Source organism: Crinia signifera, chromosome 1, assembly GCF_055691185.1.
Source record: "Crinia signifera chromosome 1, ASM5569118v1, whole genome shotgun sequence".
NCBI classification, from domain to species: domain Eukaryota; kingdom Metazoa; phylum Chordata; class Amphibia; order Anura; family Myobatrachidae; genus Crinia; species Crinia signifera.
In genome coordinates, this window is record NC_139217.1 from 1,170,923 (window position 1) to 1,315,101 (window position 144,179).

At 49.2% G+C, this 144,179-nt stretch overlaps 1 protein-coding gene across 1 annotated transcript; it reads right to left on the bottom strand.

Moving 5' to 3' along the window:
* Positions 1–9,502: 9,502 nt before the first annotated feature.
* SPEF1 (sperm flagellar and cilia associated 1) lies at positions 9,503–110,801 on the bottom strand. The gene is made up of 7 exons (XM_083158440.1): positions 110,237–110,801; positions 68,762–68,873; positions 63,506–63,650; positions 55,922–55,964; positions 28,408–28,474; positions 20,746–20,851; positions 9,503–12,292 (listed from the first exon to the last, which is right to left on the bottom strand). The coding sequence occupies exons 1-7, from the start codon at positions 110,346–110,348 to the stop codon at positions 12,191–12,193; spliced, it is 687 nt and encodes a 228-aa protein (XP_083014566.1). The 5' UTR covers positions 110,349–110,801; the 3' UTR covers positions 9,503–12,190.
* Positions 110,802–144,179: the final 33,378 nt, after the last annotated feature.

Genomic DNA, 144,179 nt, shown 5'->3' on the forward strand with positions numbered 1-144,179 from the left:
CTGTGTAGTGTTAGTGTGGACTGTGTTATATAGCAGCGCTACCTGTACTGTGTAGTGTTAGTGTGGGCTGTGTTATATAGCAGCGCTACCTGTACTGTGTAGTGTTAGTGTGGGCTGTGTTATATAGCAGCGATACCTGTACTGTGTAGTGTTAGTGTGGGCTGTGTTGTATAGCAGCGCTACCTGTACTGTGTAGTGTTAGTGTGGGCTGTGTTATATAGCAGCGCTACCTGTACTGTGTAGTGTTAGTGTGTGCTGTGTTATATAGTAGTGCTACCTGTATTGTGTAGTGTTAGTGTTGGGTGTGTTATATAGCAGCGCTACCTGTACTGTGTAGTGTTAGTGTGTGCTGTGTTATATAGTAGTGCTACCTGTATTGTGTAGTGTGCTATGTTATGTAGCAGTGCTACCTGTTCTCTGTAGTGTTAGTGTGTGCTGGGTTATATAGCAGTGCTACCTGTGCTGTGTAGTGTTAGTGTGGGCTGTGTTATATAGTAGTGCTACCTGTATTGTGTAGTGTTAGTGTGGGCTGTGTTATATAGCAGCGCTACCTGTACTGTGTAGTGTTAGTGTGTGCTGTGTTATATAGTAGTGCTACCTGTATTGTGTAGTGTTAGTAGTGTGCTATGTTATGTAGCAGTGCTACCTGTTCTCTGTAGTGTTAGTGTGTGCTGTGTTATATAGCAGTGCTACCTGTGCTGTGTAGTGTTAGTGTGGGCTGTGTTATATAGCAGCGCTACCTGTACTGTGTAGTGTTAGTGTGTGCTGTGTTATATAGCAGTGCTACCTGTTTTGTGTAGTGTTAGTGTGGGCTGTGTTATATAGTAGTGTTACCTGTACTGTGTAGTGTTAGTGTGGGCTGTTTTATATAGCAGTGCTACCTGTGCTGTGTAGTGTTAGTATGGGCTGTGTTATATAGTAGTGTTACCTGTACTGTGTAGTGTTAGTGTGTGCTGTGTTATATAGCAGTGCTACCTGTGCTGTGTAGTGTTAGTAGTGTGCTATGTTATGTAGCAGTGCTACCTGTACTGTGTAGTGTTAGTGTGGGCTGTGTTATATAGTAGTGTTACCTGTACTGTGTAGTGTTAGTGTGGGCTGTGTTATATAGCAGCGCTACCTGTACTGTGTAGTGTTAGTGTGGGCTGTGTTACCTGTACTGTGTAGTGTTAGTGTGGGCTGTGTTATATAGCAGCGCTACCTGTACTGTGTATTGTTAGTGTGGGCTGTGTTATATAGCAGCGCTACCTGTATTGTGTAGTGTTAGTGTGGGCTGTGTTATATAGCAGCGCTACCTGTACTGTGTAGTGTTAGTATGGGCTGTGTTATATAGTAGTGCTACCTGTACTGTGTAGTGTTAGTGTGTGCTGTGTTATATAGTAGCGCTACCTGTACTGTGTAGTGTTAGTGTGTGCTGTGTTATATAGCAGAGCTACCTGTACTGTGTAGTGTTAGTGTGGGCTGTGTTATATAGTAGTGTTACCTGTACTGTGTAGTGTTAGTATGGGCTGTGTTATATAGCAGCGCTACCTGTACTGTGTAGTGTTAGTAGTGCACTGTGTTATATAGTAGTGCTTCCTGTTTTGTGTATGGTTAGCAGTGTGTGTCACGGACCCACCGGTCGCCTGCTCCGATACGTCAATCTGAGCAGCTCCGGCCGTGATTGGGGTTCACTCAGGACACTCGGGTCCTTTCCTTGAGGTACACTGCCACCAGCCAAAACCTGATTTTAGCGCCTGAAACTGCGCAAGGGGCGGCTTGGCTCGCCCCTGACCACACAATACAAGATAACAATGGTAACGTTTTCCAGCCTTTCTCTCCTGAGGCTAATGAGTCTTAGGAACACAGAACCAGAACTGGGAATATGTATTATTTATTCCTAGACATACTACAGAGCTTTAAACAAAATGGTTACAAGACATTACAATGATTTTAAAAGTACACACAACGATTTTTAAATGCAAATTTCAGAAATAAAATAAAAAGGGAAAAAAGACAGAACCGTATCTTACAATCCTGAAGTGGGGGGGTTCTCCACAAGAAATCTCTCGTCGCCTACAGCCTGATTGCTAGACCCCCAGGTAGTGACACTGACTATAGGGAGAAAGGTCTTAGTTATACCTTGCAGACTCCCTCATCCCTCCCACCCTTGGGATTTTTAACTATTCCCTTGCTGAGCCTAGTGAAGGTCCCTAGATATAGGATCTTTCCCATAAAGAATTTGTCCCTGCTTTGAAGTAGATTTTCTACATTCCTCAAGTGATAAGAGGTGATTTAGTGCAGGGCCAGAGCACCTTTTGGCCTGTTGGCTGGACACTATTGCTCTCCCCCCCAATCTGGTTTATGAGAGGTCTCAGATCTTATCTTACATCCTAACTCCAGAGGAGTCCACAGATGGCTACACTCCCTGGGTCACCAATAGTCCACACACATAATACATGACATGTTCTGATCTCCCACATAATAATCACAGGCGGCATGATTTTACCAAACATACCAGACATACATTGATTGAACAGATAATCATAACAGGAGGCATACGTTAATTTGATCGATTACCTGATCTGATCGTTACAGTGTGGTTGTGGTTTTCATATGTATTTATAATATGAAATAAAGGTGCATTTTGGACCTTGCTATTGTGTCCTTATTGGGTGATCCGAGGACCCCGGGGCGCCATGCACAGCTGTAAACACTGCCTTTTTCTCAAGGTGAATACGAGCTCTGGGCAACATTGAATGCACACATGAACCCGAGAACATCACACACAGACAGTTGTATGAGGTGCATGTCCTAGCTCAGAGCTACATTGCAGTGAGAGATAAAGCTGTCCAGCATGTGTGGGCTACATGTAGAAGCAGCCAGTAACTTAGCACCTGGGTAACACCATGCTGCGCTGCAGGGGGGCAGATGTAACAGGTGCAGAGAGGTAGGTGTGGGAGGGGCGTGTCCTAGCTCAGAGCTACAATGCAGGGTGAGAATAAAGCTGGCCAGCATGTGTGGGCTACATGCAGAAGCAGCCAGTAACTTAGCACCTGGGTAACACCATGCTGCGCTGCAGGGGGGCAGATGTAACATGTGCAGAGAGGTAGGTGTGGGAGGGGTGTGTCCTAGCTCAGAGCTACATTGCAATGTGAGATAAAGCTGGCCAGCATGTGTGGGCTACATGCAGAACCAGCCAGTAACTGAGCACCTGGGTAACACCATGCTGCACTGCAGGGGGCAGATGTAACATGTGCAGAGAGTTAGGTGTGGGAGGGGCGTGTCCTAGCTCAGAGCTACATTGCAATGTGAGATAAAGCTGGCCAGCATGTGTGGGCTACATGCAGAACCAGCCAGTAACTGAGCACCTGGGTAACACCATGCTGCACTGCAGGGGGCAGATGTAACATGTGCAGAGAGTTAGGTGTGGGAGAGGTGTGTCCTAGCTCAGAGCTACATTGCAATGTGAGATAAAGCTGGCCAGCATGTGTGGGCTACATGCAGAACCAGCCAGTAACTGAGCACCTGGGTAACACCATGCTGCACTGCAGGGGGCAGATGTAACAGGTGCAGAGAGTTAGGTGTGGGAGGGGTGTGTCCTAGCTCAGAGCTACATTGCAGTGTGAGATAAAGCTGGCCAGCATGTGTGGGCTACATGCAGAAGCAGCCAGTAACTGAGCACCTGGGTAACACCATGCTGAGCTGCAGGGGGGCAGATGTAACAGGTGCAGAGAGAGTTAGGTGTGGGAGGGGCGTGTCCTAGCTCAGAGCTACATTGCAGTGTGAGAATAAAGCTGGCCAGCATGTGTGGGCTACATGCAGAAGCAGCCAGTAACTGAGCACCTGGGTAACACCATGCTGAGCTGCAGGGGGGCAGATGTAACAGGTGCAGAGAGAGTTAGGTGTGGGAGGGGCATATGCATTATATATACCTATGTGTGTGTATATGTCTGAATCTGAGGAAGGATCTGTGCTATGATGCAGTCATCATGGGTTTATTTCACTCCATGTTTCGTTGTCTTTTACGTGAGACTTTGTGTGTGTGTGTGTGTGTGTGTGTGTGTGTTATTTTTGGGGGGAGTTTTTGTGCTTTTTTTATGACATTTTTGTGGGCTGGAGGGGGGGGGGGTTGTTTTCTCTGGCTGTGTGTGTGTGTGACACTGATGTGTGGTGAGTCGCGGCTTTTGCGTCTCTGGTGCACCGGCTTCTGCAATGTAATTATGATGAAGGATATAAAGAAACACGTAGGGGCTCTCTGCGTGGGTCACATCTGTAACTGCAGCCTGCACATCCCTCTAATGTGCCGCTATGTTATATAACAGGTATTTCATGCAGAGCATTCTGCAGCAATAACACATGCACATCGCTCTGCACTAACAACCTGTATGATTTGTGGTGGTTACAGTTTGGGACCTGGAGATGGTCTCACTCCCCCTACAGGATAACGGAAGTAGCTGCAGAGAGTGCTCAGCTTACAGATGGCCCCTTGGCTGTGTTCCTGCAGCGGATGAGGATGGTTTCCTCCCAGTAACACAACTGCTTGTTATTGTAGCCGGACAAATACCAGCGAGCTGCGTCAGAAAACTGCAGGAATAACGACTGGCGCTACTTCAGAGATCATGTCTGAGCGCAGAACGCGGTGAGAAGAAACGCATTTCACCCAGCAGTCAGAGAGGCGGAACGCGTGCATAACAAACTAAGTAGTGTTTATTGTACAATCATGTGCAGCAGGGCAATACTATCATCTCCATCGGCTACTGCGCCGCTCTCCATCGGCCTACTGCGCCGCTCTCCATCGGCCTACTGCGCCGCTCTCCATCGGCCTACTGCGCCGCTCTCCATCGGCCTACTGCGCCGCTCTCCATCGGCCTACTGCGCCGCTCTCCATCGGCCTACTGCGCCGCTCTCCATCGCCTACTGCGCCGCTCTCCATCGGCCTACGGCGCCGCTCTCCATCGCCTGCTGCGCCGCTCTCCATCGCCTACTGCGCCGCTCTCCATCGGCCTACTGCGCCGCTCTCCATCGGCTACTGCGCCGCTCTCCATCGGCCTACTGCGCCGCTCTCCATCGGCCTACTGCGCCGCTCTCCATCACCTACTGCGCCGCTCTCCATCGCCTACTGCGCCGCTCTCCATCGCCTACTGCGCCGCTCTCCATCGCCTACTGCGCCGCTCTCCATCAGATCTCTCTCCCCCTCACCCCAGGGGTTAGTATATTATATTTTCTCAATGGCTATCATCGACATTGAGCATGTTGACAGTGTTGACACTGAGCGGTGCAGCGGTTCTGGTGGAGGGATGCGGTCACTAGGATGACTATTTAGGATAACCTGCATTGGGTTGACCACTGAAGGTCGACAGGTCTTAGGTTGACACCTGAAATAGGTCGACATAGCTAACGTCAATAGTGTTGGAAGGTTGACACAAGCATTAGGCTGACAATAAGAAGGTCGACAGTCAGATATTGACAGGAGTTTTTCACATTTTCTTTCCGTTAGCCTTCATGTGCCGACAGGCGGTATATTATGACCTACAATCCACTAGGGCGTGGTGGGAGACTATAATAGAGTGCCCAAAGCATGGCGAGCGCAGTGCTACACTTTTGACGGTGTCCATGTCGACATTTAGGTAAAAAAACTGGTGAAAAACTTATGTTGACCTTTGTCGACCTTCCCATTGTCAGCCGAATGCTGGTGTTGATCTTCCAACAGTTTCGGCCAACTTCAGGTGTCCACCTAAGCCAGTGGTTCCGAACCCTGGTCCTCTAGTACCCCCAGGTCTCCACACAGAATCACAGGTGACATAATTAGCTCCACCTGTGGATCACTTAATGTGTCTGAATAATGAGTGCAGCTGCCGGGTGACCTGGAAAACGTGCACTGTTGGGGGTACTTGAGGACCAGGGTTGTGAACCACTGCCCTAAGCCCTATCGACCCTTTGACCTAGCCCTCTTAGCGTAACTCTATACAGTATGTGACCCCTCCCTGGGACAGTTGCATAGGATTGCCGGCAGGATCACATACGATACATCAGATGCCGTCCTGCATCTGATGTATCGTATGCGATCCCAGCAATGCCTGCGGGATCAGATAGATCTGTAGTGTAGAACATGCAATCTCCGGCTCCGATCTGATGCACACGGGACCACGGATCAGATCGGATAGATCTATAGTGAGAACATGTGATCTCCGGCTCCGATCTGATGCACACGGGACCAAGGATCAGATCGGATAGATCTATAGTGAGAACATGTGATCTCCGGCTCCGATCTGATGCACACGGGACCACGGATCAGATCGAATAGATCTATAGTGAGAACATGTGATCTCCGGCTCCGATCTGATGCACACGGGACCACGGATCAGATAGATCTGTAGTGTAGAACATGTGATCTCCGGCTCCGATCTGATGCACACGGGACCACGGATCAGATCGGATAGGTGTATAGTGAGAACATGTGATCTCCGGCTCCGATCTGATGCACACGGGACCAGGGATCAGATAGATCTGTAGTGTAGAACATGTGATCTCCAACTCCGATCTGATGCACACGGGACCACGGATCAGATCTGATAGATCTATAGTGAGAACATGTGATCTCCGGCTCCGATCTGATGCACACGGGACCACGGATCAGATCGGATAGATGTATAGTGAGAACATGTGATCTTCGGCTCGGCTTCAATCTGATGCACACGGGACCAAGGATCAGATCGGATAGATCTATAGTGAGAACATGTGATCTCCGGCTCCGATCTGATGCACACGGGACCACGGATCAGATCGAATAGATCTATAGTGAGAACATGTGATCTCCGGCTCCGATCTGATGCACACGGGACCACGGATCAGATCGGATAGATCTATAGTGAGAACATGTGATCTCTGGCTCCGATCTGATGCACACGGGACCAAGGATCAGATCGGATAGATCTATAGTGAGAACATGTGATCTCCGGCTCCGATCTGATGCACACGGGACCACGGATCAGATCGAATAGATCTATAGTAAGAACATGTGATCTCCGGCTCCGATCTGATGCACACGGGACCAGGGATCAGATAGATCTGTAGTGTAGAACATGTGATCTCCGACTCCAATCTGATGCACACGGGACCACGGATCAGATCTGATAGATCTATAGTGAGAACATGTGATCTCCGGCTCCGATCTGATGCACACGGGACCACGGATCAGATCGGATAGATGTATAGTGAGAACATGTGATCTTCGGCTTTGATCTGATGCACACGGGACCAAGGATCAGATCGGATAGATCTATAGTGAGAACATGTGATCTCCGGCTCCGATCTGATGCACACGGGACCACGGATCAGATCGAATAGATCTATAGTGAGAACATGTGATCTCCGGCTCCGATCTGATGCACACGGGACCACGGATCAGATAGATCTGTAGTGTAGAACATGTGATCTCCGGCTCCGATCTGATGCACACGAGACCACGGATCAGATCGGATAGATATATAGTGAGAACATGTGATCTCCGGCTCCGATCTGATGCACACAGGACCACGGATCAGATCGGATAGATCTATAGTGAGAACATGTGATCTCTGGCTCCGATCTGATGCACACGGGACCACGGATCAGATCGAATAGATCTATAGTGAGAACATGTGATCTCCGGCTCCGATCTGATGCACACGGGACCACGGATCAGATAGATCTGTAGTGTAGAACATGTGATCTCCGGCTCCGATCTGATGCACACGGGACCAAGGATCAGATCGGATAGATCTATAGTGAGAACATGTGATCTCCGGCTCCGATCTGATGCACACGGGACCACGGATCAGATCGAATAGATCTATAGTGAGAACATGTGATCTCCGGCTCCGATCTGATGCACACGGGACCACGGATCAGATAGATCTGTAGTGTAGAACATGTGATCTCCGGCTCCGATCTGATGCACACGGGACCACGGATCAGATCGGATAGGTGTATAGTGAGAACATGTGATCTCCGGCTCCGATCTGATGCACACGGGACCACGGATCAGATCGAATAGATCTTTAGTGAGAACATGTGATCTCTGGCTCCGATCTGATGCACACGGGACCAGGGATCAGATAGATCTGTAGTGTAGAACATGTGATCTCCAACTCCGATCTGATGCACACGGGACCACGGATCAGATCTGATAGATCTATAGTGAGAACATGTGATCTCCGGCTCCGATCTGATGCACACGGGACCAGGGATCAGATAGATCTGTAGTGTAGAACATGTGATCTCCAACTCCGATCTGATGCACACGGGACCACGGATCAGATCTGATAGATCTATAGTGAGAACATGTGATCTTCGGCTTCAATCTGATGCACACGGGACCAAGGATCAGATCGGATAGATCTATAGTGAGAACATGTGATCTCCGGCTCCGATCTGATGCACACGGGACCACGGATCAGATCAAATAGATCTATAGTGAGAACATGTGATCTCCGGCTCCGATCTGATGCACACGGGACCAGGGATCAGATAGATCTGTAGTGTAGAACATGTGATCTCCGACTCTAATCTGATGCACACGGGACCACAGATCAGATCTGATAGATCTATAGTGAGAACATGTGATCTCCGGCTCCGATCTGATGCACACGGGACCACAGATCAGATCGGATAGATGTATAGTGAGAACATGTGATCTTCGGCTTCGATCTGATGCACACGGGACCAAGGATCAGATCGGATAGATCTATAGTGAGAACATGTGATCTCCGGCTCCGATCTGATGCACACGGGACCACGGATCAGATCGAATAGATCTATAGTGAGAACATGTGATCTCCGGCTCCGATCTGATGCACACTGGACCACGGATCAGATAGATCTGTAGTGTAGAACATGTGATCTCCGACTCCGATCTGATGCACACGAGACCACGGATCAGATCGGATAGATATATAGTGAGAACATGTGATCTCCGGCTCCGATCTGATGCACACAGGACCACGGATCAGATCGGATAGATCTATAGTGAGAACATGTGATCTCTGGCTTCGATCTGATGCACACAGGACCACGGATCAGATAGATCTGTAGTGTAGAACATGTGATCTCCGGCTCCGATCTGATGCACACGGGACCACGGATCAGATAGATCTGTAGTGTAGAACATGTGATCTCCGACTCCGATCTGATGCACACGGGACCACAGATCGGATAGATCTATAGTGAGAACATGTGATCTTCGGCTCCGATCTGATGCACACGGGACCAAGGATCAGATCTGATAGATCTATAGTGAGAACATGTGATCTCCAGCTCTGATCTCATGCACACGGGAAAACGGATCAGATCGATCTATAGTGAGAACATGTGATCTCCGGCTCCGATCTGATGCACACGGGACCACGGATCAGATCGGATAGATCTATAGTGAGAACATGTGATCTCCGGCTCCGATCTGATGCACACGGGATCACGGATCAGATCGGATAGATCTATAGTGAGAACATGTGATCTCCGGCTCCGATCTGATGCACACGGGACCACGGATCAGATAGATCTATAGTGAGAACATGTGATCTCCGGCTCCGATCTGATGCACACGGGACCACAGATCAGATGAAGCGCCCACCATAACGTGGCGTCTGTGGTTACTGCTGCAAAACTGCAATTCCGCGATAAGTTTGTCTACAATCCAAAAGCGGACGTCGGCATTTTGCTAAATGTTGTCATTTCTCTTGTCAGTATTTACAATGTTGAAATTGTGAACATGTCATCATTTTGCAGATGTCGACATATATTTTAATATCGAAATGATAACAGTTGACACTGTAAATGTTGACATAGGGACTGTCACTATGCTGACAGCTCTACCCCATCTCTTACTCCAAATCACTGGAAGAACGGATCTATAATGTATAACAGCGGTGTCACAGGCGTAGCGTCACATCGGTGTCACAGGCGTAGCGTCACAGGTGTAGTGTTATAGTGATGTCACAAGAGTAACAGCGATGTCACAGGCATAGCGTCATAGTGATGTCACAAGAGTAACAGCGATGTCACAGGCATAGCATCATAGCGATGTCACAGGCGTAGCGTCATAGCGATGTCACAGGCATAGCGTCATAGCGATGTCACAGGCATAGCGTCATAGCGATGTCACAGGCATAGCGTCATAGCGATGTCACAGGCATAGCGTCATAGCGATGTCACAGGCATAGCGTCACTGATGTTACAAGAGTAACAGCGATGTCACAGGCATAGTGTCACTGATGTCACAAGAGTAACAGCGATGTCACAGGCATAGCGTCACAGCCATGTCACAGGCATAGCGTCACAGCGATGTCACAGTCATAGCGATGTCACAGGCATAGCGTCACTGATGTCATAAGAGTAACAGCGATGTCACAGGCATAGCGTCACAGGCGTAGCGTCACAGCGATGTCACAGGCATAGCGTCACAGCGATGTCACAGGCATAGCGTCACAGCGATGTCACAGTCATAGCGATGTCACAGGCATAGCGTCACTGATGTCACAAGAGTAACAGCGATGTGACAGGCATAGCGTCACTGATGTCACAAGAGTAACAGCGATGTCACAGGCGTAGCGTCACAGCGATGTCACAGGCATAGCGTCACAGCGATGTCACAGGCATAGCGTCACAGCGATGTCACAGGCATAGCGTCACAGCGATGTCACAGGCATAGCGTCACAGCGATGTCACAGTCATAGCGATGTCACAGGCATAGCGTCACTGATGTCACAAGAGTAACAGCGATGTGACAGGCATAGCGTCACTGATGTCACAAGAGTAACAGCGATGTCACAGGCGTATCGTCACAGCGATGTCACAGGCGTATCGTCACAGAAATGTCACGGGTGTAGCGTCACAGCGATGTCACAGGCATAGCGTCACAGCGATGTCACAGGCATAGCGTCACAGCGATGTCACAGGCATAGCGATGTCACAGGCATAGCGTCACTGATGTCACAAGAGTAACAGAGATGTCACAGGCGTAGCGTCACAGCGATGTCACAGGCGTAGCGTCACAGAAATGTCACAGGCGTAGCGTCACAGCGATGTCACAGGCGTAGCGTCACAGCGATGTCACAGGCGTAGCGTCACAGTGATGTCACAGGCGTAGCATCACAGAGATGTCACAGGCATAGCGTCATAGCGATGTCACAGGCATAGCGTCATAGCGATGTCACAGGCATAGCGTCATAGCGATGTCACAGGCATAGTGTCACTGATGTTACAAGAGTAACAGCGATGTCACAGGCATAGTGTCACTGATGTCACAAGAGTAACAGCGATGTCACAGGCATAGCGTCACAGCGATGTCACAGGCATAGCGTCACTGATGTCACAAGAGTAACAGCAATGTCACAGGCGTAGCGTCACAGCGATGTCACAGGCGTATCGCCACAGAAATGTCACGGGCGTAGCGTCACAGCGATGTCACAGGCATAGCGTCACAGCGATGTCACAGGCATAGCGTCACAGCGATGTCACAGGCATAACGTCACAGCGATGTCACAGGCATAGCGTCACTGATGTCACAAGAGTAACAGAGATGTCACAGGCGTAGCGTCACAGCGATGTCACAGGCGTAGCGTCACAGAAATGTCACAGGCATAGCGTCACAGCGATGTCACAGGCGTAGCGTCACAGCAATGTCACAGGCGTAGCATCACAGCAATGTCACAGGCGTAGCGTCACAGTGATGTCACAGGCGTAGCGTCACAGCGATGTCACAGGCGTAGCGTCACAGCAATGTCACAGGCGTAGTATCACAGTGATGTCACAGGCATAGTATCACAGCTAGAAGTGTAGCACAGAGGTGACCACAGGTGGGAATGGACCACGTTGGGACAGGTCTGCTGTGGGACGCATTGTATGCTGTGAGGCTCTCGGTCACAGAGCGGAGGGATCACTTGGTCTCGGCCTCCTGCAGGCGTAGTAGTATAGTGATGTCACAGGATTAGTATTATAATGATGTCACAAGCGTAGTATTATAGTGATGTCACAAGCGTAGTATTATAGTGATGTCACAGGTGTAGTATTATAGTGATGTCACAGGCGTAGTATCACAGCGATGTCACAGGCGTAGTATCACAGCTAGAAGTGTAGCACAGAGGTGACCACAGGTGGGAATGGACCACGATGGGACAGGTCTGCTGTGGGATGCATTGTATGCTGTGAGGCTCTCGGTCACAGAGCGGAGGGATCACTTGGTCTCGGCCTCCTGCAGGCGTCGGCTCAGGTCATCTATCCGGACGTTCTTCATCTGCAGCAGCTGCTCCATGCGCTTCAGCTTTGCCTGTAAAAGCTGACATGCTGATAATTAGTCCCCCATCCTCTAATTACACAGGACCAGCCCCATCCCTTGTGTCTATATCCACCAGCGTCATGGGAGATCTACCTGTGTGTACTGTATCATAGGGGAAATCTGGGATATCTGACCCTGCCAGGTAAGTGGTGATGGGGGGCTGTGCTCCTGTCACCATGGTTACACCGCAATGAGCCACGCAGGAGCCGGGGTGAGAGATGCCAGGGGATAAGCTGGGCACATAATGAGGCCATACTGGCCCGATAACCATCCAGATTGCCTAGTGCAGTGGGGCATGCTGGGGTGCCCTGGGTGGTGATCCAGGTCCAAGTCACATTATTTATGTCTGATAGAATAGTTAAAATGTCCAGAAACAGAAGTGAATACCGTCCATTACGGCTTAACTGAGCCTAAGGATGAAATATAAACATCTTTTATTAACTTAATATTTATTTCTTACTGTCTCAATGCCTAGGGGTGCCGCCTTTCGCTTAGGGGTGCCACGAAATAATTCTAATGCTTCAGGGTGCCATGATTCAAAAAAGTTTGGGAACCCCTGGTGTAGTGTGTCCTGCCGGTTACCCTGATCCTGTGGTGGGGCATTGCTCTGTGACGTAGAGTGCTGTGGTAATGATATATCGCTCAGGGGAGTGGAAATGTACAAATAACACTGACAAATGAGAAGCCACTGACACTGGGCCACATAAGGCGTTTTGGGTCTAGGGGTAAACATTTGTAGTTAGGTATAAACTGGCTGCAGGTTAGAGAACAGAGTGGCCTGATTAGGACCTGTCCACAGCATAGTGAAAAGGTATACCCTCCCCTCCCATCACTTACACCCCCACCCACCTGCCCCCCATCACTTACACCCCCACCCACCTGCCCCCCATCACTTACACCCCCACCCACCTGCCCCCCATCACTGACACCACCACCCACCTGCCCCCCATCACTTACACCCCCACCCACCTGCCCCCCATCACTGACACCCCCACCCACCTGCCCCCCAACACTTACACCCCCACCCACCTGCCCCCCAACACTTACACCCCCACCCACCTGCCCCCCATCACTTACACCCCCACCCACCTGCCCCCCATCACTTACACCCCCACCCACCTGCCCCCCATCACTTACACCCCCACCCACCTGCCCCCCATCACTGACACCCCCACCCACCTGCCCCCCATCACTGACACCCCCACCCACCTGCCCCCCATCACTTACACCCCCACCCACCTGCCCCCCATCACTTACACCCCCACCCACCTGCCCCCCATCACTTACACCCCCACCCACCTGCCCCCCAACACTTACACCCCCACCCCCTGCCCCCCATCACTTACACCCCCACCCACCTGCCCCCCATCACTTACACCCCCACCCACCTGTCCCACATCATTTACTCCATTATTGAGCTTTTTAGCGACGACCACCTGAAAACTGCATGTATTTATTTAGTAGTTGATGTGATCTGTGATTGGAAGGGGTGTAGCCACGCCCCTGCCCTGTGTGTCTGACAGGTTTGGGGTGTAGCCACGCCCCTGCCCTGTGTGTGTGTGTGTCTGACAGGTTTGGGGTGTAGCCACGCCCCTGCCCTGTGTGTGTGTCTGACAGGTTTGGGGTGTAGCCATGCCCCTGCCCTGTGTGTGTGTGTGTCTGACAGGTTTGGGGTGTAGCCACGCCCCTGCCCTGTGTGTGTGTGTGTCTGATAGGTTTGGGGTGTAGCCATGCCCCTGCCCTGTGTGTGTCTGACAGGTTTGGGGTGTAGCCACGGCCCTGCCCTGTGTGTCTGACAGGTTTGGGGTGTAGCCACGCCCCTGCCCTGTGTGTGTGTGTCTGACAGGTTTGGGGTGTAGCCACGCCCCTGCCCTGTGTGTGTGTGTGTGTCTGATAGGTTTGGGGTGTAGCCACGCCCCTGCCCTGTGTGTGTCTGACAGGTTTGGGGTGTAGCCACGCCCCTGCCCTGTGTGTCTGACAGGTTTGGGGTGTAGCCACGCCCCTGCCCTGTGTGTCTGACAGGTTTGGGGTGTAGCCACGGCCCTGCCCTGTGTGTCTGACAGGTTTGGGGTGTAGCCACGCCCCTGCCCTGTGTGTGTGTGTGTGTCTGAAAGGTTTGGGGTGTAGCCACGCCCCGGCCCTGTGTGTGTCTGACAGGTTTGGGGTGTACCCACGCACCTGCCCTGTGTGTGACAGGTTTAGGGTGTAGCCACGCCCCTGCCCTGTGTGTCTGACAGGTTTGGGGTGTAGCCACGCCCCTGCCCTGTGTGTGTCTGACAGGTTTGGGGTGTACCCACGCACCTGCCCTGTGTGTCTGACAGGTTTGGGGTGTAGCCACGCCCCTGCCCTGTGTGTCTGACAGGTTTGGGGTGTAGCCACGCCCCTGCCCTGTGTGTGTCTGACAGGTTTGGGGTGTAGCCACGCCCCTGCCCTGTGTGTCTGACAGGTTTGGGGTGTAGCCACGCCCCTGCCCTGTGTGTGTCTGACAGGTTTGGGGTGTACCCACGCACCTGCCCTGTGTGTGACAGGTTTAGGGTGTAGCCACGCCCCTGCCCTGTGTGTCTGACAGATTTGGGGTGTAGCCACGCCCCTGCCCTGTGTGTGACAGGTTTAGGGTGTAGCCACGCCCCTGCCCTGTGTGTCTGACAGATTTGGGGTGTAGCCACGCCCCTGCCCTGTGTGTGACAGGTTTAGGGTGTAGCCATGCCCCTGCCCTGTGTGTCTGACAGGTTTGGGGTGTAGCCACGCCCCTGCCCTGTGTGTGTCTGACAGGTTTGGGGTGTACCCACGCACCTGCCCTGTGTGTCTGAAAGGTTTGGGGTGTAGCCATGCCCCTGCTCTGTGTGTGTGTGTCTGACAGGTTTGTGGTGTATGAACATAGGGAAAAGGGGAATAGGACAATTTTACCTATGCACTAATACCCACCAATTGTTTTTTAGGTAAATATCATAAATAGAGTATCCACGGTAATTTTGAATAAATGTGCCTCGGCAAAGAATAAACGGTGTGGAGGTGCTCCCCAGAGAGTAAGGTAGAGTCAAGACAGAGAAAGGGAAAGTACTCTCTTTGTTTGGGGGCACACTTTAATTAACACTTAACGTTTAATTTTTAATCATTAAAAAGTGATTTGAACATGGCATCGGACATACATGACACATGTAACATATATACATGAAAAAAGTTCCTTATTCGAAATCCCCGCCTTGTATTAACAATATTGTCTGCCTTCCCAGGGTTTGACTTGTAATATAGGTCCCATTCCCTGGTTGATTGGTATCAATGTAGCAAGACTGTTATATTTTGCAGTGATAGTAAGGAAATTACTAGAGGACACCTCTATGTTGTGGGTGAGTTAGCGAATATACTCTATTGTGTTTGTCAATGTCTGATCTCCAAAGCTATATTTCAGTCTGTGGCACTGACAAACAAATACAGAGTAGCCCTGGTATCAGGGCCGGCGCTACCCACTCAGCAGCTCCTGCAAAGCAGGGAGGCGCTATGCTGAAAAGGCACTGTCTCCCTTCCTGCTCTGGTAAAGCTGACTCAGCCCTCACTGTCACTGCCTCCTGCACGCCGCCCGCAGCGCCTGTCTGACAGGGGGCGGCAGTATGGAGAGGCTGAGCAGCTCCCTGCACCGCGCACACACTGTCCTCCTCCTGCGACCTGCCCCCTCTTCCTCATGGACACTTGCGCTGAGGCATGTAGCGCTGTCTGTGAATGCCTGGATGACATGTCCTGTCCAGATCCTCCCCCTACACTTTGCTCCCTGCGCCTGTCAGCTGTCAATCAAATGACGAACAGGCAGCAGCGCCACCTCCCCTTCCTTCCTTCTTCTCAGTGTGCTGTACCAGTGCCACTGCCAGTCCTCAACACTCCGCCCCCTCTATCTCCTCCCCTCTTCTTCCATCTCCTCCTCTCCCCTCCTTTCCCCCTCAGTCACGAGAGGGGTGTAATGTACTGCACATACTTTTTGTACTTCTTTCGGATCGCATTGCACACACATTGCATGCATGCTGTGCGATGCGATCTAGCCCATAACGTATGCGATTCTCGCAGTGTGTATGGGCAACATTTTGCGGACACAGCACTGAGATGGTGTATGCATACATGTACATGCACCCGAGATCCTCCATAGGATCGCATGTTGCATATACTCCCACAATCGGGCTACAAGCTTGTTGCAATGGCAATGTGAAAGGGCGCAAAATGTATGGTTTGCAGGAGGGCGCCGGACACCCTAGCACCGGCCCTGCCTGGTATACTAAAAAATGGGGGAAATTTTTTTTTTTAACATATGCACAATGTAAACTTTTTTATCTGGATGATTTAGTACCACCTAGTGGTCTTAAAGTTGTACTGAGTGGTTTCTATAGCTGCAACAATCTGATTTGCATGTATTATACCAAAAAACAAATGGTGAGTGGTAGTCAGAGTGGAAATAAGTTAGAATTTGATGGTTGAGTAGATTTATGTAGAGAAAGATGTGTTAGTATATCCCTGCAGTGTGATTGTTTTCACGGCAACTGCTGCTGATTGTCGTTTGTGGATTGATTTTATCGAGCGGGTTGGATCCGTGTGACAGTTGCAGATATGGATATTTAAATAGTGGGTTGCTCCTGTTCACGTTAGAGAAGAGACCTCCCTGGTTGGCTGCCACCCTTGCAGGGAATTGTCACTTCAATCATGAATGGGTGTACCCGAAATGTGGTGATAGAACAGAGACTAGATTGGTTACACCTACAGACTCCTCACATGCTGCTTTCTCCCATGTGCTGTATGCATTGATGGGCGATGAGCAATGCGTCTTGTCTCAAATGTACCAGAAAAATAGGATTCATTTAGAAGAGACAGTACCACAAATGTAATTTATAAAGATAAACAGTATCATGCAGTAATTTTTCAGCTAGAGAAACCGAGTCATAACATCTATAGCTGTTTAGCCATTATTGCAGTGGTCTCCTAATCTGGACTTTCTATAGACTCTATTGCAATTTGTGACAAGCACAGAAATGTGTTTGTTCCCCTCTAGGGGGATCTTACCACCTCCTAGTAGGATAAATGGGTGCCAGCATATACTCCATGTACCTTTGGGAGTGCTGAAGGTTAACGCTCCCTCAGGGGTCTCTGGGGTCAGGTGAGACTGGTATCTCTTGTCGGGTTTGTAAGTAGTAGGGTGGAACAACGGCCGTTTCGCGGTACACCCACTTCCTCAGTGTCCTAAACTCTGTCTATTCCATTGCCAGTGATATTGTATGGGTCAGCCAATCCCTCTGGGAGGGTGTGTTTATTTTAACCAATGGAAAACGAGAGTGTGTTAGAAAAGATGTATACCAATAAGTTGCCCCCGGCAACCGACCTAATCTCCCTGTGGATGCTTGGGTAATGTGGCCGTGTATCGCTGGTTATACCCAAGCCACGCATGCGCGTCCGCTGTCCTGGATACCCAGCGACGCCACCTTCCTATCTGGTATCTCTGTATGTTCGCATTAGTTCAAACATGTGAGTGTTTTTACGCCAGTCACATTAGTGGTTAATAAGAGTGTTATTAATGCTTGATTGGAATATTTGTAGATAATATTGGTTGGTTGTTGGGGGGTCGTCGTATGATATTATATACATACATCTTTATTCTATAGTTGTTTGTAAGGTCCTGTTTCTCGTCCCATAGGTTCATATAGATTGAAAAAAGTGTACTTATTTTTCATATAGCCCTGCGCTGGATATATTGGTGTCCTATTGATCCTGCCTGTTCGCAGGATAGCACTACCTGTATTCTTAGGTGATGGGGGGGGGGGGGGGGGGGGCAAAGAAGTGTGACCCTTACGGGGATTTATTTAGGGTGCCTGGTCATGTTATGAGAAAAAGGGGGGAGGTGTAGTGTTATTCTGTGTAACTTGTAGTAAATGGTGTATACTGTTAGTGCGTGCTGTCTCAGCTGTGATAACAGACTTTGCACAGTTGTGTTATACTGTCGCGTGATGAATTACTTAGTATACTAGTGAAAAAAATAATAATAAGGTATAGGTGTTTATAAAATACAGTGCCTAGTAATACGCAGTGAAAAAAAAAAAAGGGGGGGGGGGGGGGGGGTTTGTGTTATGTGTGAAAAAAATGTGAGAAAAAAAAGGGGGAAAGGGGATGGGAAAATTTATAAATATGTATTGATGAGTTCTTATAAATGAAACCCATTGTTTGGGGTGGGTTTTAATCTATGTATGAGGGCCGGCTGTACCCTTTTGATATATGAATTTTCTTAGATCTGGCAGAGTTTCTTCCACAGAAAAAATGGGGGGGGGGGGGGGGTGTTTGAAAAAACAAGGGGGAAGGTTTTTTTTTAAATTTGGCTCGTATTTATTAACTTTTTTAATTTTTTAAGGAATATATTATATCGATTGGGACTAGGATGGTTAATTCCATGGGGTTAGTTTAACCCAAAAAAGAGGTGTAATTATTATACTCATTCAGGCCATGTGGGCTGACTGTGTTAAGATAGAAGATCCATTTTGTTTCTCTCTGGAGAAGTTCTTTCATGATATCGCCTCCTCTGATGCCAAGTTTAACCTGTTCCAACCCAAAGGCCTTGAGATCTTCTGATTTTCCTTGATGGAAGGAAAGAAAATGGCGAGCCACTGACGTCAGCTTTCTTGATTTAGAGAGATCCTTTTTAGCATTGCGAATGTTACCAATGTGCTCTAATAATCTTTGTTTGAAAGCTCGAGTTGTCATCCCTACATAGCGTAGATTGCAGGGGCATTCCAGGCAGTACACCAAGCCTATCGTGCTGCAGTTCATGAACTGTTTGATGGAATATTGTTTGCCGTACCTGTCTGTGATCTGGTCAGTTTTTTTGATATTGGTGCATGCTTTGCAGGTGTTGCACGGATATGTTCCTCTCAGTTTGGGTTTTCTTTGGGTTGTTCTCTGAAAATGGCTCTGCACTAGTTTGTCCCTGAGGTTAGGGGACCGTCTCCAACTCAGGGCAGGTTTTTCAGGAAGGATTTCCTTTAGGTCAGTGTCGGCACGAAGGACAGCCCAGTGTTTGGTTATCAGATCTTGTAGTTCCCTCCACTCTGTACAATAGTTGGTTACAAATCGTAGTTCGGGTTGTCCTTTTTCAATCTTTTTAGGGAAGATGAGGTCTTCTCTATTCATTTTCAGTGCCTGATATTTAGCTGTCTTAATTGACCTCTTGCTGTAACCCCTGTCCTGTAGTCTGGTCATCAGATCATGACTCTTGGCTTCAAACATCTCTCTTGTGGTGCAGTTTCTTCTTCTTGGGTAGATTTTTTAGGGTTGGTGGAAAGTGTGAACTTTCTCTATGCAGCAAACTGCTGGTGGACGTTTCTTTCCTGAAAAGCTTTGTATGGATGTTACCCTCCTCACTTGGATAGATCTGCAGGTCCAAGAAGGTTGCTTCAGTCTGACTGATGATATGGGTTAGTCTCAGGTTTAGAGTGTTGGTGTTAAGGATTTTGATGAATTCATGCAAGTCCTTTTCCTCTCCTTGCCAGATTAGAAATATGTCGTCTATATATCTAATATAGGTGATCATCTGGTTAGTGTAGTAGTCATTGGACTCATTGAAGACAAATTCCCTCTCCCACCACCCGAGGAACAGGTTGGCATATGTGGGCGCGCATGCCGCGCCCATTGCCGTTCCTCGGGTCTGGAGAAAGAACTTGTCATCGAAGGTGAAGTAGTTCTTATGCAACACAAAATCCAAGAGAATGAGAAGAAATTCCCTAAAATCATCCATCCCCTCCAAATTCAGAAAATATTTGATTGCTGTTATACCTTGATCATGTCGGATGCTGGTATATAGTGATTCGACGTCTAGTGTTTCTAGGAACTGATTGGTGTCAAGAGAGACATCATTTAGTTTTCTTAGGACGTCACGTGTATCCTGGACATATGAGGTTAAGGTGTGGACATGATGCCTCAAATGGTGATCTAAAAAGATGCTGGCCTGTTCTAAAAGGCCCCCTATACCCGACACTATTGGTCGGCCGGGTGGGTTATTCAGATCTTTATGTGTTTTTGGTAGCATATAGAAGGTAGGTGTTTTTGGGTTCTCAACTTTCAAAAAGGAGTATTCGCTGTTAGTTATGGTTCCATTTTTGTGGGCTGCGTCTATTATTCTCTTGTAGACGTTAGGGGGAGGGGCCCTAGATAGTTGTAGACGTGCGGGGGAGGGGCCCTAGATAGTTGTAGACGTGAGGGGGAGGGGCCCTAGATAGTTGTAGACGTGAGGGGGAAGGGCCCTAGATAGTTGTAGATGTGAGGGGGAGGGGCCCTAGATAGTTGTAGACATGAGGGGGAGGGGCCCTAGATAGTTGTAGACATTTGCATTACACAAGTACAAAGAGGATAACAGATTATATACATAGAGCCCTTCTAACATGTAATGATCATGTGACCAAAGAGGTGGCGCAGAAGCTTCAGGGAGTTCTCACCTGGTTGGCTTCTTGGGATTCCGCCAGTGCCTGCTCCTTCTCTGCCAGCTGTATGCGGAGGCTGGTATCTGCGTTGGCAGCTTGGGCGTAACCATGTTGGGGCTTACTGAGGAGGAGACACAAAGTATCAGTGGTGTGAATGAAGACTGGCGCCGCTATGTATTACACTGGAGTAATGATTCATTGTGTGTAAACCCCATGGTGGGTCCAGTATGCAATGCCCCCTAAGCCATAGCACCATTTCCGCAGGGTGGGGACATCTGTGGGTCCAGAAACTGTATGGTCAGACACAGACTTCCAGGGCCCAGGTTCTGAGCAGAGTAAGCCCCAGTGACTCCGGACGCAGGTCTGGCATTGCGGACACTGGCAGGAGGTGCTATTCCTGCAATGCCAGCTGCAGAGTCCGCATATTCCTTATACAAACATGTCATTTATAGATAATAACTGTAAAATGTTCATATGAAGGAAATATGAGGTCCTGTTGGCTAAAGCTTATGGCAGCAGGTCTCTGTTCTGATATCTCAGCATAAACCACTAAATAAATAGCGTATATTGCTGTGGAATGAGCGGGACGGCATCTGCACCCAGCAGGAAATGAATGATGCCTGGCCAGGGACATACAGAGAATGAGCTGCAAATAGCAGCGAATGAGTATAAACGCTCAGCCTGGGCCCCACAAAAGAGACATAATTGCTGCAGGGGGAAGGCAGGTAGGGTAGGTGCCAGCTTAGAGCAAAAGGGAAGAAAAGGTAAAGGACAATAGGTAAACGGCCCCTCCCCAGGGGATAGGCCATACTTAAGGAAGGGGGAGGATTGGGGTCATTACACTCAGAAGCAACTCCAGCAAGGATCCCACTCACCCACCCCAAGAGGAAGAAGGAACAACATTAAGCAACTTCAAGAAGGCAAAGCAACAGACGGAAGTACTGCAGACCAGCCATGGTATGGCGCTAGGCCTGGCGTCAGGGGGGGGGAGTACTGCGGGCCAGCCAAGGTGGGCGCCAGGCCTGGCGTCGGGGGGCAAAACGGGATCACCCATGGGTACAGGTTGTCAGTTGTCAGGCGGTTACATGATTCAGTTGATAAGGGCTGGTGGACCGCAGTGCTATCTTTGCCACCCAAATTAAGTAACAGTAAATTTGTAATCAAGTTAATAAATTGTGACCATTTAATTTGCCAAAAATACTAGACTGGTTATTTCAGGTACAAGGGGAAGGTTACAAAAGGGGAAAGAAGGGGAAGAGATGGAGCTTTGGGTTCAAAGTTAAGGTGCCCATACACTAGTAAGATTTATCTTCAGATCTGTCTGGTTGGAACAAAAACATGGTTACGGATGAGTGACAGGTTGTCAGTTTTCCAGCATTTCTAAGCAAATGGTCAACTGTCATTTGTCCTCATCCATATCCATGTTTTTGTTCCAACTAGACAGATCTGCAGATAAATCTGTGTGTATGGCCACCTTTAGCTGACTGGTGAGGGGCATCAGGCGCTCAGCGGTTTATACATCTATCACAAGATCAGATACCGGTGATTCGGCATGAAAAGCCGGCGGTCGGGATCCCGACCTGGAATCCCGAACGCCAAAATCCCGACAAGTGGGGACGTGGAACGCCCCCCCCCCCCTTGCGGGCTCGCCACGCAGCGGGCCCGGTGCCTCACTACGCTCGGCACACTAATTTATTCTCCCTCCGAGGATGTCGTGGACACCGGGATTTTGAACGCCGGGATCCCGACCGCCAGGATTTAAACTGCATCCCGATACCGGCTCTCCGTCTCTGGAACATGACTCTCACCACATAAACCACTCAGGATGGGGAGCGCTGAGTAACAGTTACCGAGCCACAGTCACCAGATCAGATACCGTCTCTCCGTCTCTGGAACATGACTCTCACCACATAAACCACTCAGGATGGGGAGCGCTGAGTAACAGTTACCGAGCCACAGTCACCAGATCAGATACCGTCTCTCCGTCTCTGGAACATGACTCTCACCACATAAACCACTCAGGATGGGGAGCGCTGAGTAACCGTTACCGAGCCACAGTCACCAGATCAGATACCGGCTCTCCGTCTCTGGAACATGACTCTCACCACATAAACCACTCAGGATGGGGAGCGCTGAGTAACCGTTACCGAGCCACAGTCACCAGATCAGATACCGGCTCTCCGTCTCTGGAACATGACTCTCACCACATAAACCACTCAGGATGGGGAGCGCTGAGTAACAGTTACCGAGCCACAGTCACCAGATCAGATACCGGCTCTCCGTCTCTGGAACATGACTCTCACCACATAAACCACTCAGGATGGGGAGCGCTGAGTAACAGTTACCGAGCCACAGTCACCAGATCAGATACCGGCTCTCCGTCTCTGGAACATAACTCTCACCACATAAACCACTCAGGATGGGGAGCGCTGAGTAACAGTTACCGAGCCACAGTCACCAGATCAGATACCGGCTCTCCGTCTCTGGAACATGACTCTCACCACATAAACCACTCAGGATGGGGAGCGCTGAGTAACAGTTACCGAGCCACAGTCACCAGATCAGATACCGGCTCTCCGTCTCTGGAACATGACTCTCACCACATAAACCACTCAGGATGGGGAGCGCTGAGTAACAGTTACCGAGCCACAGTCACCAGATCAGATACCGGCTCTCCGTCTCTGGAACATGACTCTCACCACATAAACCACTCAGGATGGGGAGCGCTGAGTAACAGTTACCGAGCCACAGTCACCAGATCAGATACCGGCTCTCCGTCTCTGGAACATGACTCTCACCACATAAACCACTCAGGATGGGGAGCGCTGAGTAACAGTTACCGAGCCACAGTCACCAGATCAGAAACCGGCTCTCCGTCTCTGGAACATGACTCTCACCACATAAACCACTCAGGATGGGGAGCGCTGAGTAACAGTTACCGAGCCACAGTCACCAGATCAGATACCGGCTCTCCGTCTCTGGAACATGACTCTCACCACATAAACCACTCAGGATGGGGAGCGCTGAGTAACAGTTACCGAGCCACAGTCACCAGTTCAGATACTGGCTCTCCGTCTCTGGAACATGACTCTCACCACATAAACCACTCAGGATGGGGAGCGCTGAGTAACAGTTACCGAGCCACAGTCACCAGATCAGATACCGGCTCTCCGTCTCTGGAACATGACTCTCACCACAAAAACCACTCAGGATGGGGAGCGCTGAGTAACAGTTACCGAGCCACAGTCACCAGATCAGATACCGGCTCTCCGTCTCTGGAACATGACTCTCACCACATAAACCACTCAGGATGGGGAGCGCTGAGTAACAGTTACCGAGCCACAGTCACCAGATCAGATACCGGCTCTCCGTCTCTGGAACATGACTCTCACCACATAAACCACTCAGGATGGGGAACACTGAGTAACAGTTACCGAGCCACAGTCACCAGATCAGATACCGGCTCTCCGTCTCTGGAACATGACTCTCACCACATAAACCACTTAGGATGGGGAGCGCTGAGTAACAGTTACCGAGCCACAGTCACCAGATCAGATACCGGCTCTCCGTCTCTGGAACATGACTCTCACCACATAAACCACTCAGGATGGGGAGCGCTGAGTAACAGTTACCGAGCCACAGTCACCAGATCAGATACCGGCTCTCCGTCTCTGGAACATGACTCTCACCACATAAACCACTCAGGATGGGGAGCGCTGAGTAACAGTTACCGAGCCACAGTCACCAGATCAGATACCGGCTCTCCGTCTCTGGAACATGACTCTCACCACATAAACCACTCAGGATGGGGAGCGCTGAGTAACCGTTACCGAGCCACAGTCACCAGATCAGATACCGGCTCTCCGTCTCTGGAACATGACTCTCACCACATAAACCACTCAGGATGGGGAGCGCTGAGTAACAGTTACCGAGCCACAGTCACCAGATCAGATACCGGCTCTCCGTCTCTGGAACATGACTCTCACCACATAAACCACTCAGGATGGGGAGCGCTGAGTAACAGTTACCGAGCCACAGTCACCAGATCAGATACCGGCTCTCCGTCTCTGGAACATGACTCTCACCACATAAACCACTCAGGATGGGGAGCGCTGAGTAACAGTTACCGAGCCACAGTCACCAGATCAGATACCGGCTCTCCGTCTCTGGAACATGACTCTCACCACATAAACCACTCAGGATGGGGAGCGCTGAGTAACAGTTACCGAGCCACAGTCACCAGATCAGATACCGGCTCTCCGTCTCTGGAACATGACTCTCACCACATAAACCACTCAGGATGGGGAGCGCTGAGTAACAGTTACCGAGCCACAGTCACCAGTTCAGATACCGGCTCTCCGTCTCTGGAACATGACTCTCACCACATAAACCACTCAGGATGGGGAGCGCTGAGTAACAGTTACCGAGCCACAGTCACCAGATCAGATACCGGCTCTCCGTCTCTGGAACATGACTCTCACCACATAAACCACTCAGGATGGGGAGCGCTGAGTAACAGTTACCGAGCCACAGTCACCAGATCAGATACCGGCTCTCCGTCTCTGGAACATGACTCTCACCACATAAACCACTCAGGATGGGGAGCGCTGAGTAACAGTTACCGAGCCACAGTCACCAGATCAGATACCGGCTCTCCGTCTCTGGAACATGACTCTCACCACATAAACCACTCAGGATGGGGAGCGCTGAGTAACAGTTACCGAGCCACAGTCACCAGATCAGATACCGGCTCTCCGTCTCTGGAACATGACTCTCACCACATAAACCACTCAGGATGGGGAACGCTGAGTAACAGTTACCGAGCCACAGTCACCAGATCAGATACCGGCTCTCCGTCTCTGGAACATGACTCTCACCACATAAACCACTTAGGATGGGGAGCGCTGAGTAACAGTTACCGAGCCACAGTCACCAGATCAGATACCGGCTCTCCGTCTCTGGAACATGACTCTCACCACATAAACCACTCAGGATGGGGAGCGCTGAGTAACAGTTACCGAGCCACAGTCACCAGATCAGATACCGGCTCTCCGTCTCTGGAACATAACTCTCACCACATAAACCACTCAGGATGGGGAGCGCTGAGTAACTGTTACCGAGCCACAGTCACCAGATCAGATACCGGCTCTCCGTCTCTGGAACATGACTCTCACCACATAAACCACTCAGGATGGGGAGCGCTGAGTAACCGTTACCGAGCCACAGTCACCAGATCAGATACCGGCTCTCCATCTCTGGAACATGACTCTCAACACATAAACCACTCAGGATGGGGAGCGCTGAGTAACAGTTACCGAGCCACAGTCACCAGATCAGATACCGTCTCTCCGTCTCTGGAACATGACTCTCACCACATAAACCACTCAGGATGGGGAGCGCTGAGTAACAGTTACCGAGCCACAGTCACCAGATCAGATACCGGCTCTCCGTCTCTGGAACATGACTCTCACCACATAAACCACTCAGGATGGGGAGTGCTGAGTAACCGTTACCGAGCCACAGTCACCAGATCAGATACCGGCTCTCCGTCTCTGGAACATGACTCTCACCACATAAACCACTCAGGATGGGGAGCGCTGAGTAACAGTTACCGAGCCACAGTCACCAGATCAGATACCGGCTCTCCGTTTCTGGAACATGACTCTCACCACATAAACCACTCAGGATGGGGAGCGCTGAGTAACAGTTACCGAGCCACAGTCACCAGAACTGCTGATTTGTAGTGAAATAGAATGGACATTCTTATGTGAATAAATGGGAGTAGTGGCTTCATCACTTTGCACAGGGCCGGAGTATTAGGTTCTCACACTGAGGGCGGTCATTTTGTTTGTAGATCCAGTATTCATCATAGTTTACCAGTAAACCAGTGAGGTCTGAGATACCTCGTGCCTCACGCTTTTGCAATGTTACTGGTTCCTAGTGAATTGATTGGAATATCGGTTCAGCCCACAAACGGCTGCCTCAGCTGAATGTCAGGGCACATAATTAGAGTATGACACAGCAATCACCGTAGAGGCTGCCAGATGTCACATCACCACATTACAGCGTCCGATATACTGTCACCCACCTCCCATGTTCCCCCTTAGCCCAGCGGCTGACATCCGGCTGCGGGATGCAGTTAAAATCCCGGCGGTCGGGATCCCGGCGTTCAGAATCCCGACGCCGGAATCCCGACCGCCGAAATGCCGACATTCTCCCTCCTGGGGTGTCCACGACACCCCTGGAGGGAGAATAAATGAGTGTGCCGAGCGTAGCGAGGCACCGGGCCCACTGCGTGGCGAGCGCAGCGAGCCCGCAAGGGGGGGCGATCCACGTCCCCCCCTTGTCGGCATTTCGGCTGCCTCAGCTGAATGTCAGGGCACATAATCACAGAGTATGACACAGCAATCGCCGCAGAAGCTGCCAGATGTCACAGCACCACATTGCAGGGTCTTATATACTGTCACCCACCTCCCATGTTCTCCCTTAGCCTGGGGGCTGACATCCGGCTGCCTCCCCTTAATGTCAGGGCACATAATCACAGAGTATGACACAGCGCTCACCACAGAGGCTGCCAGATGTCACAGCACCACATTGCAGGGTCTTATATACCGTCACCCACCTCCCATGTTCCCCCTTAGCCCAGCGGCTGACATCCGGCTGCCTCAGCTGAATGTCAGGGCACATAATCACAGAGTATGACACAGCGCTCACCACAGAGGCTGCCAGATGTCACATCACCACATTACAGGGTCTGATATACTGTCACCCACCTCCCATGTTCTCCCTTAGCCTGGGGGCTGACATCCGGCTGCCTCCCCTTAATGTCAGGGCACATAATCACAGAGTATGACACAACAATCACTGCAGAAGCTGCCAGATGTCACATCACCACATTACAGGGTCTGATATACTGTCACCCACCTCCCATGTTCTCCCTTAGCCTGGGGGCTGACATCCGGCTGCCTCCCCTTAATGTCAGGGCACATAATCACAGAGTATGACACAGCAATCACCGCAGAAGCTGCCAGATGTCACATCACCACATTACAGGGTCCGATATACTGTCACCCACCTCCCATGTTCCCCCTTAGCCCGGGGGCTGACATCCGGCTGCCTCAGCTGAATGTCAGGGCACATAATCACAGAGTAGGACACAGCAATCACCACAGAGGCTGCGAGATGTCACATCACCACATTACAGCGTCCGATATACTGTCACCCACCTCCCATGTTCTCCCTTAGCCTGGGGGCTGACATCGGGCTGCCTCCGCTGAATGTCAGGGCACATAATCACAGAGTATGACACAACAATCACTGCAGAAGCTGCCAGATGTCACATCACCACATTACAGGGTCCGATATACTGTCACCCACCTCCCATGTTCTCCCTTAGCCCAGCGGCTGATATCGGGCTGCCTCCGCTGAATGTCAGGGCATATAATAAGAGTATGACACAGCGCTCACCACAGAGGCTGCCAGATGTCACATCACCACATTACAGCGTCCGATATACTGTCACTCACCTCCCATGTTCTCCCTTAGCCTGGGGGCTGACATCCGGCTGCCTCCCCTTAATGTCAGGGCACATAATCACAGAGTATGACACAACAATCACTGCAGAAGCTGCCAGATGTCACATCACCACATTACAGCGTCCGATATACTGTCACCCACCTCCCATGTTCTCCCTTAGCCTGGGGGCTGACATCCGTGCCGTTACTCTTCATCTTTGTGTCGTAACCTGAGAAAACATTCGGCAACACATACGTTACTGTCATCTGTCTCTATACACTTGCTATTCTCTCTCACTCTTGACCCTGTCGACTGGGTCAAAAGTTACAATAGGGATAGGTGGTATATGTGCGCACTATTTACTGTGAGGTAAAAGCCGCCCTCTGCTGGCCGAAGGGAAGAGAATCACCCACTTTTAAAGTTCAAATAAACAAAAAGGTGGTCAGCTAAATGGCGCACAAAACTCACCGATATGAATAATAATCTCTCTGGGGAGGGTGTGTGACGTCAGCACCAGGCCGGATATACCTGTATTAGGGGAGGGTGCGTGACGTCAGCACCAGGCCGGATATACTTGTATTAGGGGAGGGTGCGTGACGTCAGCACCAGGCCGGATATACCTGTATTAGGGGAGGGTGCGTGACGTCAGCACCAGGCCGGATATACCTGTATTAGGGGAGGGTGCGTGACGTCAGCACCAGGCCGGATATACCTGTATTAGGGGAGGGTGTGTGATGTCAGCACCAGGCCCGGATATACCTGTATTAGGGGAGGGTGTGTGACGTCAGCACCAGGCCGGATATAACTGTATTAGGGGAGGGTGTGTGACGTCAGCACCAGGCCGGATATACCTGTATTAGGGGAGGGTGCGTGACGTCAGCACCAGGCCGGATATACCTGTATTAGGGGAGGGTGTGTGATGTCAGCACCAGGCCCGGATATACCTGTATTAGGGGAGGGTGTGTGACGTCAGCACCAGGCCGGATATAACTGTATTAGGGGAGGGTGTGTGATGTCAGCACCAGGCCAGATATACCTGTATTAGGGGAGGGTGCGTGACGTCAGCACCAGGCCGGATATACCTGTATTAGGGGAGGAGCTGTGTGTTGCTGAGCTCCTGACTTCCAGCGTAGGCCGAAAAGCCTGGGACTCGATTAGGGGATTTATCCCCAGTGCTATGGAGCCTCCTGGGGCTGCTGCCCAGGAGAGCCCCCCGGTCACCGGGCCTAGTCCGGGCCCAGCCCCAATGTCATCAGGGGCAGGTGGCCGGAAGGGGATTTTGAAGATGCCTAAGGGGGAGAGCTCGGGACGGGCCCCTCTGAATGATTCGACTAAAAGTTCCAGCTGCCCGGATGGACAAGGAACTGTGAAGGTCTCCCAAGTCAGCCTAATCCTGCCTAGCGGAAGGCCGCTTATCCCCCCACCTAAGCTGCAGGCTACAGTCGTTTTTGCCCCAGTGCCAGGTGAGCCCAGGGTCCATGTTGCTGCAGGGTCCCCAGTGGCTGAAAATGTTCCGGAGATTCAAGTGCCTGTGCTGGTGAATATCCCCAATGCTGAGCCCAAGTTACCTGGGGTGCAGCCCAGTGTGGACAGTGACTTTAAAGGTACTTCTGTTAAGAATGTGGCTGTACTGGTGGGGGAGGAGGAGGATGGCGTGTTGCCCTTGTCTGCAGACTTTATTATGCCTGGGAGAGGTGAAGAGAATGGGGCTGCGGTGTTGGCGCCTGATTCATTGGAGCCTGCTGCCTGGGTGCAGGCTAAGGAGGTGCTGGCTGCGGGGCGCGAGATGGTGTCCAGTCCGGCGCCTGTGAAGGGTGAGGCGCGGGCTGGCATGGATGGCGGCCTGAAAGCATCAGCTGGATGGCGGGGAGGTGCTGGCGTCCCTGTCCGTGGATGCGGACAGCCTGCGGGTCCCGGCGGGGGACGCCAGCGCTGAAGAACAAAAGAGTGGTGAGGCGGCCGTGGCACCCGGAGAGACTGCCGCGGCGCCCGGTGATGACGCGGCTCCGGCGGCTGCAGATGACGCGGCCGGCCGCGTAGGTCAGGAGGCGGCAGAGGGGAAGGGGGATGGCGGCTGCAGGAACGCGGCGGGCGACGGCGTGGTAGCGCCTGTATGCCCGGCCCGCGAAAATGAAGATGGCGGCGGCCGCAGCGCTATGGCGGGTGATGTCAGTGCCCCTGGAAAAAAGTCAGCTGTACATGTGGTATGTGGGGAAGGGGTAGCCCTGGTGGAGGAGGTGGGCGCCCAGGGTCCCCCTAATGTGACTACTATGCCTGACTGTGGAAAGTCTCCTGCGGTTACTGTACTGCAGGATGCTTTGCCTGCACTGGACAGTGATGTTGCACCAGCAGTGACGGACAATGGGGTGCTGGAGGACACTGTTGCCAGTGCAGGGGAAGGGGGTGATATGGTTGTTTCCATAAAGGAATGTGTTATGCCCCCATTGGGAACTGTTGTGCAGGGTATTGTGGCTGATGGGGGGGAGCTGGTGGATGCAGCACATGACAGCACAGGGGAGGGGGCTGATACTGCTGTTACTGTGGGTGTAAGCCAGCCAGTGGAAGAGACTGTTATGTGTGTGCAGGACTTGCAATCCAGAGTGCTGGCTCTGGAAACTAGGATTGTTAGGCTGCTGAACAAAATTACAATCAAAAAGAAGGAGAGGAACAACGCCTTCAGCACCAAAAGACCGATGCTCAATGCGTTGATCCAAGAATTGCAGGCAGAGCTAAAAATTAGAAATGAGGAGAAGGATGCGCTGAAATTAAAAATTGCTGAGCTGCAGGGAAAAGAGGTGACTGAGAGTGCAGAACTTCCCCCTAACAGGAGTTCGGATGAGGTGGAAGTGGGATCGGAAGGGGATAACCCTCTGTATGACCGCATTAGAATATTGGAGGAGGGGGGTGTGCCAGGTCCAATATTGCAGCCAGAGGAGATGGAGTGCCAGCCCTCGGTTAAAGGGGTAACGGTTGAGACTGTGTTTGGGGACAGAATTAGGGTGGTGAATGAGGGTACTGATGTTGCTGTTAAAGAAAAACAAAAGAGAGGGGAAGGTGAAAGGCGGAAGGCTGGGGGTGCCGGTGGACCCAGTACGGTGGTACGGGTGGCGTCTCCTGTGCGTGCTGCGCCCTCAGTGGCTCCTGTGACCCCTGCGGCATCGGTATCCTCCGCAGTGCCGGTGGTGGTGCCGCCCGTGGTTTCTTACGCTGGGATCCTGTCTGCAGGTCCGGTGCGAGTGGAGACAGCCAGGCCCAAGCCTACATGGGGACAGCCAGCAAAGAGGAGGAATGCTGTTCAGCTTAAATGGGTAACAGAAGGGTTAACTCCTACCTCCGCTGATGTTCTGGATAGGCTATTTCTTCTGGGCTTTAAAAAAGAGGATTTCTTTGCATGTATACACCCGGTAGGTGCCCCTGAATTTGATATCAGTTTCATGACATACTATGGCTTACAGAAGTTTTGGTCCAAGTGGGGGGAGGTGAAGTATAACGACTGGTGGAATAAATTTAAGGCCTATGCCATAACCAGACAAGAAAGAGTTAAAGTGAATGTACTAGTTCGGAATGAGTCCCTGAGCCCATCGGATATTTGTTTCTGGCTGCAGAGGCATGGGGCGAAGCTTTTGTCCCCTTTAGAGAAGGTCCCAGGGGCTAGGGATGTGTGGGGTGGGGCATGGGCGGTCTATGCAAATTTAAGGGAAGGTTGCCACATACCGTCAGCTGCATTCATAGGCAAGGATAGGGTGCAGTGCTTTTACCCCGGTCAGCCCAGGGAGTGTCACAGGTGTGGGGACTTTCGCCACTATAGTCGTGACTGTCCAAGCCAGAAGTGTTCAAGATGTAATAGCCTCGGGCATTTGGCCAAAGATTGTGACAAAATAGTTTGTAATTTGTGTGGGGATGATGGCCATGCCTTTTCTAGCTGCCCGATGGCTTTCCACAACACCTCTTTGGACAGGGAGATGGAGGGGGCGGCAGTGGAGGTGGAGGGTGGGCTGGTGGGGGCTCCATCGGTGGTGTCGGCTGGAGTCGTGATCCAGTCGGACCTTTCCGGGGGGCCCCAGCAGCCCAATCCTGGCCCCCTGTCGGCTCTGACCTCCCAGTTGCAGAGGGTTGTGGAGGGACCCTCTGGTGTGTCTGATAAGGTGGTGGCTCGGAAGAGCGGAGTGGAAGATGCCCCTTTTCAGCTGGTGGGGAAAGGGAAGGGGAAGAAAAAGAAGGATAAGGCGGACAAGCAGATTAGCCTGTCAAACAGCTTCTTCTCCCTGGCAAGCGAAGAGGAGGCAGAGGGGGAAGGGGACGTGGTGAAGGAGGCGGACGGCAGTCTTGTGCTGAGGCCAAAGAGGCAGAGGTTGAGGAAGAAAAGAAAGGTGGATGAGCAGCCTAGCCTTGCCCAGGAGAAAGCAAACGAGGGGGTAGAGCCCTTTGTCCTGAAGTGTAGGTCCTTCCTGAAAAATACCGCGTCTGGGGTTCAGAAAAAAGTATGCACGGTGGAGGACTTGGCGCCTCAATTGAGGACAGATGGGGTGGAGGATGTGCTGGTGGAGCAGAAGGTAACGGAACAGGTGGTTCAGCTGGGACAGGGTGACGGCCAGGTAGGCGTCGCGGGGCCTCCCCTGTCTGGCGCTGTCTCTGATCCGGATCCCGGTGGCTCTAACCTCATCGGTCCTCATGTCGACCCAGGTCCTCCCGTGGTGGTCGACAACACTCCTCAGGGTATACCTCTGGGGGCATCGCTGGCTCAGGTGTCTGGGGGCGGTGTTCCTGACAAGGGGGTTCTTGAGGAAGTCAAGAAGGTTGTCGAGATAATAGAGGTGATGGAAGATGATATCCTGCCGATTGTGGAGGAGGAGGATGTCGGCCCGGGGGTCAGTGTTAAGAGGTGGGGGTCGGATGACGACCTTCAGGATAAGCGTGTGAAGAGGAAGTGATCTGGTCCCTACGCTCGGTGACTCTGAAGGATGGCCCCCCAGCCCATAAGATTTGCCACACACAATGTGGCATCTATCTTGTCCGTGCGTGCTCGGCAGTTAGCTTATGATTTTTTCAATTCCTTAAATGTAGATTTTGTTTTTTTGCAGGAGACCAGATTGAGGCGGCTCGCGGATATTCACAAGGCAAAAACCGAGTGGAGACGTGGGCCGTCCTTCTGGTCTCTGGCTGCCGAGCCGTACGGAGGGCTGGGGATTCTTTTTACCACCGAAGTTACCATCCAGCGAGTCATCGAGGTACAAGTAGGCAGGTGTATGGTTTTGGATGTCAATCTGAAGCGGCACGACCTGAGGCTTATTAATATCTATGGGCCCCAGACTAAGTGGGACAGGAAGTGTCTTTTCAGAGAGCTAAAACCGTATCTCTTCGTGGCCCGGCAGATAGTCTTTGGCGGTGATTTTAACACCATAATTAGGCCCAAAGACAGGGGAGGGTCAAGGGCTACTCTGGGCTACGACTCCCTCTTTCTAGTGAGTATGATTAGACAGTCGGGTCTGGTGGATGTGCACGTTCGACACTCCCCAGACCTCACGGGGTTCACCTATCATAGAGGTAGTTGTAGGAGTAGAATAGATAGGGTTTTTGTTAAGGAGAGCTCGAAAACCTCGGTTCCCAAGCTGAGGCCGGTAGAGTTCTCCGATCACGTTTGTCTGTGTGTGTCCTTGAACGCCTCAGAGTCCCCTCAGAAAGGCCGGGGCCTTTGGCGCTTGAACTCCAAACTCCTTGAGAGGGAAGAGGTTAGACAGTCCTTCAGGGACTTCTTTCAATCTCAGGAGTCACTTTTGGAGGCGGGTTGGAACAGGTCTGAGTGGTGGGAGGTATGTAAAAAAAGGACTCGTAGCTTTTTTCGCGACCTCGTAGCCAGAGAGAACTTGGTCAGGAATCGTGTCTACTGTGCCTTGAGAAAGAAATTAGATTTCCTGATCTCTGAGCAGGGTGATGGTGGGGAAATCTCCCGGGTGAAAGCTCAGATGAAGGAGTACCAGTACAACCGTTATGCTTCTTTGATTTTGGAAAGGGATTATGGGAAATACCACTCGCCTGATCCCTACCAGAATTGCAGGAGTTCGGTTGACTGTAAGGAGGTGAGAGGGTTGTATGATGGCCAGGGTGTCCTCCGCGAGGATCGGGAGGGCATCCTGGGAGTTGTGCAATCCTTCTACTCCGACCTTCTATCTGAGAAGCCGCCTATCAGAGAGAAGATGGAACGGTTTCTTTTGGAGACGCCAGGTCTCGAGAGTCATGGTAGTGCTCTTGATTCCCTTGGGGAGGAGATAACGGTGGACGAGGTCAAGAAGGCCATAGGCTCCTTGTCTATGAAAAAGGCCCCGGGTCCGGATGGGTTAACCTCCGAATTCTTTAAGTGTTTCTGTGACCTCTTGGCCCCTCGTCTTGTGGAAGTATTTAATGAGTGCCTGGGTGAGGGCCTCCTCCCTCCTTCGATGAGACTGTCTGCCCTTATCTTGCTCTCCAAAGGGAGGGACCCGTCCCGTGTTGAGAACTGGCGCCCCATCGCCCTTCTCGATACGGATAGGAAGATTCTGGCAAAGGTGCTCTTTAACAGACTGATGGAGGTTTCCGAGTCTCTGCTTTCGCCTTCTCAGCACTGCACTGTGAAAGGCAGGAGCACCTTTAGTGCTGTCCTTGGCATCCGGGAGGCCGTGGAGCGGTGCAGGGCTGAGAAGTGGGGAAAGTACCTGCTGGCGTTGGATCAGGCAAAGGCTTTTGACAGGGTAAACCACGAATACCTGTGGGCTCTACTGACTAGGTATGGCCTCCCAGTGAGGGTGGTAAATTGGCTGCGGGTAATCTACAGGCAAGCCGAGAGCTTCCCTCTTGTGAATGGTTGGGTAGGTCCGACCTTTTCAGTGAATTCGGGTGTTCGGCAGGGCTGCCCTCTAAGCCCCCTCCTGTATGTTTTTGCCATCGACCCCTTCATTAGAAGGCTGGAGGGTGGCATTGTGAGGGGAGTCCAGCTGAGCCCGGAGCATTCGCTGGAGGCAGTGGCTTACGCGGACGATGTCACCGTCATCCTGTCGGATCCGTCAGAGGCGGATGCGGTGGTATCGGCCATCCAGGAATACTCGATGGCGTCGGGTTCCCTGGTCAATCAGGACAAGAGTGAGGTTTTCTGGATGGGGGAGGAGGGCCAGGAATTTGACCTTCCGGATGGTCTCCCCCGGGCGAGCCAGGTGATCAAAGTTTTAGGCATCGAATTTGGCCCGGGCGATTACGCCACGCGAAATTGGGATTCCAGACTGGTAGAGGCCGGCCAGAAGGTAGAGCGCTGTAAGAGGTGGAAGCTGTCTCTCAGGGAAAGGGTGGACCTGATCAAGACTTACCTGATCCCTGTGTTCTTGTACGTCAGCTATGTGTGCCTTTTGCCAGAGTCGAGATGGGCGAAGATTTATGCTTTGTTTTTCCAGATGCTCTGGGGAAACAAACTGAATCTGATCAAGAGGACTGTCACCTACAGGTCGAGGAGGGAAGGAGGCCTGGGTATGGTCAACCCGGTGCTATTCTTTTTGATGACCTTTATTAAATTACATCTGTCAAGCCTCCAATTAGAGGCTCCTCCTCGATGGGTAGAAGGTTTCAGAGTCTGGGTGTCTCCTTTCCTCAACGCATGGTTAGAGGGAGGGTGTGTTAAAAGCCTGCGAGTCCGCCGTGGATACCTCCCGGCCTACGTGGCTCCTGTCTTGAAAGTGACAAGGCGGTGGGGCCTGGAAGCGGGAACAGTCAAAGGTTCTTCTAGAAGGGAGCTGGAGAAGAAGGTTTTGCAGTCCCACTTCCGGGAACAGCTGTCACTGAGGGACTGCCCGGGTAATTTGTCATCAGAGGGGCTGGCCCTTGTTAATTCCGGGAGGATCCCTCTGAAATATCAAGACATTGCCTGGCTCTCCTTCCACGGGAGGCTTTACGTGAGGGGAAACCTGAAGCATAGAAATGCCGATGATCGTGGTTGTCCACGGGAGGAGTGTCTGGGGGAGGAGGAGACTATGGACCATTTCTTGCTCAGGTGTCCCTTCAATGTGGAGGTTTACAAGGGTGTTTCCAGGGCCTTGGGAATCCCGTGCCTTTCGGGGCTTAGTTACCCGGAGTGGGCCTATGGGGCGTTCAAGCGTCCGGGTCGGTTTGAGTTATCCACTTTGTTCTTAGTCAGCATAGTTGTTAGATATTTCACGTGGAATGCACGGTGTCAGGTATCCATTAGGCAGAAAGTCCTCCCCTGTGTGGTGGTGGTTACTGACATTTTGCACGAGGTGTGGAAATTGAGGGATCTGGAGAGACGCCGGATGGAGGCCGGGAGATGGGCCAGGCTGTGGCGCCATCTTCGGCCCCCTTGAGTGGGCGGCTGACCTACGGTAGTCTCTCTGGCTTGTGGCTTTGCTATCCTTTCACTCCCTTAGATGTGCATTACACAAAATATGCGGTTTTACATATGCCTGTAGCACCAGATCATTTCCTCTTGCATGCAGTTGTAAATACCGCATGTAAATAGGTTTGTTGTGTTATGTGATATTGTATGATGCATTATGTTTCCAGCTGATGTATTGTGTATTATTCATGTGAAAAGCCCGCTTTTCTTTTCTTTTAAATTCTAAGACCGTTGTAAGTGGACTTTATACGGTCTTTTCATGGACAATGTTTTTACTCAAGAAAAGGGGCTCATGTATAATCGCATGTACTTGTTTTTCTGTATGAAATGTTTATGCCTTTCTGTTGCAAGTTCTAAATAAAGAAATATGACCTGTATTAGGGGAGGGTGTGTGATGTCAGCACCAGGACGGATATAACTGTATTAGGGGAGTGTGTGTGACGTCAGCACCAGGCCGGATATACCTGTATTAGGGGAGGGTGTGTGATGTCAGCACCAGGCCGGATATACCTGTATTAGCGAAGGGTGTGTGATGTCAGCACCAGGCCAGATATGCCTGTATCAGGGGAGGGTGCATGACGTCAGCACCAGGCCAGATATACCTGTATATGGGGAGGGTGCGTGACGTCAGCACCAGGCCAGATATACCTGTATTAGGGGAGGGTGTGTGACGTCAGCACCGGGCCGGATATACCTGTATTAGGGAAGGGTGTGTGACGTCAGCACCAGGCCAGATATGCCTGTATTAGGGGAGGGTGTGTGACATCAGCACCAGGCTGGATGTACCTGTATTAGGGGAGGAGCTGTGTGTTAGCTGAGCTCCTGACTTCCAGAGTAGGCCGAAAAGCCTGGGACTTGATTAGGGGATTTATCCCCAGTGCTATGGAGCCTCCTGGGGCTGCTGCCCAGGAGAGCCCCCCGGTCACCGGGCCTAGTCCGGGCCCAGCCCCAATGTCATCAGGGGCAGGTGGCCGGAAGGGGATTTTGAAGATGCCTAAGGGGGAGAGCTCGGGACGGGCCCCTCTGAATGATTCAACTAAAAGTTCCAGCTGCCCGGATGGACAAGGAACTATGAAGGTCTCCCAAGTCAGCTTAATACTGCCTAGCGGAAGGCCGCTTATCCCCCCACCTAAGCTGCAGGCTACAGTTGGTTTTGCCCCAGTGCCAGGTGAGCCCAGAGCCCATGTTGCTGCAGGGCCCCCAGTGGCTGAAAGTGTTCCAGAGGTTCGGATGCCTGTGCTGCTGAATATCCCTGATGCCGGGCCCAGGGTGGTTGCGGAGGTGCCCAGTGTGGACAATGACCCTAAAGGTACTTCTGCTGTGAACATGTCTGTGCCAGTGGGGAAGGAGGAGGATGGTGTGCTGCCTGAGCCAAATGACTTTATTGTGCCTGTGAGAGGTGAAGAAAGTGGGGCTGCGGTGTTGGTGCCTGTTATAACAATGCCTGCTGTCCGGGTACAGGCTGAGGAGTTGCCGGCTGCAAGGCGAGAAATAGTGATCAACCCGGCACCTGTGGAAGAGGGAGAGCCGCGGGTTAATAAGGATGGTGCTCCGGAGCGGCGGCTGGTCAGCGGGGAGGTGCTGGCGTCCCCGTCCGTGGATGCGGACAGCTCGCGGGTCCCGGCGGGTGACGCCAGCACTGAAGTGCAGATGAGTGGAGAGATGGCCGCCGTGCTCGGGGAGACGGCCGCGGCGCCTGGTGATGACGCGGCATCGGCAGCCGCGGATGACGCGGCCGGCTGCGTGGAGCAGGCGGCGGAGAAGAAGGAGGATGGCGGCTGCAGGGACGCGGCGGGTGACGGCGTGGTAGCGCCTGTATGCCCGGTCCGCGAGAATAAAGATGGCGGCGGCTGCAGCCGCCCGGCGGGTGACGTCAGTGCCCCTGAGCCGGAGCTGTATATGGTATGTGGGGATGAGGTGGCCCTGGCGGAGGAGGTGGTGGGCGCCCAGGGTGCCTCTGATGGGATCATTGTACCTGACTATGTAAAGACTCCTGCAGTTACCATGCTGCAGGGTGCTGTGCCTGCACTGGACAATGGTGTTATGCTTGCTGGGACTGACAATGAGGTGCTGGTGGGCACTGTTGCCAGTGCAGGGGGAGGGGGTGGTATAGTTGTTTCCATAAAGGAATGTGTTGTGCCCCCATTGGGAACTGTTGTGCAGGGTATAGTGGCTGATGGGGGGGAGCTGATGAATGCAGCACATGCCAGCACAGGGGAGGGGGCTGATACTGCTGTTACTGTGGGTGTAAGCCAGCCAGTGGAAGAGACTGTTATGTGTGTGCAGGACTTGCAATCCAGAGTGCTGGCTCTGGAAACTAGGATTGTTAGGCTGCTGAACAAAATTACAATCAAAAAGAAGGAGAGGAACAACGCCTTCAGCACCAAAAGACCGATGCTCAATGCGTTGATCCAAGAATTGCAGGCAGAGCTAAAAATTAGAAATGAGGAGAAGGATGCGCTGAAATTAAAAATTGCTGAGCTGCAGGGAAAAGAGGTGACTGAGAGTGCAGAACTTCCCCCTAACAAGAGTTCGGATGAGGTGGAAGTGGGATCGGAAGGGGATAACCCTCTGTATGACCGCATTCGAATATTGGAGGAGGGGGGTGTGCCAGGTCCAATATTGCAGCCAGAGGAGATGGAGTGCCAGCCCTCGGTTAAAGGGGTAACGGTTGAGACTGTGTTTGGGGACAAAATTAGGGTGGTGAATGAGGGTACTGATGTTGCTGTTAAAGAAAAACAAAAGAGAGGGGAAGGTGAAAGGCGGAAGGCTGGGGGTGCAGGTGGGCCCAGTACGGCAGTTCGGGTGGCGTCTCCTGTGCGTGCTGCGCCCTCAGTGGCTCCTGTGACCCCTGCGGCATCGGTATCCTCCGCAGTGCCGGTGGTGGTGCCGCCTGTGGTTTCTTACGCTGGGATCCTGTCTGCAGGTCCGGTGCGGGTGGAGACAGCCAGGCCCAAGCCTACATGGGGACAGCCAGCAAAGAGGAGGAATGCTGTCCAGCTTAAATGGGTAACAGAAGGGTTAACTCCTACCTCCGCTGATGTTCTGGATAGGCTCTTTCTTCTGGGCTTTAAAAAAGAGGATTTCTTTGCATGTATACACCCGGTAGGCGCCCCTGAATTCGATATCAGTTTCATGACATACTATGGCTTACAGAAGTTTTGGTCCAAGTGGGGGGAGGTGAAGCATAACGACTGGTGGAATAAATTTAAGGCCTATGCCATAACCAGACAAGAAAGAGTTAAAGTGAATGTACTCGTTCGGAATGAGTCCCTGAGCCCATCGGATATTTGTTTCTGGCTGCAGAGGCATGGGGCGAAGCTTTTGTCCCCTTTAGAGAAGGTCCCAGGGGCTAGGGATGTGTGGGGTGGGGCATGGGCGGTCTATGCAAATTTAAGGGAAGGTTGCCACATACCGTCAGCTGCATTCATAGGCAAGGATAGGGTGCAGTGCTTTTACCCCGGTCAGCCCAGGGAGTGTCACAGGTGTGGGGACTTTCGCCACTATAGTCGTGACTGTCCAAGCCAAAAGTGTTCAAGATGTAATAGCCTCGGGCATCTGGCCAAAGATTGCGACAAAATAGTTTGTAATTTGTGTGGGGATGATGGCCATGCCTTTTCTAGCTGCCCGATGGCTTTCCACAACACCTCTTTAGACAGGGAGATGGAGGGGGCGGCAGTGGAGGTGGAGGGTGGGCTGGTGGGGGCTCCATCGGTGGTGTCGGCTGGAGTCGTGATCCAGTCGGGCCTTTCCGGGGGGCCCCAGCAGCCCAATCCTGGCCCCCTGTCGGCTCTGACCTCCCAGTTGCAGAGGGTAGTGGAGGGACCCTCTGGTGTGTCTGATAAGGTGGTGGCTCGGAAGAGCGGAGTGGAAAATGCCCCTTTTCAGCTGGTGGGGAAAGGGAAGGGGAAGAAAAAGAAGGATAAGGCGGACAAGCAGATTAGCCTGTCAAACAGCTTTTTCTCCCTGGCAAGCGAAGAGGAGGCAGAGGAGGAAGGGGACGTGGTGAAGGAGGCGGACGGCAGTCTTGTGCTGAGGCCAAAGAGGCAGAGGTTGAGGAAGAAAAGAAAGGTGGATGAGCAGCCTAGCCTTGCCCAGGAGAAAGCAAACGAGGGGGTAGAGCCCTTTGTCCTGAAGTGTAGGTCCTTCCTGAAAAATACCGCTTCTGGGGTTCAGAAAAAAGTATGCACGGTGGAGGACTTGGCGCCTCAATTGAGGACGGATGGGGTGGAAGATGTGCTGGTGGAGCAGAAGGTAACGGGACCGGTGGTTCAGCTGGGACAGGGTGACGGCCAGGTAGGCGTCGCGGGGCCTCCCCTGTCTGGCGCTGTCCCTGATCCGGATCCCGGTGGCTCTAACCTCATCGGTCCTCATGTCGACCCAGGGCCTCCCGTGGTGGTCGACAACACTCCTCGGGGTATACCTCTGGGGGCATCGCTGGCTCAGGTGTCTGGGGGCGGTGTTCCTGACAAGGGGGTTCTTGAGGAAGTCAAGAAGGTTGTCGAGATAATAGAGGTGGTGGAAGATGATATCCTGCCGATTGTGGAGGAGGAGGATGTCGGCCCGGGGGTCAGTGTTAAGAGGTGGGGGTCGGATGACGACCTTCAGGATAAGCGTGTGAAGAGGAAGTGATCTGGTCCCTACGCTCGGTGACTCTGAAGGATGGCCCCCCAGCCCATAAGATTTGCCACACACAATGTGGCATCTATCTTGTCCGTACGTGCTCGGCAGTTAGCTTATGATTTTTTCAATTCCTTAAATGTAGATTTTGTTTTTTTGCAGGAGACCAGATTGAGGCGGCTCGCGGATATTCACAAGGCAAAAACCGAGTGGAGACGTGGGCCGTCCTTCTGGTCTCTGGCTGCCGAGCCGTACGGAGGGCTGGGGATTCTTTTTACCACCGAAGTTACCATCCAGCGAGTCATCGAGGTACAAGTAGGCAGGTGTATGGTTTTGGATGTCAATCTGAAGGGGCACGACCTGAGGCTTATTAATATCTATGGGCCCCAGACTAAGTGGGACAGGAAGTGTCTCTTCAGAGAGATAAAACCGTATCTCTTCGTAGCCCGGCAGATAGTCTTTGGCGGTGATTTTAACACCATAATTAGGCCCAAAGACAGGGGAGGGTCAAGGGCTACTCTGGGCTACGACTCCCTCTTTCTAGTGAGTATGATTAGACAGTCGGGTCTGGTGGATGTGCACGTTCGACACTCCCCAGACCTCACGGGGTTCACCTATCATAGAGGTAGTTGTAGGAGTAGAATAGATAGGGTTTTTGTTAAGGAGAGCTCGAAAACCTCGGTTCCCAAGCTGAGGCCGGTAGAGTTCTCCGATCACGTTTGTCTGTGTGTATCCTTGAACGCCTCAGAGTCCCCTCAGAAAGGCCGGGGCCTTTGGCGCTTGAACTCCAAACTCCTTGAGAGGGAAGAGGTTAGACAGTCCTTCAGGGACTTCTTTCAATCTCAGGAGTCACTTTTGGAGGCGGGTTGGAACAGGTCTGAGTGGTGGGAGGTATGTAAAAAAAGGACTCGCAGCTTTTTTCGCGACCTCGTAGCCAGAGAGAACTTGGTCAGGAACCGTGTCTACTGTGCCTTGAGAAAGAAATTGGATTTCCTGATCTCTGAGCAGGGTGATGGTGGGGAAATCTCCCGGGTGAAAGCTCAGATGAAGGAGTACCAGTACAACCGTTATGCTTCTTTGATTTTGGAAAGGGATTATGGGAAATACCACTCGCCTGATCCCTACCAGAATTGCAGGAGTTCGGTTGACTGTAAGGAGGTGAGAGGGTTGTATGATGGCCAGGGTGTCCTCCGCGTGGATCGGGAGGGCATCCTGGGAGTTGTGCAATCCTTCTACTCCGACCTTCTATCTGAGAAGCCGCCTATCAGAGAGAAGATGGAACGGTTTCTTTTGGAGACGCCAGGTCTCGAGAGTCATGGTAGTGCTCTTGATTCCCTTGGGGAGGAGATAACGGTGGACGAGGTCAAGAAGGCCATAGGCTCCTTGTCTATGAAAAAGGCCCCGGGTCCGGATGGGTTAACCTCCGAATTCTTTAAGTGTTTCTGTGACCTCTTGGCCCCTCGTCTTGTGGAAGTATTTAATGAGTGCCTGGGTGAGGGCCTGCTCCCTCCTTCCATGAGACTGTCTGCCCTTATCTTGCTCTCCAAAGGGAGGGACCCGTCCCGTGTTGAGAACTGGCGCCCCATCGCCCTTCTCGATACGGATAGGAAGATTCTGGCAAAGGTGCTTTTTAACAGACTGATGGAAGTTTCCGAGTCTTTGCTTTCGCCTTCTCAGCACTGCACTGTGAAAGGCAGGAGCACTTTTAGTGCTGTCCTTGGCATCCGGGAGGCCGTGGAGCGGTGCAGGGCTGAGAAGTGGGGAAAGTACCTGCTGGCGTTGGATCAGGCAAAGGCTTTTGACAGGGTAAACCACGAATACCTGTGGGCTCTACTGGCTAGGTATGGCCTCCCAGTGAGGGTGGTAAATTGGCTGCGGGTAATCTACAGGCAAGCCGAGAGCTTCCCTCTTGTGAATGGTTGGGTAGGTCCGACCTTTTCAGTGAATTCGGGTGTTCGGCAGGGCTGCCCTCTAAGCCCCCTCCTGTATGTTTTTGCCATCGACCCCTTCATTAGAAGGCTGGAGGGTGGCATTGTGAGGGGAGTCCAGCTGAGCCCGGAGCATTCGCTGGAGGCAGTGGCCTACGCGGACGATGTCACCGTCATCCTGTCGGATCCATCGGAGGCGGATGCGGTGGTATCGGCCATCCAGGAATACTCGTTGGCGTCGGGTTCCCTGGTCAATCAGGACAAGAGTGAGGTTTTCTGGATGGGGGAGGAGGGCCAGGAATTTGACCTTCCGGATGGTCTCCCCCGGGCGAGCCAGGTGATCAAAGTTTTAGGCATCGAATTTGGCCCGGGCGATTACGCCACGCGAAATTGGGATTCCAGACTGGTAGAGGCCGGCCAGAAGGTAGAGCGCTGGAAGAGGTGGAAGCTGTCTCTCAGGGAAAGGGTGGACCTGATCAAGACTTACCTGATCCCTGTGTTCTTGTACGTCAGCTATGTGTGCCTTTTGCCAGAGTCGAGATGGGCGAAGATTTATGCTTTGTTTTTCCAGATGCTCTGGGGAAACAAACTAAATCTGATCAAGAGGACTGTCACCTACAGGTCGAGGAGGGAAGGAGGCCTGGGTATGGTCAACCCGGTGCTATTCTTTTTGATGACCTTTATTAAATTACATCTGTCAAGCCTCCAATTAGAGGCTCCTCCTCGATGGGTAGAAGGTTTCAGAGTCTGGGTGTCTCCTTTCCTCAACGCATGGTTAGAGGGAGGGTGTGTTAAAAGCCTGCGAGTCCGCCGTGGATACCTCCCGGCCTACGTGGCTCCTGTCTTGAAAGTGACAAGGCGGTGGGGCCTGGAAGCGGGAACAGTCAAAGGTTCTTCTAGAAGGGAGCTGGAGAAGAAGGTTTTGCAGTCCCACTTCCGGGAACAGCTGTCACTGAGGGACTGCCCGGGTAATTTGTCATCAGAGGGGCTGGCCCTTGTTAATTCCGGGAGGATCCCTCTGAAATATCAAGACATTGCCTGGCTCTCCTTCCACGGGAGGCTTTACGTGAGGGGAAACCTGAAGCATAGAAATGCCGATGATCGTGGTTGTCCACGGGAGGAGTGTCTGGGGGAGGAGGAGACTATGGACCATTTCTTGCTCAGGTGTCCCTTCAATGTGGAGGTTTACAAGGGTGTTTCCAGGGCCTTGGGAATCCCGTGCCTTTCGGGGCTCAGTTACCCGGAGTGGGCCTATGGGGCGTTCAAGCGTCCGGGTCGGTTTGAGTTATCCACTTTGTTCTTAGTCAGCATAGTTGTTAGATATTTCACGTGGAATGCACGGTGTCAGGTATCCATTAGGCAGAAAGTCCTCCCCTGTGTGGTGGTGGTTACTGACATTTTGCACGAGGTGTGGAAATTGAGGGATCTGGAGAGACGCCGGATGGAGGCCGGGAGATGGGCCAGGCTGTGGCGCCATCTTCGGCCCCCTTGAGTGGGCGGCTGACTTACGGTAGTCTCTCTGGCTTGTGGCTTTGCTATCCTTTCACTCCCTTAGATGTGCATTACACAAAATATGCGGTTTTACATATGCCTGTAGCACCAGATCATTTCCTCTTGCATGCAGTTGTAAATACCGCATGTAAATAAGTTTGTTGTGTTATGTGATATTGTATGATGCATTATGTTTCCAGCTGATGTATTGTGTATTATTCATGTGAAAAGCCCGCTTTTCTTTTCTTTTAAATTCTAAGACCGTTGTAGGTGGACTTTATACGGTCTTTTCATGGACAATGTTTTTACTCAAGAAAAGGGGCTCATGTATAATCGCACGTACTTGTTTTTCTGTATGAAATGTTTATGCCTTTCTGTTGCAAGTTCTAAATAAAGAAATATGACCTGTATTAGGGGAGGGTGTTTGATGTCAGCACCAGGCCGGATATACCTGTATTAGGGGAGGGTGTGTGATGTCAGCACCAGTCCGGATATACCTGTATTAGGGGAGGGTGTGTGATGTCAGCACCAGGCCGGATATACCTGTATTAGGGGAGGAGCTGTGTTGCTGAGCTCCTGACTTCCAGGGTAGGCCGAAAAGCCTGGGACTCGATTAGGGGATTTATCCCCAGTGCTATGGAGCCTCCTGGGGCTGCTGCCCAGGAGAGCCCCCCGGCTGCCGGGCCCAGTCCGGGCCTAGCCCCAATGTCATCTGGGGCAGGTGGCCGAAAGGGGGTTTTGGAGGTGCCTAAGGGGGAGAGCTCATGCTGGGCCCCCCTGAGTGATTCGGATGAAAGCTCCTGCTGCTCTGATGGACAAGAACCGGTGAAGGCTTCTCAAGTCAGCCTGATTCTGCCTAGTGGGAGGCCGCTTATCCCCCCACCTAAGCTACAGCCTGCAGTCGTTTTGGCCCTGGTGACAGGTGAGCCCAAAGTCCCTGTTGCCGCAGGGCCCCCGGTGGCTGAAGACTTCCCTGTGCCTCAAGGGCCTGTGATGGTGGATGTCCCTGGTGCCGGGCCCACGGTGGTTGGGGAAGAGCCTAGTGAGAGCAGTGACCCCAAAGGTACATCTGCTGGGTATGTGCCTTTACTGGTGGGAGAAGAGGTGGATGGCGTGCTGCAGGCGTCTACAGACTTTAATAAGCCTATGTGTGGAGGAGCCAGTGTGCCTGCGGTGTTGGTGCCTCTTACCATGGAGCCTGCTGCCCGGGTGCAGGCTGAGGAGGTGCCGGCTTCAGGGCGCGAGGTGGCGGTCGGCCTGGCGCCTGTGGTGAAGAGTGAGGCGCAGGCTGGCGTGGATGGTGCCCCAGAACAACTTCTGACTGGCGGGGAAGTGCTGGCGTCCCTGTCCGTGGATGCGGACAGCTCGCGGGTCCCGGCGGGTGACGTCAGCGGAGGAGAACGAGCGGTCGGGGAGCCGGCGCCGGCACCTGGAGATGACGCGGCCGGCTGTATGAAGCAAGCGGCGGGGATGGAGGTCGATGGCGGCCCCGGTGACGCGGCGGGAGATGGCGAGGCAGCGCCTGAGAGCCCGGTCCGCGTGAGTAAAGATGGCGGCGGCCAGTACTGTTTGGCGGGTGACGTCACTGCCCCTGTGCTGCCCCTGTGCTGGCTCTGCAGTCGGTTTGTGGTGACGGGGGGGCTCTGGCGGAGGAGTTGGGCGCCCAGGGTACCCCTGGTAAGGGGGTTGTGCTGGACTGTTTAAAGACTCCTGAAATTGTCATACTGCAGGGCACTGTGCCTGCGCTGGGGAGTGTTGCTGTGTCTACAATGTCTGATAATGAGGAGCTGGTGAATGCTGATACCAGTGCAGGGGGGGGGGGGGGGGGGCTTTGGGGCTGGTGCAGCTGTTACCATGGTGAAATGTGTTGTGCCCACATTGGAAAGTGACATTCAGTGTGTAGTGTCTGATGGGGGGGAGCTGGTGAATACAGTGCATGTCAGCACAGGGGAGGGGACTGGTACAGTTGTTGCTATGGACATAGACCAACCTGTGGAAGGGACTTCTGTGTGTATACAGGACTTGCAGTCCAGAGTGCTGGCTCTGGAAACTAGGTCTGTTAGACTGTTGAACAAAATTGCGATTAAAAAGAAGGAAAGGAACAACGCTTTCAGCACCAAAAGACCGGTGCTTAATGCGTTGATCCAAGAGCTGCAGACAGAATTAAAAATTAGAAGTGAGGAGAAGGAGGCACTGAAATTAAAAATTGCTGAACTGCAGGGGAAAGAGGTAATGGAGAGTGCGGGGCTCTCCCCTAACAAGGGATCGGATGTGGTGGAAACGGGAATGGAGGGGGATAACCCTCTCTATGACCAGAATGTTGGAGGAGGAGGGTGTGCCAGGTCCAGTATTGCAGTCAGAAGAGATGGAGACCCAGCCCTCGGTTAAAGGGGTAACAGTTGAGACCGTGTTTGGGGACAAAATTAGGGTTGTGGATGCAGGTGCTGATGTCGCTGTTAAGGAAAAACAAAAGAAAGGGGAAGCTGAAAGGCGGAGGGCTGGGGGTGCTGGTGGGCCCAGTATGGTGGTGCGTGAGGTGTCTCCTGTGCGCATTACAACCTCAGTAGCTCCTGTGGCCCCTGCGGCGCTGGTACCTCCAGCAAAGTCGGTGGGGGTGCCGCCCGTGGTTTCCTACGCTGGGATTCTGTCTGCGGGTCCGGTGCGAGTAGAGACAGCCAGGCCCAAGCCTACATGGGGACAGCCGGCGAAGAGGAGGAATGCTGTTCAGTTAAAGTGGGTGGCAGAGGGGTTAACTCCTACCTCTGCTGACGTCCTGGATAGGCTATTCCTCCTGGGCTTCAAGAAGGAGGACTTCTTTGCATGTATACACCCGGTGGGCGCCCCTGAGTTCGATATCAGTTTCATGACATACTATGGCTTACAGAAGTTCTGGTCCAAGTGGGGGGAAGTGAAACATAACGAATGGTGGAATAAATTTAAGGCCTTTGCCATAACCAGGCAAGAAAGGGTAAAAGTGAATGTACTTGTCCGGAATGAGTCCCTGAGCCCCTCGGATATTTGTTTCTGGCTGCAGAGGCATGGGGCGAAGCTTTTATCCCCTTTAGAGAAGGTTCCAGGGGCTAGGGATGTGTGGGGTGGGGCATGGGCGGTCTATGCGAATTTAAGGGAAGGTTGCCACATACCATCAGCTGCATTCATAGGCAAGGATAGGGTGCAGTGCTTTTACCCCGGCCAGCCTAGAGAGTGTCATAGGTGTGGGGACTTCCGCCACTTTAGTCGTGACTGTCCAAGTCAAAAGTGTTCAAAATGTAATAGTCTCGGGCATGTGGCTAAAGACTGTGACAAAATAGTTTGCAATTTGTGTGGGGATGATGGCCATGCCTTCTCTAGCTGCCCGATGGCTTTCCACAACACCTCTTTAGATGGGGAGTTGGAGGGGGCGGCAGTGGAGGTGGAGAGGGGGCTGGTGGGGGTTCCGTTGGTGGTGTCGGCTGGAGGCGTGGTCCAGGCGGGCCTTTCCGTGGGCCCCCAGCAGCCTAATCCTGGCCCCCTGTTGGCCCCGACCTCCCAATCACAGAGGGTAGAGGAAGGACCCTCTGGTGTGTCTGACAGGGTGGTGGTTCGGGAGAACGGAGTGAAAGATGTCCCTTTCCAGCTGGTGGGGAAAGGGAAGAATAAAAAGGTTAGGGCAGATAAGCAGATCAGCCTGTCAAATAGTTTCTTCTCCCTGACAAGTGAAGAGGAGGCGGAAGGGGAGGGGGATGTGGTAAAAGAGTCAGACGGCAGTCTTGTGTTGAGGCCGAGGAGGCAGAGACAAAGGAAGAAAAGGAAGGTGGATGAGCAGCCCTGTCCTGTCCAGGAGAAAGCAAGCGAGGGGGTAGAGCCTTTTGTTCTGAAGTGTAGGTCCTTCCTGAAAAAGGGCGCCTCTGTGGTTCAAAAAAAAGTATGCACGGTGGAGGACTTGGCACCTCAATTGAGGGCGGACGTGGTTGAGGATGAGCTGGTGGAGCAGAAGGTAACGAGACCGGTGGTTCAGCTGGGACAGGGTGACGGCCAGGTAGGCATCACAGGGCCTCCCCTGTCTGGTGCTGTCCCCGATCCGGACCCCGATGGCTCGAACCCCGTTGGTCCTCATGTCGACCCAGGTCCTCCCTTGGTGGTCGACAGCACTCCTCAGGGTGTTCCTCTGGGGGCATCGCTGGCTCAGGTGTCTGGGGGCGGTGTTCCTGACAAGGAGGTCTTTGAGGAAGATAAGAAGGTTGTTGAGGTAGAAGATGGGGTGGAAGATGGCATCTTGTTGGTTGTGGAGGAGGAGGATGTCGGCCCGGGGGTCAGTGTTAAGAGGTGGGGGTCGGATGAGGATCTCCAGGAAAAGCGTGTGAAGAGGAAGTGATCTGGTCCCTACGCTCGGTGGCTCTGAAGGATGGCCCCCCAGCCCATAAGATTTACCACCCACAATGTGGCATCTATCTTGTCCGTGCGTGCTCGGCAGTTAGCTTATGATTTTTTCAATTCCTTAAATGTAGATTTTGTTTTTTTGCAGGAGACCAGATTGAGGCGGCTCGCGGATATTCACAAGGCAAAAACCGAGTGGAGGCGTGGGCCGTCCTTCTGGTCTCTGGCTGCCGAGCCGTACGGTGGGCTGGGGATTCTTTTTACCACCGAAGTTACCATCCAGCGAGTCATCGAGGTACAAGTAGGCAGGTGTATGGTTTTGGATGTCAATCTGAAGGGACACGACCTGAGACTTGTTAATATCTATGGTCCCCAGACTAAATGGGACAGGAAGTGTCTTTTCAGAGAGATAAAGCCATATCTCTTTGTAGCCCGGCAGATAGTCTTTGGCGGTGATTTTAACACCATAATTAGGCCCAAAGACAGGGGAGGGTCAAGGACTACTCTGGGCTACGACTCCCTCTTTCTAGTGAGTATGATTAGGCAGTCGGGTCTGGTGGATGTGCACGTTCGACACTCCCCAGACCTCACGGGGTTCACCTTTCATAGAGGTAGTTGTAGGAGTAGAATAGATAGGGTTTTTGTTAAGGAGAGCTCGAAAACCTCGGTTCCCAAGCTGAGGCCGGTAGAGTTTTCCGATCACGTTTGTCTGTGTGTATCCTTGAACGCCTCAAAGTCCCCTCAGAAGGGCCGGGGCCTTTGGCGCTTGAACTCCAAGCTCCTTGAGAGGGAAGAGGTTAGACAGTCTTTCAGGGACTTCTTTCAATCTCAGGAGTCACTTTTGGAGGCAGGTTGGAACATGTCTGAGTGGTGGGAGGTATGTAAAAAAAGGACTCGCAGCTTTTTTCGCGACCTCGTAGCCAGAGAGAACTTGGTCAGGAACCGTGTCTACTGTGCCTTGAGAAAGAAATTAGATTTCCTGATCTCGGAGCGGGGCGATAGTGGGGAAATCTCCCGGGTGAAGGCTCAGATGAAGGAGTACCAGTACAGCCGATACACTTCTTTGATTTTGGAGAGGGATTATGGGAAATACCACTCGCCTGATCCCTACCAGAATTGCAGGAGTTCGGGTGACTGTAAGGAGGTGAGGGGGTTGTATGATGGCCAGGGTGTCCTCCGTGAGGATCGGGAGGGCATCCTGGGAGTCGTGCAAACCTTCTACTCCGACCTTCTATCTGAGAAGCCGCCTATCAGAGAGAAGATGGAACGATTTCTTTTGGAGACACCAGGTCTCGAGACCCATGGTAGTGCTCTTGAATCCCTTGGCGAGGAGATAACGGTGGACGAGGTCAAGAAGGCCATAGGCTCCTTGTCTATGAAAAAGGCCCCAGGTCTGGATGGGTTAACCTCCGAGTTCTTCAAGTGTTTTTGCGACCTCTTGGCCCCTCGTCTCGCGGAAGTATTCAATGAGTGCTTGGGTGACGGCTTGCTCCCTCCTTCCATGAGATTGTCTGCCCTTATCTTACTTTCCAAAGGGAAGGACCCGTCCCGTATTGAGAACTGGCGCCCTATCGCCCTTCTTGATACGGATAGGAAGATTCTGGCAAAGGTGCTCTTTAACAGACTAATGGAGGTTTCCGAGTCTTTGCTTTCGCCTTCTCAGCATTGCACTGTGAAAGGCAGGAGCACTTTTAGTGCTGTCCTTGGCATCCGGGAGGCCGTGGAGCGGTGCAGGGCTGAGAAGTGGGGAAAGTACTTGCTGGCGTTGGATCAGGCAAAGGCTTTTGACAGGGTGAATCACGAGTACCTGTGGGCTCTACTGGCTAGGTATGGCCTCCCAGTGAGGGTGGTAAATTGGCTGCGGGTAATCTACAGGCAAGCCGAGAGCTTCCCTCTTGTTAATGGTTGGGTAGGTCCGGCCTTTTCAGTGAATTCGGGTGTTCGGCAGGGCTGCCCTCTAAGCCCCCTCCTGTATGTTTTTGCCATTGACCCCTTCATTAGAAGGCTGGAGGGTGGCATTGTGAGGGGAGTCCAGCTGAGCCCGGAACATTCGCTGGAGGCAGTGGCCTACGCGGACGATGTCACCGTCATCCTGTCGGATCCGTCGGAGGCGGATGCGGTGGTATCGGCCATCCAGGAATACTCGGTGGCGTCGGGTTCCCTGGTCAACCAGGACAAGAGTGAGGTTTTCTGGATGGGGGAGGAAGGCCAGGAATTTGACCTTCCTGATGGTCTCCCCCGGGCGAGCCAGGTGATCAAAGTCTTAGGCATCGAATTTGGCCCGGGCGATTACGCCAACTCGAAATTGGGATTCAAGACTGGTAGAGGCCGGCCAGAAGGTAGAGCGCTGGAAGAGGTGGAAGCTGTCCCTCAGGGAAAGGGTGGACCTGATCAAGACTTACCTGATCCCTGTGTTTTTGTACGTCAGCTATGTGTGCCTTTTGCCAGAGTCGAGGTGGGCAAAGATTTATGCTTTGTTTTTCCAGATGCTCTGGGGAAACAAACTGAATCTGATCAAGAGGACTGTCACCTACAGGTCGAGGAGGGAAGGAGGCCTGGGTATGGTCAACCCAGTGCTATTCTTTTTGATGACCTGTATTAAATTACATCTGTCAAGCCTCCAATTAGAGGCTCCTCCTCGATGGGTAGAAGGTTTCAGAGTCTGGGTGTCTCCTTTCCTCAACGCATGGTTAGAGGGAGGGAGTGTTAAAAGTTTGCGATTCCGCCGTGGATACCTCCCAGCCTACGTGGCTCCTGTCTTGAAGGTGACAAGACGGTTGGGCCTGGAAGCAGGAACAGTCAAAGGTTCTTCTAGAAGGGAGCTGGAGAAGAAGGTTTTGCAGTCCCACTTCCGGGAACAGCTGTCACTGAGGGACTGCCTGGGTAATTTGTCATCGGAGGGGCTGGCCCTTGTTAATTCCGGGAGGATCCCTCTGAAATATCAAGACATTGCCTGGCTCTCCTTCCATGGGAGACTCTACGTGAGGGGAAACCTGAAGCATAGAAATGCCGATGATCGTGGTTGTCCACGGGAGGAGTGTCTGGGGGAGGAGGAGTTCATGGACCATTTCCTGCTCAGGTGTCCCTTCAATGTGGAGGTTTACAAGGGAGTTTCCAGGGCCTTGGGAATTCCGTGCCTTTCGGGGCTCAGTTACCCGGAGTGGGCCTATGGGGCGTTCAAGCGTCCGGGTCGGTTTGAGTTATCCACTTTGTTCTTAGTCAGCATAGTTGTTAGATATTTCACGTGGAATGCACGGTGTCAGGTATCCATTAGGCAGAAAGTCCTCCCCTGTGTGGTGGTGGTTACTGACATTTTGCACGAGGTGTGGAAATTGAGGGATCTGGAGAGACGCCGGATGGAGGCCGGGAGATGGGCCAGGCTGTGGAGCCATCTTCGGCCCCCTTGAGTGGGCGGCTGACTTGCGGTAGTCTCTCTGGCTTGTGGCTTTGCTATCCTTTCACTCCCTTAGATGTGCATTACACAAAATATGCGGTTTTACATATGCCTGTAGCACCAGATCATTTCCTCTTGCATGCAGTTGTAAATACCGCATGTAAATAAGTTTGTTGTGTTATGTGATATTGTATGATGCATTATGTTTCCAGCTGATGTATTGTTGTATTATTCATGTGATAAGCCCGCTTTTCTTTTCTTTTAATTCTAAGACCGATGTAAGTGGACTTTATACGGTCTTTTCATGGACAATGTTTTTACTCAAGAAAAGGGGCTCATGTATAATCGTATGTACTCGTTTTTCTGTATGAAATGTTGGGGCGAAATGTAATAGGGTGCGATTTTTGGACGAGTTCCAAACTCACCAGAAATCGCACCTTTAAAAATCGCGTTTTTTGCCGCGAATTCGCATATGTAATGAGATGCGAATTAGCGGCAAAAAATGCGATTTGCCGCGATTTCCAGTCATGAAAATGTGCGCATTTTCAGTCATGAAAATGTGCGCATTTTCATATATGCGATTTTGGGTAAAAAAATAAAATAAAAAAAAAAAACGGCGTGGGGTCCCCCCTCCAGAGCATAACCAGCCCCGGGCTGAAAGAGCCGGTCCTGGTTTCATAAAATCACAGGAACAAACAAGTTGGGGTTCCGTGCATTTTATAAAACCAGCACCAGGCTCAAGGGCCGGTCCTGGTTCCCAAAATACGGGGGACAAAATGACTAGGGGTCCCCCGTATTTCAAGAACCAGCACCGGGCCCAACCAGCCAGCAGGGTAATGCCACAGCCGGGGGGAGACTTTTTATACAAGTCCCCCCGGCCAAAGCATTTAGCCCTCTGACCGGTCAGCATGGGCAGGGGTCCTGGGGGAGTGGGGACCCCCCCAAAGAAGGGGTCCCCCCCCTCCAGAACTTACCAGCCCATGCTGAAGCCCGGGGCTGTCCTCGATGCCCCTGGGCGGTGGGCATCGAGCTGATATTTGGTGTAAAAAAATAGAGAAACTATTGTTTTTTACTGTGTCACTACAAGTGCCAGCAAGCCTCCCCAGCAAGCTGGGACTTGGAGAACCACAAGTCCCAGCCTGCTGGGCATTAAAGGGCCCGCTGGCACTTGTAGTTCCACAGTTAAAAAAATAGTGCACAAAACACACTGACACACATTTTAAATAAAACTTTAATACACACATTACACACATACTAATACTTACCTATCTTCTTCCCGTAGGTAGCCCTGGTCCTGATGTCCTCCGGTCCTGTGTCGGCGTTCCTCTTCATGTCGACGTCCTTCTTGAAGTCGACGTCCCTGTCGGCGATGGCGTCCGGTGTCCGGGTCCGACGAAATCCATGGAGGAAGCTGTGGAAGGAAACCATACTCACCTGTCCCAGCGCGACGTAGTCCAGGTAAGGGTCTTTGCAAAAAAACAAACCGACACCCGAATCCAGCCGGACAGAGAGCCGCACGGTGTTTACATCGTGCGGCTCCGCCTCCCGAATGCCGCTATTGGCCGCCTTGCGGCCTAGCGGCCAATCAGGAGCCGCTAGGCCGCAAGGCGGCCAATAGCGGCATTCGGGAGGCGGAGCCGCACGATGTAAACAAACACACGTGCGTCTCCGTCAGTCCGGTCTGGTTCGGGTGTCGGTTTGTTTTTTTGCAAAGACCCTTACCTGGACTACGTCGCGCTGGGACAGGTGAGTATGGTTTCCTTCCACAGCTTCCTCCATGGATTTCGTCGGACCCGGACACCGGACGCCATCGCCGACAGGGACGTCGACTTCAAGAAGGACGTCGACATGAAGAGGAACGCCGACACAGGACCGGAGGACATCAGGACCAGGGCTACCTACGGGAAGAAGATAGGTAAGTATTAGTATGTGTGTAATGTGTGTATTAAAGTTTTATTTAAAATGTGTGTCAGTGTGTTTTGTGCACTATTTTTTTAACTGTGGAACTACAAGTGCCAGCGGGCCCTTTAATGCCCAGCAGGCTGGGACTTGTGGTTCTCCAAGTCCCAGCTTGCTGGGGAGGCTTGCTGGCACTTGTAGTGCCACAGTAAAAAACAATAGTTTCTCTATTTTTTTACACCAAATATCAGCTCAATGCCCACCGCCCAGGGGCATCGAGGACAGCCCCGGGCTTCAGCATGGGCTGGTAAGTTCTGGAGGGGGGGGACCCCTTCTTTGGGGGGGTCCCCACTCCCCCAGGACCCCTGCCCATGCTGACCGGTCAGAGGGCTAAATGCTTTGGCCGGGGGGACTTGTATAAAAAGTCTCCCCCCGGCTGTGGCATTACCCTGCTGGCTGGTTGGGCCCGGTGCTGGTTCTTGAAATACGGGGGACCCCTAGTCATTTTGTCCCCCGTATTTTGGGAACCAGGACCGGCCCTTGAGCCTGGTGCTGGTTTTATAAAATGCACGGAACCCCAACTTGTTTGTTCCTGTGATTTTATGAAACCAGGACCGGCTCTTTCAGCCCGGGGCTGGTTATGCTCTGGAGGGGGGACCCCACGCCGTTTTTTTTTTTTACTTTAACTTTTAGCCTTTTTTTGGACAGAACCATGCACAGATCACACAGATTTGTGCATGGTTCTGTAAAAATCGCCAGCAAGAAGCTGGTCTATTTTTTTTGCGTTTTTTGGTAAGGTCCCATATGCGACTTTAGAACTCGCATCCTATTACATATGCGAGTTCTATAGTTTCCTATGGGAAAACATCTGGATGCGATTTTCAGTGTGACTGAAAATCGCATCTTTAAAATGTGCGATTTCGCGGTAAAAAGTGCGCTTTTTACCGCGATTTTTAACCTATTAAATGTGCGATTTTCGGAAAATGTGCGATTTCGGCCGTTTTTGACCAAAAATCGCACATGTCTAAAAAATCGCACCCTATTACATTTCGCCCTTGATGTCTTTCTGTTGCAAGTTCTAAATAAAGAAATATCACCTGTATTAGGGGAGGGTGCGTGACATCAGCACCAGGTCGGATATGCCTGTATTAGGGGAGGGTGTGTGACGTCAGCACCAGGCCGGATATACCTGTATTAGGGGAGGGTGTGTGATGTCAGCACCAGGCCGGATATACCTGTATTAGGGGAGGGTGTGTGATGTCAGCACCAGGCCGGATATACCTGTATTAGGGGAGGGTGTGTGATGTCAGCACAGGGCCGGATCTGTCGTTATTTATTACATCCGCTACACACTAAACTACTCCCCCACTGACACCAAAATTGATGGCAGCGGGGACACATCCACACTTGCCGATGGTAGCAGGTAAGGGAGTGGTGGGGGCAGGGGCAGCGATTGTGAACGTTAACGAGGACCTCGGATGAGGGAGGGGGTCATTAGCGACACAGTCTATGTGTTCTTGTATTGCTATATATGGACTCATTGAATTTAGGAAATAACTGCTGCCATAGAGAGAGTAAGTGACACAAGAGAAGCCAGCCTGGTACCATCAATGTTACCTTTATCCGTGTGGTTATTCCTTTCTGTACGTGGACTCATTGCCTGTAAGAAGAGAGGGAACATGGAAAGGGGTTAAAGGACTTGTCACTTGGCCACACCCTCATCCACAGGCCACGCCCTATGTCCTGCAGTAGCGGTACTCAAACTATTTTGCTCTGTGACCCCATCAGACAATAAAAAAAATTACAGGACCCCAGCAAGTTACTGCAGAAGGTCATCACATCACACGTGTAGTCAGCAGACAGCACATACATGGCAGCATTGTGGGGGCACAGAGTGATGGGAGGAGTCTGATATACCATAACCCATCCCATCACACGTGTAGTCAGCAGACAGCATATACATGGCAGCATTGTGGAGGCACAGAGTGATGGGAGGAGTCTGATATACCATAACCCATCACATGTTTGGTCAGCAGACAGCACATACATGGCAGCATTGTGGGGGAACAGAGTGATGGGAGGAGTCTGATATACCATAACCCATCACATGTGCAGACAGCACATAAGTGGCAACATTGTGGGGGCACAGAGTGATGGGAGGAGTCTGATATACCATAACCCGTCACATCACACGTGTAGTCAGCAGACAGCACATACATGGCAGCATTGTGGAGGCACAACATGATGGGTGGAGTCTGATATACCATAACCCATCACATCACACGTGTAATAGGGAAAGACAGCACATACATGGCAGCATTGTGGAGGCACAGAGTGATGGAAGGAGTCTAATATACCATAACCCATCACATCACACGGGTAGTCAGCAGACAGCACATACATGGCAGCATTGTGGAGGCACAGAGTGATGGGAGGAGTCTAATATACCATAACCCATCACATCACACGTGTAGTCAGCAGACAGCACAGACATGGCAGCATTGTGGTGGCACAGAGTGATGGGAGGAGTCTAATATACCATAACCCATCACATCACACGTGTAGTCAGCAGACAGCACATACATGGCAGCATTGTGGAGGAGTGATGGGAGGAGTCTGATATACCATAACCCATCACATCACATGTGTAGTCAGCAGACAGCACATACATGGCAGCATTGTGGAGGCACAGAGTGATGGGAGGAGTCTGATATACCATAACCCATCACATGTGTAGTCAGCAGACGGCACATACATGGCAGCATTGTGGAGGCACAGAGTGATGGGAGGAGTCGAATATACCATAACCTATCACATCACACGTGTAGTCAGCAAACAGCACATGCATGGCAGCATTGTGGGGGCACAGAGTGATGGGAGGAGTCTAATATACCATAACCCATCACATCACACGTGTAGTCAGCAGACAGCACATACATGGCAGCATTGTGGGGGCACAGAGTGATGGAAGGAGTCTAATATACCATAACCCATCACATCACACGGGTAGTCAGCAGACAGCACATACATGGCAGCATTGTGGAGGCACAGAGTGATGGGAGGAGTCTAATATACCATAACCCATCACATCACAGGTGTAGTCAGCAGACAGCACATACATGGCAGCATTGTGGAGACACAGAGTGATGGGAGGAGTCTGATATACCATAACCCATCACATCACACGTGTAGTCAGCAGACAGCACATACATGGCAGCATTGTGGAGGAGTGATGGGAGGAGTCTGATATACCATAACCCATCACATCACATGTGTAGTCAGCAGACAGCACATACATGGCAGCATTGTGGAGGCACAGAGTGATGGGAGTAGTCTGATATACCATAACCCATCACGTCACACGTGTAGTCAGCAAACAGCACATGCATGGCAGCATTGTGGGGGCACAGAGTGATGGGAGGAGTCTAATATACCATAACCCATCACATCACATGTGTAGTCAGCAGACAGCACATGCATGGCAGCATTGTGGGGGCACAGAATGATGGCAGGAGTCTAATATACCATAACCCATCACATCACACGTGTAGTCAACAGACAGCACATGCATGGCAGCACTGTGGAGGCACAGAGTGATGGGAGGAGTCTAATATACCATAACCCATCACATCACACGTGTAGTCAGCAGACAGCACATACATGGCAGCATTGTGGAGGCACAGAGTGATGGGAGGAGACTGATATACCATAACCCATCACATCACATGTGTAGTCAGCAGACAGCACATACATGGCAGCACTGTGAAGGCACAGAGTGATGGGAGGAGTCTAATATACCATACCCATCACACCACTTGTGTAGTCAGCAGACAGCACATACATGGCAGAACTGTGGAGGCACAGAGTGATGGGAGGAGCCTAATATACCATAACCCATCACATCACACGTGTAGTCAGCAGACAGCACATACATGGCAGCATTGTGGTGGCACAGAGTGATGGGAGGAGCCTAATATACCATAACCCATCACATCACACGTGTAGTCAGCAGACAGCACATACATGGCAGCATTGTGGAGGCACAGAGTGATGGGAGGAGCCTAATATACCATAACCCATCACATCACACGTGTAGTCAGCAAACAGCACACACACACATGGCAGCATTGTCTGGCACAGAATGATGGGAGGAGTCTGATATACCATAACCCATCACATCACACGTGTAGTCAGCAGACAGCACATACATGGCAGCATTGTGGAGGCACAGAGTGATGGGAGGAGCCTAATATACCATAACCCATCACATCACACGTGTAGTCAGCAAACAGCACAGACATGACTGCATTGTGGAGGCACAGAGTGATGGGAGGAGTCTAATATACCATAACCCATCACATCACCCGTGTAGTCAGCAGACAGCACATACATGGCAGCATTGTGGAGGCACAGAGTGATGGGAGGAGTCTGATATACCATAACCCATCACATCACACGTGTAGTCAGCAAACAGCACAGACATGGCAGCATTGTGAAGGCACAGAGTGATGAGAGGAGTCTGATATACCATAACCCATCACATCACACGTGTAGTCAGCAGACAGCACCTACATGGCAGCATTGAGGAGGCACAGAGTGATGGGAAGAGTCTAATATACCATAACCCATCACATCACATGTGTAGTCAGCAGACGGCATATACATGGCAGCATTGTGGGGGCACAGAGTGATGGGAGGAGTCTAATATATCATAACCCATCACATCACATGTGTAGTCAGCAGGCAGCACATACATGGCAGCATTGTGGAGGCACAGAGTGATGGGAGGAGTCTAATATACCATAACCCATCACATCACAGGTGTAGTCAGCAGACGGCATATACATGGCAGCATTGTGGGGGCACAGAGTGATGGGAGGAGTCTAATATATCATAACCCATCACATCACATGTGTAGTCAGCAGGCAGCACATACATGGCAGCATTGTGGAGGCACAGAGTGATGGGAGGAGTCTAATATACCATAACCCATCACATCACAGGTGTAGTCAGCAGACAGCACATACATGGCAGCATTGTGGAGGCACAGAGTGATGGGAGGAGTCTAATATACCATAACCCATCACATCACACGTGTAGTCAGCAGACAGCACATACATGGCAGCATTGTGGGGGCACAGAGTGATGGGAGGAGTCTAATATACCATACCCATCACACCACACCACACGTGTAGTCAGCAGACAGCACATACATGGCAGCATTGTGGAGGCACAGAGTGATGAGAGGAGTCTGATATACCATAACCCATCACATCACATGTGTAGTCAGCAGACGGCATATACATGGCAGCATTGTGGGGGCACAGAGTGATGGGAGGAGTCTAATATACCATAACCCATCACATCACACGTGTAGTCAGCAGACAGCACATACATGGCAGCATTGTGGGGGCACAGAGTGATGGGAGGAGCCTAATATACCATAACCCATCACATCACAGGTGTAGTCAGCAGACAGCACATACATGGCAGCATTGTGGGGGCACAGAGTGATAGGAGGAGTCTAATATACCATAACCCATCACATCACACGTGTAGTCAGCAGACAGCACATACATGGCAGCATTGTGGGGGCACAGAGTGATGGGAGGAGTCTGATATACCATAACCCAACCTTTGTCAGGGTGTGAGCTACTTTTGGAAAATGAAACCTGTGGAAGAGCTACTAAAATGTTGTCCTGTGCGAGCGGCCACAGGTCTCCGACTGGTCTGCAGAAACATGGTCGCCGGCCTCCTGCACTGAGGACGTTTCTAGTGCAGGAGGCCGCTACAGAGACAGAGGGGTTGTGGGCATAGGCGTGTGTACTGGGTGCACAGGCACCTCCTAATGACTGCCACACACACCCCCCCGCACGATAGGAGCACCTTCTAGTGACTGACACACCCCCCCGCACGATAGGAGCACCTTCTAGTGACTGCAGTCACCACACGTCTGGGAGGAAGTACCAGGTCCCGACTCCCCAGTCCTCACACAATGCTGGTGCCGCTCAGAGGGGGGAAAGAGTTCCACGATTCGCGGGTTAGGGTTAGACATTAGCAGGGAGGGTTAGTGATAGGCTGCAGTGTGGGGTGTGGTTAGGTTTAGTAGGCGGGGTATGGGGGGTTAGGCATTATCATGGAGAGTTAGTGTTAGGCTGCAGAGGGGGGTAGGGTTGGGGTTAGGCTGTACGGTACTTGTTTCCTATCTGGGCGCCCACGATTTTAATCGCGGGCATCGGGGGTAAAATCGTGGCCATCGCGGCCGATAAAAAATCGGGTGCGATGGGCCAGACGCGATGCCTGCGATTTTCCCATAGAGAACAATGTTAAATGCCTCAATTTACCCGCGATGACCGCGATTTACCATAGGAAACAATGTTAAATGGATCAATTTCCCCAAATTATCATAGGGAACAATGGGAAATGTGGCAAAAACACCCCTGAACATAAAAATGTCCCCCCAAAAGTAGTTAACGCCACCCCGCCATCAACGTGAACCCGAAGCGTGGCGAGCGCAGCGAGCCCACGTCCTCTGACCTTTTCATGCCCTACTATCCACTAGGGCGTGGAGTGAGAATAGAATAGTGTGGCGAGCGCAGCGAGGCGAGCGCAGCGAGCCCCGCGAGGGGACGCGGATACCTTCACAGGTAAACGCGTCCCTTCGCGGGCTTCCCAGGTGTCCACGTCGCCATGGACACCTGGGAAGCCCGCGAGGGGACGCGTATAACTGTGAAGGTATCCGCGTGCGCTCGCCACACTATTCTATTCTCACTCCACGCCCTAGTGGATAGTAGGGCATGAAAAGGTCGGAGGACGCGTACCGCCGCCCCTCGCGGGCTCGCTGTGCTCGCCACGCTTCGGGTTCACGTTGATGGCGGGGTGGCGTCAACTACTTTTGGGGGGACATTTTTATGTTCAGGGGTGTTTTTGCCACATTTCCCATTGTTCCCTATGATAATTTGGGGAAATTGATCCATTTAACATTGTTTCCTATGGTAAATCGCGGTCATCGCGGGTAAATTGAGGCATTTAACATTGTTCTCTATGGGAAAATCGCGGGCATCGCGTCGGTCGCATCGCATGTCATTATAATGACATGCGATGTACCCGCGATGCCCGCGATGGGCGCCCAGATAGGAAACAAGTACCGGCTGTACTGTGGGGGGTGTGGTTAGGTTTAGTAGGCGGGGTATGGGGGTTAGTGTTAGGCTGCAGAGGGGTGTAGGGTTGGGGTTAGGCTGAAGTCAGGGGGGGTAGTAAGGTTTAGTAGGAGGCGGGGTATGGGAGTTAGGCATTAGTGGGGAGGGTTAGTGTTAGGCTGCAGAGGGGGGTAGTAAGGTTTAGTAGGCGGGGAATGGGGGTTAGGGTTGGACATTAGCGGGGAGGGTTAGTGTTAGGCTGCAGAGGGGGGTAGGGTTGGGGTTAGGCTGCAGTGCGGGGGGGAGGGTAGTAAGGTTTTGTAGGTAGGGTATGGGATACGATTAGGCTATAACTCCCAGTATATGAGCTATAGACTTGTTCTGTTGTGTAATGTTAGAATGGCGTATGCGCTACTAGGGTAGGGGTAATGAAGTGGCTGGTAAGTGGGCGCCACTAGGGTAGGGGTAATGAAGTGGCTGGTAAGTGGGTGCCACTAGGGTAGGGGTAATGAAGTGGCTGGTAAGTGAGCGCCACTAGGGTAGGGGTAATGAAGTGGCTGGTAAGTGAGCGCTACTAGGGTAGGGGTAATGAAGTGGCTGGTAAGTGAGCGCTACTAGGGTAGGGGTAATGAAGTGGCTGGTAAGTGGGCGCCACTAGGGTAGGGGTAATGAAGTGGCTGGTAAGTGGGCGCTACTAGGGTAGGGGTAATGAAGTGGCTGGTAAGTGGGCGCTACTAGGGTAGGGGTAATGAAGTGGCTGGTAAGTGGGCGCTACTAGGGTAGGAGTAATGAAGTGGCTGGTAAGTGGGCGCCACTAGGGTAGGGGTATGGAAGTGGCTGGTAAGTGGGCGCCACTAGGGTAGGGGTAATGAAGTGGCTGGTAAGTGTGCGCCACTAGGGTAGGGGTAATGAAGTGGCTGGTAAGTGGGCGCCACTAGGGTAGGGGTAATGAAGTGGCTGGTAAGTGGGCGCTACTAGGGTTGGGGTAATGAAGTGGCTGGTAAGTGGGCGCCACTAGGGTAGGGGTAATGAAGTGGCTGGTAAGTGGGCGCTACTAGGGTAGGGGTAATGAATGGCTGGTAAGTGGGCGCCACTAGGGTAGGGGTATGGAAGTGGCTGGTAAGTGGGCGCTACTAGGGTAGGGGTAATGAAGTGGCTGGTAAGTGGGCGCCACTAGGGTAGGGGTAATGAAGTGGCTGGTAAGTGTGCGCTACTAGGGTAGGGGTAATGAAGTGGCTGGTAAGTGGGCGCTACTAGGGTAGGTTAATGAAGTGGCTGGTAAGTGGGCGCTACTAGGGTAGGGGGTAATGAAGTGGCTGGTAAGTGGGCGCTACTAGGGTAGGGGTAATGAAGTGGCTGGTAAGTGGGCGCTACTAGGGTAGGGTTAATGAAGTGGCTGGTAAGTGGGCGCTACTAGGGTAGGGTTAATGAAGTGGCTGGTAAGTGGGCGCTACTAGGGTAGGGGTAATGAAGTGGCTGGTAAGTGGGCGCTACTAGGGTAGGGGTAATGAAGTGGCTGGTAAGTGGGCGCTACTAGGGTTGGGGTAATGAAGTGGCTGGTAAGTGGGCGCTACTAGGGTAGGGGTAATGAAGTGGCTGGTAAGTGTGCGCTACTAGGGTAGGGGTAATGAAGGGGCTGGTAAGTGGGCGCTACTAGGGTAGGGGTAATGAAGTGGCTGGTAAGTGGGCGCTACTAGGGTTGGGGTAATGAAGTGGCTGGTAAGTGGGCGCTACTAGGGTAGGGGTAATGAAGGGGCTGGTAAGTGGGCGCTACTAGGGTAGGGGTAATGAAGTGGCTGGTAAGTGGGCGCTACTAGGGTAGGGGTAATGAAGTGGCTGGTAAGTGGGCGCCACTAGGGTTGGGGTAATGAAGTGGCTGGTAAGTGGGCGCTACTAGGGTAGGGGTAATGAAGTGGCTGGTAAGTGGGCGCTACTAGGGTAGGGGTAATGAAGTGGCTGGTAAGTGGGCGCCACTAGGGTTGGGGTAATGAAGTGGCTGGTAAGTGGGCGCTACTAGGGTAGGGGTAATGAAGTGGCTGGTAAGTGGGCATGGCGGCGTTACCTGGGGAGACTCTGCACCCGTCTGTTTCTCCTCGATCTTCTGTTTCAGTGTATAGAGCACCAGTTCCACAACCCCAGGCGAGCACTGAATGATCTTACGGATCACATCGTCCGGAACAGAAAAGTTGATTTTGCCGAGAACTTTCCTAAGAACAAGAGAACATTTGGGTGACTCAGAGAAGGTGGCAGCCTGGTGGGATACTGCTAGATCTATACTAATGTCACCGTCATACATAGAGAAGTACAAGGCGGCACATACTGGCTCTGCATAGGCTAATAAGGGGGGGGGGGTCTCCAATTGCCCGGAAACCTCCTTCTGTGACCATAACAACATTTAGAATGATTGTAGAAGCGCTGTAGCCACAACATTCAGTATAAAAGGATGCCCAGCGGCCACGGCTTCTCCTATGTGTATAGATCTGACAAAGGGCAGCTGCAAGCAGGAAGAGACAGGAGTCTTTACATGAGGTGGGGAATGTGTGTTTAGAAAGCTTCCTTCTGCCAATGGGGCCAAGTCAGAGGTGCAACAAGATAAAGATATCCAGTGCTGGCTTCTCTGCTGCACTGCTGTGTCCGAAGGTGCAGCATCGGATAATGAATCCAAGGGACCACCGGACAGTTGCCATGCTTCAGCACAGCCAGGAAATGGGGTCAGCAAAATCACACAGCTGGCCAGTAAAGATGCACCGGAGGATGTGTCCACAGGGGTGTGGCTGAGGCACAGGAGGGGTGCGGCTGATGCACAGGAGGGGTGCGGCTGAGGCACAGGAGGGGTGCAGCTGAGTCACAGGAGGGGTGCGGCTGAGTCACAGGAGGGGTGCGGCTGAGTCACAGGAGGGGTGCGGCTGAGGCACAGGAGGGGTGCGGCTGAGGCACAGGAGGGGTGCGGCTGAGGCACAGGAGGGGTGCGGCTGAGGCACAGGAGCGGGCAGATATCTCTGTATCCGACCCCTTATCTTACAGTGATTATATGCAGGAGACAGCTCCACGGCTGATGCGACCCATCATTGCGTCACCTGGTGACAGACCTGAGACACACGGTCACAAGAATAACTATTATTAGCTGAGTTACGGACACTCACAGCCCCTTCCTCAGACCGCCCACTGGTTCCACATCAGGCAAACTAGGACAAGCTCCAATGCAGAATAAGCCCCAATGATGGGACATGTGCAGAGGTTGTGCAACGTTATACATACATACATACATATATATACACACACACACACACACACATATATATATATGTGTGTAGACCACACAGCAACTTAAATGCGCGGCCTTACCAGTCTTAATCTACCCTCAAATTCAAAAGGGCCCCGTCTGATGATTTCCGTGCAGTCGCTCAGGTCCTGCACATCTCCCGCATGTGTGGCCTTCAGAGCAATTACAGAAGCATCCCTGTGACTCCACCCAGACCCCGCCCCTCCTGCCATCTTCACTCTGGAAGCTGCCGTGACTCCACCCAGACCCCGCCCTCCTGCCATCTTCACTCTGGAAGCTGCCGTGGCTCCACCCAGACCCCGCCCCTCCTGCCATCTTCACTCTGTGGAACAGTCACTGGCATTTGGGGGGGGGGGCATTATATTGCCAACGTTTATTTGTTTGGGGGGGGGGAGCACTGGCCCCCAATGTTTTTAATATTCTCCATCAGCCTGGTGCCCACCGCCCTGGGGTACCGGGGACAGACTCGGGCTTCAGCCCGGGCCAGTGGCATCCTGGAGGGGGGGGGGGCTTTATTGGGGGGCCCCACTCCCCCAGGGACCGGGCCTGTGGCTTATCAGCCACAGAAGTAGTACTTTGTCCCTGGGGTGTAACATTACCATGATGGGTATGTGTCTGGTGCTGGTTTCCAAAATACGGGAGACCCCTATTCCTTTTGACCCCCGTATTTTGGGAACCAGGAACGGTCCAAGAAAATATTCCCCTTAAGTCGCCTAAACACTTTCTGCAAGAGATTCTCTCATGCTGAATCTCTGGCACAAATCTCTCAGTGTGTAGGGCCAACCCCTCGGTGTTCCAGCAGGCATGCACACAGCCCAGAGTCAGAGAGCAAAGCTACATCAGCCAAGGGCCAATGGTGGAGTCTGGGGAATCCTGTGCACTATTACTGCATGCAGTGATACCTCAGTCCTTGTACACCAGCGGGCGGGACAATAGCAGCATAAATAATCATATACACACAGCTGCAACTGAGAGGGATGAGGATGGGATAGCGGGAAGGACGGGGGTACTCACCGGTTCAGTACGGTCCAGTTACTGACTTCTGCTGGGTGAGAACGAGGATGGGACAGGGATAGAGGGAAGGACGGGGGTACTCACCGGTTCAGTACGGTCCAGTTACTGACTTCTGCTGGGCGAGAACGAGGATGGGACAGGGATAGCGGGAAGGACGGGGGTACTCACCAGTTCAGTACGGTCCAGTTACTGACTTCTGCTGGGTGAGAACGGGGATGGGACAGGGATAGAGGGAAGGACGGGGGTACTCACCGGTTCAGTACGGTCCAGTTACTGACTTCTGCTGGGTGAGAACGAGGGTGGGACAGGGATAGAGGGAAGGACGGGGGAACTCACCGGTTCAGTACGGTCCAGTTACTGACTTCTGCTGGGCGAGAACGAGGATGGGACAGGGATAGAGGGAAGGACGGGGGTACTCACCGGTTCAGTACGGTCCAGTTACTGACTTCTGCTGGGTGAGAACGGGGATGGGACAGGGATAGAGGGAAGGACGGGGGGTACTCACCGGTTCAGTACGGTCCAGTTACTGACTTCTGCTGGGTGAGAACGAGGATGGGACAGGGATAGAGGGAAGGACGGGGGTACTCACCGGTTCAGTACGGTCCAGTTACTGACTTCTGCTGGGCGAGAACGAGGATGGGACAGGGATAGAGGGAAGGACGGGGGTACTCACCGGTTCAGTACGGTCCAGTTACTGACTTCTGCTGGGCGAGAACGAGGATGGGACAGGGATAGAGGGAAGGACGGGGGTACTCACCGGTTCAGTACGGTCCAGTTACTGACTTCTGCTGGGTGAGAACGAGGATGGGACAGGGATAGAGGGAAGGACGGGGGTACTCACCGGTTCAGTACGGTCCAGTTACTGACTTCTGCTGGGTGAGAACGAGGATGGGACAGGGATAGAGGGAAGGACGGGGGTACTCACCGGTTCAGTACGGTCCAGTTACTGACTTCTGCTGGGCGAGAACGGTGATGGGACAGGGATAGAGGGAAGGACGGGGGAACTCACCGGTTCAGTACGGTCCAGTTACTGACTTCTGCTGGGCGAGAACGGGGATGGGACAGGGATAGAGGGAAGGACGGGGTACACACCGGTTCAGTACGGTCCAGTTACTGACTTCTGCTGGGCGAGAACGGTGATGGGACAGGGATAGAGGGAAGGACGGGGGAACTCACCGGTTCAGTACGGTCCAGTTACTGACTTCTGCTGGGTGAGAACGAGGATGGGACAGGGATAGAGGGAAGGACGGGGGTACTCACCGGTTCAGTACGGTCCAGTTACTGACTTCTGCTGGGTGAGAACGAGGATGGGACAGGGATAGAGGGAAGGATGGGGTACTCACCGGTTCAGTACGGTCCAGTTACTGACTTCTGCTGGGTGAGAACGAGGATGGGACAGGGATAGAGGGTAGGACGGGGAACTCACCGGTTCAGTACGGTCCAGTTACTGACTTCTGCTGGGTGAGAACGAGGGTGGGACAGGGATAGAGGGAAGGACGGGGGAACTCACCGGTTCAGTACGGTCCAGTTACTGACTTCTGCTGGGCGAGAACGAGGATGGGACAGGGATAGAGGGAAGGACGGGGGAACTCACCGGTTCAGTACGGTCCAGTTACTGACTTCTGCTGGGCGAGAACGGTGATGGGACAGGGATAGAGGGAAGGACGGGGGAACTCACCGGTTCAGTACGGTCCAGTAACTGACTTCTGCTGGGCGAGAACGGGGATGGGACAGGGATAGCGGGAAGGACGGGGGTACTCACCGGTTCAGTACGGTCCAGTAACTGACTTCTGCTGGGCGAGAACGGGCATGGGACAGGGATAGAGGGAAGGACGGGGGAACTCACCGGTTCAGTACGGTCCAGTTACTGACTTCTGCTGGGCGAGAACGAGGATGGGACAGGGATAGAGGGAAGGACGGGGTACTCACCGGTTCAGTACGGTCCAGTTACTGACTTCTGCTGGGTGAGAACGAGGATGGGACAGGGATAGAGGGAAGGACGGGGGTACTCACCGGTTCAGTACGGTCCAATTACTGACTTCTGCTGGGTGAGAACGGGGATGGGACAGGGATAGAGGGAAGGACGGGGGAACTCACCGGTTCAGTACGGTCCAGTTACTGACTTCTGCTGGGCGAGAACGGTGATGGGACAGGGATAGAGGGAAGGACGGGGGTACTCACCGGTTCAGTACGGTCCAGTTACTGACTTCTGCTGGGCGAGAACGAGGATGGGACAGGAATAGAGGGAAGGACGGGGGTACTCACCGGTTCAGTACGGTCCAGTTACTGACTTCTGCTGGGCGAGAACGAGGATGGGACAGGGATAGCGGGAAGGACGGGGGTACTCACCGGTTCAGTACGGTCCAGTTACTGACTTCTGCTGGGTGAGAACGAGGATGGGACAGGGATAGAGGGAAGGACGGGGTACTCACCGGTTCAGTATGGTCCAGTTACTGACTTCTGCTGGGCGAGAACGAGGATGGGACAGGGATAGAGGGAAGGACGGGGGGAACTCACCGGTTCAGTACGGTCCAGTTACTGACTTCTGCTGGGTGAGAACGAGGATGGGACAGGGATAGAGGGAAGGACGGGATACTCACCGGTTCAGTACGGTCCAGTTGCTGACTTCTGCTGGGTGAGAACGAGGATGGGACAGGGATAGAGGGAAGGACGGGGGGAACTCACCGGTTCAGTACGGTCCAGTTACTGACTTCTGCTGGGTGAGAACGAGGATGGGACAGGGATAGAGGGAAGGACGGGGGTACTCACCGGTTCAGTACGGTCCAGTTACTGACTTCTGCTGGGTGAGAACGAGGATGGGACAGGGATAGAGGGAAGGACGGGATACTCACCGGTTCAGTACGGTCCAGTTACTGACTTCTGCTTGGTGAGAACGAGGATGGGACAGGGATAGCGGGAAGGACGGGGGGAACTCACCGGTTCAGTACGGTCCAGTTACTGACTTCTGCTGGGTGAGAACGAGGATGGGACAGGGATAGAGGGAAGGACGGGGGTACTCACCGGTTCAGTATGGTCCAGTTACTGAACTTCTGCTGGGTGGAATTGGCTGGAACGTAGTTGTGCATCTCCACAAGTTTTGGGTAATGAAATTTGACAAGTTCGGCAGTCAGCACTGGAAGAACAGAGAAAGGGCAGATTGTTAGAAGTCCCCATACACTTGTCTGCCTTGTCCTAAGAACAAGTCAGACCAAATATCCCCAGAGCTCCCCAGGTGGCTCACATACGATCTGGCACTTGATGTGCCATTTTTATCACATGTAATACTCCAGGGGAGCCGAAGACGGGAAGCAGTAGACTGACGCCACCAGCTGCAGAACAGGAAGAGTTCCTCTTGGCATACCTCCCAACTGTCACGATTTTAGAGGGACAGTCCCGATTTTCGGGTCCTGTCCCGCTGTCCCACCCGCGGCAGGCATTGTCCCGCTGCGGGGGGTGGCAGTTGGTAGACCCCCCAATCTAGTAGAATAGACGCTGTGCGCATGCGCACAGCGTCTATTCTCGTATGAAAATGAGGTTGCGGCAAATTAGCATAAGCCGCGCCCTCATTTGCATACGCCCCACCCCTTTTTCGGGCGCTCGCACGGGCGAGTGTCCCTATTTCTTCTACTGAGAAGTTGGGAGGTATGCTCTTGGGAACGTCGCTTCCCCTCTCATGGATCAGACGCGACACAATGTGCCTCTGATGGCTGCACATACGATTTATTGTATGTGCAGCCTGTCCAACCGCTGACCCTGATGTGATATGCACGGGACCAGGCATCAGATTGGATGTCAGACACATCCAATTTGGGCCTGATCTGTCAGGCACAAATCAGACAAGTGTATGGGCACCGTTAGCTCACATTTAATCATAATTTTTTGGTCCCCATATCAACAATTTCCTTGGGGGACCCTCCCCGAATACTTCTAGAGCCGTGGTCTCCAACCTTTTTTGGGGCATGAGCTACTAGAGAAAAAATAAACCGACTGAAGGGCTACTAAAATAAAAAAGAAATCTGCATAATAAATCGAAAAATCCCCTTTACACATTATGCCACATACCGCAATGCCCCAGACACAATGGGGGAAATTTACCAATATGAAAAACCTAGTTTTTCTTATTGGTATTTCCCCTACGGCTGCATACGACTGTTTCAGTCGTATGCAAAGTCGTGTTCCGGAGGGGAAATTACAAAGCAGTCAGATACGACTGCTTTGTAACCCTCCGATGGTGTAATGATTCGTATTAGCCGCACATATATACGGCCGCTAATACAAATTATTTGTAGCAGTCTGCACGGATCAGTCAGATCCGTGCAGGCTGCAGTGTGTAAAAAAAAATAGAAAAATAAATAAATAAAAAAAAAAAATCGGCGTGGGGTCCCCCCCACAGCTGTAACCAGCACCAGGCTGACGGAGCCTGGAGCCGGTAATTAAAAATCAGGGAACCCGACAAATAGGGGTTCCCCGATTTTTAACAACCAGCCCCAGGCTCCAGGTCCGGGGCTGGTTCCCAAAATACGGGGGACAAAATGACTAGGGGTCCCCCGTATTTCAAGAACCAGTCCCAGGCACAACCAGCCAGCAGGATAATGTCACAGCCGGGGGGAGACTTATGATATAAGGTCCCGCGGCCAAAACATTAACCCCCTGACCGGTCAGCCTGGCCAGGGGCCCTGGGGGAGTGGGGACCCCCCCAATGAAGGGGTCCCCCCCCTCCAGGACTTACCTGACCAGGCTGAAGCCTGGTACTGTCCCTGATGCCCCTGGGCGGTGGGCATCGGGCTGATTATGGTGTAAAAAATAGATTAAACTATTGTTTTTTACTGTGGCACTACAAGTGCCAGCAAGCCTCCCCAGCAAGCTGGGACTTGGAGAACCACAAGTCCCAGCCTGCTGGGCATTAAAGGGCCCGCTGGGTCTTGTAGTGCCACAGTATTAAAAATAGTAAAATAAGGGGGCGTGGCCTGACCGGGAAGCTGACAGGCTGCTCCTTTATACAGCTCCCGCTGCTTGTCTAATTTAGAGGCTGTGGATTCACTTTTCTTCAGCCTCCTGTTGGCGAACCACTCTCCCCCAGCCAGGAGAAGCCTAGCGCTGTGAGCAGCAGAGTCGGTGAGCGGACTGCGGCCTAGCGCAGCACAGAAGCCGGGGACTAAATTTGGAGGCAGGGATTCAGGCTCCACGGCGAGCGCGCCGCTGGAGTTCACCTCTGTGGCACCCAAGTGACCCCAGGAGAACCAGCAGCACTCTCCCCCACCAGTGGAGACCCCCCTGGACGCCCACAGACCTACTGTGCACCAGAAGAGAGGCTCTGAAGAGGTGAGAGGCACAGAGCTGTCTGGAGCTGTGTGTCCGGCGGCCATCTTGGGTGGGGAAGATCTACTGCTCACTCTGAGCAATCACTCAGCACAACTTGTCTTGCTGACCTGAGGGGGGATTGGGGAGCAGGGGGAACCCCACAGTGTACTCTTGGGGCCGGGATCTATACAGACCCGCTGGGGGACTGGACACACTACCCGTTGGAGGCTACAAGCAGTGGATCGCAGGGCAGAGGTAGGGGCACCAGGCTGGTCCAGTGCCCACTGCCTTACCACAAGCTACCCAGGGCACTGGGGGTGCCTAATTAGCCCAAGTACATTCACCTCATATCATACCCCTTAAGAATAAAGCTACCCAATATAAGCCCCGTGGGAAAAGCATTCCCTCTACCAAAGCAGCCCCCACACTTGTGTCCCATAGGAGAAAATCCCTGCTACAATAGTAACCAGATAATTTGGTTTGATGGAGACAGAATTGTACTTCCATCACAATTCTATGTAAAATCACAGCCTCATCCCCTTTACAGGTGCCAGAGTATTGCTGCTGCTTTCCAATTCTAATATGCTACTGCCGCCTAGAGGCCTCTCACAGCTATACCATTTGATTTAGCACTTTCAAACCCCACATCTAGGGTATTGCAAAGTGGTCCCCCAAATCGGCCTCAGGCCCTATGTGAGCAGCGTCACTTCAATGCTATTTTAATCTCTCCCTATGCTTGTTCACCCGGAGCCTCTACAGATTAATATTAGCTCATTGCCTGTACTTCAATCCTACCAACATGTCTAAACAACAAAACAAAATAAAAAAAAAACGCTCAACAGGGCATAATGCAACATCTCTCCCGTACTGCTTCTGGCCAATCGCCAGAATCCTCCCCAAACTCATCGGTGAATCCCATACCCTCTGACGCCTCCTTTGCCACTAAAAATGACATCCAGGCGATGATGATGGAGCTAAGTACAACTCTCACTAACAATTTCCAACAATTGTTTGCGGACCTAAGAAAAGACTTATCTTCACTCTCCACCCGCACAACTGCCTTGGAGTCCAAAACGGAATCCCATACCAAGGATCTGCAAATTTTCACCCAAGACGTCAACTATCTATACCGTGAGGTGGAAATATTGCGCGATAAAAACGAGGATCTCGAGAACAGAGAGAGACGATGCAATCTCCGCATCCGCAACATTCCGGAATCCGTCACTCCCAGAGACCTCGAATCCTATTTGACTCGACTATTCTGCAAACTGGTCCCCGCTCTGGGAGATCAACCCCTACACATTGAACGGGCACACAGAGCGCTGCGCCCGAAACCTAAAGATGGGGAACCTCCTCGAGATGTCGTGATAAAGTTCCTTTCTTTTAAAACCAATGTAGATCAATGCCTCAAATCTTATTCGAGGATTCCCAGCTACAGATCTTCCAAGACCTTGCCCCCTCCACCATCATAAAGAGGAGAGAATTGAGGGACACCACCAAAACTCTCCGCGACAATGGATACAAATGGGGGTTTCCATTTCGACTGATAGTCAACGTTAATGGCCACCAAGTCTCCGTAAGGGACCCCAAGGAAGGGAAAGACCTGCTTCACAAGCTTAAACTTTCAGAGGTCAACAACTCCAGCAGCCCCTCACGCTCCTGAAGTGGGTCGTCACAAAATCTCCAGGAACAGCCGTAATGTATCGTATGATTTTGTCCCATTCTCTCCCTTTTTTGTTTGTATTTTTTGCAACCTTTTGTAACGTCGTTCACCCCCGATGCTTAAGGTTCCCTATAAGACTGACTGGTTGACCCCCACTCACCCCCCAAGGACATCCCACTTGGTGGGTGAACTTTGGTAGGGAAGAATCTATATTATCCCAAATATTCCCTATATTCGCGTGGTATACAAACCACACCCTGTTGGTACTTTTACCACACGTTTTCATGTTTACAATTGTTATTATGACCGCACTTTGGTAATTCTGCTAAGATTTTGTTGTTTTGCTAAATGTTTAAATGATATGTTAGCCATCTCAGAGCTGGCAATTACAGGCTATATTACAAAATGGCTTCGGGTGGACGGGCTGGGAACTGTCTCCGCTCGCGCCACCCCCCCCCCCCCTCTTGTTATCAGGGACTTGCGTTAGTGTAGGGATTCTCATCCCTGCCCTCTCAGATTTTTTGATTACAATTCACAGTTTTAAGCACTCCCATTTAGTGGGCCCTTTAGGTTTGCTTCTTGTGTCAAGCTCACCTACCCTCTCCCTCCTCCCCTGGGTCCCACTCCAGGTGAACCGTGGGTTCTCAACTGAGGGCCTTCAAGGTTCACACCTTTTTCTGACCCCCCCCCCCTTTTTTTTTCTCTTTATATTTCTTCTCTTACCTTCCCTTACCCCCCTCCTTTTTCTGCCCCTGTCATCTAACCTAACTCTTAGCTAATAGCTTTTTGCATAGTAGAAGGCCAGCGATTTACATCTCTCCATCATGCCCATCAACGTGATTTCTCAAAATGTTAAGGGGCTAAACACACCCCACAAAAGATCTCTTCTGTTCCGTATGCTTAACTCACTGCGGGGGGACATTGCATTTATACAAGAAACACATTTCAAGCATAACACACACCCCTCGCTAGTTTCTAGACGTTTTCCCACAGTGATATACTCCTCCCATTCTATCAAAAAGAATGGAGTAGCAATAATGTTTCGCTCCACAACCCCATTACAGATTATTTCTACTAAAAAAGATAGAGAAGGTCACTACATTATTCTGGTCTGCAGGGTAGGTCCTCAACTGATGACCCTGGTAAACCTTTATGCACCTAATTCTGGACAGGGGATTTTTTTTCGTAAACTTTTTCTAGAAATTCAAAACATTCGCCAAGGCGCACTTTTGGTAGGAGGCGACTTCAACTCAGTTATCTCGCTAGGCCTAGATAAGAGTAGCCCCCTGAACCCGCACCAACACGGCCATCTCCCGGGCAATCTCAGGAAACACATGTCCGAGGCTGGTCTCTTCGACACCTGGCGAGCCCACTACCCGACCTCAAAGGACTACACTTTCTTTTCGAATCCCCACGGAACATACTCGCGCATAGACATGATTATGGGATGTAGTAATATACTGCAGTCGCTGACAAAAGTGGACATTCTCCCTAATGTTTGGTCAGACCACTCAAGCGTACTAGCCACTATAGACTTATTAGGCACTCAAGGAGGCCGTCACAACTGGAGACTGAATGAAACTCTCCTCCGTATACCCCAATTTAAAGAACAAATCACTACCCAAATACAGGACTACTTTCAAACTAACGTCACGGACGATGTTCCCCTGCCTACAATATGGGAGGCCCATAAGGCGGTGATCAGAGGAGCTGTAATCAAATATGCCACACATAGAAAAAAACTTCAAAATGAAAGGGTCTCCTCTCTTACCTCTCAACTCTCCCATTTGGAACATATACACAAACAATCTCACTCCCCCTCCGTGCTGACACAGATCCAAGGGATCAGGGGGGAACTACAATCTATTTTAGCGGAACGCACTGAAAAATCCCTTAGACATCTAAACCAAAGATTTTATGAAAAAAGTAATAAATCAGACTCACTCCTGGCAGCTAAACTCAGAGCACAAAGAGCCTCCCAGACTATTTCCGCAATGCCCAACAAGTCCTTAGCTATGACCCAGGTCACATAAATGACTCCTTCTATAATTACTACAAGTCCCTCTACAATCTGAGAGATCAGGTTGCCGGCCCCTCTCTACCATCAGCTATAGCACAGGAATATCTCGACTCATGTCACCTCCCCACACTATCGGACTCAGCCATTAACTTACTAAATTCCCCTATATCACCTGAAGACGTAAATACTGCGTTGAAGTCGCAGAAACCGTCAAAGGCTCCAGGTCCCGACGGGTTCCCTATGTCTTACTACAAGACATTTTCAGGATTATTGGTCCCAAGGTTGGCCGAGGTTTTTAATAAAATTATGGCAGGGGAGAGGTTTCATGCCGAGTCAATGAAGTCTGCTATCATTGTACTGCCAAAATCAGGCAAAGATCCCACATGCTGCACGAGCTATAGGCCGATATCCCTCATCAATGCAGACCTGAAGCTTTCCGCAAAAGTATTGGCCACAAGATTAAGTGTATACCTTACCTCACTGATTGATGCAGATCAGGTAGGATTTGTTCCCACGAGACAGGCACTGGACAACACGAGACGGGCCATCAACCTGATCTCACACATCAATAAGACCAAAACCCCGGCGATCCTGTTCTCACTAGACGCAGAGAAGGCCTTTGACCGCCTCTCTTAGCCTTTTATGTTTCAGACACTGAAAACTTACGGCTTTTGTGGGGGCTTCTTGTCAGCCATACAAGCTTTGTACCATAGTCCAAAAGCTGTGGTTACCACCAATGGTGTAATTTCCCGGCCCTTCGGTCTGGGAAATGGCACCCGGCAGGGGTGCCCATTGTCCCCTTTACTGTACGCCCTTAGTATCGAACCCTTGGCAGCCCACATCAGGAAGAACCAGGATATACAGGGGATTACGGTTCGGGGCTCCCAATATAAAATATCGTTATTTGCAGATGATGTCCTGTTAACACTGTCTTCTCCACTGACTTCACTCCCAAACCTTCAGGCTGAACTCTCACTATACGATAGCCTCTCAGATCACAAAGTAAATAACTCAAAATCGGAAGCATTAGCATTTCACCTTCCCAACACCACCACGGAATTATTAGAGTCAAACTTTAATTACATTTGGCGCCCCCAATCTATAAAGTACTTGGGTGTACAGATAACAAAACACTTTGACCAATTATTTAAAGCCAACTACGAACCTCTTCTATGCTCCATTAAAAAAGATCTAGCAACCTGGTCCCCTTTATTTATATCTTGGACAGGCCGGATAAATTCGATTAAAATGAACATCTTACCCCGATTATTATACCTATTTCAAACGATCCCCATAGTGGTCCCTACTTCTTATCTTTGTACAATTCAGTCTTTATGTGGCAAATTTGTATGGTCAAACAAACCCCCTAGATTAAACAGATCCTGCCTAGCGAAATCTTCTTCCAATGGCGGACTGGGCCTCCCTATATTTGAACGCTACTTTCAGGCTACGCAATTGGGCCATGTTGTAGCTTGGCACACACAGGCGGGGGTCAGGAAATGGGTATCTTTAGAGAGCGAACTAATTAACTACCATTCAGTTTGTTTCCTCCCCTGGCTACCGCCGAAATTGAGACCAGCCTCAGTACTGGAAACCCCTTGTGTCCACTCTGTGTTAAGAACGTGGGACTACCTAAACAAAAAACTCCAACTGGCACCATATCCCTCCCCTCTCACCCCTCTCTGGCGACACCCAGACTTTCCTTTGGGATGTATGTCTCCTTACTCACAACCCTGGATCTCAGCAGGTATCACTCGTCTATCGCACATTTCAGGGGAATTCGCCCCTCAAAACTATAAAGCACTATGTGAGAAATATGATAGTCAGCGTCTCAGACACTTTGACTACCTCCAGATTTCCAGCTTTGTAAAGTCTCTATACAAATCAACTAAGCCCAGATCCCCACTTCCCATTGAACGTTTCTGTATTTACAGTCCAGACCGCAGGGGAGCAATCTCATATCTATACTCCCTGTTGGCAGACAAACCCCCGGCTAAAGAACCTTTTGAGGTAGCTTGGGAAAGGGATTTGGGCGTTGCTTTGGAGGAGGAGGAGTGGTCAGAAATAAAAACACTAATAGCAAAATCTTCAATAAACTCGAATCTCAAGGAAAATGCCTTTAAGGTATACACTAGGTGGTACATGGTTCCCACAGTAATACACCGTATTTTCCCTTCTAGCTCCAGCCAGTGCTGGCGGAACTGTGGATCTCAGGGTACGTTCATCCGGGTTGGGATCATTTGGCCTATTGCATTATGGTAGAAAGTCATTAGGTCGAATCCATTAGGTCGACATGCTAAAAGGTCGACATGACTCTAGGTCGACATGGGAAAAGGTCGACATGATTCTAGGTCGAAAGGTCATTAGTTCGACAGGTCATTAGTTCGACAAGGTCATTAGTTCGACATTGTCTATGTCGACATTCACAAGGTCGACATGGTGTTTTTCACTGTTTTTTTACCTGAATGTCAACACAGTCGACATGGACACAGTTTAAAGTGCACTGCATCCCCTCGCATCGCTCGCTGCGCTCGCTATGCGTCGGGCACGGTGCCTCGCTACGCTCGGCACACTATTTTATTCTCCCACCACGCCCTAGTGGATGGTAGGGCATGAAATACCGCCTGTCGGCACATGTTGGCTCAAAAAACAGTGAAAAACTCCATGTCGACCTTGTGAATGTCGACATAGACAATGTCGAACTAATGACCTTGTCGAACTAATGACCTGTCGAACTAATGACCTTTCGACCTAGAATCATGTCGACCTTTTCCCATGTCGACCTAGAGTCATGTCGACCTTTTAGCATGTCGACCTAATGGATTCGACCTAATGACTTTCTACCATAATGCAATAGGCCAAATGACCGCATCCCCTGCATCCACATATGGTGGGATTGCCCCCAGATTAGCTCCTACTGGGATGACATTTTTTCTCTTCTAGGAAAGATATTGGTTTCCCCGACCCCAAAAAATCCCTTGTCGGCTCTACTTTGCAGACCAGTTGCAGGGACCTCAAACTCTAAAAGCAAGCTATGTGGCCATGTACTCAACTCCGCCAGATTGCTGATCGCGGCAAACTGGAAACAGCCAACTGCCCCTTCCATTCAGGCCGTTATCAACAAGGTCTGGTTTGCAGCTTCCATGGAGTATATCACTGCGCTGCTACATGACTCAGTGGGGAAATACAGATCAATTTGGTCTCCCTGGTATGTATATTACCAGAGGCAACTCCCCGGGTAAATGCGATCACTATCTCTTGCCTGATGCTCTGAAAGATTTAACTCTTGAACAGTTGATACACTCTCATGTGCAAGGTTAGATGACCCCCCCCCTCTCTTTTATTTCTTTCTTTATTTTTTATTTTTTTCCGTCCCCTCCCCCCCCCCCATTGCCCTTTTCTATTTTTATTTTTATTTGTGTTTCCCCAATGCAATTATTTTGCTGTTTGTTCGCTGCATTAACAAAAAAAAAAAAAAGACAGTGGTACTCTTAACGGTATATTTTATTTATATGCATTATACCATGTTGTTTGTTTACACCGAATTGTCTGTAAATGCATTGTCCAGATATCAGTCTCATTTAAATGTACTGTTTGCCACTGTAAAAATAAAGAGTTTAAAAAAAAAAAAATTGTAAAATAAAACACACTGACACACACTTAAAATAAAACTTTAATACATACAAAGCCCACACATACTAATACTTACCTATCTTCTTTCCGTAGGTAGCCCTGGTCCTGTGTCGTCTTCTGATCCTGTGTCGTCTTCTGGTCCATGTCAACGTCGCTGTCCATGTCGGCGATGGCGTCCCCGTCCGGATCCGACGAATTCCATGTGGAAGCTGTGGAAGGAAACCATACTCACCTGTCCCAGCGCAACGTAGTCCAGGTAAGTGTCTTGGCAAAAAAACAAACCGAACACCCGAAACCAGCCGGACAGCAGAGAGCCGCACGGTACTCTGTGTACATCGTGCGGCTCCGCCTCCCGAATGCCGCTATTGGCCGCCTTGCATCCTAGCGGCCAATCAGGAGCCGCTAGGCCGCAAGGCGGCCAATAGCGGCATTCGGGAGGCGGAGCCGCACGATGTAAACAAACACCGTGCGGCTCCCTCAGTCCGGTCTGGTTTCGGGGTGTCGGTTTGTTTTTTTGCCAAGACACTTACCTGGACTACGTCGCACTGGGACAGGTGGGTATGGTTTCCTTCCACAGCTTCCACATGGATTTCGTCGGATCCGGACGCCATCGCCGACAGCGACGTCGACATGGAGGCAGAAGACGACACAGGACCAGAAGACGACGACACAGGACCAGGGCTACCTACGGGAAGAAGATAGGTAAGTATTAGTATGTGTGGGCTTTGTATGTATTAAAGTTTTATTTTAAAAGTGTGTCAGTGTGTTTGTACTATTTTTTTAACTGTGGAACTACAAGTGCCAGCGGGCCCTTTAATGCCCAGCAGGCTGGGACTTGTGGTTCTCCAAGTCCCAGCTTGCTGGGGAGGCTTGCTGGCACTTGTAGTGCCACAGTAAAAAACAATAGTTTAATCTATTTTTTACACCATAATCAGCCCGATGCCCACCGCCCAGGGGCATCGGGGACAGTACCAGGCTTCAGCCTGGTCAGGTAAGTCCTGGAGGGGGGGGGGTCCCCACTCCCCCAGGGCCCCTGGCCAGGGGGTTAATGTTTTGGCCGCGGGACCTTATATCATAAGTGTCCCCCGGCTGTGACATTACTCTGCTGGCTGGTTGTGCCTGGGACTGGTTCCTGAAATACGGGGGACCCCTAGTCATTTTGTCTCCCGTATTTTGGGAACCAGCCCCGGACCTGGAGCTGGTTGATAAAAATCGGGGAACCCCTATTTGTCGGGTTCCCTGATTTTTAATTACCGGCTCCAGGCTCCGTCAGCTTGGTGCTGGTTACAGCTGTGGGGGGACCCCACGCCGTTTTTTTTTTTAATTTATTTTTTTTCTATTTTTTTACACTGCAGCCTGCACGGATCTGACTGATCCGTGCAGGCTTAAAGCAAATAGAACAGGAAAATGGTGTTCTATTTTCCTGTCGTATTTGCGTGGGTGTTTCACACCACTTAGCAGCCGTATTATCAGTACGGCTGCTTAGTACATCAGGAATCACCATTCTTTTGAATGGTGATTTCTGTCGTATCCTATCGATGGTGTAGGACATTCGTATTTGTAAATACAAATATGAATGTTCCATCTTTAGGACTACGAATTGTTGTATTTTTGGGATTGTAAATCCCGAAAATACAAATTCGTAAAAAAAAAGGTGTATTTCTCCCTACGTATACACCTTTTTTCTACGAATCCATTTTGGTAAATGTCCCCCAATATGCCACACACTGCAATGTCCAATATGCTGCATACATACCTCCTAACACTGAAGAAGGGACATCTGCAATAAGAGGCATGACCTACTACCGTGGCACCCTGCAAGGCCACATCCCCCATTTTTTTCTGCTATGGGGCATGGCCAGCAGCTCAGAGCGCTGGCCATGCCCCTCTGAATAGACACGGTGCCATATATATATATATATATATATATATATATATATATATATATATTAGGGCGGAGTGAAAAAACTGAAATTGAGAAATTCAAAATCGGCTAGTGTGGGAAAGTTGTGACTTGACCTGAATAAGAAACGTGCAAAAGCTTTTTGATCTAAGTCAACATCTTCTGTTCTGGCAAGAGGCCTGAAGTTTCACTTTTTTGGTGAAAATGACGAAAACTATGATGGTCACAATTGTGAATATTGTGTGTTTTCTCCTGAACGTGTTTATAATAGAAGAAGCACAAATACTCTAAATGGAATTTCGGTGACACTGTGTGAAATATAACACTGCATAATAGCCCTTAATCAGACCTGATCACAGTACAAATTGGTTCTCAAAATGGGCAAAACAAATGCTGCATTGCAGGTGGGGCAGATGTAACGTGCGGAGAGAGTTAAATTTGGGTGGGGTGTGTTAAAACTGAAATCTAAATTACAGTGTAAAAATAATGCAGCCGGTATTTACCTTGCACAGAAACAAAATAACTCACACAAATCTAAAGGTGGCCATACATCTACAGATCGATTGTCAGATTGGGCCGGTTGGAACAAACACCTGGTAATATCTGAATGACAGTTTTTCAGCATTTCAAAGCAAATGGTCAACTGTCATTTGCTCTCATCTTTTACCAGGATTTTGTTCCAACCAGACAGATCGGACAATAAATCTGTAGATGTATGGCCACCTTAAATCTCTCTGCACATGTTACATCTGCCCCACCTGCAGTCCAGCATTTTTTTGCCCATTTTGAGAACAAATTTGTACTGCGATCAGGTCTGATTAAGGGCCATTATGCAGTGTTATATTTCACACAGTGTCACTGAAATACATGAAATTGGATTTATGCTGCTCTCTTTGCAGTGCATATACAAAGATAGACAATCCTGTGTATATAAATAAGAAATAACTGTTGCAGTCTTATTGAAAAACAGTAAGTGTTACAATAAGTTTTACAAGTAACAGTGTAAACTGTCTAATGTATCATTTTACATATCACTTCTGTTTATTGACAGAAAAACAGTGTTGCATCCCCTATACTGGGAACATGATTGGGCTGCATTACAGCATATAATTATGCCAAAGATAAGCCAATATATTAACTGTTAAATACGTTGAAGTGTATTATGATGTAATAAATTGTAAGCTTGCAGCAGGGCCCTCTAACCCCCAAGTCTGTCTGTCATTACCCAGTTTGTTTTATCACTGTCTACTATTGTAAAGCGTAAAGGAATCTGCTGAGCTATATAAGAAACTGTAAATAAATAAACAAACAAATACATTGATTCAAAAAATAACAGGTTAATCATTCTATTAATGGTGTCCAGCAGTACATATATGCCAATCACTGTGTTCATTTCTAGGCAGCAGGGCCGTCTTAACAGCAGTGTGGGCACCTGGGCAAAGCAATGCACTGGGGCCCTTACCCATTCTCCCCTCCTAGGGGTGGGGGGTGGTATCAGCAGTAGCTTTGATGTCCCACGGGTGGCAGGGGGTGCTCTATCTTCCACTCAACATGTAGGACCTGGAGCAGTAACTGCTGCTAATTACTCCTTTACTGCACAGGTGGTGGGAGGGTGAACACTAACGTGTGGAAGGGGGCACTGAGCTGAATGAAGGGTCCCTTGTAAATGACTGTCAGGGAGGTAGGGGGTGTTTTATACACAGGGGAGGGTTGGATAATGGAGTGGGCTTAATATTCGTCATTTTCCGGTGGAAGGGCAGCTTGTTTGACTGCAGATATCGCCATTATCTGGAAATAGATTTCTTAGCCTAGTATAAAAACCTAGAGTCCCAACTTTCAGGAGGTGCTGGGAACTTGGGTATTAGAGATCAGGAGCCAGAGCAATCCATTGACAAAAATATAAAACTGTACACCAGACGTTTGGAGCTGGAGCAGGGACTGGCTGCTTGAAGGCTGATACAGTATCTCTGGTTCTGGGCATGATAGAGACAAGCCGCTAGTGTCAGAGAGAACCTGAGAAATATGACTGGAAATTGTAATTAACAGGTCGGATGTGAACTGCTGCTTTGAAGTTGGATATCTGCAGTTCCCCAGGGCCGATTTTCAAAATTCTGGTATCCCTGGAAAAAGGGGATCCTCAGCTATCAAGATAGAGCCCTTATATGCCTGGGGCCCCTGGGCAAGTGCCCATTAAGCCCATACAAAAAGACAGCCCTGCTAGGCAGGATTGATCAGCAATACTGATTACAGCATAATGCACTTTAATGTATTTAACTGTTAATATATTGGCTTATCTTTGGCATAATTATATGCTGTAATGCAGCTGCAGGTGGGGCAGATGTAACATGTGCAGAGGGAGTTAATGTGGCCATACATCTACAGATTTATTGTCCGATCTGTCTGTTTGGAACAAAATACTGGTAATGGATGAGAGCACTTTGCTTTGAAATGCTGGAAAATTGCCAAAAACTGTCATTCAGATATTACCAGGTATTTGTTCCAACCAGCCAGATCTGACAATCAATCTGTAGATGTATGGCCACCTTTAGATTTGTGTTGAGTTATTTTGTTTCTGTGCAGGGTAAATACCTGCTGCATTATTTTTACACTGCAATTTAGATTTCAGTTTCAACATACCCCACCCAAATTTAACTCTCTCTGCACATGTTACATCTGCCCCACCTGCAATGCAGCATTTGTTTTGCCCATTTTGAAAACAAATTTGTACTGGGATCAGGTCTGATTAAGGGCTATTATGCAGTGTTATATTTCACACAGTGTCACTGAAATTCCATTTAGAGTATTTGTGCTTCTTCTATTATAAACACGTTCAGGAGACAACACACAATATTCACAATTGTGAACATGAAAATGGGTCAATTATTAGGGATTTTTTCTCCCGCCAGTCAGTCACTTTGCACTAGGACAAGCTCGTACTGTTTTTTACTATGCTAAAGTATATTAATGAACCACTTTAAGACATCCTGACATAATTATAACTAGATCGGAGCATCTTCATAGGTTTCGTCATTTTCACCTAAAAAGTGAAACTTCAGGCCTCTTGCCAGAACAGAAGATGTTGACTTAGATCAAAAAGCTTTTGTACGTTTCTTATTTAAGTCAAGTCACAACTTTCCCACACTAGCCGATTTTGAATTTCTCAATTTCAGTTTTTTCACTCCGCCCTAATATATATATAGAGACAAAACTTACCCAACCTTGCAGATGGGAAGAAGACAGACCAGCACTCGTTTGTGAAAAAAAGTTGTATTAGAAAATGTTCACAGCATAGTAAACATCTTAAGAAACATCAGACAGACCCGACAGTCTGTTTCAACTGGGCTCTAACCAGTTTTCCTCGGAAAACAGTTGAAACAGACTGTCGGGTCTGTCTGATGTTTCTTAAGATGTTTACTATGCTGTGAACATTTTCTAATACAACTTTTTTTCACAAACGAGTGCTGGTCTGTCTTCTTCCCATCTGCAAGGTTGGGTAAGTTTTGTCTCTATTTTCTGCTCTGTCTGGACCCTGCACCACCATTGCCATTGGATTATTTGAGTGCCGTTTTGAAAGAAACCTTTTTTCTAATATATATATATATATATATATATATATATATATATATATATATATATATATATATATATATATATATATATATATATATATATAGAGCAGAGGTGCGGCACTCTCGGCGTAATAAAGAGGCAGGAGACAGTTCCTTTACATCAACGTTTCAATTTCATTTACGAAATTTTCATCAGGATAAACATAACATACAGAACATACCTTATATAACATATCACCACCATGTGAATGAGGCCAGCTCGTGTAACACCGCCTATCGGGCTAGCAATGATGACATCATCGGGCTGGGAGCATTTCCACCAATCCCAAAACGTGCAACCATCACCATAGTAACAAACATGTAATCAAAGAACGGGAACATACAGAAACTGCAAGAAAATGGTATAAAGGCATTGTTAAGATAATAAAAGAATAACAAGAAAAGTAATATATGTGACATACTTCAAATACACAACTACACAGTAAGGAAGATGTGGTATAATGACATACGGAGTCAGCGAAACATATTGTAGTTGAGCTGTTCATTTAAACCTCTGGGGGATACAACATCAAGGCGAAAAATCCACCTTGCTTCACACTGGAGCAATTTCAGGGGACGGTTACCACCCCGCAGGGGTTGTGTACCCCCCTCCCTGCGGGGTGGTAACCGTCCCCTGAAATTGCTCCAGTGTGAAGCAAGGTGGATTTTTCGCCTTGATGTTGTATCCCCCAGAGGTTTAAATGAACAGCTCAACTACAATATGTTTCGCTGACTCCGTATGTCATTATACCACATCTTCCTTACTGTGTAGTTGTGTATTTGAAGTATGTCACATATATTACTTTTCTTGTTATTCTTTTATTATCTTAACAATGCCTTTATACCATTTTCTTGCAGTTTCTGTATGTTCCCGTTCTTTGATTACATGTTTGTTACTATGGTGATGGTTGCACGTTTTGGGATTGGTGGAAATGCTCCCAGCCCGATGATGTCATCATTGCTAGCCCGATAGGCGGTGTTACACGAGCTGGCCTCATTCACATGGTGGTGATATGTTATATAAGGTATGTTCTGTATGTTATGTTTATCCTGATGAAAATTTCGTAAATGAAATTGAAACGTTGATGTAAAGGAACTGTCTCCTGCCTCTTTATTACGCCGAGAGTGCCGCACCTCTGCTCCTTGTATTACCTTCTTGTGAAGGCACCGGCTACAGTTATTTCTTCGTTGGGAGTGCCTGGCCCCTGCTCTATATTACGAATATTTGTATTCTGCCACGGCACCCATCACCTATGGACTCTCCTTCATTTGGATGTTGGCTTATGTACTAAGCTCTCCAGTTGTCTTCAAGGAACGGGAACTTTGAACTGCATTTGGTCTCTACACTTACACAGTTTACGCCTTACCAATGGCGGAAGGTGGCCCTGAGATTGATATAAATCCGTTCAGTTTCCCCTTGAGTGATACCCACACATTCTCCGATGTGGAGATTGGTGCAATTGTCTTGAACAAAGGCATTAATGATGAATCAGAAGCTACTTCATCAGATATCATCTTCCGAGATCTACTTTGCCTCAAAAAGAAAGAGGTGGACTTCCATCTACATGCCCTATCTCTGAGCGACTACTACAGAAGTAAGAAGATTCCTCGAGGATTTCGGGTCCGGAATTGCCCAACTATCGGCAGATTTGATCCCCCTTTCTGCAAGCGCTGGGTAGGGATCCTCAATAAATGCTCTTTTGACCTAATGGTCCTGGTCATAGAGCAGTCCTCTAAGGAATTACAAATTATAAAGACCAAGATCGCAACTTTTGAAGCAACCCATCTACCGACACTCACGACCGATACCGACACAGATTGGCTCCTGCGTCTGAAAAATCAAATCTCTACTTACAAAAAAGATCTTATTCGATTTAAGAAAGAGAAATTGGCCAAAGTGGAGAATGACTATGAGAAACACACAGTCTATCGCTGGCTCAGTGGAGGCTCATCTGAGGACTCACGCAGACCTTTCTTCAGACGGCAAAGAAATAAGGCTATTTCATTTCATAACCAATTTGATACTGCCTCTTCACAAGAGACCGGCAGCTCTATGAGTGATACAGATCGTAATGGACGTCCCTCTATCCCTTTAGGGGCACGCACCCGCAAGATGCGTTTAAAAGACGGCGACGTTTTACCCGACGAGGTGGACAGAATACCCGACAAAAAGAGTGGCAAACGAAACGCCAAACCTCCGAAAGCTCGTTAGTCTACAACTTATCTTCCTATGAGTTATCTGAACATGAACTAAGTGTGTTGAGCCGAGGTCTGTCATTTGTACCGTCTGTACCTTTCGATGATTTCCAATGGCAAATTGAAAAGACTGAATTAATACGCAAACTTAAGCTCAAAGAGTTTTTTGCCAACCGTGAAACGATGCCGCAACAACAGAGTCTATTAATACCTGATGCTTTGAAGAAATTCTGCCCCCCTTCCCAGTTTGACCCACAATCGTTTAACCCCAGCATTAAGACTTTTGCCCGCTTGATGGATGAATCCATTGACGCCGAATTGAAACGATCACAGAATCAACACCCCAATCTCTCTCCGCTAGAGAGACAAGCAATTAAACAATTATCTGATAACAAGGATTTGATTATACGGCCAGCTGACAAGGGTGGCGGTATCGTATTGCAGGACCTTACTGACTACCATGCCGAAATTATGCGTCATCTATCGGACTCTGCTACTTATAAAAAACTTTCTTCTAACCCGTCTACTACCTGCAGACAGCAACTTCACGATATTGTCCAGATTGGAATTGATTCGGGAGTCATCAATGAGAACATTGGCAAGATTCTCCTCCCAGAATTTCCGGTAATTCCTAACCTCTATACGTTGCCCAAAATCCACAAGGGTCTTAATCCTCCCCCTGGCCGACCTATTGTAGCTGCGACTAATTCTTTACTGCAACCATCAGCTACCTACTTAGATGCCCAGCTTCAACCTCTAATACAACAAGAAAATACTTTCTTATTAGACACTTCCTCATTATTACGACAACTAGAGGACATTGATTGCATCCCTGATAATTGCCAATTAGCTACCATTGACGTTGTTAACCTATATACCTCTATCCCCCATGCATTGGGTATTTCTGCTATGAGATCTTTCCTTTTATCTAGAAGTGACTTTGGTGGGGCCAAAATCGAATTTTTACTTTTGCTACTTGAATTTATTTTGAATAACAATTTCTTCATTTATAACCGCGAATTTTATTTGCAAACACGCGGCTGTGCCATGGGATCTTCCATGGCTCCTGCGTACGCAAATATTTTTATGTTTGCGATTGAATCAGAACTGTTTTTTTCATCTAGTGAAATTTCTAGTAAGATTATTTTATTTAAGAGATTTATTGACGATCTTTTGATCGTATGGTGTGGAGACAATTTATCTCTCAGCAAATTGATTGAGCAATACAATCTGATGGATGGCCCCATCAAGTTCACTTTTGAATTAAGTGAAAATCATGTACATTTCTTGGATTTAAACATTGATATTGTAAATGGCAAATTGGTCACATCTATGTATACTAAACCCACAGACCGCAATACTTTGTTGCAACCGCAAAGTTGCCATCCTAAGAGCCTAATCCGTGGGCTACCATACTCGCAGATGATTAGGGTGCATCGCATTAATAGCGACATCATCCAATCTGAAGTACAAATCGACCAACTAATTGCCAAATTCATTGATAGAGGTTATTCTAGAAACCACCTTTTGCAATGTAAAATCAAAGTCCTATAGATGGATAGAAAATCCTTAATGTACACTGCTAACCCCAAAGACTCTGATTCAGCCCGCATCCCATGGGTTACTCGATATAATGTAGAGTCTAATACCATTACTAAAAATGTGAAAAAATGCTGGCCGATCATTGAGAGCGATCCCTCGCTACCTTTTAAAGAAAAACGCATTATGCCTTGTTTCTCTCGCGGCCGCAATCTAAGAGATCTTCTCGTTAAAACTGATGTTCAGATCAAAATGTCTTCCACCAAAACTACATTTTTGGGTGGTACTAAATTTGGCTGTTTCAGGTGCACTTGTACAGCCTGTCAGTTTATGCTGACAGGTGATACATTCAATCACCCGCATTCGGGCAAGAGCTACAAAATACGTCACCACTTTGATTGTAATTCATCGTTCGTGGTCTATGAGATTATCTGCCCTTGCAGTTTAATCTACATAGGAAAAACCCAACGCAAAATTAAAGAACGCATTGCACAACATCGCAGCTCTATCCGCTCAGCCATTGAGAAAAAGCAAAGCGACCAACCTGTCGCAAGACATTTCCTCCAATTCCATCATCCCCTTAATAGCCTTAGATTCCGTGTCATCGATTGTGTACCCCCCTCCCTGCGGGGTGGTAACCGTCCCCTGAAATTGCTCCAGTGTGAAGCAAGGTGGATTTTTCGCCTTGATGTTGTATCCCCCAGAGGTTTAAATGAACAGCTCAACTACAATATGTTTCGCTGACTCCGTATGTCATTATACCACATCTTCCTTACTGTGTAGTTGTGTATTTGAAGTCTGTCACATATATTACTTTTCTTGTTATTCTTTTATTATCTTAACAATGCCTTTATACCATTTTCTTGCAGTTTCTGTATGTTCCCGTTCTTTGATTACATGTTTGTTACTATGGTGATGGTTGCACGTTTTGGGATTGGTGGAAATGCTCCCAGCCCGATGATGTCATCATTGCTAGCCCGATAGGCGGTGTTACACGAGCTGGCCTCATTCACATGGTGGTGATATGTTATATAAGGTATGTTCTGTATGTTATGTTTATCCTGATGAAAATTTCGTAAATGAAATTGAAACGTTGATGTAAAGGAACTGTCTCCTGCCTCTTTATTACGCCGAGAGTGCCGCACCTCTGCTCCTTGTATTACCTTCTTGTGAAGGCACCGGCTACAGTTATTTCTTCGTTGGGAGTGCCTGGCCCCTGCTCTCTCTCTCTCTATATATATATATATATATATATATATATATATATATATATGTATATACCACCAGCAGTGGCAGTTACACAATGCCCCCAATACCCACAGTAAGGTCATAAACACAATGCCCCCCAGCACTGTCAGATAAACAATGCCCGTCCGATTGTGGTGCCATTCTAAATAAATATTCTGGCGGAACAGTAGACATGCGCCAAAAAAAACAGGTGTAGCCACATATGTTGCTGCCAATGAAAATGGGGGTGTGATACACATATGCCCCCAATAGTGCCAGATACACATATGCTCCCACGGTGCCAGGTATGTCCTCACCGTGCTGGGTATGCCCCCTTGGTGCCATAAACTAGTATGCCCCCACAGTACCAGTTTCCTAGCAGCAGCACTCACCGTTGTTGCTGCTGCCAGGGAGAGGACAGTCCGGCGTCCCCCTGCAGTGCTGTTGTGTCGCCAAGGGGAGAAGAGCACAGTACACCACGCGTCTCTCATTCCCCCCTCACTTCCCTGTAAATTCTCGTGGGCTGGATTCTGATTGGCTGGTGGCCCAATCGCAGGGATGCACAGTGAGGGGTAGGAGAGACGCGCAATGTGCTCTCCTCCCCTCAGAGGACAGCAGGTAATGGAGGGGCTGGTGGTGGGTAATGGAGGGATGGGCGGCTGCAGAGTTGTTGAGCCACCCGTAGCTCGCGAGCGACAGGTTGGCAACCACTGTTCTAGAGAGACCCCAATTAATATTGTGCCACAGTGTAGTGTCCCCAGTTTATAATGCACAACATTGGAACCTCCTGTATATTTGCGCGAGACCACTAGAGCAGCACGAGAGGTCTTCTTGCCTAGAACCGCGTTCCTGTTTCCATAAAACTTTGGCCCTTATTCTGATTAACTTGGTCCTTTCGGAACTTTTGGTTTGCCGGGTGCACGCACCCTATACGCCGAGCGGGGGGTGCCGGCCAGCCCCATTAGCATATGAGAATACCCAGCATTCCATGGGTGTTCCCATGAGAACACTAGGCATTCCCAGGCTAATGAGGCCGTGACGGACATGCAGGGGGTGGGCAACTGGCATCACCAGGGCGCCCGCAGTGAATATATAGGTCACTCTGAACTACGTGCACGGGAGAAATCATTTGATGTCGGCAACCATCGAATGAATTCCCCGCCTGCGAATGGATGATTATGTAAATCATTAATTCGCAGCCGCCTGTGTGTGTGTGTGTGTGTGGGGGGGGGGGGGGGGGGGTGTTTACTGCGTGCGAGTGGGTGGCCTGCACTGCGGGCGCAGGGTGGCGTCTGATGGACTTGCAAGGCTGCAAATTTTGCAGCCTTGCGAGTCTATCAGAATAAGGCCCATTATGCATTCACTGGTACTCGAGATGCCGCCAGGTCTTACGCTGTAAGCAGTAGCAGCTTATACCAGCAGATCATTTAGCGAGGTGTAATGTGAGGATCAGGAGATTGTACCAGAACACAGCAGAGACAAGGATCAGTAGATCCCGCCCAGATGCCATCCTATGGTAAATGGGCCCTAAATCTGCTAAGGTCTATGACAGCTAGCCCAGACATTGCAGCAAGGTGAGCTATTGGGAGGGAATGTTCACACTGCATGTGTCAGGCGCAGGACAGACCCTAGAGCTCAATGGCGGAACTTGCCGGTGGTGGGCCTGGGTGCAAAAATATAATTTGGGCCCCTTCCTCCACCCCAACCCAAGTCCACAATGCGCACCATGGCTGTGGGTGACAGGGTGACAGGGTGACAGGAAGAAGCAGGGGGAGGCAGAGAAAACAGTGGGTTACAGAAAGATGGTGACAGGGGCAGCAGTGGGCCCCTTAGTCCTCAGGGGCCCCGGTGCACTGCACCTGCTGCACCAATGGTAGTTCCGCCTCTGCTAGAGCTTTATTACTGTATAGAAGTAATAACAATGTAAAATAAAAATAGTTTCTTCTATCTCTCTAACCTTCCTGAAAATCCTCAGCCAGAAGAAGTTATGAGAGGAGGAGATTCACTTTATTGTCGTTACCCTACAGTAGGGTAACAAAATTAAGTTTTAACACCTTCCGTAATTCAGTATATGGCAAGAAGAAACGTAATCACAGTACATAAAACACTATTACAACAAATCATTTCACTGAGCAGAATTTATAACTACGACTGCTGTAGGAAAAAGCTATTCCTCAGTCTGCTTGTCCTATTTGTAAAACATCTAAAACGCCTACCAGAAGGCAGAAGTGTGAATAGACCAGGGTTGCCGACTTTGTTAATCTCCTCTCCGGGAGAAGCCGTTCAGGGGGCGGGGCTTAAGCGTGACATCCCTAAGCCCCGCCCCCATGATGCAAAAATAGTAAATTTACGGATCTCCATGGAGGGGGCGGGGCTAAAATGACGCAATTGTGTCATTTTAGCTCTGCCCCCTCCTCTGAGACCCGAGGATTGCGGCATTTTAATGCCGCGATCCGGGGGACAGCGGGGGTTCCCCCTTAATCCGGGAGGGTTGCCCACCCTTCCGGGAGCAGGGAGGGGGGACCCGATTTTCGGGAGACTCCCGGAAATTCCGGGAGGGTCGGCAACCCTGGAATAGACCCTGCGCTATGTGAGTCAGATCCCTTATAATATTATTTGCACGGCGCTTCCAGCGGTGGAAGCTATTCAGCGGAAACGCTGGAAGTGTGGTCCCTACAATCCACTCGGCCGTATTAACAACACGCTGCAACATCTTGCGCTCGGCAACTGTGCAATTCCCATACCACACTGTAACACAGGATGCTCTTTATCGCACAGCGATAGAAATGCATCAGAATACTTGCTGACAACTGATGTCTTTTCAGCACCCTTACAATGAAAAGGTGTTTATGGGCCTTCTTCACTAAACTCGGTGTTCACTGACCAAGAAAGGTCCACCGAAATATAGCTACCTAAAAATGTAAACACGGAACCCTTTCAACCTCCATCCCATCTATCTGGATAGGAACAACCTGTTTACTGTTCTCCCTTCTGAAATCAACAATGATCTCTTTTGTTTTGCTGATATTCAGGGCCGGAGCTACCACTAGGCAGCCTTAGGCAGCTGCCTAGGGCGCTGGCCACTAGAGGGCGCCCCTATACTGTCATCATAAAAATGAAGTATTTCAGTGGACTTATCGGGTCCTAGGAGAGCCTAGCACTTCCCCCAGCACATTCAAATGCTGTTACCCCGGCCAGGCAGGGTGCAGGTACTGCAGGAAATTGCTGGGCTCAGCTTCCAGCAGCAGCCAGCAGTCGTGATGCTTGTGTCTGTGTCCCTGCTCTTCAATCTGATCTGAAGTTCTGCTTCAGTGCTTCCTTCCTGCTGCTCTTCACACAGAGATCGTCTTGTAGCTCCGCCCCCTCCAGCACAATCTCCTAGAGACCATGCCAGACATACACAACAAAAGGTAACTGTATGCATATGAGGGAGGTGGCTGGGTGCAGGGTTGGTTTGACATGTGTGTTAGGGAGAGTAGTGGGCTGGGGGACATGTGTGTTGGGGAGAGTAGTGGGCTGGGGGACATGTGTGTTGGGGAGAGTAGTGGGCTGGGGGACATGTGTGTTGGGGAGAGTAGTGGGCTGGGGGACATGTGTGTTAGGGAGAGTAGTGGGCTGGGGGACATGTGTGTTGGGGAAAGCGCAGGGCTGGGGGGACATGTGTGTTGGGGAAAGTGCAGGGCTGGGGGACATGTGTGTTGGGGAAAGTGCAGGGCTGGGGGACATGTGTGTTGGGGAAAGTGCAGGGCTGGGGGGACATGTGTGTTGGGGAAGGTGCAGGGCTGGGGGACATGTGTGTTGGGGAAAGCGCAGGGCTGGGGGACATGTGTGTTGGGGAAAGCGCAGGGCTGGGGGGACATGTGTGTTGGGGAAAGCGCAGGGCTGGGGGGACATGTGTGTTGGGGAAAGTAAGGGGGGGGGGGGGGGCGCAGTATTTGATGTTTTGCCTAGGGTGCCAAACCTCCTTGCACCGGCCCTGCTGATATTAAGTAACAGATTATTATCACCACACCAGACAGCGAGAGATTGTATATCTTCTCTATAAGCTGTTTCATCATTATCACTGATGAGACCTAACAGGGTCATGTCATCAGCGGACTTAATGATAGTATTTGATGGATGTACTGGTTTACAATCAGGAGGTAAAAACAGAATACAGAAATGGACTTAACACACAGCCCTGTGGTACCCCTGTATGTAGTGTAATAGAAGTTGCGGTCTGTTAGTCAAAAAATCCGCAATCCAGTTACACATAAAATGGTACTTGTTTCCTAGCACGGCGCCCATCGCATCGTATACCATAAGCCTTACAATGCGATGGCACCCGATGTTATACAATTTTAAAATCGTATACCATTGTATATGGCATACAATGCGATGGTATACGATTTTAAATTGTATAAGCACCCTAATGGGTGCTTTCAATGTTAAATGGCCCCCCTATAAGATTAATTGTATAAGCGCCGTAATGGGTGCTTACAATGTTAAAAGCACCCCCACTATGAACGGTAACCCGAAGCGTGGCAAGCGCAGCGAGCCCGCGAGGGGCGGCGGTATGCGTCCTCCGATCTTTTCATACCCCCACCATCCACGTCGGCGTGGAGTTGATTTTATATAATGTGGCGAGCGCAGCGAGCCACCGAGCCCCGCGGAATACATGTAAAGTAATACGCGTCCACTCGCCACGCTTCGGGCTCGGTGGCTCGCCACACTATATAAAATCAACTCCACACCGACGTGGATAGTGGGGGTATGAAAAGGTCAGAGGACGTGTACCACTGTTCTTGCCACGCTTCGGGTTGGCGTTGATAGTGGGGGTGCATTTAACATTGTAAGCACCCATTACGGCGCTTATACAATAAAAAAATCGCGTAGGGGGACCATTTAACATTGAAAAAACCCATTAGGGTGTTTATACAAATTTTTAAAATCGCATCGCATGCGGGCATATGGCATGCGATGCTATGCAATGTATCCGATGCCATACGACTGAATATCGTAGGCACCGTGCTAGGAAACAAGTACCCATAAAACAATTCCCAGTTCAGTTAGTTTGATAACCAACTTAGCCGGAATCACCGTATTGAATGCTGAACTAGTCCACAAACAATAGTATAGCATACTGTATGTATTGTTTGTCTAAATGAGACAGCACCGAGTGCAACAGCAAGGAAATAGCATCCTCCGTGCTCCTGCGATACGCAAACCGATAAGGATCCAACAGAGGGGAAAGGCTATCCTTCATATGCGCCAATACCAGCCGCTCAAAGCATTTCATGATAATCGGCGTAAGTTCTACGAAACGATAGTCGTTCAAACCTTTTGGGCTAGCAATCTTAGGTAACGGAATAATAGCAGTACTCTTAAAGCATGACGGAACTATTGCCTTGGACAGAGAAAACCCCCGCCAGCTGCCCACGCCCCGGAATACCATCCGGTTCAGCCGACTTGCCTGCGTCAATCTGGCCCAATGCCGCACATACTCCTGATGACAATACAAGAGGCGGACCACTTAGAGGCAGTTTGATCACCTTCTCGCAGTTGTCGCTATCAAAGCGCGCATACAAATAATTTGGCTCGTCTAGAAGATACATCCGACGTCACTGAGTTAGAAACCCCTGGCTTATAGTCGCTCACGACCTGGACACCCGGCCACATGCGCCGGGAGTCACATTTATAAAAAGCTCCTCTATTTTCATCTTCTAACAATGCTTTGATTTTACAATCCCCCTCTTCAGATATAGAAGATAGATATATTATAGGCTTGTGTATCCCCATTCCTAAAGGCGATGTTACAAAGCTGAACCTCCCCAGTCATCCAGGGATACTGGTTGGAATCTGTTTCCGGGACGTAACCTCATCAATATTTATATTGATATAGTCCAGCACTGTAGCAGCATAGGTGTCAATGTCCACATGCAGACCACCAACAACCTGTGGCCCAAATACACTCCAATCTGTATGCCCGAACTTCTCCTGCAGCGCAGCATCAGCCCCACTTTGCCAGACCTTAATGTCTCTCACTAGCGGCTTCACTCGCTGAATGAGCGGAGAATACTTGGGGGTGAGAAATAAGGATAGATGGTCAGACTGTCCCAGATGAGGAAGGGAAACTGCAGAATAGGTTCCAGCAATGTTTGTGTACACATGATCCAGTAGCATACCGCGGGACAGTCCCGATTATCAGGGCCTGTCCCACTGTCCCTCCCGCGGCCGGCAGTGTCCCGCGGTGAGGGGGGGCTGTTGGGAGTCCCATGTCGGCTGCTAGGCAGCGGGGAATAAACGCATCCCGCAGCCAGGGGGCATGGCTATAGGCTCACAGAGCCTCTGGGTCATGCCCCCATAGCGGCAAAATGGGGGCGTGGCCTTGCGGAAGAGCTGCGGTATAGGCCACCCCCCAAAAAATTTCGCGCATCAGCTGTGTCCCGCCTCCGGGAGCTTCAAAGTTGGGAGGTATGCAGTAGGTTATCCCTCCCCCCCCCCCCGCTTGTAATTTTGTTAGCACAGTTTTTAAATTAGTATTAAAGGTTATGCCTATTATATGATGTATTACAGGAGTGACCCCTGGTGGAGGATTCTGGAAAAGGAGAAATTCTCTTACACCATGTTTATCATTAAATATTTGTGGGATATTCCTTGAAAAAGAAGATTTTATAGACTCCCCGCACATACTGCAATTCCCCAGATGTACCCTGGGGGATTGCACCATATAATCGGCAATATGTTTCCCCATTGTTGTCAGCAAACGCAATGCCAATGGCCCTTATATGGTGTTATGCCGGGTTACAGGTGCCCTTTCCATGTAGTAGCAGCAGAGACCAGGAGATAATTATTATAGGCACCATTCTGAGCATCTGGGCAACACAATGCTGCGCTGCAAGGGGGCAGATGTAACATGCAGAGAGAGTTAGATTTGGGTGAGGGGTGTCCATCTGAAATTTAAATTGGATTGTAAAAGCAAAGCTGTCTAACGTGTGCAAAGAAGCCAGTATTCACACACCTTTGAAAAAGTTGCCCTAGCGCAACGAAACGCGTCAGGCTGAACCACTTCTCTTTGGACACTACCAACCATATCCCCTTGAACCAGCTCTCCCTCAACTCCCTACACGGGCCCATTCACCAACCTTGGCGCCCTAATACTGGACTTACGACTTGGGAAACCACCACCTGCATACTTATTGGAGCCGATCCGAGAAGTGAGGCATCACCATCTTTGCCCAACAGTGGATCTGAAAAGCAAGGTATACGGATACCCATTTACCAGTTTATCCCGGACCCCATATTGGATTACAAAAACCAACGAGAGGAGGGCATATTCTAGGAACAAGCGGGACTCACTCAATAAGTGGCGTACTGCATGTGCTCATCAAGTGAATACTTTATCATAGTTTGTGTATTTTAACAAATGAATTATTACATTTTTTATGAGACTAATTAAATGAAGTTATATATCTTTATGTGATACCCAACTGATCATTTTTATTTCATTTTTCTATTTAATTTTTCAATACTTTATCAATATACCCTAGTGTGCTCCACAATCTATTCTTTTTGTCCTGTATATCCTGTCGTTAGGGGATTGAACCTCCCCTCTGTGTGAGCAGCCTACCCCATAAGCGCCTTATCACCTGGGGTGATTCTTGTCTTTTTTAGCAGCCAGTATTCACCCTGCACAGAAACAATATATAGATGTATTGGCTCCCCATGGTAACATGGTGTGTTCCAGGCCAGAATCAGGCCTGCTGTATACAGTGTCGGACTGGGGCACGAAGGGCCCACCAGGGAAATGCACTCACAGGGGCCCACCAAGGGGCGTGGTCATCTGACCAGAGAGGAGTGGCTATACACTATAGAATTTTGGGCCAATTTCATCCGATTTCTGCACTTTGGGCCGATAATCGGGCAAAATTGGCCCAAAATCACAGGTGTGTGACATTTGATCCCTAAATCCCCCACGTTGATAATAAAGCACATAGGTCCCATAGATAATACAGCAAATACCACCCCCCAGATATTACAACACATAGGTCCTCCACACACAGATAATAGTACAGCATGTAGGTCCCCACACATAATACAGCACATAGGTCCCCCACACACAGATAATAGTACAGCACGTATGTCCCCCCACATATAATACAGCACATAGGTCCTCCACACACAGATAATAGTACAGCACGTAGGTCCCCCCACATATAATACAGCACATAGGTCCTCCACACACAGATAATAGTACAGCACGTATGTCCCCCCACATATAATACAGCACATAGGTCCTCCACACACAGATAATAGTACAGCACGTATGTCCCCCCACACATAATACAGCACAAAGGTCCTCCACACTCAGATAATAGTACAGCATGTAGGTCCCCACACATATAATACAGCACATAGGTCCTCCACACACAGATAATAGTACAGCACATATGTCCCCCCACATATAATACAGCACATAGGTCCTCCACACACAGATAATAGTACAGCACGTATGTCCCCCCACATATAATACAGCACATAGGTCCTCCACACACAGATAATAGTACAGCACGTATGTCCCCCCACATATAATACAGCACATAGGTCCTCCACACACAGATAATAGTACAGCACGTATGTCCCCCCACATATAATACAGCACATAGGTCCTCCACACACAGATAATAGTACAGCACGTATGTCCCCCCACATATAATACAGCACATAGGTCCTCCACACACAGATAATAGTACAGCACGTATGTCCCCCCACATATAATACAGCACATAGGTCCTCCACACACAGATAATAGTACAGCACGTATGTCCCCCCACACATAATACAGCACATAGGTCCTCCACACACAGATAATAGTACAGCACGTATGTCCCCCCACATATAATACAGCACATAGGTCCTCCACACACAGATAATAGTACAGCACGTATGTCCCCCCACATATAATACAGCACATAGGTCCTCCACACACAGATAATAGTACAGCACGTATGTCCCCCCACATATAATACAGCACATAGGTCCTCCACACACAGATAATAGTACAGCACGTATGTCCCCCCACATATAATACAGCACATAGGTCCTCCACACACAGATAATAGTACAGCACGTATGTCCCCCCACATATAATACAGCACATAGGTCCTCCACACACAGATAATAGTACAGCACGTATGTCCCCCCACATATAATACAGCACATAGGTCCTCCACACACAGATAATAGTACAGCACGTATGTCCCCCCACATATAATACAGCACATAGGTCCTCCACACACAGATAATAGTACAGCACGTATGTCCCCCCACATATAATACAGCACATAGGTCCTCCACACACAGATAATAGTACAGCACGTATGTCCCCCCCACATATAATACAACACATAGGTCCTCCACACACAGAAAATAGTACAGCATGTAGGTCCCCACACATAATACAGCACATAGGTCCTCCACACACAGATAATAGTACAGCACATAGGTCCCCCCACATATAATACAACACATAGGTCCTCCACACACAGATAATAGTACAGCACGTATGTCCCCCCACATATAATACAGCACATAGGTCCTCCACACACAGATAATAGTACAGCACGTATGTCCCCCACATATAATACAGCACATAGGTCCTCCACACACAGGTAATAGTACAGCATGTAGGTCCCCACACATATAATACAGCACATAGGTCCTCCACACTCAGATAATAGTACAGCATGAAGGTCCCCACACATATAATACAGCACATAGGTCCTCCACACACAGATAATAGTACAGCACATAGGTCCCCCCACATATAATACAACACATAGGTCCCACACTCAGATAATAGTACAGCACGTTTGTCCCCCCACATATAATACAGCACATAGGTCCTCCACACACAGATAATAGTACAGCATGTATGTCCCCCCACATATAATACAGCACATAGGTCCTCCACACACAGATAATAGTACAGCATGAAGGTCCCCCCACATATAATACAGCACATAGGTCCCCCACTCAGATAATAGTACAGCACATAGGTCCCCCCACATATAATACAACACATAGGTCCTCCACACACAGATAATAGTACAGCATGTAGGTCCCCACACATAATACAGCACATAGGTCCTCCACACACAGATAATAGTACAGCACGTAGGTCCCCCCACATATAATACAGCACATAGGTCCTCCACACACAGATAATAGTACAGCACGTATGTCCCCCCACATATAATACAGCACATAGGTCCTCCACACACAGATAATAGTACAGCACGTATGTCCCCACACATAATACAGCACATAGGTCCTCCACACTCAGATAATAGTACAGCATGTAGGTCCCCACACATAATACAGCACATAGGTCCCACACTCAGATAATAGTACAGCACGTATGTCCCCCCACATATAATACAGCACATAGGTCCTCCACACACAGATAATAGTACAGCATGTATGTCCCCCCACATATAATACAGCACATAGGTCCTCCACACACAGATAATAGTACAGCATGAAGGTCCCCACACATAATACAGCACATAGGTCCCCCACTCAGATAATAGTACAGCACATAGGTCCCCCCACATATAATACAACACATAGGTCCTCCATACACAGATAATAGTACAGCATGTAGGTCCCCCCACATATAATACAGCACATAGGTCCTCCACACACAGATAATAGTACAGCACGTAGGTCCCCACACATAATACAGCACATAGGTCCTCCACACACAGATAATAGTACAGCACGTAGGTCCCCCCACATATAATACAGCACATAGGTCCTCCACACACAGATAATAGTACAGCACGTATGTCCCCCCACATATAATACAGCACATAGGTCCTCCACACACAGATAATAGTACAGCACGTATGTCCCCACACATAATACAGCACATAGGTCCTCCACACTCAGATAATAGTACAGCATGTAGGTCCCCACACATAATACAGCACATAGGTCCTCCACACACAGATAATAGTACAGCACGTATGTCCCCACACATAATACAGCACATAGGTCCTCCACACTCAGAGAATAGTACAGCACATAGGGGCGCCGCGAAGCCCCCCCCCCCCCCCCCAATAGGTGAATGTAGAAATATGGTAATGGTGGCTGTTCCCAAATCCAAACTCACAAGCAAGGGGGACGAAAATGGGGCGTGGCCTCATGGGACGGAGGCGTGGCATCACAAAATTGTGCGTGGTATTACACTTTAGACCACAATGTAATGCCCATTGGGGGAGGGAATTGCTCGTTGCCAAGGTGGGGAGGAAATTGCTAATTGCCAAGGAGGATGTACAATATCGCGCGATATCGCATCACATGCCTTTTGGTATGCGATGGGCGCCGCTATAATACACAAGTACCAAGGGTAGTGCCACCTACACAAAATGCACACAAGGACGTAACTACAATAGGTGCAAGGGGTGCAGCTGCTATGGGGCCCAGAGCTGAAGGGGGCCCATCTTTGCTGTGTAAGTAATATGTTTTACATACATTTATTACCATCAGTTGCTAAATACAAACGTTTGCTATGGGGCTTAGGGATATCTAGGTACACCATTGGTAGCACATAGTAGTGCCCCCTACACATAATGCCCAGCGTAGTGACGCTTACACGTAATGACCAGATTAGTGCCCCATGCTCATAATGCCCAGAGTAGTGCCGCTTACATACTGGCCAGAGTAGTGTCCCATACACAATGCAGATTAGTGCCCCATACACATAATGCCCAGAGTAGTGCCGCTTACATACTGGCCAGAGTAGTGTCCCATACACAATGCAGATTAGTGCCCCATACACATAATGCCCAGAGTAGTGCCGCTTACATACTGGCCAGAGTAGTGTCCCATACACAATGCAGATTAGTGCCCCATACACATAATGCCCAGAGTAGTGCCGCTTATGTACTGGCCAGAGTAGTGTCCCATACACAATGCAGATTAGTGCCCCATACACATAATGCCCAGAGTAGTGCCGCTTACATACTGGCCAGAGTAGTGTCCCATACACAATGCAGATTAGTGCCCCATACACATAATGCCCAGAGTAGTGCCGCTTACATACTGGCCAGAGTAGTGTCCCATACACAATGCAGATTAGTGCCCCATACACATAATGCCCAGAGTAGTGCCGCTTACATACTGGCCAGAGTAGTGTCCCATACACAATGCAGATTAGTGCCCCATACACATAATGCCCAGAGTAGTGCCGCTTACATACTGGCCAGAGTAGTGCCGCTTACATACTGGCCAGAGTAGTGTCCCATACACAATGCAGATTAGTGCCCCATACACATAATGCCCAGAGTAGTGCCGCTTACATACTGGCCAGAGTAGTGTCCCATACACAATGCAGATTAGTGCCCCATACACATAATGCCCAGAGTAGTGCCGCTTACATACTGGCCAGAGTAGTGCCGCTTACATACTGGCCAGAGTAGTGTCCCATACACAATGCAGATTAGTGCCCCATACACATAATGCCCAGAGTAGTGCCGCTTACATACTGGCCAGAGTAGTGCCGCTTACATACTGGCCAGAGTAGTGTCCCATACACAATGCAGATTAGTGCCCCATACACATAATGCCCAGAGTAGTGCCGCTTACATACTGGCCAGAGTAGTGTCCCATACACAATGCAGATTAGTGCCCCATACACATAATGCCCAGAGTAGTGCCGCTTACATACTGGCCAGAGTAGTGTCCCATACACAATGCAGATTAGTGCCCCATACACATAATGCCCAGAGTAGTGCCGCTTACATACTGGCCAGAGTAGTGTCCCATACACAATGCAGATTAGTGCCCCATACACATAATGCCCAGAGTAGTGCCGCTTACATACTGGCCAGAGTAGTGTCCCATACACAATGCAGATTAGTGCCCCATACACATAATGCCCAGAGTAGTGCCGCTTACATACTGGCCAGAGTAGTGTCCCATACACAATGCAGATTAGTGCCCCATACACATAATGCCCAGAGTAGTGCCGCTTACATACTGGCCAGAGTAGTGTCCCATACACAATGCAGATTAGTGCCCCATACACATAATGCCCAGAGTAGTGCCGCTTACATACTGGCCAGAGTAGTGCCGCTTACATACTGGCCAGAGTAGTGTCCCATACACAATGCAGATTAGTGCCCCATACACATAATGCCCAGAGTAGTGCCGCTTACATACTGGCCAGAGTAGTGTCCCATACACAATGCAGATTAGTGCCCCATACACATAATGCCCAGAGTAGTGCCGCTTACATACTGGCCAGAGTAGTGCCGCTTACATACTGGCCAGAGTAGTGTCCCATACACAATGCAGATTAGTGCCCCATACACATAATGCCCAGAGTAGTGCCGCTTACATACTGGCCAGAGTAGTGTCCCATACACAATGCAGATTAGTGCCCCATACACATAATGCCCAGAGTAGTGCCGCTTACATACTGGCCAGAGTAGTGCCGCTTACATACTGGCCAGAGTAGTGTCCCATACACAATGCAGATTAGTGCCCCATACACATAATGCCCAGAGTAGTGCCGCTTACATACTGGCCAGAGTAGTGCCGCTTACATACTGGCCAGAGTAGTGTCCCATACACAATGCAGATTAGTGCCCCATACACATAATGCCCAGAGTAGTGCCGCTTACATACTGGCCAGAGTAGTGTCCCATACACAATGCAGATTAGTGCCCCATACACATAATGCCCAGAGTAGTGCCGCTTACATACTGTCCAGAGTAGTGTCCCATACACAATGCAGATTAGTGCCCCATACACATAATGCCCAGAGTAGTGCCGCTTACATACTGGCCAGAGTAGTGTCCCATACACAATGCAGATTAGTGATGCTTACATATAATGCCAAGATTAGTGCCCCATACACATAATGCCCACATAGTTTCCCATACATAGAATGCCCCCTCCTTCTTTACAATGTGCAGCCTGCCCACTCTTATTCACTGTAATTCACTGCAATCACCATGAAATTGCCCCTCTGTAAATCGCTGCATTAAAACTTCCAGCTGCTAAAATTTCTTATGACTGGCTGGGCATGCTGAGACTTTTAGTACCATTGGGAATGGGCAAATAATACAGTACAATGCAGTCTAACTTACCTTGCTGCGATGTTCCATTCATGATGGCATCTGCAGGTTTATCTTGTGCCGTTTGGCAACTGTCCCTCATGTTGTCCTTGCTCACTACACCACCTCGCAGTTATACAGAGCAGAGGAAGTTGGTGGGTGGGAGCGCCTCTCAGGAAACTTCCTCCGCCGTGGACACTCTGCAGCCGCGGACAGGTCCAGACTGCAGACGTCCGCGACGTGTCATGTGACTTCAGCACACAGCCGCCCGTAGTGGGAACGGAGCCCGGCCCGCCGCTACCCAGTGGCAGCTTCCACCGCCGGGTCAGTCACCCGCCGCTAGCGGAATGCCATTGACTACCCGGTGGCGTCAATAAGCTACCCGGAGGGGGGGCGTGGCCTGACGGACTAGGGGGAAGACGTGTGATCTGGCTCTCCCGCCCGAAATCCTGCAAATTATCCTGTTTTTCTGCAGTACCCCCTGATCCAGGCACCCAGAACGTGTGCAGTATCCCTGCCTGTACCTCCTGGCTCCTGCTGCGGCCGCGTGTGTACTCCCTCCGTGTCCGCTGTGCTCCCCGTGCTTGCGGCCTGCTGCTCCCGCCGACGCCGTGCTCCGGGCTCTGTTGTCCCGCTGAAGGTGGGTGTGCTTGGCCACTGCCAGTTCCGCGTTTGGCCGTCGGACCTTCCGTCCTCCGAATCGTGCCTGCGGCCCCGTCCGGGTGGCTTTGTGCTGCTGTCAGGCTTCCTGCTGCTGCGGAGCGGCGCGCGGCCATCTTGGAACCTCCTGTGTGCAAGACTCTGCTGGTAACCTTGCGCTCTTCCCGGTGCCTGGCTGCTTTGTTTGGTGGTCCAGACCAGTCCCTCCTGCTTGCCCCTTGCTGTCTGGATCCAGTGTCACAGTGCTTGGAGTGCAGCGGCGCCCATATTGGGGCATTTAGACTCAGCGTCTTTCCACTCCTCTGCAGTTTCCAGCCTGGAGACTGCGGGTTCCTGCTCCCGTCTCTGTCCTCTGTAACACTATCCAATTGATTGAGTCTGGGCTTTCTACTGTACCTCCCTACGCTGCATGGGTTTTTGTAGTCTCACCATGGATGTCTCGCTACTCCTCAAAGTTATCCAGGATTCCACTCAGAGACTACTGCATAGCCTTGAAGCAATCCATCTGGCTACTCCTTCTCCCTCCTGGACCGCTAGGGAGGATGATGGAGGAGTAAATGCTGCTGTACATACTTGTTATGAATATGATACTCCTACACCTGCATTGGTTCATCTGGATGCACTTTCCCTTCCCTGTCCCACTGTGAATAGTGATGGAGGGGTTAATACAGTGAAGTCTCTCTATTATACACAAGCCGCTTCCATATATCCTGACAACATACAGTTCATCACTCCTTCTGTTTCCTACACCCCTGCGGACGGGGATGAAGATATTCTCCTTGATCCCTGTGATCCTATGGTTCCTGCTAACTCTGCAGGATTATCTGCAGAAACTCTTTTCCCTGCATACACTATGAAATACAAAGCTGAGGCCACTCTATCTCCTGGCGGGATCCTTCATACTCTTACAAATCCTGTTGCTATATACAATGCAGACCTACATACCTCTCTGGTTCGGACCGGACTGCAGACTTATTATTACTGCACACCTGCATACCGTGTTGCTGACGCATCTTTTTCAACATTACTACCCCTCCTCACGCTGGATAAACTGGGAACTCTCAACTCTGATTCTGCCATGCTCTTTAGGGATGGGACTGCACCTACACCTCTACTCTGCCAGATTGTTCAACGATGGCCGGACTGAAGTTTCAATTCCGTTTATTGATATGGAAGCTCTTTTACTTATGTTCACTTAAAATTGTTTGACTGCTGTTTAAAGTTCATCTATTCTCCTAGTCTTAATGTGACCCTAAACATTATATCTTATTATATATATGTTATGCATCCTTCTGGTGGGAGAGCCAGTTACACCCTAGTAACGGGTCATTAGTCTATTGTCCCTGTGGGTGGGTGGGTGGGTGGGGGGCCAAGTTAGTTAGTGTAGTTAGGAGGGAGGGTTAAAATGTTTAGGGATCCAAGTATGCCTGAGTTGGGGGTAGGTAATACAGGGTGGGGGGTTATAGGGTGGTTTGCTTTGGGTGGTTCGGTTTTGTTTTATTTTATCCTTTTTTCTAATTGGAGGTCTGTCAATAATTCTTTCTTATGATAGCATTTTTTTTGATTGGGCATATAGACATTTGAACACATCGAACTACAAGGGTTTATTTTCTAATAGGTTTCCTTTTTTTTCCCCCCTTCTTCTCCACAGTCACCCCATTCACATCCGTATTCTTATACCCAAATGGCGCCTTTGGGTAGTTCCTGAGCTTTATTAATATTAAGCAAGGGGTGGTTAATACACTATATATCACTAAGTACTGTATGCCCTTTCTCCTTTCATATTGTTATACTATAGTGGTCTGAGTATATCCTATTCCTGTATGGTCTGCACCATGTAAAGTGACCTCTTTTGTATTTCCTTTTTATTTTATATTTTCGTTTTGTCTGTTTGTTACACGAAAAATCAATAAAAAGTATTGAATTAAAAATAAGCTACCCGGACCCGTGGCAATGAAATGCCAGGCTCCACCCCCCTTTAAATGTGTGCAGGGTTTGAAATCAATGGGGCCCACCGGGGAATCTCCCGGTGCCCCGCCAGGCCAGTCCGAGCCTGGCTGTATATCACACAGATAATGCTTCCAGACCAGAATCAGGCCTGCTGTATATCACACAGTTAGTGCTATCAGGCTAGAATCAGACCTGCTGTATATCACACAGTTAGTGCTATCAGGCCAGAATCAGGCCTGCTGTATATCACACTGTTAATGCTTCCAGGCCAGAATCAGGCCTGCTGTATACCACACTGTTAATGCTTCCAGGCCAGAATCAGGCCTGCTGTATATCACACAGTTAATGCTTCCAGGCCAGAATCAGGCCTGCTGTATATCACACAGTTATAGCTTCCAGGCCAGAATCAGGCCTGCTGTATATCACACAGTTAATGCTTCCAGGCCAGAATCAGGCCTGCTGTATATCACACAGATAATGCTTCCAGACCAGAATCAGGCCTGCTGTATATCACACAGTTAGTGCTATCAGGCTAGAATCAGACCTGCTGTATATCACACAGTTAGTGCTATCAGGCCAGAATCAGGCCTGCTGTATATCACACTGTTAATGCTTCCAGGCCAGAATCAGGCCTGCTGTATACCACACTGTTAATGCTTCCAGGCCAGAATCAGGCCTGCTGTATATCACACAGTTAATGCTTCCAGGCCAGAATCAGGCCTGCTGTATATCACACAGTTATAGCTTCCAGGCCAGAATCAGGCCTGCTGTATATCACACAGTTATAGCTTCCAGGCCAGAATCAGGCCTGCTGTATATCACACAGTTAATGCTTCCAGGCCAGAATCAGGCCTGCTGTATATTACACAGTTAATGCTTCCAGGCCAGAATCAGGCCTGCTGTATATCACACAGTTAATGCTTCCAGGCCAGAATCAGGCCTGCTGTATATCACACAGATAATGCTTCCAGGCCAGAATCAGGCCTGCTGTATATCACACAGTTAATGCTTCCAGGCCAGAATCAGGCCTGCTGTATATCACACAGATAATGCTTCCAGGCCAGAATCAGGCCTGCTGTATATCACACTGTTAAATGCTTCCAGGCCAGAATCAGGCCTGCTGTATATCACACAGATAATGCTTCCAGACCAGAATCAGGCCTGCTGTATATCACACTGTTAATGCTTCCAGACCAGAATCAGGCCTGCTGTATATCACACAGATAATGCTTCCAGGCCAGAATCAGGCCTGCTGTATATCACACAGATGATGCTTCCAGGCCAGAATCAGGCCTGCTGTATATCACACTGTTAAATGCTTCCAGGCCAGAATCAGGCCTGCTGTATATCACACTGTTAATGCTTCCAGGCCAGAATCAGGCCTGCTGTATATCACACTGTTAATGCTTCCAGGCCAGAATCAGGCCTGCTGTATATCACACAGATACTGCTTCCAGGCTAGAATCAGACCTGCTGTATATCACACAGTTAATGCTTCCAGGCCAGAATCGGGCCTGCTGTATATCACACAGTTAATGCTTCCAGGCTAGAATCAGGCCTGCTGTATATCACACTGTTAATGCTTCCAGGCCAGAATCAGGCCTGCTGTATATCACACAGATAACGCTTCCAGGCCAGAATCAGGCCTGCTGTATATCACACAGATAATGCTTCCAGGCCAGAATCAGGCCTGCTGTATATCACACAGATAATGCTTCCAGGCCAGAATCAGGCCTGCTGTATATCACACTGTTAATGCTTCCAGGCCAGAATCAGGCCTGCTGTATATCACACTGTTAATGCTTCCAGGCCAGAATCAGGCCTGCTGTATATCACACTGTTAATGCTTCCAGGCCAGAATCAGGCCTGCTGTATATCACACTGTTAATGCTTCCAGGCCAGAATCAGGCCTGCTGTATATCACACAGATAATGCTTCCAGGCCAGAATCAGGCCTGCTGTATATCACACTGTTAACGCTTCCATGCCAGAATCAGGCCTGCTGTATATCACACAGATAATGCTTCCAGGCCAGAATCAGGCCTGCTGTATATCACACTGTTAATGCTTCCAGGCCAGAATCAGGCCTGCTGTATATCACACAGTTAATGCTTCCAGGCCAGAATCAGGCCTGCTGTATATTACACAGTTAATGCTTCCAGGCCAGAATCAGGCCTGCTGTATATCACACAGTTAATGCTTCCAGGCCAGAATCAGGCCTGCTGTATATCACACAGATAATGCTTCCAGGCCAGAATCAGGCCTGCTGTATATCACACAGTTAATGCTTCCAGGCCAGAATCAGGCCTGCTGTATATCACACAGATAATGCTTCCAGGCCAGAATCAGGCCTGCTGTATATCACACTGTTAAATGCTTCCAGGCCAGAATCAGGCCTGCTGTATATCACACAGATAATGCTTCCAGACCAGAATCAGGCCTGCTGTATATCACACTGTTAATGCTTCCAGACCAGAATCAGGCCTGCTGTATATCACACAGATAATGCTTCCAGGCCAGAATCAGGCCTGCTGTATATCACACAGATGATGCTTCCAGGCCAGAATCAGGCCTGCTGTATATCACACTGTTAAATGCTTCCAGGCCAGAATCAGGCCTGCTGTATATCACACTGTTAATGCTTCCAGGCCAGAATCAGGCCTGCTGTATATCACACTGTTAATGCTTCCAGGCCAGAATCAGGCCTGCTGTATATCACACAGATACTGCTTCCAGGCTAGAATCAGACCTGCTGTATATCACACAGTTAATGCTTCCAGGCCAGAATCGGGCCTGCTGTATATCACACAGTTAATGCTTCCAGGCTAGAATCAGGCCTGCTGTATATCACACTGTTAATGCTTCCAGGCCAGAATCAGGCCTGCTGTATATCACACAGATAACGCTTCCAGGCCAGAATCAGGCCTGCTGTATATCACACAGATAATGCTTCCAGGCCAGAATCAGGCCTGCTGTATATCACACAGATAATGCTTCCAGGCCAGAATCAGGCCTGCTGTATATCACACTGTTAATGCTTCCAGGCCAGAATCAGGCCTGCTGTATATCACACTGTTAATGCTTCCAGGCCAGAATCAGGCCTGCTGTATATCACACTGTTAATGCTTCCAGGCCAGAATCAGGCCTGCTGTATATCACACTGTTAATGCTTCCAGGCCAGAATCAGGCCTGCTGTATATCACACAGATAATGCTTCCAGGCCAGAATCAGGCCTGCTGTATATCACACTGTTAACGCTTCCATGCCAGAATCAGGCCTGCTGTATATCACACAGATAATGCTTCCAGGCCAGAATCAGGCCTGCTGTATATCACACTGTTAATGCTTCCAGGCCAGAATCAGGCCTGCTGTATATCACACAGATAATGCTTCCAGGCCAGAATCAGGCCTGCTGTATATCACACAGTTAATGCTTCCAGGCCAGAATCAGGCCTGCTGTATATCACACTGTTAATGCTTCCAGGCCAGAATCAGGCCTGCTGTATATCACACAGTTAATGCTTCCAGGCCAGAATCAGGCCTGCTGTATATCACACAGATAATGCTTCCAGGCCAGAATCAGGCCTGCTGTATATCACACTGTTAATGCTTCCAGGCCAGAATCAGGCTTGCTGTATATCACACAGATAATGCTTCCAGGCCAGAATCAGGCCTGCTGTATATCACACAGATAATGCTTCCAGGCCAGAATCAGGCCTGCTGTATATCACACAGTTAATGCTTCCAGGCCAGAATCAGGCCTGCTGTATATCACACTGTTAATGCTTCCAGACCAGAATCAGGCCTGCTGTATATCACACAGTTAATGCTTCCAGGCCAGAATCAGGCCTGCTGTATATCACACAGATAATGCTTCCAGGCCAGAATCAGACCTGCTGTATATCACACAGATAATGCTTCCAGGCCAGAATCAGGCCTGCTGTATATCACACTGTTAATGCTTCCAGGCCAGAATCAGGCCTGCTGTATATAACACAGATAATGCTTCCAGGCCAGAATCAGGCCTGCTGTATATCACACAGATAATGCTTCCAGACCAGAATCAGGCCTGCTGTATATCACACAGATAATGCTTCCAGGCCAGAATCAGGCCTGCTGTATATCACACTGTTAATGCTTCCAGACCAGAATCAGGCCTGCTGTATATCACACTGTTAATGCTTCCAGGCCAGAATCAGGCCTGCTGTATATCACACAGTTGTAGCTTTCAGACCAGAATCAGGCCTGCTGTATATCACACTGTTATTGCTTCCAGGCCAGAATCAGGCCTGCTATATATCACACAGATAATGCTTCCAGACCAGAATCAGGCCTGCTGTATATCACACTGCTATTGCTTCCAGGCCAGAATCAGGCCTGCTGTATATCACACAGATAATGCTTCCAGGCCAGAATCAGGCCTGCTGTATATCACACAGTTAATGCTTCCAGGCCAGAATCAGGCCTGCTGTATATCACACTGTTAATGCTTCCAAGCCAGAATCAGGCCTGCTGTATATCACACAGTTAGTGCTATCAGGCTAGAATCAGGCCTGCTGTATATCACACTGTTAATGCTTCCAGGCCAGAATCAGGCCTGCTGTATATCACACTCTCCCTGATCGCCCGTCAGCCCTGACAAATGGGACAATTCCCCGCATTGGTTACACATAATAACAGGTGTGAACTCACCTCCGTCACTGAAGTCCCGGGTGATGTTCTTCTTAGGTCTGGACAGTGGGATTTTATCCACCCAGGCGTACAGCTCGTGTAGATTCTGCTCATCAAACTCTGCCGCCATCATGGAAGACCTACAAGCCCAGTGTCCTGCAACTAATGCGTCCTGCAATAACCTTACTGCAATTAATGCTCTATATATCCCTCAGCATCCTACAATAAGCACCTGTATATCTCTCAGCGTCCAGCAATAACTGCAATCTGCCCCTCAGTGTCCTGCAACAAATATTATTTATCAGTGTCCTGTATATCCTTCAGTGTCCTGTAATAAGTGTTGTATATCCCTCAGTGTCCTGCAATCTGCCCCTCGGTGTCCTGCAATGTGCTGTATATCCCTCAGTGTCCTGCAATAAGTGCTGTATATCCCTCAGTGTCCTGCAGCAGATCCTGTATATCCTCCAGTGTCCTGCAATATACAGTGCAAGTCACACTGGCTCTATAACTTGGAACGTACAGTATATTCCACCAAAGGTGTCTGAGATCCCTGGTATATACACCTCCTCATCCAGTTATGCTGCCAGCTTCCATATTGTTTACTGTAGCCATAGCAACAGCTGTAACAGGAGACCAGGAAGTCCCCTGTGTGTCTGGGAGACGTCGTCTGTTCTTCTAAACACCCTAACGGCTGATGAAATGGCCACGTGTGTAACCATGACACCATCTAAATAATGACACAGAGACTTGGATTTGGCAGAGGAATTATAGGATTTATTAAAGTTAAACTTTAAGCTAAAGTTCCAAACTTTCAAGCTTCCCTGGTAACTCACCTCTTCAGGCAGCCTATCATATTTATATACCACACACATAACCCTCTGAGGCACTTATGTATTATATAGCTTCCCTTCTGGACCTGTAACTTGGTGGGACTGCTATGCTATTACTGGTGCCTGTCCTTGTGTCTCCCTCCTATGTCCCTATAGATTGTAAGCTTGCAGCAGGGCCCTCCTACCTCCAAGTCTGTCTGTTGTTACCCAGTTTGTTTTATCACTGTCTACTATTGTAAAGTGCAACGGTATCTGCTGCGTTATATAAGACACTGTAACGGTATCTGCTGCGCTATATAAGATGCTGTAACGGAATCTGCTGCGCTATATAAGACGCTGTAACGGAATCTGCTGCGCTATATAAGACGCTGTAATGGAATCTGCTGCGCTATATAAGACAATGTAACGGAATCCGCTGCGCTATATAAGACGCTGTAACGGAATCTGCTGCGCTATATAAGACACTATAACGGAATCTGCTGCGCTATATAAGACACTGTAACGGAATCTGCTGCGCTATATAAGACACTAACGGAATCTGCTGCACTATATAAGACACTGTGGGGCAGATGTATTAAGCTTTGCGAAGAGATAAACTTGAGATAAAGTGGAGATAAATTGTAAAGAGATAACGCACCAGCCAATCAACTTCCAACTGTCATATTTCAAACACAGCTGATTGGCTGGTGCGTTATCTCCTTCCAATTTATCTCCACTTTATCTCAAGTTTATCTCTTCGCCAGGCTTAATACATCTGCCCCAATAACGGGATCTGCTGCACTATATAAGACACTGTAACGGAATCTGCTGCACTATATAAGATGCTGTAACGGAATCTGCTGCGCTATATAAGACACTGTAACGAAATCTGCTGCGCTATATAAGATGCTGTAACGGAATCTGCTGCGCTATATAAGACGCTGTAACGGAATCTGCTGCGCTATATAAGACGCTGTAACAGAATCTGCTGCGCTATATAAGACACTGGAACGGAATCTGCTGCGCTATATAAGACAACGTAACGGAATCTGCTGCGCTATATAAGACGCTGTAACGGAATATGCTGCGCTATATAAGATGCTGTAACGGAATCTGCTGCGCTATATAATACACTGTAACGGAATCTGCTGCGCTATATAAGACGCTGTAACGGAATCTGCTGCGCTATATAAGACACTGTAACGGAATCTGCTGCGCTATATAAGACGCTGTAACGGAATCTGCTGCGCTATATAAGACGCTGTAACGGAATCTGCTGCGCTATATAAGACGCTGTAACGGAATCTGCTGCGCTATATAATACACTGTAACGGAATCTGCTGCCCTATATAAGACACTGTAACGGAATCTGCTGCGCTATATAAGACACTGTAACGGGATCTGCTGCACTATATAAGACACTGTAACGGAATCTGCTGCACTATATAAGATGCTGTAACGGAATCTGCTGCGCTATATAAGACACTGTAACGAAATCTGCTGCGCTATATAAGATGCTGTAACGGAATCTGCTGCGCTATATAAGACGCTGTAACGGAATCTGCTGCGCTATATAAGACGCTGTAACAGAATCTGCTGCGCTATATAAGACACTGGAACGGAATCTGCTGCGCTATATAAGACAACGTAACGGAATCTGCTGCGCTATATAAGACGCTGTAACGGAATATGCTGCGCTATATAAGATGCTGTAACGGAATCTGCTGCGCTATATAATACACTGTAACGGAATCTGCTGCGCTATATAAGACGCTGTAACGGAATCTGCTGCGCTATATAAGACACTGTAACGGAATCTGCTGCGCTATATAAGACGCTGTAACGGAATCTGCTGCGCTATATAAGACGCTGTAACGGAATCTGCTGCGCTATATAAGACGCTGTAACGGAATCTGCTGCGCTATATAATACACTGTAACGGAATCTGCTGCCCTATATAAGACACTGTAACGGAATCTGCTGCGCTATATAAGACACTGTAACGGAATCTGCTGCGCTATATAAGACACTGTAATGGAATCTGCTGCGCTATATAAGACACTGTAACGGAATCTGTTGCGCTATATTAGACGCTGTAACGGAATCTGCTGCGCTATATAAGACACTGTAATGGAATCTGCTGCGCTATATAAGACACTGTAACGGAATCTGTTGCGCTATATTAGACGCTGTAACGGAATCTGCTGCGCTATATAAGACGCTGTACCGGAATCTGCTGCGCTATATAAGACGCTGTAACGGAATCTGCTGCGCTATATAAGACACTGTAACGGAATCTGCTGCGCTATATAAGACACTGTAACAGAATCTGCTGCGTTATATAAGAACCTGTAACGGAATCTGCTGCGCTATATAAGACGCTGTAATGGAATCTGCTGCGCTATATAAGACACTGTAACGGAATCTGCTGCGCTATATAAGACGCTGTAACGGAATCTGCTGCGCTATATAATACACTGTAACGGAATCTGCTGCCCTATATAAGACACTGTAACGGAATCTGCTGCGCTATATAAGACACTGTAACGGAATCTGCTGCGCTATATAAGACACTGTAACGGAATCTGCTGCGCTATATAAGACACTGTAACGGAATCTGCTGCGCTATATAAGACACTGTAACAGAATCTGCTGCGTTATATAAGAACCTGTAACGGAATCTGCTGCGCTATATAAGACACTGTAACGGAATCTGCTGCGCTATATAAGACACTGTAACGGAATCTGCTGCGCTATATAAGACGCTGTAACGGAATCTGCTGCGCTATATAATACACTGTAACGGAATCTGCTGCCCTATATAAGACACTGTAACGGAATCTGCTGCGCTATATAAGACGCTGTAACGGAATCTGCTGCGCTATATAAGACACTGTAACGGAATCTGCTGCGCTATATAAGACGCTGTAACGGAATCTGCTGCGCTATATAAGACGCTGTAACGGAATCTGCTGCGCTATATAAGATGCTGTAACGGAATCTGCTGCGCTATATAATACACTGTAACGGATTCTGCTGCGCTATACAAGACACTGTAATGGAATCTGCTGCGCTATATAAGACGCTGTAACGGAATCTGCTGCGCTATATAAGACGCTGTAACGGAATCTGCTGCGCTATATAAGACAATGTAACGGAATCTGCTGCGCTATATAAGACAATGTAACGGAATCCGCTGCGCTATATAAGACGCTGTAACGGAATCTGCTGCGCTATATAAGACACTATAACGGAATCTGCTGCCCTATATAAGACACTGTAACGGAATCTGCTGCGCTATATAAGACGCTGTAACGGAATCTGCTGCGCTATATAAGACACTGTAACGGAATCTGCTGCGCTATATAAGACGCTGTAACGGAATCTGCTGCGCTATATAAGACGCTGTAACGGAATCTGCTGCGCTATATAAGATGCTGTAACGGAATCTGCTGCGCTATATAATACACTGTAACGGATTCTGCTGCGCTATATAAGACACTGTAATGGAATCTGCTGCGCTATATAAGACGCTGTAACGGAATCTGCTGCGCTATATAAGACGCTGTAACGGAATCTGCTGCGCTATATAAGACAATGTAACGGAATCTGCTGCGCTATATAAGACAATGTAACGGAATCCGCTGCGCTATATAAGACGCTGTAACGGAATCTGCTGCGCTATATAAGACACTATAACGGAATCTGCTGCGCTATATAAGACACTGTAACGGAATCTGCTGCGCTATATAAGACACTAACGGAATCTGCTGCACTATATAAGACACTGTGGGGCAGATGTATTAAGCTTTGCGAAGAGATAAACTTGAGATAAAGTGGAGATAAATTGTAAAGAGATAACGCACCAGCCAATCAACTTCCAACTGTCATATTTCAAACACAGCTGATTGGCTGGTGCGTTATCTCCTTCCAATTTATCTCCACTTTATCTCAAGTTTATCTCTTCGCCAGGCTTAATACATCTGCCCCAATAACGGGATCTGCTGCACTATATAAGACACTGTAACGGAATCTGCTGCACTATATAAGATGCTGTAACGGAATCTGCTGCGCTATATAAGACACTGTAACGAAATCTGCTGCGCTATATAAGATGCTGTAACGGAATCTGCTGCGCTATATAAGACGCTGTAACGGAATCTGCTGCGCTATATAAGACGCTGTAACGGAATCTGCTGCGCTATATAAGACACTGGAACGGAATCTGCTGCGCTATATAAGACAACGTAACGGAATCTGCTGCGCTATATAAGACGCTGTAACGGAATATGCTTCGCTATATAAGACGCTGTAACGGGATCTGCTGCGCTATATAAGACGCTGTAACGGAATCTGCTGCGCTATATAAGACGCTGTAACGGAATCTGCTGCGCTATATAATACACTGTAACGGAATCTGCTGCCCTATATAAGACACTGTAACGGAATCTGCTGCGCTATATAAGACACTGTAACGGAATCTGCTGCGCTATATAAGACACTGTAACGGAATCTGCTGCGCTATATAAGACACTGTAACGGAATCTGCTGCGCTATATAAGACACTGTAACAGAATCTGCTGCGTTATATAAGAACCTGTAACGGAATCTGCTGCGCTATATAAGACACTGTAACGGAATCTGCTGCGCTATATAAGACACTGTAACGGAATCTGCTGCGCTATATAAGACGCTGTAACGGAATCTGCTGCGCTATATAATACACTGTAACGGAATCTGCTGCCCTATATAAGACACTGTAACGGAATCTGCTGCGCTATATAAGACGCTGTAACGGAATCTGCTGCGCTATATAAGACACTGTAACGGAATCTGCTGCGCTATATAAGACGCTGTAACGGAATCTGCTGCGCTATATAAGACGCTGTAACGGAATCTGCTGCGCTATATAAGATGCTGTAACGGAATCTGCTGCGCTATATAATACACTGTAACGGAATCTGCTGCGCTATATAAGACGCTGTAACGGAATCTGCTGCGCTATATAAGATGCTGTAACGGAATCTGCTGCGCTATATAATACACTGTAACGGAATCTGCTGCGCTATATAAGACACTGTAATGGAATCTGCTGCGCTATATAAGACACTGTAACGGAATCTGCTGCGCTATATAAGACGCTGTAACGGAATCTGCTGCGCTATATAATACACTGTAACGGAATCTGCTGCGCTATATAAGACACTGTAATGGAATCTGCTGCGCTATATAAGACACTGTAATGGAATCTGCTGCGCTATATAAGATGCTGTAACGGGATCTGCTGCTCTATATAAGACACTGTAACGGAATCTGCTGCGCTATATAAGACACTGTAACGGCATCTGCTGCGCTATATAAGACACTAACGGAATCTGCTGTGCTATATAAGACACTGTAACGGAATCTGCTGCGATATATAAGACACTGTAACGGAATCTGCAGCTCTATATAAGACACTGTAACGGAATCTGCTGCGCTATATAAGACACTGTAACGGCATCTGCTGCGCTATATAAGACACTGTAACGGAATCTGCTGCGCTATATAAGACACTGTAATGGAATCTGCTGCGCTATATAAGATGCTGTAACAGGATCTGCTGCGCTATATAAGACACTGTAACGGAATCTGCTGCGCTATATAAGACGCTGTAACGGAATCTGCTGCGCTATATAAGACGCTGTAACGGAATCTGCTGCGCTATATAATACACTGTAACGGAATCTGCTGCCCTATATAAGACACTGTAACGGAATCTGCTGCGCTATATAAGACACTGTAACGGAATCTGCTGCGCTATATAAGACACTGTAACGGAATCTGCTGCGCTATATAAGACACTGTAACGGAATCTGCTGCGCTATATAAGACACTGTAACAGAATCTGCTGCGTTATATAAGAACCTGTAACGGAATCTGCTGCGCTATATAAGACACTGTAACGGAATCTGCTGCGCTATATAAGACACTGTAACGGAATCTGCTGCCCTATATAAGACACTGTAACGGAATCTGCTGCGCTATATAAGACGCTGTAACGGAATCTGCTGCGCTATATAAGACACTGTAACGGAATCTGCTGCGCTATATAAGACGCTGTAACGGAATCTGCTGCGCTATATAAGACGCTGTAACGGAATCTGCTGCGCTATATAAGATGCTGTAACGGAATCTGCTGCGCTATATAATACACTGTAACGGAATCTGCTGCGCTATATAAGACGCTGTAACGGAATCTGCTGCGCTATATAAGATGCTGTAACGGAATCTGCTGCGCTATATAATACACTGTAACGGAATCTGCTGCGCTATATAAGACACTGTAATGGAATCTGCTGCGCTATATAAGACACTGTAACGGAATCTGCTGCGCTATATAAGACGCTGTAACGGAATCTGCTGCGCTATATAATACACTGTAACGGAATCTGCTGCGCTATATAAGACACTGTAATGGAATCTGCTGCGCTATATAAGACACTGTAATGGAATCTGCTGCGCTATATAAGATGCTGTAACGGGATCTGCTGCTCTATATAAGACACTGTAACGGAATCTGCTGCGCTATATAAGACACTGTAACGGCATCTGCTGCGCTATATAAGACACTAACGGAATCTGCTGTGCTATATAAGACACTGTAACGGAATCTGCTGCGATATATAAGACACTGTAACGGAATCTGCAGCTCTATATAAGACACTGTAACGGAATCTGCTGCGCTATATAAGACACTGTAACGGCATCTGCTGCGCTATATAAGACACTGTAACGGAATCTGCTGCGCTATATAAGACACTGTAATGGAATCTGCTGTGCTATATAAGATGCTGTAACAGGATCTGCTGCGCTATATAAGACACTGTAACGGAATCTGCTGCGCTATATAAGACACTGCAAATAAATAAATAAATCTGTGAATACAAAATTAATTAAAAGAACGGTGGCAAAGAAAGAACGGCTAAAATCATACACTGTTCTAAAGAAACTACCTCAAACAACCAACAGAACTAACCACAACCAAAGGTATACACTCCCCCTCCAACTTTGGGTATTGTCGCTGCCCCCGATTAGGTGGTCCAGCATAATCCAACAGTCAATGAAGGTGAGCGCACCAACTCCGCATCAAAACCTTAAACAAACATCTAATAAACGACCTATAACAGGTAACCTGCTGTTATTTCCTATCAAGACAGCTGACGCAAAAATAGGGGGGGGGGGGTAGCATAAAACACAGAATGTGACGGCAGATAAGAACCACTTGGCCCATCTAGTCTGCCGCTTTATTAAACATGTTACCTCAAACCATACTTGCCTACTTTTGAAAACTAGTTTCAGGGAGATTATAGTTGGTAGTAGAATTTTGCACAGCGCCCCTTTGAGCGGGCATGTCATGCTCCACCTAAGGGCGTGTCTATTTCCATATATGGAGAGATTGTGAAAAGAGATTGTGAACGTGGCACCTAGAAGGGTGGGTGCGTACCGCTACACCTGAGAGGAATCTTTTAAAATGACTTTATCCAAATGTAGATGAGCTCCAAAGCAGTTAATAAGAGATACTATACTTGGTAACGTGCTGGGAAATGGCGCTGATGATTCAATGTAAATGTATCTATCTCTCATTCCTTTTATCCCAAACAATGTAACAGTGTAATGTGGGCTAGGTGACATGAGGGAGATTGCTAGACTAATGAGGGAGAGAGGGAGATTGCTGCTATGTCAGGGAGTCTCCTGCAGAATGCAGGAGGGGAGGTAACTATGATGTAACAGTGTAACGTGGGCTAGATGACATGAGGGAGATTGCTGGACTAATGAGGGAGAGAGGGAGATTGCTGCTATGTCAGGGAGTCTCCTGCAGAATGCAGGGGTGAGGTAACTATGATGTAACAGTGTAATGTGGGCTAGGTGACATGGGGGAGATTGCTAGACTAATGAGGGAGAGAGGGAGATTGCTGCTATTTCAGGGAGTCTCCTGCAGAATGCAGGAGGGGAGGTAACTATGATGTAACAGTGTAATGTGGGCTAGGTGACATGAGGGAGATTGCTAGACTAATGCGGGAGAGAGGGAGATTGCTGCTATGTCAGGGAGACTCCTGCAGAATGCAGGAGGGGAGGTAACTATGATGTAACAGTGTAATGTGGGCTAGGTGACATGAGGGAGATTGCTAGACCAATGAGGGAGAGAGGGAGATTGCTGCTATGTCAGGGAGACTCCTGCAGAATGCAGGAGGGGAGGTAACTATGATGTAACAGTGTAATGTGGGCTAGGTGACATGAGGGAGATTGCTAGACTAATGAGGGAGAGAGCTGCTATGTCAGGGAGTCTCCTGCAGAATGCAGGAGGGGAGGTAACTATGATGTAACAGTGTAATGTGGGCTAGGTGACATGAGGGAGATTGCTAGACTAATGAGGGAGAGAGGGAGATTGCTGCTATGTCAGGGAGTCTCCTGCAGAATGCAGGAGGGTAGGCAACTATGATGTAAATGTGTAATGTGGGCTAGGTGACATGAGGGAGATTGCTAGACTAATGAGGGAGAGAGGGAGATTGCTGCTATGTCAGGGAGTCTCCTGCAGAATGCAGGAGGGTAGGTAACTATGATGTAACAGTGTAATGTGGGGCTAGGTGACATGAGGGAGATTGCTAGACTAATGAGGTAGAGAGGGAGATTGCTGCTATGTCAGGGAGTCTCCTGCAGAATGCAGGGGGGAGGTAACTATGATGTAACAGTGTAATGTGGGCTAGGTGACATGGGGAGATTGCTAGACTAATGAGGGAGAGAGGGAGATTGCTGCTATTTCAGGGAGTCTCCTGCAGAAGGCAGGAGGGTAGACACCTATGCCTCAAACCATATTTGATCCTGATTTCTTTGTAAGGATATCAATATGCTGATCCCATGTTTACATTCATCTCATTACAGTGATTCAGAAAAACAGAAACTACAGCAACTCAGAAAACCAAGGGACTGCTTTAAGTGAGCTCACTTCATACTCACAACATACTACTGTAACACGCACCATGACATTAGGTGATATCAGTCACCAGGTGCCACAGTTAATAAGGGGTTAATGGCGTGCTCATTGAGAGGGAAGCTTGCAGACTAAAGTGAAGCTTGATTACTTAAGTGACTTGTGAGTTGGAAACTGAAGCAGGTGAGTTATCTTGCATTCTGTCTGTCTTGAAAGTGGATGTCCAGAAGGAGGGACAAAGGGAGAACAAAACAGGTTTTTGGGGCACGCTTTATTGTAAATGGAAATGTAAGTAAATGATTAAGATTAATATATAACTTTTAAAAGGTTTCACTTAAAATAGATATGCGCGTCAAATCGGCGGCGTCAAGAATATGAGAATTGCAGAAAAATTGTTAGTATGTCAATTCTACAAAACAAATAATAAGTAATAATATAATTATTTACTATAATTTTTCGGTCCTCTATTTCTTGAGCTGAGCACTACCAGGTCATCACTCTCAACCCCCATCTGATATTATTATATGATGGAGGACAGCAGAAGGACCTGGTTATTGCAATAATCTCAGTATCTGTCACTTCTTCTACTCATCACTCTCTCATCCACAGTCAGACTAGACCCGCCCTGCAATACTGCATGTAACAGGTTGTGGTCTTTTACTGTCCCTGGAAAGCAGAAGTGACTGTCGGTCCAACATGCAATCCCTGTGTTGTTCCTCCAGATAGAGTATACGACCATACATCACTGAGCCGCCTGATCTCATCTGATCTCAGCAGCTAAACAGTCATTGGCCAGATCAGTACCCATTGGGGGACTGATGGGGAATATCTGGTGTCGTATCAGTAACAGGTGACCGCACAACATCAGGTACCTCAGGAAAGACCATTGTTCTATTCTTTCTTCTCCTGCTATACCTCACAACCAGTAGCAGGTACCTACATCTATCAGTAATATCCAATTGCATTGTACCGTATTACATGGTACCTACCTAATTTTCCGACGTCCAACCAAACTGGGGGTGGTCCCGCAGGTGTAAAAAATCTTTGCCAATCAATAGTGATCGTGACTTACTATTATAGTAAATAATTATATTATTACTTATTATTTGTTTTGTAGAATTGACATACTAACAATTTTTCTGCAATTCTCATATTCTTGACGCCGCCGATTTGACGCGCATATCTATTTTAAGTGAAACCTATTAAAAGTTATATATTAATCTTAATCATTTACTTACATTTCCATTTACAATAAAGCGTGCCCCAAAAACCTGTTTTGTTCTCCCTTTGTCCCTCCTTCTGGACATCCACTTTCTATACAGCTTTTGTGCTGAACTTCTTTGGGAGCACCACCAACCCAGTACCTCAGACAATCCTCGTCAAATATTGGTCTCATGTTGGTATTTTCAATACTTGATACGTAATAATCAGTGTAACTATCCTTCGTATTCTAGCCTGTGACGATCCCCTCCAACTTTCTAACATTCTGTCTGTCTTGTATTCTTTATCTGTCTTTCTATATAGAGACTGTTATTCTGAGGGAGAAATCTGAGTGTGATTTTGGTTGTGCCTGTATCTGTATAGTGTATTGTTACTAGGTGTGAACAGATACTAGGAGGAGGAGCTAAATCTAGGTGTCAAGGAAGATTAGGGGGAGGAGCTGAGTGTAACAGGGGCCTGACATACTATATAAGGAGGGGCAGAGCTCATTTGGGAGCTTGCTCATTGAGAGGGAAGCTTGCAGACTAAAGTGAAGCTTGATTACTTAAGTGACTTGTGAGTTGGAAACTGAAGCAGGTGAGTTAGAATACTGAAAAAGGTGAGTTTGAACACAGTCTAAATCTTCATATTCTATTTTATTGTAATATATTCATCTTCTTTCTATCCTATTGTAACCTGTCGCTCAGTTTTGACATTATATTCATTTTATCTATATTTTTTCCAACATTGTATTTCATTTTACTCATTCATTATTATTTTCTCTTATCTTTGCCACACATTTATTGCACTCTGTTTCCCTATTCACGCCTGCTCACATTTGCCTCACTTCTGACCTTCTCTGTTCCCTTCATCCTCTCACTTGTTGTTTCATACTTAATTGGATTACTCAATCAACCTGATTTTACCCTCTTGTCTCCTCTCTGACAGTAGTTCCTTGCCTGTGACCTTCTCTCTCACTCTGTTTTCTACCACATCCTCGCAAATCTACTACAGACGCCGTCTGTCCCCCCAAATCCCTCTGTCTGCTTTCACTAACCTACCCTCTCACCTCTGGTCCCCATGGCTGTTAATCTCTCAACTTCACTTTCTCCAACCGCTCCTCCCCCCTCCCATCCCATACCTATCCTGACCACTCGCCCCCGCACCCCCACCCTCCCAACGACCCCCCCTCGCTTCTGCAATCCCAAAAACCTTATCCACATAAATACACAACCCACCCCCCCTCTTTCCTGTGCACTATGGAATGCCAGATCCATCTGCAACAAACTCCCTGCCATCCATGACCTATTCATCTCTAGAGCATTCCACCTCCTTGCTATCACTGAGAACTGGCTCTCCACCTCTGATTCTGTCTCTCCAGCTGCTCTCTCCCACGGTGGCCTCTCTTTCTCTCACACTCCCAGGCCTGACGGTCGCCAAGGTGGCGGCGTGGGTTTTCTCCTCTCAGCCTCATGCACCTACAGTGTTATTCACCCTGAACCCTATCTCCTTTTCTCCTCCATTGAGTCTCACTCTATCCGTCTATACTACCCCTACCACCTCCGTGTCGCTGCAATCTACCGCCCCCCTGGCCCTATCTCCCAATTTCTTGACAACTTTGCCGCTTGGCTTCCACACTTGCTCTCCTCTGACCTGCCATCTGTCATTCTTGGTGACTTTAACATCCCCTTGGATAACCCCGCTGATCCTGGCACCTCCAAACTCCTCTCTCTCTGCTCCTCTCTTGGCCTATCTCAGTGGACTACGTCTCCCACCCACATCCAAGGACACTCCCTCGATCTTGTCTTCTCTCGCTCTTGTTCCCTTACTGACTACACTATCTCGGCTTTTCCTCTTTCTGACCATCACCTCATCTCCTTCTCCCTCACTGCTTCCCCCTTTCCCACCCCCCCTCCCAAGCGCATTGTCTCACGGCATAACGTCAACACACTTGATCTTGCTGCCTTCTCAAACACGCTGTGTCCTCTTCTCGCCTAATCGCCCTCATGTCCTGCCCGAACCTTGCCACCTCCCTCTATAATGACACCCTATCTTCGGCATTGGACTCTGCCTGCCCTCCCTCCTCTATCTATCCCCTTCGATGCTCTAACCCCCAACCGTGGCACTCGCCTATCACCCGATTCCTTAAAAAGTGCTCTCGCACTGCTGAGCGCTTCTGGAAGAAATCACGCTCCCTTGCGGATTATCTCCATTTCAAATTCATTCTTTCCTCCTTCAGCTCTGCCCTTGCTCAGGCCAAGGAATCCTACTTTAAGTCCCTCATCCTTTCCCAATCATCCAATCCCCGCAGGCTCTTCGCCACCTTCAATTCCTTGCTCTCCCCCCCCTCCTCCAGCTCTTCCGTCCTCCATCGTAGCCGCTGATTTTGCTACCTACTTTTCAACCAAAATCTCCTCTCTCAGGACTGCCATCACTGCTGCCATGACCTCACCCTCTCCCTTCTCCCCTCCTACATCTCCACTCCCCTCCTTCCAACCCCTGTCCTCATTTTACCCCACCACTGCTGCTGAAGTCCACTCTATCCTTCAATCCGCTTCTCCCTCCACCTGCCCGCTCGATCCTATCCCCTCCAATATTATCCGTCGTCTCAGTCCGTCAGTCTGCTCTCACCTGGCTCACCTCTTTAATCTTTCCCTATCCTCTGGGATCTTCCCTTCCTCCTTCAAACACGCTCTTGTCTCCCCAATTCTCAAAAAAACAAATCTGGACCCCAACTCTCCATCCAACTACAGGCCCATCTCGCTCCTCCCTTTTGCCTCCAAGCTCCTAGAACGTCTGACCTATAATCGTCTCCTAAGCCACCTTACTGCTAACTCCATTCTAGACCCCCTCCAATCCGGGTTCCGCCCTTTACATTCCACTGAAACTGCCCTGACCAAAGTCACTAACGATTTACTATCGGCTAAATCCAAAGGCCTCTTCTCTATCCTCATCCAGCTTGATCTGTTGGCAGCCTTTGACACTGTTGACCACCCTCTCCTGCTCAACACCCTCCGCTCCTTTGGCATCACTGGCACGGTCTTCTCCTGGTTCACCTCATACCTCTCTGATCGCTCCTTCTCCGTCTCCACTCCGAGCTCCTCCTCTCCTACTACCCCGCAGCCAGTCGGTGTTCCCCAAGGGTCAGTCCTTGGCCCTCTCCTCTTCTCCCTCTACACCACTTCTCTGGGCACCCTCATCAGCTCCTATGGTTTTCATTACCACCTTTATGCGGATGATACCCTAATCTATCTCTCCTCCCCCGACCTATCCCCATCACTCCTGTCCAAGGTCTCAGAATGCCTCACGGCCATCTCAGCCTGGATGACCCAACGCTTCCTGAAACTAAACATGGCTAAAACCGAACTTCTAATCTTCCATCCGCCGAACATCCCCTCTTCTCCCACTATCTCCATCAGCATTGGTGAAACCGAGATCACCTCCACCGACCAAACGTGCTGCCTCGGTGTCATCATTGACTCCTCCCAATCTTTCACCCCCCACATTCGTGCTCTCTCACAGTCTTGCCGCTTTCACCTACGCAACATCTCACGCATCAGACCATTCCTCTCCACTGACGCGACCAAAATTCTCATTCACTCTCTTGTCATCTCCCGCCTTGACTACTGCAACATCCTTCTCTCTGGGCTACCTCTCACCCGCCTCGCACCTCTCCAAACCATTCTTAACGCTGCTGCTTGGCTCATCTTCCTCTCCCGCCGCTCTACCTCCACCTCCCCCCTCTGTCTATCTCTTCACTGGCTCCCCATTCCTTTCCGAGTTCTCTTTAAACTCCTCACCACCACCTACAAGGCTCTCTCCTCCTCCACCGCTCCTTACCTCTCTTCACTGATCTCTATCCACACTCCCTCCCATCTTCTTCGCTCCATCGCTGACCACCGACTGACCTCTAACCTAATCACCTCCTCCCACTCCCGTGTCCAAGACTTCTCTCACGCTGCCGCCCTGCACTGGAACAACCTCCCGCCACCCATCAGGCTTTCTGATTCCCTTACCTCCTTCAAGCGCTCCCTCAAAACCCACTTTTTTCGACTAGCCTATCCCTCCTCCTAACCTCTTTTGATCCTCCTATCCTGCCTCCGTTCCCCTCTGTTCCTACTTATTCTGTTGTTTTTTGTTCGTCCACCCACCTATTTTTAGTATGTTAACTCTTATGAGTAGGGTCCTCCTGCCTCACGTACTCACCCTACCTCTTTACCTCACCTGTCCTCCTTTCCTGTTCTTCTCTTCCTCTGCTTCATCTTCAGTCTCCTCGACAATTTTGACACCTACTTCTGAACTGATGCTGATTTTATTTCTACCAGCTATACCCCTATTTATATTGTATTTTTCAACACACCCTGTATGTTACCTTGTCATTTGTTTTTTGTTTGCTATGTACGGCGCTGCGGACACTTTGCGGCGCCTTATAAATAAACGTACTACTACTACTACTAATGCCCCAGCATAATGTATGCTGCCAACCCAGCCAGGGTTAATTGCAGCAGGGGGCGGGAGTGATCCCCTGATGGACAGGCAGAGCAGGAAGAGGAAGTAGAGAGAAGCCTGCAGGGAAGGACTCATGTGGAGTGCATGGGAGAGAGAGAGGAGCCCCAGCACCACACAGGTGGCAAGCAAGGGGTGCAGCAGCAGCAGCAGCAGAGCCCAGTCCCAGAGTAAAGCAGCAGCAACAGCAACAGAGCCCAGCAACATGGTTAGCCCAGCTGAACCCTGCCTGCTAATAGTGAGTGTGTCATTGTGATTTATGGGCTGCTGTGTCAAAGCAAATGACCGGAGGGTGAAGGCATAGTTGGAGTTAATCCTTGGCAGACCGTCTGAAGGAGTTGGTGATAGCACGTCCCCAGTAACATACCGAGGTGTAGCTGAGTGTGGCAACGCAAAAGCGCCCACACTAGCGTGACCTCGAGGTTGCACCAAGAATTGCCAAGGCCTCATCCATATAGAGACCTGCCTTTGAGGTTCCCAGAAAATACCTTAAGGACCAGGTTACTGTTTAAGGGTCTACATCAGAATTCCTGGAGTAATAGTGCCACCCGGTGTCCCAAGAGTGAAAGTAAAGACTTTGTTATAACTTGAAGAGAAGACCTTTATTAGTCAAAGTGTGATTTTCTCCCTGGACTTTAACACGGTGCACCGGTTCTGTTCAGGACTGGCCGGCCCTAGTAATAGAGAGTACCCGGGTACTGCAGGTTAGCATGTATTGTGATTATTGTTCATTATTACTGAATTATTGTTGGATTTCTGCATTGTGATTATTTTGTGCTGAATACTGGAAGGTTGGTGCTCCTTGTTACAGACCGCAGAATAAAAGGGTCAAAATTGATATTTGTTGTCCATCTTTCCTTGGTGTCCATTACGTGGAAGTGAGAAGACTCCTGACCAAATAGGAAGAAGACTGGGTGTGAATTGGTTTCTCCACCTGCAAGCCAAGGTAATTGTGTTCCCGTTGCCGGTGGTTACACTACTCCTGGCTATCTGACTGTTCATCCAGCTTATCACCATTTCTGCAACTGCTAAAACTTTTACTATTTTAGTCTGTTTTGAAAATGCCCAGCTGTACCTCTAATGACTTCACCACTTCTGCTCTTCCATTGATAGTAGGTGTCCCCCATCATTTTATTCTTGGTCCTCTTCTTCTCTATCTCTATATGTCCTCTCTGGGTGAGCTTATTTGCTCACTTAACTTCCACTATCACCTCTATGCTGATAATACTAAAATCTACCTCTCCTCTCCTGATCTCTATCCTCAGTCATATCTCCAACTGTCTCTCTGCTGTCTACTCCTGGATGACCCAGCGCTTTTTTAGACTTAAAATATCAAAGACTAAGCTGACCTTTTCCGACCCTCCAGCATAAAACCTGACCATCTCTCAACCTAACCTGTTTAAGCTCACTTCTTCGCCTTCTGTGTCACCCCTGTCTGTCTAACCCTCCCCTTTAGAATGTAAGCTCTCACGAGCAGGGCCCTCTCTCCTCATGTGCCTTTCTTAGAATATATAAACCACTGCCACCCTGATAATTGCTTCAGTGTCCTGTCCCCTGATGCAACTATCCGTATTAACCATGTACTTGTCCTAAACTATCAGTACTCTTTCAGTGAAGTAATTTCCCCTGAATCATCCTCCCCCTAGTGTCAGTGCATGTCCTCGTGTTCTGCTGCTCCTCTTCCTGTGACTGATGTCTCCCACCTGTACCTTCCTCCCCCTAGTGTCAGTGCGTGTCCTCGTGTTCTGCTGCTCCTCTTCCTGTGACTGATGTCTCCTGTGAGGGTACGAGTTCCTCAATCACTCAGACACCGAGCAGATGAAACCAGAAGAATGGTTTATTTTCCACAGCACGCACAAATAGACAATAAACAGTGGCACAGGTAAATTGCAGAGTAGAAAGATATTCAGGTAGCAGGCCCAAACAGACAGTCCTTGTATAGTCACAGTCCCAGATCAGTTCCACAGGGCAAACTATCACTTAATCCCCACAGCAGTGATAGCATATAAATCCACACGATACCTAGACAGAGCATAACCTCTTAGTCCAGGACAGTCCATCAATTCTCCTCCTGGCTTGTGTGCGAGTCATTTTAAAAACTTCCAATTCCCACGCTTCTCCATACCATCAGTGGGCTTGCACTCAATCCCTATTGGTGGATTCAAGTCAGGTTTATCCCCCCTCCCAGGTACTGCTGCTGCCCATCTGCTTCTGCCCCCTGCTGGGGTCGGTTCCAGAAAGTCTGGAAGTGGCCAAGATATGCATAGCAGAGTCAACCCAAGATATAAAACACAGTCTGATTACATTATGTGGTGGTCACCCCCTGTGGACAACCCTCCTGTTGATAGTAGGGGAATTTGATCACCCCCTGTGGTGATTGTCCTTCAGCTATCCCCCTCATGTAAACAGCAGGAACAATAATCGGCTGATTACATTATGGGCTGATCACCCCCTGTGGTGGCCGGTTCCACAAAGTCTGCTAGAGCCCAGAGGTTTACAAAGAATTGTAAACCCCCCTGGGGAGATTGCCAATGGTACAATGCTTACATGAATAAAGTCCTGGGAAATACAGACATTACATTTGAGGTGGGATTATACAGCCTAATAATATATGATCTGGAACTACACACACATATAGGGAGTATATAGACATATATGGAGAACAAGAGGGTACCGACGGACTAAAATAGTACATTAATTACTACACCTAATAAAATATAGTAATTACAGATTTACAGTGAATCTGATAACCTCACATCTCCCACCTGAACCTTCCTCCCCCTAGTGTCAGTGCGTGTCCTCGTGTTCTGCTGCTCCTCTTCCTGTGACTGATGTCTCCCACCTGCACCTTCCTCCCCCTAGTGTCAGTGCGTGTCCTCGTGTTCTGCTGCTCCTCTTCCTGTGACTGATGTCTCCCACCTGCACCTTCCTCCCCCTAGTGTCAGTGCGTGTCCTCGTGTTCTGCTGCTCCTCTTCCTGTGACTGATGTCTCCCACCTGCACCTTCCTCCCCCTAGTGTCAGTGCGTGTCCTCGTGTTCTGCTGCTCCTCTTCCTGTGACTGATGTCTCCCACCTGCACCTTCCTCCCCCTAGTGTCAGTGCGTGTCCTCGTGTTCTGCTGCTCCTCTTCCTGTGACTGATGTCTCCCACCTGCACCTTCCTCCCCCTAGTGTCAGTGCGTGTCCTCGTGTTCTGCTGCTCCTCTTCCTGTGACTGATGTCTCCCACCTGCACCTTCCTCCCCCTAGTGTCAGTGCGTGTCCTCGTGTTCTGCTGCTCCTCTTCCTGTGACTGATGTCTCCCACCTGCACCTTCCTCCCTCTAGTGTCAGTGCGTGTCCTCGTGTTCTGCTGCTCCTCTTCCTGTGACTGATGTCTCCCACCTGCACCTTCCTCCCTCTAGTGTCAGTGCGTGTCCTCATGTTCTGCTGCTCCTCTTCCTGTGACTGATGTCTCCCACCTGTACCTTCCTCCCCCTAGTGACAGTGCGTGTCCTCGTGTTCTGCTGCTCCTCTTCCTGTGACTGATGTCTCCCACCTGTACCTTCCTCCCCCCAGTGTCAGTGCGTGTCCTCGTGTTCTGCTGCTCCTCTTCCTGTGACTAATGTCTCCCACCTGTACCTTCCTCCCCCCAGTGTCAGTGTGTGTCCTCGTGTTCTGCTGCTCCTCTTCCTGTGACTAATGTCTCCCACCTGTACCTTCCTCCCCCTAGTGTCAGTGCGTGTCCTCGTGTTCTGCTGCTCCTCTTCCTGTGACTGTCTCCCACCTGTACCTTCCTCCCCCTAGTGTCAGTGCGTGTCCTCGTGTTCTGCTGCTCCTCTTCCTGTGACTGATGTCTCCCACCTGTACCTTCCTCCCTCTAGTGTCAGTGCATGTCCTCGTGTTCTGCTGCTCCTCTTCCTGTGACTAATGTCTCCCACCTGTACCTTCCTCCCTCTAGGGTCAGTGCCTGTCCCCGTGTTCTGCTGCTCCTCTTCCTGTGAAGAATGTCTCCCTCCTGTACCTTCCTCCCTCTAGTGTCAGTGCATGTCCTCGTGTTCTGCTGCTCCTCTTCCTGTGAAGAATGTCTCCCTCCTGTACCTTCCTCCCTCTAGTGTCAGTGCATGTTCTTGTGTTCTGCTGCTCCTCTTCCTGTGAAGAATGTCTCCCTCCTGTACCTTCCTCCCTCTAGTGTCAGTGCATGTCCTCGTGTTCTGCTGCTCCTCTTCCTGTGACTAATGTCTCCCACCTGTACCTTCCTCCCTCTAGGGTCAGTGCCTGTCCCCGTGTTCTGCTGCTCCTCTTCCTGTGAAGAATGTCTCCCTCCTGTACCTTCCTCCCTCTAGTGTCAGTGCATGTCCTCGTGTTCTGCTGCTCCTCTTCCTGTGAAGAATGTCTCCCTCCTGTACATTCCTCCCTCTAGTGTCAGTGCATGTTCTTGTGTTCTGCTGCTCCTCTTCCTGTGAAGAATGTCTCCCTCCTGTACCTTCCTCCCTCTAGTGTCAGTGCATGTCCTCGTGTTCTGCTGCTCCTCTTCCTGTGACTAATGTCTCCCACCTGTACCTTCCTCCCTCTAGTGTCAGTGTGTGTCCTCGTGTTCTGCTGCTCCTCTTCCTGTGACTAATGTCTCCCACCTGTACCTTCCTCCCCCTAGTGTCAGTGCGTGTCCTCGTGTTCTGCTGCTCCTCTTCCTGTGACTGTCTCCCACCTGTACCTTCCTCCCCCTAGTGTCAGTGCGTGTCCTCGTGTTCTGCTGCTCCTCTTCCTGTGACTGATGTCTCCCACCTGTACCTTCCTCCCTCTAGTGTCAGTGCATGTCCTCGTGTTCTGCTGCTCCTCTTCCTGTGACTAATGTCTCCCACCTGTACCTTCCTCCCTCTAGGGTCAGTGCCTGTCCCCGTGTTCTGCTGCTCCTCTTCCTGTGAAGAATGTCTCCCTCCTGTACCTTCCTCCCTCTAGTGTCAGTGCATGTCCTCGTGTTCTGCTGCTCCTCTTCCTGTGAAGAATGTCTCCCTCCTGTACCTTCCTCCCTCTAGTGTCAGTGCATGTTCTTGTGTTCTGCTGCTCCTCTTCCTGTGAAGAATGTCTCCCTCCTGTACCTTCCTCCCTCTAGTGTCAGTGCATGTCCTCGTGTTCTGCTGCTCCTCTTCCTGTGACTAATGTCTCCCACCTGTACCTTCCTCCCTCTAGGGTCAGTGCCTGTCCCCGTGTTCTGCTGCTCCTCTTCCTGTGAAGAATGTCTCCCTCCTGTACCTTCCTCCCTCTAGTGTCAGTGCATGTCCTCGTGTTCTGCTGCTCCTCTTCCTGTGAAGAATGTCTCCCTCCTGTACATTCCTCCCTCTAGTGTCAGTGCATGTTCTTGTGTTCTGCTGCTCCTCTTCCTGTGAAGAATGTCTCCCTCCTGTACCTTCCTCCCTCTAGTGTCAGTGCATGTCCTCGTGTTCTGCTGCTCCTCTTCCTGTGACTAATGTCTCCCACCTGTACCTTCCTCCCTCTAGTGTCAGTGCATGTTCTCGTGTTCTGCTGCTCCTCTTCCTGTGAAGAATGTCTCCCTCCTGTACCTTCCTCCCTCTAGTGTCAGTGCATGTCCTCGTGTTCTGCTGCTCCTCTTCCTGTGACTGATGTCTCCCACCTGTACCTTCCTCCCTCTAGTGTCAGTGCGTGTGCTCGTGTTCTGCTGCTCCTCTTCCTGTGACTGATGTCTCCCACCTGCACCTTCCTCCCCCTAGTGTCAGTGCGTGTCCTCGTGTTCTGCTGCTCCTCTTCCTGTGAAGAATGTCTCCCTCCTGTACCTTCCTCCCTCTAGTGTCAGTGCATGTCCTCGTGTTCTGCTGCTCCTCTTCCTGTGACTAATGTCTCCCACCTGTACCTTCCTCCCTCTAGTGTCAGTGCATGTCCCCGTGTTCTGCTGCTCCTCTTCCTGTGAAGAATGTCTCCCACCTGTACCTTCCTCCCCCTAGTGTCTGTGCATGTCCTCGTGTTCTGCTGCTCCTCTTCCTGTGAAGAATGTTTCCCACCTGTACCTTCCTCCCTCTAGTGTCAGTGCATGTCCTCGAGTTCTGCTGCTCCTCTTCCTGTGACTAATGTCTCCCACCTGTACCTTCCTCCCTCTAGTGTCAGTGCGTGTCCTCGTGTTCTGCTGCTCCTCTTCCTGTGACTGATGTCTCCCACCTGCACCTTCCTCCCCCTAGTGTCAGTGCGTGTCCTCGTGTTCTGCTGCTCCTCTTCCTGTGAAGAATGTCTCCCTCCTGTACCTTCCTCCCTCTAGTGTCAGTGCATGTCCTCGTGTTCTGCTGCTCCTCTTCCTGTGACTGATGTCTCCCACCTGTACCTTCCTCCCTCTAGTGTCAGTGCGTGTTCTCGTGTTCTGCTGCTCCTCTTCCTGTGAAGAATGTCTCCCTCCTGTACCTTCCTCCCTCTAGTGTCAGTGCATGTCTTCGTGTTCTGCTGCTCCTCTTCCTGTGACTGATGTCTCCCACCTGCACCTTCCTCCCCCTAGTGTCAGTGCGTGTCCTTGTGTTCTGCTGCTCCTCTTCCTGTGACTGATGTCTCCCACCTGCACCTTCCTCCCCCTAGTGTCAGTGCGTGTCCTCATGTTCTGCTGCTCCTCTTCCTGTGACTGATGTCTCCCACCTGCACCTTCCTCCCTCTAGTGTCAGTGCATGTCTTCGTGTTCTGCTGCTCCTCTTCCTGTGACTGATGTCTCCCACCTGTACCTTCCTCCCCCTAGTGTCAGTGCATGTCCTCGTGTTCTGCTGCTCCTCTTCCTGTGAAAAATGTCTCCCACCTGTACCTTCCTCCCCCTAGTGTCAGTGCATGTCCTCGTGTTCTGCTGCTCCTCTTCCTGTGAAGAATGTTTCCCACCTGTACCTTCCTCCCTCTAGTGTCAGTGCGTGTCCTCGTGTTCTGCTGCTCCTCTTCCTGTGAAGAATGTCTCCCACCTGTACCTTCCTCCCCCTAGTGTCAGTGCATGTCTTCGTGTTCTGCTGCTCCTCTTCCTGTGATTGATGTCTCCCACCTGTACCTTCCTCCCTCTAGTGTCAGTGCGTGTCCTCGTGTTCTGCTGCTCCTCTTCCTGTGACTAATGTCTCCCACCTGTACCTTCCTCCCTCTAGTGTCAGTGCATGTCTTCGTGTTCTGCTGCTCCTCTTCCTGTGACTGATGTCTCCCACCTGTACCTTCCTCCCTCTAGTGTCAGTGCGTGTCCTCGTGTTCTGTTGCTCCTCTTCCTGTGACTAATGTCTCCCACCTGTACCTTCCTCCCTCTAGTGTCAGTGCATGTCCTCGTGTTCTGCTGCTCCTCTTCCTGTGAAGAATGTCTCCCACCTGTACCTTCCTCTCTCTAGTGTCAGTGCATGTCCTCGTGTTCTACTGCTCCTCTTCCTGTGACTAATGTCTCCCACCTGTACCTTCCTCCCCCTAGTGTCAGCGCATGTCCTCGTGTTCTGCTGCTCCTCTTCCTGTGACTAATGTCTCCCACCTGTACCTTCCTCCCCCTAGTGTCAGTGCATGTCCTCATGTTCTGCTGCTCCTCTTCCTGTGACTAATGTCTCCCACCTGTACCTTCCTCCCTCTAGGGTCAGTGCGTGTCCCCGTGTTCTGCTGCTCCTCTTCCTGTGAAGAATGTCTCCCTCCTGTACCTTCCTCCCTCTAGTGTCAGTGCATGTCCTCGTGTTCTGCTGCTCCTCTTCCGGTGAAGAATGTCTCCCTCCTGTACCTTCCTCCCCCTAGTGTCAGCGCATGTCCTCGTGTTCTGCTGCTCCTCTTCCTGTGAAGAATGTCTTCCTCCTGTACCTTCCTACCTCTAGTTTCAGTGCATGTCCTCGTGTTCTGTTGCTCCTCTTCCTGTGAAGAATGTCTCCCTCCTGTACCTTGTTAAAACCCTGATATATTTGAAAGTTTCTCTCATGTCCCCCCTTTACCTTCTCTGCTCTAAACTATACAAATTAAGATCTTTTAGTCTTTCCTGGTACGTTCTGTGATGTAGGCCATGCACCATTTTAGTTGCCCTTCTTTGAACAGTAGGTGTTAAATTCAGATGAGAGGCCAACTCCACCTCACGTTAGACCTCATATCAAACCCATCCCCTTTCACCTCTGCCTCCCTATTGGGTACAGTGTCACACGCTACCCACGAGATCACTTCCAGTCAAAGAATGTTTAACCCTCCTACTTTCCTATTCATAAGGTGACCACCATTTTTACGAACGAACGAGAGAGAGAGACTCCTAGTGTACTATTTTATTTACTTCAAGAGTGGTCCCTCCACCACAAATCTAGCACAAACGGCACCCCACACACAGAAGTACCGTTTTCAGTGGTCTCCCACCACTGTTATATGAGCACGAATTCAATATGATCTTTCATCTGGCTTTTTCCAAAAGATCCCAACGATCTACTTTTCTCCTCACACAGATATCAGAGCAGGCAGTCAGCCATGCATAGTTCCCTTCCACAGATAAATGCAACTTTCTCTCTAGTATATAGAAACTCCAGCGGTTTGAACTTTCCAAATAACTCCCAACATGACCCTCTCCAGGAGGGACACAATGCTCTGCTCCTGGACTTCTTAATATTAGTACACAGTCACATAACATTCAAAAAAACACATCAAGGTATCTTTTTTCTAGTCCCAGGTCATCAGGCTATTGGACCAGTTCTTGATCTGAGATGCAGTGTAAAATAAATATAGGAACTGTCTCAGGGTCACATATCAATTTATTCACATACAATATAAAAAAAATATTTAAAAATTAAAATACCTGGGTAAGTGGCTGGGAGTGGGAAATGCCACAACCCAGGTGAAAGTAGGATCAATCACTCCAAATTCCAACGCATTTCAACAGCTACCTGCTGTCTTTGTCAAGGCTACAGAGTGACTGAACCTGTAGCTGGTTATATACCTTGTCAGGTAATTGGTTCCGGGTCATTGGGGTTCATTTCCGGTATTCCTTTATATAATAGTCATTTCTGAGCTCTATTTATGACCTCTCCTATATTGTGTACCTAATTTGGGAGGTGCTTTAACTCACTTTTATGGACAGCCGCGATGTTAAAGTATAAGGGATTCTCTTAATAGAGGTCCCGTCCGTGTACTTCCGGTGCGTGGAACGCACGGAAGTGACATGCCGTGGTCCGCAGGTCTAAGAGAGCAGCTCCTTCCTTCCGTGTCTGTGACCAGTGGTGTAGCTAGGTGCCACGGTGCCCGAAGCAAGGGCATGTTTCGTGCCCCCCCTCTCTATCTCAATTTGTAGTAGGTGAGGCTCCTGCGCAGTGAAAAGTGGGCACGGACCAACATTATACCACACACCGTAATGCCCATTGCACATTTTAGTGAACTTTGTAATTCCAATTACACATAAGCCCACACATGATGCCCATGACATACTATATAACACTCTGCAATGCCCATGACATACTATATAACACACCGTAATGCCCACGATATTCTATATAACACTCCGCAATACCCACGATATTCTATATAACACTCTGCAATGCCCATGACATTCTATATAACACTCTGCAATGCCCACGCTATTCTATATAACACACCGTAATGCCCATTACATACTATATATAACACAGCGTAATGCCCATTACATACTATATAACACAGCGTAATGCCCATGACATACAGGCCCTTATTCTGATCGGTGCGGATATTCCCGCATTCTTACGGTGCGGTCCGCACGCCACGGTGTTTTGCCGCGTGCGGCCATCGTCCGTAGAAACGCCCACGGGTCCTCCGCATTCGGACGGACTCACTCTTTAAGAACAGGGCGTGTTTACGGACGACATACAAAGCATGCGTGTGCGGGAGAAACACTCCGATTCGGCACGGTATTACAGAGTATTACAGAGTATGCTCGGGAATACCGCATCCGAACGGGAGCCAAGCGGTGCTACCGCACGTAAGCGGAGTATTTACGCCAAACAACCCACTATGAAGTATCTTCTGCTATACATCACATGACCCACTTATTCAATTACCTATCCTCATAAAAAAATGCTTATTTGGAATTGGAATCAATTAGATTCCAATATATCCTTACAAGCATGCCTAACACATGCATTGCACACATTAACCCTTACAGCAATTGAAGCAGCAATGGTTTCAATTAAAGCACTGACAAGCGTCCTATTAGTGAGTAATGAGTAAAGGAGTCGATTCTATTGGGTTCAGGTGTTAATGGTTGTAGTCATTAGGCGTACGTTCGCCTACCGCATGAACGAGTGGTGTCCGCAAAGCAATAGTACACTTGTGGACACCGCACATTTCTGCCCTTTTTGATCGCGTGCATTCGGAGTGGTTTCCGAATGTACGCCCCCCAACATAAGTGTACTCCCCCGTGTCCGCCCATGTTTCCGCCCCGTTTTGCCCACTTTGAAACTACGCCCATGTGTCATTCCGCATGACGCCCATAATACGCCCCTATTTCACGACTGATAGCGGTGAACAGTTTTGGACGGGATTTGGCCGAACTGGTACCGAGTCAAGGCGTGGCACATGCGCGTAGCGTTCTCCACGCATGCGCAGACGCCATAAAGACGCGATCCGTAAGTACGCGGTAAAGTCCGCGTCAATCAGAATAAGGGCCACAGTGTGTTATATAGTATGTCATGGGCATTACGCTGTGTTATATAGTATGTAATGGGCATTACGGTGTGTTATATAGTATGTAATGGGCATTACGCTGTGTTATATAGTATGTAATGGGCATTACGGTGTGTTATATAGTATGTAATGGGCATTACGGTGTGTTATATAGTATGTAATGGGCATTGCGGAGTGTTATATAGTATGTAATGGGCATTACGGTGTGTTATATAGTATGTAATGTGCATTGCGGAGTGTTATATAGTATGTGACGGGCATTACGGTGTGTTATATAGTATGTGACGGGCATTACGGTGTGTTATATAGTATGTGATGGGCATTACGGTGTGTTAAATAGTATGTAATGGGCATTGCGGTGTGTTATATAGTATGTAATGGGCATTACGGTGTGTTATATAGTATGTAATGGGCATTATGGTGTGTTATATAGTATGTAATGTGCATTACGGTGTGTTATATAGTATGTAATGTGCATTACGGTGTGTTATATAGTATGCAATGGGCATTACAGTGTGTTATATAGTAATGCCCATTGCATACTATATAACACACCGTAATGCACATTACATACTATATAACACACCATAATGCCCATTACATACTATATAACACACCGTAATGCCCATTACATACTATATAACACACCGTAACGCCCATTACATACTATATAACACACCGTAATGCCCATTACATACTATATAACACACCGTAATGCCCATTACATACTATATAACACACCGTAATGCCCATTACATACTATATAACACACCGTAATGCCCATTACACACTATATAACACACCGCAATGCCCATTACATACTATATAACACACCGTAATGCCCATTACATACTATATAACACACCGTAATGCCCACTACATACTATATAACACACCGTAATGCCCATTACATACTATATAACACACCGCAATGCCCATTACATACTATATAACACACCGTAATGCCCATGACATACTATATAACACCGTAATGCCCATTACATACTATATAACACACTGTAATGCCCATTACATACTATATAACACGCCGTAATGCCCATTACATACTATATAACACACCGTAATGCCCATTACATACTATATAACACGCCGTAATGCCCATTACATACTATATAACACACCGTAATGCCCATCACATACTATATAACACACCGTAATGCCCATCACATACTATATAACACACCGTAATGCCCATTACATACTATATAACACACCGTAATGCCCATTACATACTATATAACACACCGCAATGCCCATGACATACTACTGTATATAACACACCGTAATGCCCATTACATACTATATAACACACCGTAATGCCCATTACATACTATATAACACACCGCAATGCCCATTACATACTATATAACACACCGTAATGCCCATTACATACTATATAACACACCGCAATGCCCATTACATACTATATAACACACCGTAATGCCCATGACATACTATATAACACACCGTAATGCCCATGACATACTATATAACACACCATACACATTTGACACATAAGTGCCACTTACCTACATGCTCAATGCCAGGGGCTTCATGCTCGTTGCCAAGGGGCTTCATGCTCGTTGCCAAGGGGCTTCATGCTCGTTGCCAAGGGGCTTCATGCTTGTTGCCAAGGGGGACTAAATTTGCTCGTTGCCAAGGGGAACAGAACTGTGCAGTGGCCCACTCCTGGCTCCCCGACGCTATTTTCAATTCAATGCACCGCCAGTAGTGTGTAGCAGTGTGTGTCCATGTGCGCACTGCCCGCCCGCTCACGGCTCCCCCGCTGTGTCCGGGAGAGAGACGCGCTGTGCTGCTATGCAATATTCATATCTCCCGCTGGACCACTAGCCAATAGGCGCTCGTGGTCCAGCAGCCACCAGTTGATTGGCTGCTGGACCGCAAGCGCCCATTGGCTAGTGGTCCAGCGGGAGATATGAATATTGCATAGCAGCACAGCGCGTCTCTCTCCTGGGCACAGCGGGGGAGCCGCGAGCGGGCGGGCGGTGCGCACATGGACACACACACTGACAGGGGGGCTGGCAGGTAGCGGGCGGGCGAGCTGGCGGTGCCGGCACAGGCACAGCTCCGGCGCCATGCTATCTTCCTGCGCCCGGAGCGTGTGCTCCGCCGACACCGCCCTCGCTACGCCTCGGTCTGTGACGCACGGAAGTCCATTCAATGGGGCGTACTGATGGCGTGCATGAAACGCACGGAAGTCATTTAAATGGAACGCTAATAGCGCATCAAGACCGCATTTTTTAATATAAAGTGCATGTCCATTTATAAAGTGCTGTGGCAATATATTTATAATGGCATAAATTATATTTTGGAAATTTTTTGCTTACTTCCAGTTCTTTTGATTATTCTTAAAGGGAAATTCCCACCAATGATCCGTCCCGGACTATCAAAATGAGTATAAAAACATATGGGTGACTATTATATCTTCTTGTGCAAATATGCTTACCACTTTTTTTTGGAAAGACAAAAATTCATATATCCAAAAACACGATATAAAAAGAACATGATAAAAAGAATATATCTAAAAAATATATATATATAAAAACCATTTAAGTTAAAATTCATGATTTAAACCAGAAGGGATCAGGGCATTTAGATCATAGATCCAGCGCTTCTCTGTCTTTGCTAACTGTGTATCTCTGTTTCTATGTCTCCAATTCGTTTTAATCCATTCCAATCCCCAAAAACAGTGCACAGTGCATCACAAGAGCCATTCCGGTGATCTCTGAAGTGTAAGGAAAGGGGATGATCTGGAAACTCTTTTTAATATTCCTAGTATGTTCAGCGAGTCTCACTTTCAGGTTCCTGGGGGTCTTACCCACATAGTTTATTACATGCAATTCTAGTTATGTGATCTATGTTCTCCGTTGTTCCTGTAATAAACTGTTTGAACTTAATTTTCTTATGGTTTAACACGATCTCTGTGACTTTGGGGGTTATTCTAGTTCACTCTTTCTGACAAAATCCTTCTTAGATGGACAAAACCATGTGCACTGCAGGTGGGGCAGATGTAACATGGGCAGAGAGAATTAGATTTGGGTGGGGTTTTACTTCAAAGTGAGATCTATATTGCAGTGTAAAAATAAAGCAGTCAGTATTTTCCCTGCACAGAAACAAAATAACTCACCCAAATCTAATTCTCTCTGCACATGTTACATCTGCCCCCCTGCAGTGCACATGGTTTTGTCCATCTAAGAAGGATTTTGTCAGAAAGAGTGAACTAGAATAAGGGCCTTTATTATGTGTTGAGGGACATGCCCTACACATTATGCGGTCGGCGCAGCGGTAGAATCCTTTATTACGAACAGTAGCTCCCAGGGGGTTTTCTAGGAACGCGCTGGAGACTAATTTATCTTTGATGTTGGGAGCAAGTCTATAGATAAACTTTGGTCTCTCTGGGAGTAGGTCAGCAAGCACTGGGTCTGTTAGTCTCTATTGATCTGGAAAGCTGGAATTACCTGACACCTATTTTCTCTGCATCTTTATTCCATACACATCACATCAAAAATATAATTACTACCACTCTACAACTGGAGTCAAGCGCCATCATTGTTGTTTTCCAAAAGCACAGATTCCGTTACAGCGTCCTATATAGCGCAGCAGATTCCGTTACAGTGTCTTATATAGCGCAGCAGATTCCGTTACAGCGTCTTATATAGCGCAGCAGATTCCGTTACAGTGTCTTATATAGCAGCAGATTCCGTTACAGTGTCTTTTATAGCGCAGCAGATTTATGTTACAGTGTCTTATATAGCGCAGCAGATTCCGTTACAGCGTCCTATATAGCGCAGCAGATTCCGTTACAGCGTCCTATATAGCGCAGCAGATTCCGTTACAGTGTCTTATATAGAGCAGCAGATTCTGTTACAGCGTCTTATATACCGCAGCAGATTCCGTTACAGCGTCTTATATAGCGCAGCAGATTCCATTACAGTGTCTTATATAGCGCAGCAGATTCCATTACAGTGTCTTATATAGCGCAGCAGATTCCGTTACAGTGTCTTATATAGCGCAGCAGATTCCGTTACAGTGTCTTATATAGCGCAGCAGATTCCGTTACAGTGTCTTATATAGCACAGCAGATTCCGTTACAGTGTCTTATATAGCGCAGCAGATTCCGTTACAGTGTCTTATATAGCGCAGCAGATTCCGTTACAGTGTCTTATATAGCGCAGCAGATTCCGTTACAGCGTCTTATATAGCGCAGCAGAGTCCGTTACAGCGTCTTATATAGCGCAGCAGATTTCGTTACAGCGTCTTATATAGCGCAGCAGATTCCGTTACAGCGTCTTATATAGCGCAGCAGATTCCATTACAGCATCTTATATAGCGCAGCAGATTCCGTTACAGTGTCTTATATAGCGCAGCAGATTCCGTTACAGCGTCTTATATAGCGCAGCAGATTCCGTTACAGCGTCTAATATAGTGCAGCAGATTCCGTTACAGTGTCTTATATAGCGCAGCAGATTCCGTTACAGTGTCTTATATAACGCAGCAGATTCCGTTAGTGTCTTATATAGCGCAGCAGATTCCGTTACAGTGTCTTATATAGCGCAGCAGATTCCGTTACAGCGTCTTATATAGCGCAGCAGATTCCGTTACAGTGTCTTATATAGCGCAGCAGATTCCGTTACAGCGTCTTATATAGCGCAGCAGATTCCGTTACAGTGTCTTATATAGCGCAGCAGATTCCGTTACAGTTTCTTATACAGCTCAGCAGATTCCGTTACAGTGTCTTATATAGCGCAGCAGATTCCGTTACAGTGTCTTATATATCGCAGCAGATTCCGTTACAGTATCTTATATAGCGCAGCAGATTCCGTTACAGTGTCTTATATAGCGCAGCAGATTCCGTTACAGTGTCTTATATATCGCAGCAGATTCCGTTACAGTGTCCATGCTTCTTTTATTAAAGCTTACATCTTTTATATAAAACATTCAAAACTTTATACATATATACATATTAATATAAATAAATAATATAAAAAAATAAACTTATGCAATTGCCAAAAGAGATAACTTAAAGAATAGCATGTCCGCTTATAACTTCAAACAAAACATTCCTAAATATACTATAAATCTCAGTATAAATGATAACGATTCACTTCGTCTTATGTCAATATATTTCATTCAAGAAATTTGAGTCCATTCATTCACATTTATTCCTCATTCTTTCCCATACACCCCAGGCAGTCTGTCTTTCATGCCTCTAGATTATCTACACCATACAATCTTTATTTATTCACCCATTTTCTTCACAGTTATTCTACATTTATTCCTACTCATTCATACCACCCAACCACCACCAGCACCCTGTGTTTCTCTATATCCCATAAATTTCACAAACATAGCCAAAACCCACAAGACACTTCATCCAAACCACTTACTCCCCCCTTCCATTTACTCCACCAACATAAATAAGGTAAAGAAGTTTTATGCAAGCAAGTTGTATGTAAAAACTTTCCTTTTGAAAATGAAAAATTCCTACTACTAGTGTTAGAAAAGTGGAAAGATCCCAGAGGGTCCAGGATCAGTTTGGATACCGCCTACTAAGGAGGTTTCAGTTGACCCCACAGACGAGACCAACTGACGGCATCCAGCTTTTCCTTTTCCCTATCCATCACCACCCTCACATCTTGTAGGATAAAACCCACCACCGTCCTAAGAGGAAGGATTTTCTTTCTTAGTCCGATATGACACCGTGCATTCCACGTGTGGTATCTGACCACTAAGCTAACTATATAAATAGTGCATAAATCAAACCCTTTATACCCTTTGAATGCTCCATAGGCCCATTCCGGGTAACTGAGCCCCGAAAGGCAAGGGATACCTAGGGAGGTCGACACTGCTCTATAAACCTCAATATTAAAGGGACACTCAAGAATGAAGTGGTCTACCGTCTCCTCCACTCCCAGACACTCCTCCCGTGGACAACCACGATCATCGGCACTTCTAAATTTAAGGTTCCCCCTAACATAGAGTTTCCCTAGGAACGAAAGCCAGGCAATGTCTCTAAACTTCAGAGGGATCCGCTGGTCATTGAGCAACTTCAACCCTGCTAAACAGACGGTGCCTGGGCAGTCCTTCAGAGCCAGTGGGGCCAGGAAGTAGATCTGCAAGACCCTCTTCCCCAACTCCTTCCTTGAGAGATCCCTTACATCTCCCACCGCCAAGCCCCACTTGGAAATCATTCTGATGGCAAGAATCACGTAGATCGGGAGGTACTCTTGCCCAGACCAGGGTTTCTTCAAGCGACCACCATCTATCCAAGCCTTACAGTAGGGATCCCACCATTTCATGAAACCCTGTACCCATCGAGGGGGGTCCTCCAAGAAGATGCTACCAATGTTCAGCTTTAGAAAAGCTGTTGTAAAGAAGACCACAGGGTTAACCATGTCCTGGCCACCCTCTGCCCTCGACCTGTACACGATACCCCTCTTGACCATGTTCATTCTGTTTCCCCAAAACATTTGAAAAAACAAGGAACATAACCTAGACCACATCGATTGAGGCAAGCAACAGACATAGCTGACATACAAAAACATAGGTACCAAATAGGTTTTGCATATATCAACCCTTTCCCTCATAGACAACTTTTGTCTCTTCCATAGGCTCACTTTCTTGGTTGCATCCTCAAGCTTCCTCTCCCAGTTTGCAGAGGCATAATCGCCATGGTCGAATTGGATGCCAAGAACTTTTATGGTGTCATTGGCCTCTGGGAAAGTGTCCGTCCCTCCCCCATCCAGAAAACTTCACTCTTGTCTTTGTTCACTTTTGAACCGGAAGCCTCAGAATAAATCTGGACCAGTTGGTCGATGACACTTGCCTCTGCCATTGATGACAGAACAATGGTGACATCATCCGCATAGGCTGTCACCTTCAATGTGAAATCCGGAGCCAGCTGCAATCCCTCCAATATGCTGTTTTCAATCCTCCTAATAAAAGGATCAATTGCAAACACATAGAGGAGAGAGCTCAGGGGGCATCCCTGACGTACTCCCGAGTCCACGTCAAAGGCGGGCCCTACCCAACCATTGACAAGAGGGAAGCTCTCGGCCTTCTTATACAAAATTTCTAGCCAATTTACCATTTTCCCTGGGAAGCCATACCTTTCCAGTAAAGCCCAGAGGTACTTGTGATTGACACGGTCAAAGGCCTTGGATTGGTCCAATGCCAGCAGATATTTCCCAATCTTTCCAGCCCTGCACCGTTCCACGGCTTCCCGGACACCAAGAACCGCACTAAAAGTGCTTCGCCCTTTCACGGTGCAGTGCTGGAAGGGGGAAAGGAGCTTCCTTGAGAACTCCATTATTCTGTTGAAGAAAACTTTTGCCAAAATCTTTCTATCTGTATTGAGAAGGGCTATGGAGCGCCAGTTCTCAATACGAGTTCGGTCTTTGCTTTTAAACAACAAACTAAGTGCCGACCGCCTCATGGAAGGAGTGAGTTCACCCTCCTCCAAACAGGTGTTGAAAACCTCTGTGAGACGGGGAGCTATGACATCAGATAATTCCTTATAGAATTCCGATGTTAGACCATCAGGTCCGGGTGACTTCTTTGATGACAAGCCATCAATCGCTTCCCTAACTTCCTCTACACTTATTTTGTTGCTCAAACAATCAAGAGAGGTACCTGGATCGACCAGACCTGGGGTTTCCCTCAGGAAAGTTTCCATCCTCTCTCTGGTCAGTGATTTCTCAGACAAAAGGTCAGAGTAAAAATCCTTAACGACTTTTAGGATGCCTTCCTTCCCTTCTTGAAGCACACCCTGTCCATCGTAAAGGCCTCTGATCTCTTTAACCTCAGTTCTCTTCCCACAATCCTGGTAGGGGTCCGGTGAGTG

What these genes read in the sequence shown, in the direction of transcription:
- SPEF1 (XM_083158440.1), bottom strand. Translation starts at nt 110,348, where the DNA reads ATGATGGCGGCAGAGTTTGATGAGCAGAATCTACACGAGCTGTACGCC. An exon ending in CCGGGACTTCAGTGACGGAG is followed by an intron (nt 68,874 to 110,236) that starts GTGAGTTCACAC and finishes CTGTTCTTCCAG; the next exon opens with TGCTGACTGCCGAACTTGTC. An exon ending in AACTGGACCATACTGAACCG is followed by an intron (nt 63,651 to 68,761) that starts GTGAGTACCCCC and finishes TCTTGTTCTTAG; the next exon opens with GAAAGTTCTCGGCAAAATCA.